This window comes from Asterias rubens, chromosome 21 (assembly GCF_902459465.1).
Source record: "Asterias rubens chromosome 21, eAstRub1.3, whole genome shotgun sequence".
NCBI lineage: Eukaryota > Metazoa > Echinodermata > Asteroidea > Forcipulatida > Asteriidae > Asterias > Asterias rubens.
In genome coordinates, this window is record NC_047082.1 from 7,176,237 (window position 1) to 7,300,137 (window position 123,901).

The window sequence follows — 123,901 nt, forward strand, 5'->3', positions numbered from 1 at the left end:
TTTATGAACTTATAATCGGCCATTCTCTTATAAAAAAATGTTTGATTAATTTTAAGTATCTTTTGAGTTTGTGTTTTGATCCGACGTGCCGCCCATGTTGTTTTGAAAATTTCAATCAAGTAACGGATTGGAGTCCTTTGTGAATGTGGGGCTACTTCGTTATAAACGTAAGACTTCCGCGCTGACATAGTTGCGCTAACGTCATAATGACGTCATCCATAACACGCATTAAGACGATCATATGTTTTCGGTGGCTTCTTATTGTTCGTTTTGTGCGTGTGGGCGATCATGGGGACAAATTATTAGTAAGAGAATGTTACAGACATCTGCCGAAGACAATCTTCATGGACAGGATTGCTAACTGTCGGGAAGGGGTGTCAGTTCGGAATCTGAAATCTCACAGATTTATGAAGTTCATATCAGTGCCAAGTTTTCCATCACTTGGACAGTTTACTAGTGAGAATAATAATTAATATGAAATGTATATGACTTCTCTCACCCGTGCAAACAAAATGTGTGAAACAATATTTCCGTATAGCACCTCTGTATGCCACCAGGCCCAGCCCCGCGTTTCCTTCCATTGCAGGGTTGCTACCCCTGTCACTTTGGAACTGAAGCAGGGGACTGTTACTCGTGTGTGGTCCCTAAGGCATCACATGGAACTTTGCAGAAAGTAAAGGTGTATGGGGGAGTAGTTTCCCAAGGCCGTAAACCAACTGGTGGGTTTACGTACGCATGACTTCGTTTCATAGATTATGAGGAAACCAACAAGTCATTAACGTTAACTGAAATACGGCACTTGCAATCGCTCTTCAGTGTATTTCAAATTAATGATAACTGACCTTAAAGCTTACCATAGAGAAGACAGTTTTTCCATGAAGTTAGTTCGGACTTATCAATGATTTTACAATAGCGCGTGCCGAAACGAGACCGGGCAAAATCTAAATAAACCCAACATTATTATCTGTGTTCGGAGCATGACATTATTAATTTTTTAATTAAAACAGTGGCATAAACGGAACTGTTCAGAAAGATCTGGTCAAACGAAATAATAAGCGCACAGTCTCTGTAAATCGCAATCATGGTTCAACCATGGAGGATAGTTCCATGGTCGGTCCAACCTCTTTGGTCCAACAGACATCTCGACCGTGTCAGAGCAGAGATGTACCGCCCTGGTTAGGGGCTTCTCTCTGGCCCAATCTCTTGCTCAATCTAGATCAGTGGGTGGTGGGCACCGTGGAATAACGGTCGCCATCCCTGAACCTACCAGGGTAATAATTATTGCAACACTTTATCAATAAGCAATTTAAAAGACCTGTTTCTCCACTTGACATTCAAAGTAGAGTGTTAAGACCTTAACAAGACATTAGCTTGTAGTCTTAATTACAATCATTATGACCCTTAAATTGCCCACTACTTCTGCAAATAGTGTCCCTTCATCCCTAATCTTGGTCTCTTTCAGCCAATTCTTGCTCCCAATGAATGGATCACAGTCTCGTTGAGAAGAGACTTGGGATGTTCTTAGTTTGTGGCTTGCCTGGTATGTTGTGGACCGCCCACGAGCATGAACACCCAGGTACACGGAAGCTGATCCCCTTCCCCATCATCAGCCCAACATTCCCCGTAACAAAGCCTTACAAGCCTCGATCAATAAACCCCACTTGTTCGCTCCTTTACCTGGGAAATGTTTCTCATTTGTTCGGCTTTGTTCCCGACGATGGGACCTTCTTAAGTTTACAAGCAGCCTTTTCAAAACCGTCCGAGAAAAGGAGAACCTGTTAATAAAGTTTAGGGGATCCTCTATTGCTCCTTAATGGAGGGTTGAGCTTACAGACTGTTGTTTATGGTAGAGTATTTCTATTTATCAAGATGGAGTGGAGATTGGAATGGATGTCCTCTTAGGGGGGGGGGGTAGGTGAGGGCCTGCACGATGGGGGAGAAAGAGAAAGTGGTCTGGTGGAATAAGCAGATAAACAGTGGCGGACTTGATTATTGGTTGTACAAATAATCAAACAGTGTTGAGGGCTGCTGGCCTGCGACAAACACTTGCAATCAGTTTATCGAATTAACCAACAACAGGGGCTTTCAGTTTGGACCATTCCTCGTCTCCATACAACATTGCAGCAAACTCATGCTTGCTTGTCATGTTTGAACAAACTTCTCGTACCGTTATTTTAAAAACTTCAAACTCGAGCGTTACCACACAGTTTTCAATTCCAAACCCATGTGAATGTGTAAAGAGATAAGCAGAGAGATTAGCCGTAAAAGGAGTGCCATGTTTCTACCCAACAAACTTAATTTATTTTCTCTTTTTCAATTCATGCATCATTAAATCATTACATTACTCCTTACTCTATGATCTACTCTGGTATACAAAGTAAAACTGGTAACTAAAATAAACCCATACTATTTTCTCAAAAGAACAGGTACTGGCAATGTATTCGGCTCGTCTAGTACAAGTCTGTCAACGTCCTTACACATTCTAAAAACGTTAATTTAGTAAACGCGATCAAAAAGTCCTTTATGAGAAAACATATGTTTGACTATTTAGTCCACATTACTCAACAACTCTCTTACTATCTTTCAGAAGTGGACCCCATTGGTTCACGTCCCAGGAAGCAACAACCTGCTGTTATCAAGCTGAGTTTAAGTTTTGGGTTTTCCTTTTCCATCTATACATGATTTTTTTTCTCTGAACAGCAAGGGTCCCTAGTCGCAAGACACATGTGTATTTATTCCATGTTTCGTGAGTCCCTCTTTTCCTGGGCTAACCTTATCACTTTCTACCGACTCGTTGACATGTTTAGCACCCATTTCTGGGTAGGTTTCCCTCCCACCGGAAAGTGGAGGCTTGGTAACGTACCCTTACGGGGATGTCGATCATGGTGTTTTAAGAACAGACCGTTATTTACTGGCTGTCACTGTCAGCAAGGTGTTTGGAAGGAAAAGGTTTGGGTTTGAGATATCAAAGTGATTTAGTTAGTCTCTCTAATAAATCAAAACCTGCTCTTTCGGAATCTTCCCTTACCGATTCAATTAGACTGAATGCGGACTTAACATGATGAGTTTGATTACAACGAACGAAGCAAATAGGAACTAATTGCAAACAGTAAACGCCTTGATTTATTATCAAGTTAAGTTAAGAATGTGAGCACGCTACCTCTGCCACAGGCTTGTGTTTTGGTATCCTCACAAGTCAGTCAACACTCATTAGCAGGATATAGTTAAACTTAAAGCTTAGACATGAAATTTAAGTTACTCATGTCAAACCAAAGTGATATCCAATCATCTAAAACATATTCTGACCATAAATGCATTCTTAAAGACATTAATTATAATACTCTTTTTGGAAAATAATTCAGTATATGAGAATTTATCAGTCTACACCAATGTGTACTCTTAACGTTCAACTGATTTATCTACATTGATGATAATAACAATCATTGTAAAATAATATAGTTCTCTTGGTACATCGGGGAAGGGATGATCAAACATCAAACCGCCAAATGTTTCCTAAGCTGAAACATTCCCTCACTCATTGTTTATTTCCTTGAATCAATTGTACATGCCCAATACAAAGTGAATCGCTAACACCATGCTAACACCATGCAAGCTCATGTCAGTGTTAGCAATTCTTACTCCTTGAAGTTCTGACATACCAGTCGTCCGTGAGGTCCGATGTCGGGGGGGGGGGGACATTGCCCCTCCTTCACCCTTCATTAACTCAGTGTCTGCTCCCTAGGTTGAGTTAATCATAGTGTTATCTAACGGTTAATTCAAGCCTCAGTCACTATGGCTCTACTAGAAGTAAATAGGTCCCCACTTGCTACGCTGTAATTAGAAGCAGAGGCAAGGTTTGTTATTCTATGAGTGTTATCAGATGACGATTGGATGTTTCTACCGCTTGGCTGTAAACATGAAGAAATCCAGCTGATTACCTAGTTAAACACTCAATCATATGTTGATTAATTACGCTATCAAATATCACGTCCTTGTGCTGAATACGAATCATACTATTAATATTATTGTTAGATGAAATGCCACAGTGCTCTTTTCGTAAAACTTTGGAAGTTGATATCATTGGATCGCATAAAAATTGTACGAAATGAAGTAATCAAACATCACCGTAAGGTTGAGAAAGCATCATGTCTGATGTCTCCGTCTTTTCGACTTAAAAGTTGTATGGAAACTATATCCATGGCAACTGGTGTTTTACCGACTTGACAAACCAATCACAACGATTAAAGATCCGACATCAGGATCTACTAACCGATTTATCACAAGGTTAGCGCCCCCAACGGTGTGCTTTGCCATTTCTGTTTTGTGTCATTATTCTTTTGAAGGAAAACGAACTTGTAACCTTATGTGTTGAACATGATGAATTACTGTAAGGGTAGATGTTTCAATGTACGATATACCATGGATGCGCATACAGTAACCATCGTGTTGACTACCTACCTCAGTGATACTCATCAAACCGTCACTATAATGTCAATTCCATTGTTGTACACATTGTACACAACTTGCCCAAACTCTTGATTCAATCAATGTAGCCAAATCGAGGCAGAAAGGCAATAAGACTGGTCCCCTAAACCGAGACTCATTGTTAAATGCTCATCAAACTAGAAACAAGACCAGAAATGGCGCCCGTGCTACTCGCGTCGATCAGAGCTCTTTTTTAAACGCTTGTTATTTTCAAGGCTTTTAACAAATGTGACAACTTTCTCAAGTTAAGGCGTTTAACATGAATGCCTTACTTTAATCAGTTTTGTTGTAAGAGGTAACTGATTCAAAAATGGACAATTTTAGAAATTCTGAGTTATGTTCACCTATGTTGATGAAAATACTTGAATATATTTACATCTCATGATTTAATTAAGACACACACACAGACATCCCATGACAGCTATCAGCAGACATCAATACAACCTATTAATACACAACAATTCTTGCATTGATTTTGACCGTGGTCTAAAGCCTAAGTTTCGGTAGCATCAATGGTAGCATGAAGACCATGGGTATCCAAGTAAAGGGGACATTTTTTAAGGAATGAGACAACCCACAAAATAGCTCCTCCCATTTTATGCGCATATTCATGAGCAACGTCAGTGCAGTCCATTGATTCGTCAACCCACCCGCAGTCATATGACAGCCACACACACACGCACACACATAATATTCTCCAGTTGGCTGCATACACAGCCTCGACAAGCAAAAAATAGAACCTACGAACCAATCGCAGTCACTGGCTGATTTGGAAATGATGTACTGCGTACGACACTCACTTAATTAAAATGTGTCTGCCGCGTCATTCATGGACGGTTTTGCTGGGAGTGCCAACGGCATAGTGTGGGCTGGACTTTAGTGTGAGTGAACGGAGGGGACTTGGATCGGTCCGTGCCGCCTGCAGTTACGGAGTGCCATAATACAAGTTGCGTACAGAACACACCATAGTGTCAGCCAGTGCACGGTTGAGCCCACATTGTTACGCGTTCACAACACAAAAGGACCATAGACTCAAGTCTCGAGTGTTCCCGAGGTGCCTTCTTTAGTTTTTTTCTTCTTCTTCATCTTTGGTTGACCTGCTGCCTTGAGGCTGATCTTCTTACTTACACCTCACCCTTGTCTACTCTCTGCTCTGACTGCCAAGACGAGGGGGGAAAACAGCTTCCCCTGCTACGGTGTTCTTCACCAAGCACACACGGGGAAAAACCCGGGTGCGGGACGCCCCGGTTTTTCTTCTTGGGAATTCCTTTTAATTTCAGCTCTATCACCTCGAATTAATGATCAAGTCTGTGTGGAGTGTGTTGACCTAGTGTCTGAGAGACTGTTAACTGCTGCCGTGGTTCGCAGCAGAGAACTCCGGACTCTACACTTCAAAGCGACAAAAGTCGCCGTCGCGCATTCTAAATGGCACAGGTGAGAGAAATGACAAGTTTGGGCCGTTATCTATTACAGTGGCTGTCTACTATAGGCTTGTCAAGCACGTACTGTGAGACGTGTGTAAGGGGAAGGCTACATGCCGTAGCTTTACCCCCATTGGGAATGCCTCTGGATGGGTCGCTCATCTTCCGACCCCCATTCAAATGAAGACCGGATTGTTCAAGCTTTTTTCTGCATCCACTTCACTAGTGAGATATGGTGGCTAGACTCGCATCACATCTATCTACTGGCAATGTGTTTTTACCCAACATTACCAACAAGTCTACATTATTATCATGTATTGTGATTCTAAACAGATAACAGATTTACTGGCTGTTTTAGTCATGATCCACACTTCTCATATACCGATGTAATAATATGTTGAAGAGGATCAATGTTTTGCTATTTGTAACACGTGGATATTGTTCGGATTGTTTCAACCTCGAGCTATTAAGGGATACTACCGTTTTCATATTTTAATGATCTGTCATTTTGTAATGCGTGTTCTTAAATTCACAACCACAGCAAAACATCGAGAAATAAACACGGAGAGAAGTTAAATACACGGGTGTGACTACCGTTGGTCCATGACGGTCATGTCAGTGTGAAGCCGTCGGCTCACCGACCCGTGTATGTACCCGAAATCCCCTGTACCCCGTAACACAATGCCCGGTTGTTTGCATGAAATATCCCGTCATGACCCAAGTCTCTCCGGACTCGTACAAGATGGAATAACCACCAAGCTAAGTATAACCCTTTTCTTTTTCTCTATTTCTATTTTACACAGGAACGGTCCGACCTTTTATCCAGCCACCGACCAGGCTTCAGTGCCGCCTCGGTCGGGGCAACCTCGTCATTTTCCCCGGCAACGCGTCTCTCACACACGCCGACCGCCACGGACTTCCAGCCTCCGTACTTCCCACCGCCATACAACATTCCCCAGCCTCAATCGCAGCTGGATTTTCACCATCCTCATGTGAACACGGACCCTTATGCACATCTGAATCCTATCCACCCTCAAGCCCAGCACCAATACATGCATCCTCAACAACGATCGCAACACATGTTACGATCAGGTAGGGATGAAACGGACCACTTGAACCTTCATCATCCCGGTATGCAGCTCCCACCTAGCCGTGATTATTCCGGGGTACGTAGACCCGATGTCTTGGTTCATGGTGGGCCCCACGGACTAGGCCCAGAGCAAACAGATCTTGCCATGTTACACCACCCTACTGGATTGCACGGAGTGGACGACACAACGGTAAGCATACTTCTACATTCATGGTATATTTATCAATGGCCTCCTTCTAAAACTGTCCATAAATGGCTTGCAATACCCTAGACACTTACTGCTCTTCCCGTAACAAATTATGACAGTACTGAATCTCCTATGATTAATGATTAGGGGTGATAGTGCAGACCAAACCACTGAAGACCACTCGCTGTGAATATGAATCAGTAAAAAGTAATCAAACAGGCGGTCAAAATTGCGCCCCAATGCTCAAAACTCGATCCCAAATGCCAGAACATTTTGAGCAAATAAAACTAAATAATATAATCAGCATATAATCAGTGATCTAATAAATTTGTTAGATGTATGTTTTTGTTTGTTTGGATTTTTGGGGATTTTTTGTTGCTTTCTTATTATTAAAAAAATAATAGTAAGGAAGTATTCCTCTGCTTTTTAACCAGTTGGAATTGTTTACAAAGCACAATAATTAATTTCATACTGGTTAAAAGTTTTGAGGGGAAAATATTTGAGCAGAATTGTGGGAGTTCTATTGATGATAGTTATAAGGGCCATAAATGTGCACTGGCATATTACTGAATAAAGTCAAACTTACTGATAGGATATTTACATGACAGAATTGAAGCCTGTAAAAGCCATTACCATGGAAGTCGACCCAAACTCTAAACAGGTCACATGTCAGGATTAACCGCTACACCTGGCGGATTAATATTCTCAGGCATTGTCTTGATTATTCGGGGTCAAAGTTTAAGTCGATTCTGAAAAATGTAATCCCCGATGACCAGTTCCTTTAATTCATTGCCAATAGACTACATGGGTTTGACAAGTTTAAGCTTGTTATTAAGTTGGATTTACTAGTTAATGCTTGCTGGGAACTCATTAAAGTGTAACTGATATTTGGATTCCCTGATTTGCAAATTGAAATGTAGAGGACATTTAATTCACCTGTGAAGACCAATTGAACACCAAGGAAGCTCTGTGGATAAAACAGCAGTTTATTTTCTCAATGTTACCCGCTTTATCAAAGCCTGGTGGCGCGGTATCCGGCATCATCATTAATAACAAAATCAACAACAACAAAAGCAGAAACAACAACAACAATGCCACAAACAAATAAAGTTGTTGTTGGTTGATATCGAAATTCTTCAAACTGTGAAGTTAATCATTGTTTGTTGATATTTGAAGTATTTCAAACTGCATGCATCGGTTGTGAATGGTAACAGATTCTGTTATGGACACTGTGCTTAAGACCGTTTGGTTTTATTGTTGTTATTTTGTGTGTATCTGTGTATTATTATTGTTCACAAAGTAAAACAGAACAAGACCCGTAATAGTAACCCACAATGCTGTCATTTCTACATGAAGTGATGTGTTATAGCGTCTCTAATCATTTATGCATTACGAAGTCAAATCAAGGAAAATGGAACACGCATATAGGACGAGAGAAAAGACGCTTTGTAAAGCCACTGTCAGGTACAGTCTTTTTCACCTTTTTCCTAAAGGTTTGGTTAAATCGTGTTACGAATTTCCTGCCTGCTGTGAGACCGTGTACCCATGCTACGATGATGGGTCCCCGTGCCGAACACGGGCAGTTTGTGCAGCCGGCGTACTCAGCTACATGCCAAGCGTATAGTTCCATTGCACGGTTCAACTGGCAGTTGATCACGACGCACAATCCGAGTCGTGATGTGCCGTACAATCCGCAGGAGGCAGGGGGGGGGGGGGGCTTTTTTTGTTAACACTATGCCATAAAAACAAAACAGAACGGAGAGAAGAAAAAAAAGATCCAGATAAAAGCAGACCAAGTACAATCACTGAGCTGTGCTCTTGCATCCTGATGAACATTAGAACGCGGGTCAATGTTGTGAGTGAACCGTCGAGACTTTGATCAGTGATCAAAATCTCCTAAATATAGATTTGGATCATTCCTCCCCAACTACCATCATGTCAGATTTGAAGTAATAATCCTAAAGACCCTCTAAAATCAAAGTGGTTACTGGCTCTGCAAGAATCGTTGATAAATCAACATTTTAACTTGGGTACGAAACATTAGATAATCGTTTTAGATCCTCCAATCACAAACTGTCAGTGTTAAGGACCAATGAGGAAATACACAGCCCGGCGTCCATCTTGTCAGATATACGTGTTGTCTCGATCTACGTTTTCTTGTAAGAAACCGTTTCAATTAGAAACCATTTTTCATCACTAATCACACACCATTACAATACATACAAACCTATCCTTATCCACCAACATTGATGTCAATCCATACAATACGTCAATGAGCTTTTATGACGTCAAAACCGAATAATTAGTACAACTTATCAGCAATATCGTAAACAATAATGTCCTCAATTACTTTACGGTTTCAAAACTAAGTCTAGTTGTTCATAGTTTAGAAGCCCCAGGAATCGAGATCTATACAACAACACCCATGTAACTACAAAGACTGTAGGTTGAATCTAACACACGTCAAAAGACTTGCTTCGACAACACTCCTAGAAATCGTCCACGACTGTTTACCCAAAACCCCTTTTCCAAAACCGAGGAAAGAAAACTAGTTAATGTAAATTTAGGTTGATTTTTGCGAGAGGAGACGCATTTGAAACCAAAAGTACAGACTGATACTAAACTTCACGTTCTATAAAGGATTTTAAATCCCGCAATAGCACTGTTATATTGTACAAAGCATAATACAGAACGAGAAATGCTTTTTAGCACTATCGTTAAGAATGCTGCAACAATTATCTGATATATTTTATTCTTGAACAACACTTTCTGACTGCCACAATGTCCCCCAGTTTGAAGCAAAAAACATGTCAGCATTCGACGTGAGCTGTTCATTGAGATAATAATAACCCAATGCAACAACCTACATGATAAATAGTCGGAGAATCTGGGGGTTTTAAGTGTTGTAGTTTCTATAGTGTCAGTGTTTCTGACTCAGTCAGTACGATACAAATGACCTCAAATAGTTCGCTGACAAAGAAGTTCATGGAATGAAATATCTACTAATGCAGGGTTTACAGACAGGTTCAGACCATTTGTTCAAAACCAACGCACAATCTTGTTTTTTATTTTTAAATGATCACCATTTGCATGAAAGTATCTGTATCGGATGATGATGTTGTATGGGTAAAGTTTCACCGTTTCTGGTATGAAGTAATATTATCAGTTGATTGATGTTACTTGAACATGTTACATCAAAGTCCAATGGAAAACAACTGCAGTTATCGTGTCATGTTCTCGTATTTAAATTGCAGTAAACACCCAGGTTACCCAATCCAAAACTTTTAAAATGTGCACACTGTGTTTCTAAGAAACAAAACAGTTACTTATTACGAAAGAATTTACTACTGGTGTTGCCTAAAACTTAAAACCCCCGAGATGTACACTGAATAAAAGTGTTTGCTTAAAGCTATCATTCACATTCAAAAACGATATTCCAGTCAAATGGGGGGGGGGGGGTATCCTCATATAAATTAGCATCGTGTTTAGAGTTAACACGATCTGAACACCCAAGGTGTTGTTAAAAATACATTTTTAGATTATATCCCAGCCGCGTCAGGTTTTTCTTTATTTCTTTCTTTTATTCGTCGACCACACATAAACTTTGGGATAACGGTGGTTGTTCAATAAACGTTGTAATGGCTAGGACTCTGTCGTCGATGTCGTTAATCTATCTAGCTCATTCGAGGTTACCCTTAAATCAACCTCGCTCTCACGTATTGGCAAAGACAAAATCCTTCTCGTTTTGGCCAAATTGTGCGTTGAGAAACTGCGAGACTGGGTGTTGAGTGATGCTAACTATCATAAACAGCGAGTACTTTACACATTGTTGTGCAAGCAAATGACCAATGGTGCACTTATGGTATCAACAGAATATAATGCAGTCAATTTTGTAGGTGTCGAGAGACAGTTTTCAACTTCAGTTTACTTAACTGGTTGTGGGTTTGTCCAAGCGTAATTGAAAACACTTTCCAGACGCATCGTTATTAAAACATTTCCCGAACTGCTGAAGTTTAGTTTGTGTTCCAAACGTGAGTGATACAGATGGAGAAGGTTGTTCGAAAATATCTGGGATTTTCGTTTAAAATAAATTGAAGTAACTTTGCTAAAACTGAATATTTCAAAACGTGTGTTTTCAACATCTACCCCATCGCATTGCATGGATCTATCTTCAAATCACACCTGTACGCATAATCAAAAGCCGCCTCCAGACATGTTTACAATTATGAATAATTATCGCAATGTGTAGACATTAAACCCACATCTGATCATAATCTGATGAAACAAAACCATACCTCAATGAGCAGAAATGCACATTACAACCCTTAATACACTGTAAGGTGGGGCCATCATTTGCACCCTGCCCAAAGCGACCATCAAAAACTTCAACTCTAAATGCATAAACTTCATACTGTACTTCTATGCCGAGACCAAGAGCGAGTCCCAACCACAAGATGCAGAATATCAACATCTCAAAGATACACATCGTTACCAATTCTTCTTATCCTAATCACTCCACAAACCCAAGTTATGTCTTAAATTTCAACCAACAGAAATGAAAAGGTGGCATCGTCCTCATCAACTTACTAACAAACTGAATGCAAAGACTTTCAAACCCCTGATCAACTCGACCCTTTCTCGAAGAGGCAAAGTTTGACAATTTCTTTTCTTAAGCTCGTCAAGAAATACGACTGGAGAAGTGTACACTATTGAAGTTTCAAACTATGATATAATAAAGACATAGAAAGTATACATGCTCCCACAAAGAACTGGTGCATCTAGAAGAATGCGTGTGTCCCCGATTAAGCCATCACTGTTTGGCAAAATACATTAATTTAAGTAATTGAAAACAGTTCGTCTTTCTTTTAGGCGATTAAAACAAAAAACAGTAAAAACGTCTCAGGCAAACTAAATCCAGTGTGAAGATCCGTAGGTTATCTCAGACAGGGAAGAAACTGGATTTACCAGAAACCTGAAAAGTGGAAATGTAATCCTATAAATTAAATTACTTAGTTAAGGTTAAGAATTGTTTATTACAAAACACATCTGGAATGTTTCTTACTTGCCTTTACGTGCAAACTTAATCCCATTGAGTCGATAGGGATGGCGTTTTGTTGCACTGAGATAACTCCGGCTCAAGCCGTTACTGGTTAATTGAATGAAAGAGTGATACGTAGATGGCAATCGCTCAACCCAAAAATAGTATGGTGGAAGAAACCCAGATACAAGAAATGAACAGTGGTTAAGTATCAAATGTAAATTGTAAATAAATATGAGTGGATGCCAAACCCTGGACGATCCGAAGATACATTGATCACAAGTACGGTTAAGTTGCTGCAGTTAATCACACTGTTCCTAGATTAGTCCTAACAAGAAAGAAAAAACCAAAATGAATCCTGAGTTTGAAGTCCAACTTCTAAAACAAGCTAGATTTGCAGGCGGCAATCCCCTTGTTCCTTTGTTATGAGCAGGGTGTAATGGGATACATCTTAGGGTCTATGTAGCTTGGAGCATGGAGCAATAAACTCTTGGAGACAGCCTCCGTTTACCCCATTCGCTCTCTCCCTCTTTCTCCGGAGTAGAAACCACTCTTCTGAACGCGTTTCACGCTTACTTGAGAGTGACTGAGGGTAGTTCCGGTCTGACAAACGGGAGCTACTTGCACTGAGGCTGGTGGATTGGGGCAGCGTTACCGAGTCGTATCTTAAGACTACCGGGTTTATATCGTAGTCTACTCAGGGTAGTGACTGAGCTATTGACAAGGAACAATCTGGCTTTGCGAGATGTTGCGTTTCCTTTGGTCAATGCTTCAAAACTCAATACATATTTCTTTGTCTTATTCGATGCTACATCCAGCTATTGAAGATGGCATACAAAAACTTGCAACTAACGGAAATCATTAAATTCTTACCTAATCAAATAGATGCCAAATGCTGAAATTATCAATTTTATGAAAATAAACAGATGTCGTCTCTGTTAATATGAAATACAACACATTGTAGGATTTGTATCTCATTTCAGATTTTTAAAAATAAATATATTATTAATAAAAACAAATATGGGTGAAAAGTCTATTGATGCAAGTTTAATAAAAAGAATAGACTTCTCACGCAAACAATGTGTTTTCCTTGATACATAAATAATTGATGAAAACAAAAACCGTTTATTCATTTATTCAGTCTTTTCATTATGTTGTTACGTTGATGCATAAATATTAGTTGTATTACAATTCATATGCCACCTATTTAGTTATGGGTTTCGTCAACAGCTTTCACATATTCAATCGTCAAAAAAAAAGTGAATTTACAGATCGTAGATTGGTTTTCAATTGCTCGCTGTGATGCATAAGTGAATCTGTGACTAGTCCCAATCGGCGTTTAGGGTGAGATGATAATTTACGACCTGTATTATCTCGGCCGCGGCTTGCTGAAAAACACAGCGTCAGTTTTTATTAGGCGCGCCATTAATCGACGAAGGGGGATCTTCCTCGTAGGCTTTTCTCTCCTTGTTCTTTCTCCATTTATTTAATCACGACCTTTCACCGATTGGAATCATTTACACGAACTCTGGACGGCACGAGAGACGTCTAGTTATAGAGTGAACCGGCGCCATCTTTGTTCCTTCACAACCACAAAGGGACCAAGTCTACCCAATGCGTCCAGTACAGATCGGTTTTGTCATATTCGATAATCATAATCATAATGACAATATGTATATTTGTCATAATATTATTATCATTATTACGATGCCGGTTGTGTTACAATGGTGTGTATTTTTTTTTTTTTTTTTTTTTTTTTGGGGGGGGGGGTAATTAAATCCAGTTAAAAGCACACAACTTGAATTAAGCCAGGTGACACTAAGTGAACCATAGAAAAGGCCGGTAATTAACATAAACTGATTATATTTTGAACATTCGTCAACCTTGTCCAGCCGAGAAATCTCTGCTTTTATAAAAACAAGATAAATAAATTAATCACTGGCAAAATGTAATCAAACGATTCGGGGCTCTTGATATATTAATTTAAAAAATACTGCCACATTTTCTCTATTTACACTAGGACTACACTGTCTGACAGGTTTCTCTAAACCTCTATTTACACTAGGACTACACTGTCTGACAGGTTTCTCTAAACCCGTCAAATATGTGAACCATTTGGTAGTAGGTTAAAGGGCAAATGTCAAAGGTCAAAATAACCACTCGGTTTCTTTACACCGGGTTGGGCTGTATACAAAAAGACAATCTGAATTTGGTAGTTCATCTTACCCCTGTCAGATTTCAATTTCAAACTTCTCAACTTTATTTTTCTCCAGCGAGTGTTTTTGTAACGATGAGCTCGGACTTCCGCCAACCCAAACGGAACTTGCTCTAAATTCATGCCGTGTGTTCAAACGGATTCCCGGCCAGTCGGTGAAGGGAAATAACACGTAGACTTATTCAGACCCACGTTAGTAAGAGACTTCAGAACTAGACAATCAAAGCCGTAAAATTGAACCTTTCAAAAACTCTTCCATTCCATAAATAGATGAGTCTCTTGCCATATTTCGGCATTTTACTTTCAGTTGTTCACTTAACACTTGAAGATGTCGGTCTATACATCAGGCATATACATTGTTGTGACTGATCACACCTTGAGTCGTAGTCAAATATTACAAAGATGTTATTATTATAGTTTGATGAAACTTTCGCAAAAAGGAGATAGCTTGAAAACTTTTAAGGTTAAAGTACATCGTTTATTGTGCAACCTCTGAAAAAATAAATTCCAAAACTATAAACAGGTCAATGAATTGAGCAAGGTTCTCATGGGGAACATGTCATGTACACTGCGCATCCATCATGCCTTAGCTCATTTAGATTCATTAACAAAACCCTCCATAGCAATCAGGGTCAACATTTGGGGGTCACGAAGCGATGACGTCATTAATTAAAACGTGTGAGTCAAACAAAGATGGTGAATAAAATGACCACATCTCAGCATTTGGTTGTTTCAGTGTTTGGCTCCTGGTTGTTGTAGAGGTCATTTCTCATTATTTGTCATATGCATTAGCATTGTAGTTACAATTTCCACGATATGGGAACTTGGTTAAATAAAGTGAATTGCTAGTCAAGGTATTGCACAGACTAGACCATCCATCTTCGTTTGTTTTTATGGCGATTGGTGTTTGTGTGTGTGGGGGGGGGGGGGGGGGTGGGGGTCGCTGATTCAAATCCAATACTACACTTCCATTAATACTTTGATTCGGCCATCTTTGTAGTCAATGTCCCAATTTCAATGCAGTTGTAATAAACCTTTGATAACACAAGGGACCTAACTATTAATTTTTCTTTATTAAAGCCTCGTTTTGATGACACCAATTTGAATGAATTAAAAACCAAAATGGCCTCTGGTTCCATCGAACTGTGACGTCACGACTGTTTCCGTATCCCTCACTCCACTCCTCTCCCGATGACAAAATCAACAAGAAGAGACTCGGGACCTGTTCACCGTTTGGTCATTTCACCTTTTTAAATGGGTTGATAGTGTTTGATCATTTCGTTACACCATCAGCTTGAGTTGCCGGCCGAGTGAAGCTATGGCCACTGCACTATAAATCATCGGGCTTGGCGTAACACAGTAGCTGTGTATACAATGCGTACACACGCGCTGTGGTGCTGCCGTGTTTGCTCGGGTAAACACGGCCGACGTATAGCCGTTGCAACACCCCCGATTTACCGTGGATTCAAAAACGTGTATAAATATGTGACTTGCAGTTTAACCTACATACACGATGCTCAACCTACAGGGGGAAATTTACTCAAGGAGTTTGGGGTTGTTATCTCTTGGTATACGAAGAACTGCACTATGTACCTGTCAATTTAAGACGTTTGTTCTGGTTTATGAAAATTAGCCAGGGAAAGCTGGACTGTTGTTTGTGTGTGATAGCAACAACTGCGGTTTCGAATACATTTGTTTCGGTTCTTATTTGATTATTCGGTGTCTGGTTTACAGATATATAAGGCACATTTGAATACATTTTGAATACTCAGTTTGTTGAAACCTGCACATTTCTCAAACATATCTACTGTTGTACTCTGTACGTGCGATATACTGACACCGTTTAAAGGGTTTGGTTGTCATCAGTTTATCAAATCTAAAACGTCCATTTTATAACACCATTTTTCAATACAAGATCTGTTTATGATGTAGTAAGCACAGTAATAATTATGTTTACAATAGGAAAGAGCAACAATTAAGCACAGCTCATTAGTGCACAACAGTTTGAGAAATGCATGCTTGTTTAATATTCTTGCTTCAATCCCGAATGCATGGAGCTGAAACTCACTTTGTTTGCCGGGATGCTGGAGCTGAAAGTTCACTCTCTAGTCACCATTACCTCGCTTCTTAACTCAGATAAGAACCCAGTACACTTACTGGTCCCATTTGCTTTAAGCGGCATATTGGAAAACAATGGGATTACAAGGGGATTGGGGGAAACATAGTCTTACTGACGGATTGAAAGGGGTCGATTAGGGGTTAGTGGTCCGTCCAGCCCTCCCCTCCAATAGGAGCTGATTAGCCAGTTAACCAAGTTGTGAAACACTATTCAAGAGGTCTCAAAGCCCTTCAGAAAAACCACTCCGTCCAGATTATGCAAACCACTCGGAATTGAAAACATCACTAAGAGACCGTATAGTTGTTTCGATTTACTACTTTTGTGAAGGCCCCATTCAAACCTCCCCCACGTTAATCAACAATAAACCATGGCGAAAATAAGTCCGAGCTGGGTTTTTCTTCTGTCCCCGTGAATGTGTGTCATCCATTCCTTTGCTAATACTGAGTGTGAAGTGTACACAATCATTGCAAGGGTAGGGTCAGATACACTTTCAAAATCGGATTTGGAAATATTTGGCCGTTATTCATGAGCGAATGGTATGTTTATTCTTGGCTCGGCAAATTACAGCAAGGAGAGTCTAAGTAAATATCAATCATGAGTGTGTTATTCGGTATCTTGTCTTGGTGTGGTTCTCCAAGATGTTTACAGTAAGAGCAATGATTAGGGTCTTAAAAACTCCCAGCAGAAACCGCTTGGTATTTGTATCCTCCGTAAGTGCACATGTAATTCTAGGGTTGGTTTCTGGTATCTAAAGCAGTGAGGAGACTGGGTTAAGTAACCTAGTGATACTGTGCCTTTGTGTTCCGACTGATCCGTTCCATTAATGACAGAAGGACGCGGCCTTCCCAAATCCAAAAGATTCCGGTGTCGGGGCGGAATCTTTACGGGCAGAGCCTCTTTTAATAGAGGCCAACAATGAGGAAAATTGAAAGAGAATGCAAATCAAGTGGACTGAGTAGTAATGATGAAGAGATTGGCAATAATATTGGAGGGTTGGTGTGGGGTTGTCGCCTCTTTACAAAGCACACGTAATCAAGCCAAGGCCCAAGCTCTTAACTTATACCCGGTACCTATCCTGTAGAAAAGTGAGCCACTGATGCAAAATTCATTTATCCTCTACAATTATAGTGGTTCAGTATCAAGCTGGATGGCAAGTTGGAAGTAACCATTCCTGCTATGTTTGCCATTTTGCTTAGCGGCACCATTGAAAAGTTACTGTCGCACGAATATCACATTGTTCTATTTGGAAGGGCTGCGTGTTTATGTTCGCTAAACTTGCAGTGTGTGGTTCTGTGATACATTTCAACACTCTATGAAGTGGCAATCTTTCAAGCGCAGTCCCGTTGGTTTCTCCAATGGTGTATCGGGCCCTTCGGTAGATTTAATCATTGTAAAGGTGTTGCCTGAGGGTTCATGGCCCCCAGGCTACTTTGGCCCGGTGTATGCCCAGCGTGCTTTGGTATATACCACGGCACTCGCTCCCTGAAAAACCATCCTCATTTAGCTGTGGTTTATCGCCCTTGCTGACTTGAGAGCAAACACTAGGCAGGCATCATCTCAAGGTGAAAGCACCTCTCAATTAAAATATCCGGCCATTGGGGAGTTAAAAATCAAACTGGCCGGCATTTGACTGGAAGTCGGCTTCAGCTTCACAGCTCTCCTTATTTTCAACCCTTTTTTATTTCTCCTTTATTCGTGGCCGATGCCTGCTCTTTTGTCCCCCCAAAATGGACGATATCTTTCAGAAAAAAGCTCGATTAGACGCAGTTAATTTAGCAGAATTGTGGTTGCGTGGGGCTGATATTGTTAAAGGTTCTCGTATAACAATTTCAATGGTTGGTTGACGACGAGCAGTTAAACATCTAAGCAATTACACTATTTACATAAGAAGTTCCAACGGCCATAACGGAACAATCACCATTAACTCTATGTAGACAAAAAGGCAAGATTGTGAGGAAAGTAAAAATGAAAATAGCAAGTTAATAATTATACATTATTTAATATTTAAATATGATTCTTAAACCTTCATTTCAGACCAAGTTAAAACTTTTAAGAAATTAAAAACTTATGTGGCGAGGTGGGATGTGATAATCCTCAAGGAGATCACTTAGTTACAAAATAATAACCTTTATGTTTGAGACTGGACTCACTCGGTAGGGGGGTCAACATCTCCCCAAATTCGGTTCGTCCTTCATTATACTTCGGAGTGCAGAGTTGTTCATGCCTACACTGTGCACTATAATCCCGCCGTGCAGTCGTAGACTATTGACTAAGATGGATTGAAGTTTTGAGGCTTATTTTTCCTTCCAACGAGTGGCACAATTAGCTCTGTATGCCTGCCGAGTCCACCATGGTTGCAGCAGCGGGATGCTGTGACGATACTAACCACATTAGAATACTACATGTACATGACACCCTACCAAAGTTTCTTGCAATACAGCTGCTACATGTACATGTACATCCTACCAATGTTTCTTGCAATACAGCGAACTACGATTCAAGACTAGGCACTCTCCTATAGATCGTGCTGCGATATACTATTATCCAACATGCATGTACAAGTTACTGGGTTGATAATTATGCTCTATTAGTTTCATGTTTGGTCTTGGGACATGTTTTGTTTATAACATCATTAAGGTACCAGCGAACTAATCTTGCAGACTGTCTACCGTCCAATGACATTGTTAGTTGGTACCCCTGCGGGTTCTCTGCAGGGACTGGTGTGAAACCAGCATCATTATAATCAGTACACGTCTGGCCCAATCTTAGTTATAATGTTATCCAATATTAGTCGCTCTTAGAAAGACCCCGGGTTGTGTTTGTAAAAAATTAACGTTTTTTTTTTAAGGGAATGTTTTACAACGCGAGGCCAAAGCTATAGGTTCCAACTTTAGGTGCTTTTCTCTTTGTACTTTATATTCACCTAAGGTGGTGGTGTTAAGTGTAAAGGTCGAAGCCGCGACTGTAAACATGGTCTATTATCCATTTATAATTAAGTAACGTTCACCATGCTGAATTTGAGTGTGCAACCTTTTAAACAAAACTCGTATTCAAAAGTTAGTTAACTTCCGAGTTCATACTTTATAAAGCACTATAGACGCCCATGTCCACATATAACATTCTCGAGAGGTTTGAACTCCAAAGCATTACCAATATGGCACAATGGAGTAGTTCAACCAATGGATGAGATCAGACATAATAATCATTCGTGTTAATTCTGAAATGCAAGCATGCTGCTCACTTCGTGAAAGTTTTACGTTTTTCTTACTGCCATTTATGATTTATTACGAATTCAGTTAATTTACACACGGTTGCAATTGTATAAACTGTAATATTCATTAATAAGTGTCCGTGAACCAGGTGTCATTTTGACAGTTGTGTCATCTGAACATCCACACTCACTAATCAGTGTTGAATACTTGCACACGCTTTTATAAAAAATAAAAAATGTCTTAAACAAATGACAAGTCCAATTAGTAAGCGTGGCAAAGTAGTAATAGCTAATCAACCTGTCATAAATGAGTAATAAGACAGATTGCAGGTTGAGCGGGTCAGGTGTTAACAACTTGAAACGAGACTAGCCATAAAGAGATTGCCCGTTAAGAGCGATTGCTAGTAGTTGTTAAGAACTATTAAGAGATGTGTTTTAAATATCAGATTTAACCCACGCTGTGTTTTATTTAGAGCATGTCTTAATTGTTTTGGGGTTTAATGTCAATCTTTTCAACAAGTCACTCTCGAGTTAATGAGTTATTGACTTTGTTACTAATTAGTTTACATTATTGTGGGTGTTGTTTCAATCAATTTCATAATTGGACACCGATTATTTAGATTTGTATAACAAGGCTTACAAGGTGTGCTGGCTGTGTCGATATAGTTACTGTCAATCCCAAAGTATTTGCTTCCTACTTCAACATTAAATACAGCATTACCGAAACTCAATCTGTTGACAACTCTCCTTTGAGTCTAATTTAGAATCGAGCAAACAGGTGCATGTGTTAATTATAGACGTGTGAAGATGCGTTGACATCGACTGTCTTATCGTGATAGTTGAGTTCTTTCAAACACTAATTGTATTCAAAAGCATTAGAAAATTTTGGGTTATACCTTCATATATTTTGGTATTTTTTAGTTTATAGATAGGGTCATAGAGTAAATGACCGTGAAAGCTTATTTTGGTAAGATGCATCTGTTGATAGTTATAAACTATATTTTAAGAACGGATTCTGTTTGAAATGAAATGGTGTGTATTAACAATTATTGCCACCGGGTTAAGCTATCTGGGCAGATACAAATGCTCATGAACAAACCGGGCACAAGGGCATGTCAGGAAACTTCAGATATGATCACTAGTTATGTTAGTGGGTGACGTTAAGGGTTTCATTGTGACCTATCAATAGGTCATTATTCCTTGCTACCATCACATCTGTCCTACAACGGTGCAAGACTATTTTGTCCCATCCAGCCTCGGTATGAGTTGACATCATTTGTCATTTTTAAATCTGAGAATCACCAAAAATGAAAACACACTTCACCAAATGTGAACATCAGTCATTAATATCTTATGTGATGGAGCATGAACACTGCCTGATATGACAAACTATGTCAGAAAATAACTATGTATAAACTTTAACTTTGCCAAATTTGCGGCTAACACGAGGAAGAATTCACTCATCGCTGAGTTCTCTTACGTCCGATATGCAAGGGAAGTAACGCTAGGATTCAGAGCTGTGCTCCAGGCACATTTTGCATCACTTGCCCTTTCTGGTGGCTGCCTTAGTTTGGTTTTAACTTTCTTATTCGGTCCAGCACTTTCACCTCTTAGAGCTCCTTACAACACAACTTTCTTTGGTAGATCTTGCAATTCACGAGCAAAATCAAAATATGATTAGTTTTGTTGGTTGAAAGGAAGATTGAGACCGTATTATATAAAGTATCAAATACGTTCAAAAATGATGAATTTAACCAAACTTAACAGGACAACTTGTTTAGGTAGACATTGGGGAATGGGTTTTAGAGCTGGAAGTCTGGACAACTGCCAGCATCTTTTGCTGGCCACTAATTAGACCTGCAAAAGGCTTCTTATCAATGCAACCAATTGGTTTAATACTAATAGTTTGTCGAGTCGAATCTGTGACTGTTTTAGCCAAAGGTGGTAAAGGGAAAGGAAATTAGGAAAGTCTATTAGTCCAGAGGTAGATGGATTAGACCTACTTTCAATACGGATAAGCAATCTCAGTGGTATGATGCCTTGATTTTCAATTCATGCACGTGGGTTTAGCATTTTGAGTTAACTGGCCTCAAAGACAAAATTATGGAGACATCTTCAAGACATTTACAAATAACATTATTGCGTGGTGTGTACTTTCCTGTGGAATATGGCCGTCGTGATCTGATCCTGATTTATATTGGCTTCAATGTTTTCGTCTGAGTTAAACGGCCATTTGCTAATGCCAATGCACTGAACAAAATCTTTCAAACAAATGTCAAACGATTTAGTGTAAATTTCTACACGAATTCAGAGGCAGTGTTTCACTTTTCCACATTTGAAAATATGTAAAAGGTATGACAGGTATAGTTGGAGTAGCATTTCAGTGGTCGTCACAAGAGCTGTCGTAATGATTTGATTTGAAAGTTTGGACAGTATTAAGATGATTAATTGCAACAGAGTACCTTGTTGAAACAGGCGACCACCACATCCCAGGTCGTTAACCCATAGCAATGTGTCAGGGAGGAGTATGGGTATCAAACAAGGTATCAACGGAGTACAGTGACAGGCGTTTTTAGTTTAATTCTACAAATGTCTAGACTATTTTCACAATAAATCACAGAGCGATGATGGAAGTACACTTCCCAGTTCTAATTGGGGGCAAAGTCATGTAAAGTGTACTAGAAGCGGTTGCCCCCTTCATTGCCCCCCCCCTCTCACCTATTAGGTCCGTGGATGTAGTGTAACCCTTTAGGGATAAGGGAAAATAAATGACTTATGAATGGACCTTGTATGATTGATCAAGGGTTATAGTTTACTCATCAGAGGGATTGAGTCTTGCACCCAGTATACCCACTATACTCTATCAACTGGGTTATCATAACCTCAGTGCTGGTCTGTTTTAGTCGGGAGACTACTACACTAAGTTGTTGAATTGGTTTTACCTTTAACACTGATGTGTGTACTCACTGTATACCCGAGTCCAGTGAATCAATATTACTAGGGTGGGATTCGAACCTACGACCTTTACTATTCTAGAGCATCTTATGAGTTATGCCGAGGCATGATGTCTCACTTACTTTTCTCAAGTACACCTGGTTATAGGTTATTATAGTAAAGTTTAACATGTTTTTTATCTTTAAAGTTATGCTTATGACCATTCATAACTGTGGGATAATCCCGTCGATGTTGCTCTACTTACATTCAATGCATCATTATGTTATTAACATGTTGACCCTATACGCTGGTTAACATTTCGTTTCGTGAGACGCAGTCGGTTGCATTGCCACATTGTTACACTAATTTAATGTTTAAAAACCTATTTTTTATTTTGTACATTTGGACACGAGCCTTTCCTATGACTCCGTTATTAGAATGTATGTGATGGAAAAACGAAATACAACGAAATGGGTTCCCTTACAAGTTTGCCATTTTATGACTTCCTCATAAAATGTCTCTTGACATTTTGAAAAGATTCGTTTGGCGAGAATTTCTCCATATTTTGTACAACAACAATAATGTCAGCATAAATGTAATTTTAAGGCAATGTGAATTTTGAATGCTCTGTGAATAAGTTTATATTTGTAGGGCTACTTAGTGCAGAAAAACCAAACCACAAGAAATCCGAAAGATATCACTTGGTTTGTACAAACGTAGTGAGTGGATAGATACGAAAGAATGAACAATGACAACACAGTAAGTTGCACAGTAGATTCATACAGTCAATCTCAAACTTTCACGAATAAAGAACTTTTCTTGTTAGAAAATTGTTAACCTGAAGTGAACTCTAGTGTTCTGTGAAACTCATTACGCCACCTACGCGGTATGAGGACACAAGAGCCTTGATGGGACCTGACGGGGCCCCCGATCAGAGGGCCCCCGAACAGAGGCCCCCGATCAACCCGATGCCCCGCTCTCTCAGCTTGTGACCGGCAATCTTTCCCCCGTACCCGGATAAAAGAGGTCTTTGACCAGCGCGTCGTGCTGCAGGTTGGACGGGGAGATTTACCGGTTTAACCCCGATGGTTCGAAAGGATCTTCGTCTGTCACTACCCTGGCAGGCCTCGGGAGTCTGGCGGGACGCGTTGGGGCTGAATTGAATGTCCTTTTTGTGAAGTCGGCAAGAAGAGAAGATGAAGAAGGTCGTACGTTTACTTGTTGGAATGTGTGGTTTTAAACCAGAAAGCAAATAGTGTTAAACATGCTAAGCTGAATTTCCAGTAAATTCGCATGCTATTGTGGACGAATTACACATTTTGTTTACTATTAAAAAAGTAAATTGAACAAGATCGCTTTAAATAAGGGAATGATGCAAATTGTTGTTTGATGACTGAACTCGGCCGCGATGTTTTGCATTTTTGTTCTTTAACTATGGTACTGGATGTGGACTTTCAGATTTAAACAAGGTTTTGTTTTGATAATGTTATGCCGTCTATTCTCCCATCGTCATGTAGTGACATGGACTGTTCTTACCAAAACATATCTCATGATTCCAATTACTACATCCCCCACTCTCTCTCTCCATGCCGGCATTTGCATCTTTGTAACCGTCTATTCCCCACTCCCCCATTTGTGATTGATTGCAACTAGTCCCCGTCTATGCATTTAAATGTCACCAGAGACGCTTCAACCAAGTCCACCAGTTTTCACCCCTCCCCATTCCCCCTACATTAACAAACCAGAATCTATAATGCATTGACTTTATGATTAATGAGTCATTATACGCGTTTTCAAAGTCAGTGTTCCCCGGAATTGTTTTTTCTCACTGCGGATTTCATTTGAATCTCGTGGGGATTTTACTCACACACACCGCGATTGTCAGAGAGTCTTCTACGCACTGCTCATCACGCTACCATGCATTTTAAAAGCCAGCATTATTCAAGATTACGCTCCAGAGTAAAGCTTTTTGCGCTACTGATATCGAAGTAACTTCCCATCTGCCAAGTGTGGGCTGTCCTGCGTTTGTTTTATTTCCAGTTATTATTATATTTTTTTTGAGCGCGTAGCTGTTCCCGCCATACATAGACCGGATGGGCTCCCAGCCCCCAAGCCCATAATCTTACTTGATATAACACACTCTGCCGTTCCGCCTTCAAATATTCGACCCATTTTCACTCAGTGAATCCGAGCAGCAACTGGATTTAATGCAACTCCTTTTTATTTGAATTAGATCATCATCTTTTCAAATCCTACACAAAACGTGAAATGGGAAAAATATAAAATTATAATTAATTATTTTATTATGTTATTGACCTCAGCAAAAACAAGTGCATCAAAAAGCACAGTAAAGTTGGTTTCCATGTACATTTATTGAGGTCAATAAATTCGCGTTTCTAAAAGTTCGATTGTAATAATCCATTACTCTTTGCTCAGAAATAGATCCGTATGTAAAATATAACTTTGAGGGAATGAAGAAGCAGAAAGGAAGAAAACTAAACAGATATTCTCAATTTGAATTTAATCAAAGCCCAATTCTCCGAAATCTCTGAGTTGTGTTAATTATTGTCCCCCGTTTGTTTTTGCCAATTCCCATGCGTCATATTTAGTTCTCTACTCGTGAGTGTTTACGGCTCGTAGATCCATACTTATTGTCAAGATCGCAGCATAAAAGCCCTTCGATTTTTATCGGTAGTCCGATCCTTTCCTATTTTTTTTAAAGACAAATTTAGCCGGATTCATGACTGCTTGATTTCCAGCCGGAAAGATGATTTTAACTTCGATTTTTGTAGCCGTCTGTGGGGACACAGTGGCATAAAGCCCCGCACTGAGTTGATTTTACGGGGACCCCACTATATTAAAGGCAGATGTTATCCCAGATCACATTCCAATAAATTTGGGGCACAGAACGAAAATCAAGAAGGGGAGGGACACAAATTTGTAAAATCAGATTAGAAGTGTTTATTATTGAACGTCAAATTGAAGCAGGTCTCATGGTCGCAGGAAGCCGGGTGTTTATTACCATATTACGGCGGGTCTTTCACTGCTTTGTAACCCGTTTATAATTTCAGCATGTTGTTCCTGCGTGAACAATTGGCGCCAAAGAAAACATCACAACATGTGCAGATATTTTTGTTTCTTTATTATGCGATGGTCTTCAGATAGCCTGCTCATGTATATATTGTCATCTCAAACAAAGAATTCAAATCGTCAAGATGAACAAGTTGGCCGAGCATAATAAATCAAATTGTAATGATTAGAGAACAAAAACGCATGCACGATTTCCTCTTGTCGCCCTGCCACTCTGGAAGTAGGCCTCTATTACTAGTTCGGTATTGACATCACGCACACTCCTCGTAAATGCAGCCCAATGTCACTGCGAATTTGCACCTTTATTACATAGTATAACGTCATAACTAAGTGAGCGTTTTATGGGCATAGATCAAAACGGCGCCATCGAACAGTCCAATGACCGTTGCTATGCTAGGATATGTCGTCTCTGCACAGACAAGATGGCCGCCTCCTGGCCTTTCAGTTCCCCAATGGAGGAAACTCTAGCCACGTTGATGAAAATTTGGTGGAGTTTTATCCTGTCGTCGTCTGGCTAGATAAGGACCAATATTTCTCAAAGTGAAATGTTAGGTTGGTGGATTCCCCCACGACTCACAGATCGATCTGCCCGGGGCATCATCGTCCCATGCTGGGCCTGGAGCTCCTGATCACTGCAGGGTGGAAGTTTGGACAACACTGGGACGCAAAGTCAACGGCATTCATTATTGGGACATCCAGGGCGTAGGTCATTCTCTGTCAACGAAACCCATGTCTAAATATCATAATTCACTATGGTTAGTTTATAACACAGACTAACAAACGCTTTAAGAGAACCAACTTAATCCTTAAACACAAAGATCATTTTGTTATGGCGTGTTATAACGACGATGTCATTACAATGTGTATCAATGGCATTGCTTCCAAAACACTATGGCTCTCATTATCACTATCTGGTTCCCAACTTACACAGTACAGTGGTAAAGATAGTTCTAATTCACATTGCATGACAAAGGATAACTGTTTTTGTATCTCTTTTCCAAGACTGGTTGAAGAGCACCCCACAATAAGCATATTTGGAACTTGAATCGTTGTAAACAAATGCCGCTATATTCATCAATCCCTCACTTTATAACATCACTCAACCTTAACCGACAAACACGAATTAGGCCTTATAAACGAGACAAGTAAACCCGAAGTTCAAAATAACTCTGAAGTGCAACTTTCCCCCAGTGGACTTTCTCCTTCTGGTTTTGAGAGGAAGTTTTGACGAAGGAAATTGAAAATTGTGACTCAGAAAGAAACCATCCACAGGTGGGGGAGTTGGAAAGGGAAATACTCATTGTCTCTGTGCTCTGACAGAGATGGATCTACTCGGGCGTCAAAAAAAACCGTCCATGTAAAATTGTTTTCAGGTGAGATATGTTAACCGTAATCCCTTTCTACCTGCCTATGCCTAGGCACACTTGCTAGTGGTGACAGGTGATAGCGAATGTCAAAGGGGGACGACTCATTTAAAAAAAGGAAGGCTTACAAAATAATACATTGTGGGCCAGTAACAATAGACCCAGGTCATTACGTTTCATGAAAAAAAGGAGAGGTCATTGATCATGCGCATTTAGACAAGTCACATTTTAAACTCATTATGCCAAAAAAAAATAAACTGATGCAGGAAAACAATTGAACTGTCTCAAGTGAACATAAATTCAACTAAATACATGCATCTTTAGATAAACATGCTCCGCAAACTGCCGTTCGCGACATATTATGATTAGGCCTACAAGTCGCAGGTCAGTGTGCATGCGCATTCCTCATGATTGTCAGTGTTCTTTGAAGGACGTCATCGCATACTCGGTGAGTATGTGACATGACTTCTCATCTTGCCCACATTCATGTTACGTTCCTTAATTAGCATATCTTCCTAATGTATATTAAGAATACTCTTCAAGCTTGTTCCAGTCTCAACTCTCCTGTACTGAATGTCTTATCCTCACCACCCCCCCCCCCCTGTCATTTGATCCATATTCTTAAATAAAAAAAGGTCTATAGAGTAAAGATCCAAACCCATCTTTCATCGGTCTAAAATTGTTGGCTCCCTTCAGGACAACGGAATTGTGGCCCTTAAGCCTCGTCGTAAATCATCGAGAGTTGCCTTAAACCAAGCACCTTGATTGATGTGCCTTTCCTCGGTGGGGCTACGGTACATTCCAGTATGGAGGTTCTAGTGTTCAGCCAAATTATCGGCGTGTGCACGTTTGGATGGGGCTTTGATCATAAGCGTTTGTGTAGAAAATGGTCATAAAAAAAAGATCTGTCAATTACAGTATGTGTTGTATTTATTGTGATGTCAGATAACAAGTATTGATACCATTTCAAGTCCTCACTGTGTAGGTGTGATTTGTAATTTACCGGCAAAATTTTTTTTTTTTAATGTCGAATTGATTTTTTTTTGTTCTACTGCAGGGCTTTGTTGCTGACGTACCATAGTATTTAGGTACATTGTACATACTGTTTTCCGTATCCTAGAAAGGATTGTTTTCCGCATCCTAGAAAGGATTGTTTTCCGTATCCTAGAAAGGATTGTTTTCCGTATCCTAGAAAGGATTGTTTTCCGTATCCTAGAAAGGATTGTTTTCCGTATCCTAGAAAAGATTGTTTTCCGTATCCTAGAAAGGATTGTTTTCCGTATCCTAGAAAGGATTGTTTTCCGTATCCTAGAAAGGATTGTTTTCCGTATCCTAGAAAGGATTAGTCAGCCTACAAGTGTAATGTAGGCATCTGTTATGTGTTTTGCGGGAGGTTGTAAAGGTTTTTTGTGGATCTAAGATGAAATCATCAATAGAGTCATCATAGAGGAAGACTAGTATGACACCAATCTGTCTACAGTTGAAAAGCACACTGGAAATCACAGTGTCTATTGGGGACACAACTTCCTTAGGGATTTCACAGAAAGCCCCGCACGTGTTCACATTTATTATTGACAATCCAAAGCAGTAAATATTGTCGACTTTTTCCTTCTTATTCGATCGCGACCCGGAAGACTCCAAAGGAAAATATTAAACGATTTATTCTGATACGTTGAAAAGAAAATTGTTGATGATGTTATAGTAAATGGTACGACCAGTTGATGAAAGGTTAGTGCGATGTGGTTGTTTATAGACATGTTCCGGTCGGTGAGACGGTCATAAATAACCCTGAGTTCAAGCTCGTCACCTCGGTGCAATATTGTGCCGATTGCAGGTTAGGAATAAGTCACGTTGGTAATGATAATGATGATAATATCATTTGCCACTAAGAAATAGCTGTCAGTGTCAATCAAATCTCGTGAGAAGTCAATCAACAACGTAGAGTCAATCGAGATTTAGGTCGGTCTTTAATCAACTTGGAACAGTGGTGTAGGTTTGAATGCCCTTGCGTGAATTCACACTTGCCATACATTGATTGAGTAGACAAACAAGCAAGCAATCGAATAATCAAATAAATTAATAAATATTTAAATAAATTATTCAAGCCAAAGAAATTAATGCAAATCTAATTTGTCTTTCCTTTCCTCAAATTGATAAAATTAAAACTCTGCTATCTGTATGCACACCCTTAGCGTGAAATCATACTAGCGTGAAACTACACCAACTGTCACGCTCCCCTAGCGTGAAATCACACTTGTCACGCTCCCCTGGCGTTACCAGCCATTGAAAGTAAACCGTGGCACGAAAAGTAACAAATGGGGTTTTCTGAATGAGTTAATGCATATTTTCCCCCTCTTTTAAACTTTTTTTTTTCAGTCAAACTAAAACCAACGAGGCTCCAAAACAAGCATGAATTCATAACCATCTCAATTCACTATTTGTCTACTTCTCTATATTTGTCAATTTCTGAGCCCAAAGTAAATTGGATGGCGCGTTTTTTGTTTATTTCCAATGCCCAGAGAAACCACGCATGCGGTATTGACGTCATCAGAACAGTTCCTTGGTACATGGAGGCTTCCGACCCTTTCAAGGTTAGACAATAATCTCATATTCTTCTTGTTTTTTTCGTCAGTCAGAAAACAGAGCCTCGTTTTTTTTCACTACAACTCGATCCAAGTTGACGGTTTGAAATGGTAAGGTGAAATTCTCGATTGGGCGCTATAGTCCCGAACAAGGCCAACAATGTGAACAAAATACCACTAAGGCCTCCTGGCCATAACTAGTCATTCGTGTAAGGGTTTATGTTTTGGGTGAACGAGATTGCAAATAATAGCAATTTTTTAATATGAGCCAATCGCGAATCGCAGTGTATGTCCAGCGACTGATGAAGACACACATATCACAACGTCGGGTAAACATTGCAACAGCTGGTACTTTGAAATCATTCGTGATGGTTAAGATGTATATTGTTCGTTAAGTATCAATAGAAAGATGAGCAGTGATGCAACTGAAGTTATTGTTGTTGTAGACAAATTTCACACTCCATTACAGTGTAAATTGTTCTATTTACTGATATCGTACATGAAACTGTCAAATACCACTGTATTCTAATGAACAAATTAAAGTGGTGACTCCCCCTAAACAAGCCACACAGCACGTCAACGTAGAAGTTATGAAATATAATGTACAATCAATCAATGCGGACTGGTTGGTTCTCACAAAGCCAGCAGAAAACACCTATTGAAAATGTTGCATACTTCTATTGTATCCCTATATTTACTACAGCCAATTATGCACGCCATTTAGTAAGGTAGTTTGAAAAGAAAAAGGAACTCTTGCGCCGCACAACAAAATGGAACCTTTTTTCCTTCTTTTTTTTGAACACAAAGCCACTTTCCAACCACTCCGGCGAGTTGCCCCTGTTTAACAAAGTGTGTCATTTAACGGGCTCAGACTGAGGCTAACCCCCACAAAATAGAGAGAAAGCAGCAAGCTGTCTCAAGATACAATGGGGGACGATCAGTCGTGAAGACTAGGGGGATTGGTCTGGTATGGTCCCCCTATTCACAGAAAGACAATCAATCAAAAGAACAGACACCCATGGGGATTTACTGGACGTTCTCTTATTGTCCACAACTCATCAAAATAAGGAAGCCTCCAATGTGACATTTCTATGTGCTATATTTATCTCAATATATCGTGTGTTTTAAAATGAAATTTTGATTTTAAGTGCAGAAAACCTGAGACGGGGAAAAAACAAGTCTGGCCCTTTGTTTTTCAATCTTGAAAAAATAGTTCCTGGTCTGACGTTTCGACCCTATATAACAGAGTCTTCTCGAAGTTAAAATCTTTGGACAATAAAAACCTATCGAGCAGAAATAGTCCATGAAAATACAGCGTCTTCCACAATCTCATGTTTAATAGTGGTAACCAACAGCTTGCTACGACACAGGATGGAAGCAAGGTCCATCCCCTATGTTTCTGTTGTCTCAGCTTGTGATTTCTCAGCTTGTGATGCAATGAACGTGAGGAAGAGAGAGAGAGAGAGAGAGAGAGAGAGAGAGAGAGAGAGAGAGAGAGAGAGAGAGAGAGAGAGAGAGGGGGAGGGGGGGGGGGGTGGGATGTCAAAGTCTTGCTAAGTGTCACCGCCATGTTAATACCTTCCGTAATGGATTTCTTGATAATCCTCTCGGAAGCCTCCAAGACAACCCGAGCCTTGCTTCGTGATTCACCGTCTTCAGCTGCTCCTCCTTCAACAATATCTTCCCGATACTCTTCAGTTTATCTCCTTTCATTTCAAAACTTTGTTGTTAATTTTTGTTTTCTAAGTTGTTTAGGTTTCTCTGACGAGAGTCTACTTGATAAACTAATGTTTCATGATTAATAGTAAGGGGTTTGCTGATCAGTTTCTTGGAAGACATGGACCAGAAAGTTTGTTTAAATGGGTTGAATATTCGTACTGCAAATGCGGCTCTCAGAAAGAAACCAAGAGTGCAAGCTATAATAATTAAAACCAGAAAATTATAGAAATGAAGATGGGCATACAGGCCACCTTACATGGGTGTATGGCAACAGGTGGGAATGCAAACAACCAATTGGACTAAAAGCAACCAGACAAAACAAAGAGGGAGACAGAACAGAAGAAAGTTCACACAGGTTGATTGACACTAGACAGCCCAGGATAGAGTGAATAAAAACCAAATGATGGAGAATTTGTGAAGAGGCTTTCCTCCTGCAGTGACGTAAAACTATTTTGTATCACATTAATGGTCTCTGAAATAGTGGTGGTTGGGTATTTGAGCAGACTGTTTATAACGTACAGTTCCACTAGTGGTTTGCATTTGGGTCTTTATACTCTGTAATGTATTGAGCGTCGGTGAAAAAAAGAGATGGGCAGTACAGCTTTTGTTTGGAGTCAAAGAGGGGGTTTCTGTTTAGACTTTTTGACTGAGGTTTCCCGCATCTAGGCAAGAGTCCTTGAGAAGGGATAGCTACAACCATAGAAGAGAAATGTGCACAAAAAGATCCTATTCAACAAAGTCTTGGTGAAACTTCGCCATCATTACGGCCACCAGTACTCCACCCATGCTCTCACCACGGGGTACCCTGCAAATAGACAACCACGCATCAAACACAGGGTGAGCCTCATCTATTGACAGCGGCTCTTATTTGTTTTCAGCGGCCATGCGACGTCTGCTGCATGCCCCTCGTTCCATCTCAATCAAATTGATTTGGACGGCATAAGATTATCTTTCTGCAATTATTGGCTTGTTTACAGCAGTGCGACGGCAGAGGTCCTATTGTTGGGGACAGAGTATGCCCCAACCTCGCAGCTCGTCGCTCGGCCTATAAATGACTACCGCATCTTGGAAAGTTGTAAAGCAATCCGATGTTTTTTAAAAACTCGGTTTGTTTACCGCTGCTTTGCTACGGGTTCACTTGTTTTTCCACCTGTCCTACGAGGACGGTTTTTTAATTGCACAGTCCTGCCACGTCTAAATAGCAGCCGTAATGGAACGTAAATGGGACGCTAATATCTGTGTCAATGACAAATTAGAATACAGCCTGAAATATTTTCTTTTCATAAACGCCTCGGAGTGCCCGGGATTTTGCCTGCCATCCTGGAGTTGAATGAACGAATAATACACCATGATGTGTTGTAGTGCTATGTTTTAAGAACATCGATCCGGTAAATCCTGCGAATTCCTCGCGTCATGTTTGCGACATGATTTTACGAAAGGCAGACAAAAGTACGAAATGGATTTTCGATGCTGGCCCCCTCTCCTCCAAAAGCCTGACAAAATACCTGATCGACCTGCCGCAATCAGAAAAACAAAGCCCGTGAAAGGCACGGTATCCCAGGTACCCCCATACCAGGGTTCAGTACAAGGCGGTCGAATCGCCTCTTTGTGTCCCGGAATGTATCTCCCTTTTGTAGCCAAGTGTTTTCGAGGACCTAGGCATCCTGAGGAGAACTACTCTACATCGATTTTTACTCCTGAATATTCCAATGGGCCAATTACAATTAAATTATTTGATTTCTGTGAGCGTTGCAGAAGGATGTCCAGAGCCCTAGATCAGCCGTTCCTTACCGCTTCCATTTTGGGTTTTTATCTTCAGTGTCTTTGCCTCGTTTCCCTCCTCCATCCAGTGATGACAGACCCTTAGAATGACACGGCTGTTGACATTTGGAGTGTTAGTGCAGAGCATTGAAACAAGATTTCTTTCACCACTCTGTCCCATCACCCAACACTCACAAGAATAATATCTTTGACCTTTGACTTGAGTTGAAAAAAGGTGTGCTAAAAAGCATACATCTATATAAATGATTATAAGCGTGGAAACTGGCTTGGTATTGGACAAAATGCTTGAAAGTAAAAATTAAAAAAACAAGAGACAACGAAACGTTGGGTCAAATAACTGATGGAGATTTGTACTCGGGGGGGGGGGGTAGAGATGACTTGGTTTTACATACTTTCGTTGTGAAATCTGTAAACTCAAAGAGATTGTACATGATGTACGTACGTTACCATATTAAAACAATGACTCAGATATTTTCATTCGGTCACTCCAATTGGCCAATTCACAAGAGACTAGGTGAGCCACGCGACCTAGCATACACTAGTGATTGATGGTAACTCATTTGATCTCGTCAAAACAACACGACCGGATTAAACACTGCAGTAAATCTGTCTGTGACTTGCACAGTTTATGGGCCATTTCTACATCAATTGCCAGTCGCCGTCATGTGGACGTTTTAGTATGTAGGCTACGCGTACAATAAGTTTGGTACGAGACTGTTGTGGTGGGTTACAACATTACGAAACACACTTAAGTAATGAGGAGTGTTTCGATGACAGGTTAATTTAACCAACATAAGTTAGTTTGAAGTTATGTGTGAACGCTGACAACAACTACAGTCTTCTAGTTATATTAGTTTCTCGGTATGTTTTGAGTAATATGATGCATTGTTTAGTTTGTGTTAGGTTGAGGTTTGTTTTAGTCAAGCTTGCAGGTTATAGACCGTCTTTATAGTTCACACTATAGTGCTGTTTTGCTGGTATTTTTTTAAATCTAAATTAAAAAAGAAATGCGCGCAGGTGGATTCCGGTTATCGTTCAACGGTGACGCAATGGCGACGTGTACTCATTTACAACCTCGTTCTCATCCAAGCCCCATGACTTCTTGGTTTTTTTTTATTGTATTTTATTATTACTGGTTTATTGTAAAAACATCTGTTTATCGCAGTCCAAAGACTGAATTAACATACAGATTTATATTTTAAGGTTGAGGAGTCTGCTCCTTTGCACGCAGTTATAGTGACAAGATGCCCAGGCTATCTTGTAAATGTTGTATATAATACATAGAAACCACAGTTTAACCTATCTATAACACCATCAGCCTATACGCTGGGCTAGAAATCGCACGTCACCGAGTTGGAGGTGACGACCTTTGACCTTCTTTTCTACTCCATGATTGCTTGTATTCAGTTCGAACCGCCTGGTCCGTAAATTGCGGCGAAGACAGAAATATGCTTCTGGGCAAGCCACATTTTCCTTGAGCTTTTCTCTCTTGTACTCAGTGGTTGGGTATCGAGTAACGCCAGGCTCTTTTCACGCTGTTTCTTAGTTCGATTTCGATCATAGAAAAAAGACGACTGAGCCAAATCTTTAAGCCCAGGGGTTTCTGGGAAGGATATGTGTCGTCACCTTTTTCTTCTCTCGCTTCATGTTTTATTGTAAACTTGACCTCAAGTTGGGCGGCCATTTTGATGGAGTATGTCGTGGATTTGCACGAGTAATAATAAGAGTAGTGCAATTCAAGAAAACTTACTTTTATACCGAGAACGATGTGGGTAAAATCATTTCGAAGAAATATTCAGAGAGGCAGTGATGAGGGTAGACATTGTGTTATTGAACGTTACTTACATAGACAACTGGGCGCGGCCATTTTGTTTTTCGTTCGCTACTGCTCCACGAGACAATTTTCAAGTTGGAAGTTAGTCTGGCCCTATTCGCTTACTGTGAAGAGTGGCTTTAAAAAGACAAGAAACCCGACATGGATCATTATTGAATGGCTTTTTGATGATTTGCTCATGGTTTTAATTTTTGTATTACTAAATTGGTCGTGTGGAATTAAAGATAAATTTACATTGAATATTTTTAAAGTTGATGTATTTTTCTGCTATTTATTTTTCTTTTTGTAAAGGGCGCACACGATGACGCATCTAGTTATATACACGGGGACCACCATTCATCAGTTATCAGAAAAGGTAAGGGCTTATTTTTTGTTTGCATTTTTGAGGATCTATCAGTCGAATTCAGAGGAAAATTTGTTCAGTAAGAATACTGGTAGGGCTTCATCAGTCGTAATTTGTTTTCGTCTTTGTTTCTTCAGTATATACCGTAGTATCTGTGACATTACATGTTTAAAAATAAACCTGGACTTCTTGTATATATGATTCGTACACAGCTCAGTAGAGGAAATCGTAAAAATATTACAATTAAAAGAAAGGGTACCACTACCAAACCAAACTATGTATCTTGCTATGGGATGTTTTCTTAATCAACACTCAGTTTGTATGGATATTCTCGTTTTGAATCGGTCCATGGGTGGTTGTGAATAAAATGTCCTCGTCCAAACAGATACGTGAAGTAGCGCTACCTTTAATAGCAGCAGTATCTTAAGCGAGGTGAGTTTTTGTTTCTTGTTGGATGATCATTTGAGGAAAGTCTCTTGTCAATGTGGATCTTTGGCAATCAGTGTCATGTTGAAGTAAAGACTCTTCTGGTTTGATATTGATTTGTATATTGCAGATGTTGAGGTATTGGAGGTCAGAACTCACCAACACTTTACAATTGTTTCTTCTTCTGTAAAATCTTTGTAGTTAAGAAGGATTCAAAGATCGAAGGCCTTTGCCTAATTTCACACAAACCTGGAAACTAGTGGAGGATTTGATTGTGCAACTGTCCTTAAATTGGCCCCCATCTCTGGTTTCATGACCAGACGTGCAGGGTTCATTTAGGGGGATTAGGTTGTTTATACTGCAAATGAAAATGAAAGGCAAGTGCACCGGGAAATGAACCGAGCTAGTGAACGGGGGAGCTAGCTCCGGACTCCAAGCCACGGAGTATAGTGTCGTGTTCAATGCAAGCCCGAGATCCGCTTGATTTAAAGCGTAAAGCGGCCAAGATAGACGCATCGTTTTATCAAAGATGATTTTCCTAATTGTCGACCAGGGAACTGTCACGACTGATTGCAACGCGGCAAGCTGTGTAGTCCAATGACCAGAAAGTATCTACATAGATGGAGACTGTTTGCATCTCTCTATCCTTCCTCATTCTCTTAGTCTGCAACGAACGTAAATCATTTAAGTTTCAAGCGATAAACCTCGCAAAGGACGGCTCAAGTCCAATACAGACAGGCTTGAATTCTTTGGTTAAATGGTTTTGGAAAGACTGAGTGGGGAATTTCGACATAAATACTAGTAGAAGAAACGGGTATTCAAGTCATTGAAAATCGGTTGGTGAATATGACGTGTCGGGTCAAAGGTCAACTGATATGGCAATCCAGGATTTCAATGTGTATTTTTGTTTTGTGAAAAACACAAATAGTTATAATTCAATGCATCTATGCTCGCGCTAATTGTAAGTGGCGATGTTTTACACATGACGGTCTATTTATATGCTCACCAGTATAAGTCTTAATTGTGCACCAAATTAAAATATATTTCTACCAAAAATTATTGAAGTTTTCCCCAAAAAGTATTTAAATCTAACAACAATGTGAGTTAAATCTGCGTAGGGTTATTATTATTGTAAATTATAAATAAACAAATAAATAAATCCCTCTCAAACCACTCCATCCAGTTATGTTTTAGATATAATTTCATACAATTATTGCCCTGAATATTAAATATCAAGACAGAGAAATTCTTATTTAGTTGACGTGAATCATATTCCTACCTTACTGTTTATCCCTCGTCATTGCATTTAACGCTCACTGATTCTGTGATTTAATACTCAGCACAAAAATCTCTCTTCTTTATCCCAGGTGAATATTAAGATAAATTCATAATTGGTCTTCCCTATTATTGGGTCCTCACCGTCTTTTATATTTACTACCCCCCCCCCCCTTCAACTACACCGTCGTATATGTATAAATATAATGTGTGTGTATATAGATCTATACGGGCCGAGGCGTAAATTGGAAAGCACAGAACGTTAATTATTTAAAAGCGCTTTCTCCAATATGTAAGGTAATGACATGTACTCTCCTGACTCGCCTGACTCGGTGCTATGTTGAATTAAATTAATCTTCTTGTATGCTTGCTGCCAGCCATGCTTGGTCGGCCAATTCCTGCCTGCCTGGCTAGGAGCTTTCAAGCTTCCTCAATGCTAACCGTGAACTGCACGCTGGCTGTAAAATGCTGCTCTTTGCGATGACAGAAACAAACTATATAGATGTACTTTACAGGTCACTCCTGTTCATTAGCAGTTGCTCTTTTTATCTGTTTTTAACAAAACAAACCAAAAGAGACGAAGTGGTTTGGTTGGAACGGTTCCCTTGTTTGTAATGTAGCATTGATGCCAACAGACATTTAAGTGGACCTAGATATTACAATCGGGGAAAAATAATGAGATACTCCGTTTCGATTGCTGTAAAAAGATTACCTGTGTAAGTGTTTACATACACTCTATGGTATGGTTCATGATGTGTGGGGGAGATGGACAAATATAGTTCCAATAGGTTTGTTAGATTTCAATCCTATGAATTGTAAACAACCGCTGGTTTTGGAGGGGAAAAAACATATCTGCTCAATTTAACAAAAACATTGAGGGGAGAGACATCAGTTTTAGATGTAAACGAAACATGGCTATTATTTGTTGTATATGTGATTCGCTGTTCAAAACACTTCCTCATGAATGACTTTTATTTTTGATCTCGATTCAAAGTAGGAAAATCGGTTGACCTTTGACCTGGAGGGTCTGCATGACAGGAGAGCCCACATTGCATGCTCTTCGTTGCAGCTCGGCCTCGTTAGGGTCTCTTTCCCAACAAACAAACAAAAAAAACAAACGAACAAACAAACAAACAAACAAACAAACATACAAACATCCTTCAAATTATTTGGGGCGTGTGTTTCCAGCATACACATGGATTAGCCCTGCTTAAGAAATGTGACCAAAGGCCCAGAATAAGATTGAAAAGCAGAAGTAAATTCACAACTCCTAAAAATTAAAAAGACTAAAATACCGATATGCATAATCGTATGGTATACTCTTAACTCGATGATGGTTATAATAGATTTGTGGAAGTCACAATTCCAGTTACCACCTACTTGGTTATTAAGCCCTGCCTAGTCATATGTGTGTTATTACTCTCAACTCAATTCACCAGAACAAAACCCTATCTAGGTCTATGGACTTGTCAGGGTGCCAACGTCCTGATCTGACCTGCTTGTTTTGGAGTCTGGTCCATTGCTTCTATTGTTACTAACCCTGGGTCCAGGTAGCTGAAGAATGATCACCTGTCCATTGCCTTATCGCTTCGATGATTCTCTTCAATATTTTCCTGGCTGATTTTACGATTTTTTTTTTAAATATACATGTATTTAATATTAAGCGTTGACAATGCGATAAATGGCGTAGTAGTTCCCCCACAAACGCATACATGGCAAGTGTGATAAAGGGGAAGTGCTTGTCATTATTTCCCCTCTCTTTTTAACAGCCTTCCTTGACTGAAACACATTGTCTGGAAATAGTGGTTGATCAATGCGTGCCCTGTATTGGGGGCTTAACTAAAAAACAGAGTCTGTATATTATTATACTCAAAAATAATAAAAACTGTGGACAATTCGTAAGTTGTGCCTGCAAAAAAGGGACGTGTGATCTAATGTGCATAGTTTACCTGTAGGTATAACAACATACAACAGTAGACTGGACTTAAATTGTGCTTCCCCCGTCATATCCAGCCACATAGCTCTGTAAATTTAGCTTATTTAGGTCGCTTGCTTGCGAGTTCCTACGATGGCATTAGCCAACCTACAATTCGCTTTTGTTGTGGAAGCATACAGTCATAATATTAGTAGACTATAGATGTTATTGCACGCAGCATCTTCTTAACAACCCCCTTTCATTGGGTACCTTTGATTTCATTCGCCGTATGCGTCTCATCAATTCACCTCATGTGTTTGATTACGGTTTTGTGTTGGCGCGGGGAATCAAAATATAAAGTTGATTATTCCGTTTGTACGGAATCCTTTGGAACGGGGGGGAGCTTCAATTTCTCGGACGTGTTTCTTTACTCCTGGAAAGAAAATGCCACTAATAATATCAGGTGGAGGTGAAATATAATCCCTTCAAATTAGGCAGGTATGATTGAGAATAGAGCAATGCGCTGGATTAGTGGTCAGGTATTTTCAAACCATTGCGCCTATACGTAATTGAAGCCGTAGTGTGTAAACTCACGTACTCTTGGTGTCGGCCTCCAATCTTGTATGTGTCATTCTTTTCTTATTCAATATCGTCTATACTATTAGCACAGTAACACATGCACAAAGTGTGACCTCTGGGACCAATAAGGTTAAGCCCACCTGACCCCATTCAGGGGGAATGGTTGGGCTTTTCAAACCATTTTTGATTTTCTACAGAGCTGTACCCAATTCAGCCGAACAAATGAAATAACAATTCTCATATTTCTGTTGCAATCATTTTCAGTGCATGGCTATATTTAAAAAGTAACCGAATCGTATTAAGTCAACGTCTAACTCGGACAAAAAAAAACTCATTCCACACTTTCGATTATGCTGATCGAAGTATGCTTCAAAATAGTGAATATGATTTCACAGTGCTTGAAAAGTACCCCCTTGTCATTGACTATAATATCAATGTGGCTGATAAAACTCTACATGGCATTATAACACAAGTAGCTTGCCACTATAGCTTCGTGTGAAGTTCCATTTTCTATCCAAATGATGTGCAAGACACCACATTATTCTGTTGTTTTTCTTGCGTGTCGAGTATTATTCCAAGGCAAGAGGAGCCGTCACTTACACCGATAAGACTAACTCTATTTTCATTTGGGTACCTTATAGAAGCCACCTTATCTAAGCGCTATATAAGGGAATGTCTTAAGTCTCTAGGGACACTCCAAGTTGGTCCCCTCCACTACAACATTCTCAATCAAAGACCAGAGTCATAATTGATCTGCATCTTACTTTCCCGCGTTATTAGAAAAGCGCGCGAAAATGGCGACGATAGCGATCTTGGAAGCTCTACTGTTTCGTAGCGGAGCTCTTATGGTAAGGAGTTGATATCTCCAGATCATCAATGGTGACTCTATACCGCGGGTAATCATTACAAGAAGGAAAAGAGCAATATGGGCTTTGCTTGACTGAGGAGAAGACAAACAGTGAGATAGTGATGATCTGTGACTATTGGGGTGCTATCGATGTCTTCGGTTGATTTTCGATAGGAACGAGGGATGCAAAGTCGCCGGTCACTCACTTATAGCTGGCTCTATAGCAATCTTTAAGATGGGTAGTATTATGAGAATAGGTAAACTAGTCAAGATGAGAACGCACTGTGGGTATCATTGAATTCGCTATGTGTGTTTCTCACATGAAGATTGATATCACTCACATTGGCACTGTGCCTCCTCTATAGAGCACATAGAGCGACCTAGTACATTCCAAGTCATTTCGGGCAGGCAAAATAATGGTCAGGTGGGAAATTGTTCATGTTGTTCCATTTCCACATAAACTTAAGACTTATAAAGTATAATAGCTGAAAAGGTTCAAGTATGCTCACAGCATATTGAAGGCAGTGCAGTCTCTTACATTAAGATCTGATGTATATCATGTCATTGTTTTCTTAAAATTCATTGAAATGCTCTCGTACAATAGCACATTCTGTGTATATTATCATATTGTTTTATAATGTAATAACTGATTTGATTACATAATGAATTGCTACATCGACAATATGAACCTTTCAATGCAGTATCCTTCTACTGATTAGTGAAACTAGAATAAAATGTAGTTTCTTGCCAAATCTAACTAGTCAATGTCAGCTCTCACCTTGTAGTGACGAGATTGCACGAGGATTCTTGACATTCCAAACCTGACATTAGATCCGTTTGTTTCGGTTTGATCACACACTTCAATGATCAATCCGCGCACCGGCATTTCTTGATAAGGAACCATATGTGGCATTTTGACACACGTGGCGTACCATACGACACCGCCCAAACTTATCTTCTCAAGATAGTGTGTCCAACCTCCTTGTTGTTTTAACCGTATTAACTCTTACCGCGTTTTTTTTCTTACATAAAAAAACGCGTGTGGTGGGACTCTTTTCCGCTGGTCTAAAATTAGCGGAAACAACCGTCAAAGACTTGACACAGTGCACTGTGGAGAATACACAATAATTACAACACATCGTGGGAAATGCAGTTGCCTTTTAGCACTCCAAGTGACGAGATTCCTGTAGAAATGTGTCGGTCATTTCTGCAGCATTTCTAGGGGTGTGTTCACGGTGTGAAGAATATCTGTGAGTAATGTGTTAAGATATTGTGCACTGCCATGACAATTTAACACATTTTATATTTATGGCACTCCTCGGAAATACACTTCATCTTGTTTGGATTTCTGGGGGAAAAATTCTATCGGGGGTTCATCGCCCGCGTTTCCCTCGTAATTAAGATAGACGTAGCCGGGACTACATAACATATGCCTCTCGCTTAACCAGAACAAATGTGTGAAGCGTTCTTTCACAAATTATACGCTCCAGAAATCGCGGTCCGGAGACGCGGGGACAAGAGCAAAAACAGGGTTATAGTTGTACTCCCCCCCCCCTTTCCATTCGCTCGGCGGCCCGAAAGGATGTTTGAGCTCGTAGTGCGCTAAGATATAAGAAAGGCAGTGAGTTGTGTGGAGAAATTTGCCGGGGCTTTTCAGGAGAGATTTTACGGTCGAGTTGGCGGACACATGTCGACTTGGCAGGCCGCCTTTTGCTGCTTCTAGGCCCCCCCCCCTTATGTCCGGATGATGTGATGATGAATGCCATGACCTCGGTCTTTTGGTGTTTTGTTTACTTAGCACAAAAATATAATTCTGATTGAAATTATTTTAGGACCATTTTGTTTTCTTCTTCAGAACATTGTTGAAAACAACATTGTTGAAAACATTCAGTTAAAAATGAAGTATTGTGGCCATGTCGATAATCGTGAAGCTTGTGTCATATTAACATTAGACATCGTGTCATTCATTCGTGAAGCTTGTGTCATATTAACATTAGACATCGTGTCATTCATTCGTGTTTGAGTTGAGAATACACGTCGGGTAAAAACCACATAATCTTTAGAATGTTTCATCACATAACTGCAACCCGAACAATAGCCGCCTTTTAGTTCTACATCATGATTCGTTTAGTCATTGAACAAAGGCACTGTTCGTTTCACAGTGGCTATACAACAAAAGACTGTAAGAGATCAAAGTGCAATTCAAAAATGGTTGACTCATATTTTACAGACAAAAAGACACCGTGAACCGAAATATTAGATTTGCGTTTCGCACTGACCAAATGCCTTCTTTTTTTAAACCAAGGGGGTAAATAAAAATATGATCTGGACCCAAAGTGAAGAGTACATCAGAGTTTCGTTGATCATTTTACTTCTTGATGAACATTTCATAAAAAGTGGGTTATGCAAATATATAACTGGAAATGAACGCTTTCATTTTCAACCACGGCACATTGGTACAAAACAAATCCGCTTTGTTTGTGTTTACATAAAAATCTCGCCTTCCCAATTATCAGGCAACATACTATTTTGTCCCTTTCACTTAAAAAATGTGAAAAAATTACCTCATCCATGGCAGTTTTTGTCATTGTAATTAAGTATAGTACATGCTTCAACTCCATATTATGTTCTTATATTGGTTGGTTAGGATACATCAATTATTCAAAATGACGTTACCATGGAGCCCGATGTAACAAACTGTTAAAGACGTGTAGCTATTTCCTTCTGTCAAACCTTGGATGTTAACATCCCTTAAAAAGGACAATTCTCTGAACATGTACCATGTCTGAAAGTGTAAGGACAAACTGGTTTATTTATTTACACGCTAGAGCTTAGATGCTTGTGACCATGGGATGTTAGACCACTCACTGTCAACCAGCCAACTCCGTCTAGGGTAGAGAGCCAATCCTTTCCTTCCGCCTTGTATGTAAGACCGTCTCTCTCTCGGCAACCACGGGGGAAATGCGAGCCTTTCTCCCATGCGCCATGAGCCGCGCTACGCCGCGCTACGCCGCCTCACGTGAACACGGGAGGAAGTACATCGGGCGGGCAACCAGCACAAGTCTCTCCCCGTGATGGGCGTCAAGGCACATCCTTCGTATAAACCGTTAAGTGAAACCTCGGCTTAAAGCACACATTTCATGACAGGCGTCAGTTCCTATGTTGTTAGAATAGACACTCGTGTTTGAACGGCAATCTCAACCTATAGCAAATCCTATGATACTGTTTTGTTGAAAATATCAATTCTATCTGAGACGGTCCTCACTAACAATAACGACAATAGACCATTCGAGAAGATGTCCAATCACAAAAGGTTGGCCTTTCCTCAAATTGTCAATATTTGTTTTATTTTTTTTATTACCAAAAGTAGTCGGGTCTCTTTTTAAAATAAAAGAATCACCATTCATGATTGCGACGCTATACGACCAGGGTACTAGACAAATAGAAGTCGTTGTTTGATTGAAGACTACATAATAGTGCACCAAAAATATGAATTTTTCTGGCCATGGGCAAATTCACAATGTTGCCAACCAAACCTCAGCACATTTTTAGCAAAATTTGCATTTTCCCCCTTCCCAAATAAAGTTATTGAAATTGATCACTGCATTGGCGCGATATCGTTGCTCATTAGTCATCTGACTCACTGGCCCTAGCCTGGGCGATTTGTTCAGTCATTGACATGCACAGGACAGAGCGAGCTTTAGTGTGGAAGTCCAGGCTATCCAAGGGGTCCCCAGTTTTCTAAACGTGTGAGACACAACAGTGTGCCGTTTTGTACTATGATATCAATCCAACAATCCATTGGTCATGACTCCTGTCACATTCCTGTAAGACTTTTCCAGTAGCATCTACTGTCGATAATAATTCAGACACCAGCATAGTGTGTGTTTCCTCGAGGCACATTGTTGTGCTGTTCAGTGTAAAAAGCGCCCTCACTTGACTTCCTTTACAAACCCATTAAAGATATCTCAGCAACGTAAGATACTCGTCTTCTCTTTCTGTTTTTGGTTGGGGTTTTTGTGGCGCTTTTTGCGCATCCGCAGTTCCATCTGGATATAGGTCAGTAGGCCAATAAACTTTAGCGCTTAGAGTGCCACTGTACTTAAACATCAATGGGGGTAGACCCACTCTATCCCATCAGCTATATTCCCCCGTCCGGACACCGGTGTTTTAAACCCCCAGAATTGCTATACTTATAATGATGGAGAAAGTTCTCGCTGGAAAACTCAGTAATAATAAACAGACTTAATATTAACTGTTTGTTTAGCAGTCGGAGATGTGTTACAAATTTGCAGGCAGAGAAAAGTCCACATTGATGAATACGATATCAGTACAAATAAGGCCATAGCGGTGGAAGAAGAATAGTTTTTGTCTGTGCATTGTGGGCGTTATTGTACGCTATGTATTGTCCCACTCTCCAATCACTGTACGCTCAAGACATGCGATGCCCCATCCTAGTGTTCCGCGCACGTTTTATACGTATGTATACAAATACATAATTATTATAATCTAGTTGATAATGAGGAGTGAATGGAGCCTGGTACACAAACAGGGGTCCGTACACTTTATCAAGACACTGTTTTTGTCACAGGGATAGAATAATATCCACGTCGTAGTTTAAGTGGAAGAAACTTTGTTTGTATTAAATGTATGTTCACGAGATTGTAGCTGGGAAAGGGGGATGCTATGTTTGGGTACAGCTCGTGTATCGTTTCGAATTTAATTAATGCCAATATAACACATTTCTATTTAATTGCGAGAAACAGGAATTAAATTTACATGGTCTCGTCCTTCCTCTTTTTATCGTATTTTATTAAACCATCCCTTTCAGTGATGGGTCTACATTGTGTGTGGAGAGTGGTACCTTTTAAGTGTTAATATAATTGGAATTTTGGCTCATGTTTGCCAATGAAATGACCGACTACTATTCTATGCTATGTAGAAGGTGAAAGTGCACATTTCATGGGCGATGTATTTAAATAAGGAGGTACGTTCACCCATATACACGACATACAACACCAACCATGCCATAATCAAACGGTTGTTATGGGTTTGCTTTTTTTGCTCTTTTTGAGTTGTGGATCAATACCACTACGTGTACATGTCATACTGTCTTTGAATCAATATAATGTACAACAATAGTTAGGTTGGAAAGCTGTTGCCTAAGAGCAACTTTTTTTTAACACAAGGTTGACTAGGTTTCCAAAACATTAACCGGTTGCTAGGCCGGAACAACTTAAAACAATCAACAAGTTAAAGTTGATTGTAACCCCAAAAGGTAACATTTTGAGCCCGTTTTTTTTATTTGAATAAGTAACTGGTAAGTTCGGAACAGTATTATCACACATGATCCGTTATCGAGTTTCAGGGGGAATTCATATCCTTCAGACAACTGGTTCTGTTTTTAATTGATCAAAAGTTATGAAAAACTGTATTTTCAACTTAACAAATCATTCATCTTCTTGTGACTTAACTTCAAACCAACCATTAGTCTCCGAGTTACGCTCTGTTGTTTTATTGTACGTTGATTGTGTTTCCCACAATGGCTAGAAAGCTTCATGTTAACATTCAACCTCGTTCAGTACGCTATCATTACTTATTCACCTGAGATCGATCAGAACACTAACATTGTTGGCAAGCATGGGTCAAATTTACAACCTCGTTCCAAGAATGATGTCATGCTGTCATTTAAGACGATCGCTGACCAAAAATAGATCAATTCTCTCGTCTGAAACCTCCATTACCTGAACATAAAACCTGCTCATTTCGTCCCACGCATCAAACACGCACCTCATTCTCAAGCAGAGACCTCTCGCTCGATTTATGTTCAGCAATTAAACCATCTTGACCTACTATTACGTGGTCTCAACTTATGGCCACTTGAGTCATGGTTTACTTTCTTAATTTGCAAATGAGGAGGTTCAGGATTGTGGCTGATTAATTTAAGCTACGGTGCAACCTCCCAACACCAACTGCTGTGTTTTTACTATCCTCATTTTGGGAAGGCGCAAAAGATAAGCCTACATTCAACTATTCAATCCATGTAGTTGATGTCATACAGAAAACGATTCGTTGTTGATATCTGATGACGTCATCATGTTTCACATTTCGGTCGTACTGAAAGAATATGCCCTACCAAATCAAATTTACATTTGTTTTTCCTTAAAATGTCCTTTCGTACAATATTGTAGCCAAAATGGGGTCAATGCTATACCCCAACGTAGGTCTGTTTAGTTTAACTGTTCAGGACATGGTTTTAATAATACGGGGCTTCCCCCGAATGACGCCGCCCCCCTCCCCATCCAAACCCAAATTGGAATACCGGGCGCGAGCAACTTATTGGACTGGAGGAACCACCCACACATCAAATTTCATTCTAAATTATTGAACGCCTGTGAAAAAGATATCAGGGTAATTTTGCTATCATTAATTACGTTAATATGAGCTTGGCGTACAAGCAAATAAATGGCAATATCGCTAGCTAGGTGTTAAGTGCAGTCACCCCCGGAGTTTTCCCCCTCCGACGGGTACCAACCCAAATACTAAGGTAAGCATCATGTATATTTGACGGTAGTGGGTACCAGGAGTATTGCTCGAGTCTACACGCCCCAGGCGTTGGATGATGTCACTGGAGGTTTAAGAAGTCTCCATTGCTCTACATCACTAGACTCGCGTCCCATTCGTTTGTTCTGTTATTGAGAAATCCCCAAACACTATAAGGGCACCGATAGAAGCTCACTCTACACCAAGCAACTAAAGGGTGGAGGAAGGGTCGGGGACTAGACTTGCATGAGAAACAGTGGTTTAAAAACCAGGTCGGCTGATGTGGCATTAAGGGTTCGGCAGTGCATTGGTTCATGTATTGGCAGTCTTGGCCCCGTCCATTAGTTGGGCCCTTTGTAGCGTGGAGACGCCGCCGTCATGACATGACGTTGTACTTTTCCTACAAGGCGTTGAACCTCTTGCCTCACCACTAGTCAAGCTCTTTGCTTACTTCCCCTATCCTCCGTGTTGTAATATATCGACAGTTTTTGAGCTGGGCGAGGACTAGCCGCCATAATATTGAATACATTTCCATGGCATTGTGATGATTACAAAGCCCCATATTAAGGAGTCTTGGGGTGACTGTTTGCCGTGTGGTATCGGGTAGCTAGTGCCTGGATAGACTTACGAGGGGGTAGTTGGAACTACCGCGAGTCGTACTGCGTAATCCCTCATCGAAAACAAGCTAGGAAATAACACTGACTGCCGCGAACACACTGAGACCGGGACTGCTCATATATCATTGCCTTGCTATTGATACCTACTGCACCAACACACACACGCACACCGCAACTGTGGCAAAATCCCCTTCTTTTTGCTCATGTTGCTGCCTGGACAGACGGCAGTACCACCCGCCGGAGGGCTGGTCTATGTTCCCTCCTAACAAATCGCCAACCAACTATCCTTTCCGCCAGTCCCATACCTACGGTACCGCTGGTTTGATCAGCCTGGCACATGCACCAGAAATGTCGTCAATGAACATGCAATTGAACATGACATGTGTGAATGTTAACCTCGATCTCACTAGTTGAATATAACATTGTGTATCACATCGCTTTGAAACTATCAGATGTCGAGAATTCACAGACATTGGTGCGATCATGTCAGTTTACGACTGCAGAGAAACAGACATCCATTAAATACTGCAAATAACAAAAGTAGCACTTCAAAATTTCTTACCACACCCCATAATTGGGCCGCAACGGGTCAACTTCCCTGAGTGAACTTGTAACTCCAAAAACTAACTTAATCTGGCACAGGCAACATTGCGAGCATTGTTTCTTTTCTGATTTCCCCATTTTGCTCTTTTCAATTGTGGCTTTAAAAAAGTGTTAAGCTGTCCCATTATTAGACGTCAAATTAAGCATTGACGATTTCATTGGGAGATCGCAAACTAGATTTCATTTTAACCCGTTAAGTGGGATTAACTTTGATACGAGTCCATTCACAACTGGGTATTCTTAATTCAATTCCAAACTCAATACCACTCACATTACGTGGACCAAGCTTAACCATACCTGTAAATTGGTGATACGATGGTTATAACAACCATAAAGAAAACCGCATTTTTTGTTCTTCTCTGTACTCTTATAAAAGCAACACAACTGGGAAGGGGGGGTGAGATGGTAAATGCCGAGGGGGTCAACATAGCCGCTGTGTCCTTTTCAGGGCGGTCGCTAACCTCTACGGCTTGAAGCTTACCCAAACAATATGGACCTTCTCGCGGTATGGCTCGGGTCAACGCCGAAGTATATTATTGCCAGTACGAATTAAGAATCAACCAACCCCCGTGGCCTAGATTCTACCATCGTTCCACAAACACACAAGTTCATGCCCCTTGTCTGTGACGCTTTTAATGAAGAAGGCAAGAAAAAACACACTGAGGGTTCAACCTGGTCAGTCCCATCCACAGACCCCATCGTTGTTCACTCACTAGTAATTATTTTATAGATATGCCAGAAAAATTCCGCACGCCCTATTTCATATTGCCTGATTTCCAAGGCGCTGGTTCCCTCAACCTGTCTCTGTTCTACCCGTCGCCATTTCTATCTTATTTTAGTTAAATTTACGCTTTATTGGCGGTAATTTTTCATCGGTAGCCCCTGGGGTTTCTCACCATTAGTTGTTGTGATGTTTGATCACCTATGAAGCGTATGCAATCACTGCATTGGTACTCCACAACGCACTGTCGGCAGCACTCGCTTCCCATCCTCAGCGGTGTCCATAGGGAATCCCACAGTATTTATATAATTTTCCTTCCGATTTTCCACCATTTAGGTTGAGCTTGTGTGAAATAATTACGACTTGCGCCTCTAAAACTGCTGCCAATTTGAGTATATTGGTTAGGAGAGCGTAACGGCAGGGCATGTTATTCATGGTCCATCGGAGGGGAAAGGGGGGCCGTGTTTTTTTGTATGTAACCCTTCATTGGTTGTTGGTGATTCAATCAAAGTGTATAGGTAAAACCAGGGGAACATGCTAAAAGACAATTACCACTTAACAATTGAGCACGCGACATCTCTCAGTATTAGTGTATCTTAATAGAAACACCATTTACTCCGAATTATGTTATATAAATTGCCCCAAACTGTCACCCTCTTTAGTCCCGCGTCGGGCAATTCAATTTACAAGGGGCTCGATTTTTTTTCGATTTTTCTTTTCATTTATATCACAAGCGGTGCGTCATTTTGTCGCGTACATTTGTATCTTGCCGCGTGTTTTTTTTATGTATAATGTTTATAACGTGGGGTTCTCGGTGAGAGGTTTATAAGCCCGGAAATTAATCAGTGTGTCTGACATAATCCAACGTAAAGTAGGAGTGTAATAAAAAACCTGGCGAGATCAGCTGCCGTGATGAGCGTCGTAATGACCCCCCAGGCAATGTACTCAGTGCTGGTCTTTATACCTTCCTCGTTGTCTCTTCTAATGTTTGCTCTTTAAAGAGAACAGACCCACAAAGTGAGCACTGCATAGGGGCCTACAGCCCGTGGCTGTATACAGATGTGCTATTTTATTTTTAGCATTCAGAGATGTTTACATCATCGAGTAATCATGTTAAATTATCCATATTTTCGGTAATTTTGAAGTAAAGTCGTCACTTGAGAAGTATTGCACCTTGTTGTGAACTTCTCGCAACTTGAAAACCAAACGCCTGCCAAATTTGTAGAAGTTTATTTACATATCCTCCAAAAACAAGGTCTAACCCTATTAGTTGAAATTGTCAAAGTTTTTGTGGGTTTTTATATTTTGTAAAGCTACAGCATCAGTGTGTGCTCCAACTTCCTGGGACCGAAGTTTGACATTTTTCTGTGGGTTATGAAATGTTGGTATTGGTGTATGAGCCAGCCTCCTGGGACCGAGGTTGTACTTTTGGTTGTTCAAAGTTGTTGTGGATTATGAAGTAAGACCGAGTTTGTACGTTTACCCCGTTACATAGCAGCCTTATTCTCAGTATTATTATTAGTTCCTGGTCGATGGTTTTGTGCACTCATCTGTTACTCTTCGTCATAACACGCTTGTAGATCCAACTCATACATGACTTTAAGTAAGAATCAATTCAATACGGATGCTTTCTTGATATATAACTAGGAGCTGTGCGTTTCATTGCTAGGTGACCAACCAATAATTGGAACCACTAAGTGCATTGCCACTCCAAGCCCCCCCCCCCCCCCTCCAACCAACCACCAAATATAACCCCAGTCAATGGAGTCAGCTATTTCATGAACTACAACCACACAAGATGTCTACATGTACATATAACCCTCATTTCCAGGTCCCGTATATTCCACCATCGAACGTGCCACCGTCAAAATTCAGTCACTCAAACATCTTTTAAGATTTACTGCAAACAGGGCCCTTATTACCCGTAATATCATCAAACGCCATAGCCACGTTGCATTGACTCACACGGAGTGGGAAGTTGTGGCAACTCGCTAGGGACATCCTTCGTCCATTCCAAAAGCATGCTTGAACAAACCTAAATCGCTGTGGCACAGTAAATTTGTAGGCGCATCGATTTGTCCGCAGTCGGTGTAGATTATTGCTACGGCGTCTTTTTCTTTGCACCGACTCGCTCCGTGAGACAACTCGTCGCAGACTCACCCCCCTTAGTCCTACCGAGTCGATCCTACAAGTTTGCTTTCCGTATCAAATTTGCCGTAATTAATAAAGAGCGCAAGAGGGTGACGGGACACTACACAAGCACGGTAGGAGCGGACATGACGCTCTTGTCAGAGCTTCCTTCCCCCTAGAACCGGTCAAATTGATTGCGTGTCTGTTCTACCTCACATTGCTTCATCTCATTCATTTTTTTTTTTTTTTTTTCAGTCTTCTTCCTTCTGCATGAGGTCATTGAGATAATTTTGTTTTCTTATTTAATTTCCTGACACCTCTTTATGAGAGAGAAAAGGGCCCGTGTTTATTATGAGGCTCGTTTATTTCAGGTGAATACTCGTTTTGTTTGATTTTAATTTCTTTAATACGCAGTCGAAGTGTGAATCATGACAATTGTAAATGCCGCTTCATCGAACACATTATGATTGAGTTTTTAAAATGTAAATCACAATTTACGAGATATTGAATGACAAATTAACAGCTTTCATTATGCATATACACACGACAGACTGTGAGAATTGAGTGGGATAGCTGTCGTGGGAGCTTTCAGTGTTTTTACTACGGAGAATAACAGGAAGTGATTTTGTATCTCTTTTTTTTTCGGGTCAAATTGTTAGACGCGCAGATAAAAAGCCTATTGTTTTTTAATGTAGTGCTGTGATAATAGAATTATCACAGCACTACATAAATAATGAAATATACAAATATAAATACATTTTTAAGCAGACATTATACAGGTCTATATCTTGAGAATAGTGAATAAAATAATAGAGTTTATTAAGACATACTAAGAGCCGCTATCGTGAACAAGCAATGTAATTGGTTCTGACATGGTATCCGGGAATCCAATGAAACCTATTTTGTAGTTCTGACACGTTCTGCCAGCACTGAATTTCCTATATATACGACAGACATACATTAATAATTATCAACCTCGATAGATCGCTCCTTCCTAACTAGCACATTGACATTTACAAACACCCTGGGAATGAGGCAGTTGCGGCCCTTTTCTGTTGTCTTGTTGTTAGGAGTGAATGCTGTTCGGGTGTTTGTTTCGTCATTACGTTGTTGGGTCATCAAAAATATATGGGCTAATAATATCGAGTGCCTTTCTAACTGTAAATCCAAAATGTCGGCAAGGTCCTTTGAAGGCTGGAGATTGTTAAGTATCCATAGTGGATGTCAGGGGCATTCTATGAAAGGAAGTTGAATAGCAGGCTGGGGTTTGGAGCACATGCCTCTATTGTTTGGCTCCTTCTGCCTCACTCCCTTCCACTAAACATCTTAAGGGAGGGAGTTTGAGTTCAACGTCTTGGTTGTGGAGTGGGGGTCAAACACGGCATTAGGCACGCTGGATTTCGTGTCCGTCCTAGGATTGGGAGAGGTCGGATTTCAGGCCTCGTCCCCACGGCGTATCGGCGCATGTTTGAATTGGGTTAAAGACTTGCGAGTCACCTGGCCTAGCGCTGTTGTTCGCCCGGGTTCAACGTCTTCACAGCCGGCTGTTTTCTTTCTATTTCTCCCCTCTCTCTCTCTCTCTCTCTCTCTCTCTCTCTCTCTCTCTCCCCCCCTCTCTCTCTCTCTCTCTCTCTCTCTTTTCGCGGCCAATCTTACCCAACTTTCTGCAAGCCTGCCAGGTATATTTAGGTTTGGAACAAGCAAGCCAGTGGTTGGTTCTATAATGATCAGGATGTGATATAGACCAAAGTAGCTTGAGGTGAGTTAGGCTGGTTAGCTCTGATGCTACCATACCTTACTACCCTCATCGTTGTGTATGTGTGTATACACACATAGCAACGCTGCCACACCTGTACCCTTAAGGGATGGCTTAACCGAACAATCGCTAGCGATAAGTTCGCTCAGTGTTAGCAAATAAAGAAGCATAAAAAGGGATTCGGCGATCCACCGACAATATTCCCCTTTGCAGAATATAAATATAAAACCCTTTCACTTCTCAGCTTTGTTTTGCTGTGGGTCTCTTAATGTTTTATATTTTGCAGCAAGCCCCGAAGGAAGTGTCCCTGGTGCTTTCCGGCAAACTGATCACTCTCCATTCAATGGCGATCCCTAGCAATGACACATTTATAGAGGGGTAGTCATGGCGGCTCGTTGGCCCAATGCTATCACTTTATCATTAATAATAATCCTACACACCCCTAGCACTGAATGTAATAACTCAAGCATCGTCGACTGGAGGAGGGGACGGATCATAATGGCCTCTGGCTAGAATGATAAGGAAACCCCCTTGTATTCAAGCTTCGGTGTGGTGTGATCCTGACCAGCTTGGACTTACTGCGCAATGACTTGAAGGGAGAGAGAGGGGGTAAAAAAAAAAGCAGAGAAAAGAAAAACAATAACCTTTTTTGCGTCAGAAATATTGCGGCTGAGTTTATTAATAATCTAAGAAAGTGTTGGGTTAGGATTTGATGTGGAAGGCAATGTACAGCTGACATCACAAGGACGCTGTTCACGATGCTACATATCAGCTACAATGCCCACTGACACTAGTGTTAATTACGTTGCTGTCACTGAACAAATCCAGGCTTTTCGGGGACTGTGTTTTTTGTAAGTTCTTGTGATGGAGTTGTTGTAAATGATATCCTTTGTAGCAATGGAGATGGGTGATAATAGAGTAGTGCATCCACAACGTAGGTCTACTTTCTCGCTCAAGATATTTGGTAAATATTATTTAGTGCAACATTGCTTGTAGATGCTAAGTTTTTGTACTGTTTGTTTTGTTGGATTTTTTTTTTTAAGAGTTGAGATTTTAGTGTAGCGACTGCTAGCGATACTCTGTGGCTTGCAATGGGGTTTAATCCGCGTGTTTACGTTGTCGCTTATTATGCGAGAAGTTTTGCAATATTTATGTCCGCACTAAATCATTTTCCAGTGTGTAAAGACCATTTTAACTGAACGTGTCAAATGGTGGAATTGAACTACACGCCAATGTGTAAACTGAACTCACCTAATTCTTAGTTCCATTGACTCATTCTTCCCGACTCTGTTGCTCAATTGGGTCGTGCCCCCCCCCCCCCCTCCGTGCACTGCGCATCTTTCAATTGATCGCAGAATCGTAAGCATTTCTCAAGTCATTAACTAGAAAACTCGTGGCATCCAATGTTGCGACTGATATACCGTCTTCCATCAATCTCTATATATAACTACACATACCTGACACTAAGTCTTGAAAGCAGATGCCCCGTATGGTTCTTAGGTGACCGTCGGGCCCTTTGCTTCATTCAATACTCCCCGACCTAACTCAAGCACTACTTCTTAAGAGAACGGCACGTTCTATTTTAGTAATTTTTTTTCCCATTTTTCGCTCAAAATTAAAGTGGGATTTTGTTCCATATTCTAGGGGGGGGGGGGCTTCGATACAAATTCGGTTTATAATGACGTCATACCGTGGAGTAGTGTCAGTTTTCAGCAAGCGTGTCATTAATTATGAGCGCGAGTGTCAATAAGAATATTCGGTAAAGAAACGACGTGAATGGTATAAACGAAGGCAAACTGTGGGTTATATAGATACAATATGCCAAACAACTTAATCAAGTTGGACTGACTGAAATAATGTGTTAAAGTTAATCGTGTTGTCTTATACGACAAATATCATGCCAGTCTTCCTTCCAATGATGTTACAACATTGTTATCTATGATATTTACAAGTTGAATTAACCATGTTTAATGTTCAATTTCTGCAGCCGGTATTCGACAAAAGAACGAGAATGGTAAAGATGGTCTTGTATCGAATGTCACCTCACCGAACGATGTATTCTGCACCGTACCAGGCCGTCTCTCACTCCTATCATCAACCTCCAAATACAAGGTGACGGTAGCCGAGGTTCAGAGGCGATTGTCCCCTCCAGAATGCCTCAATGCTTCACTCCTCGGAGGTGTCCTCAGAAGGTAAGTGTCTAGTTAGTCTTCTTCTTCTTATATCATAAATCGCACTGAGCTATACCAAACTGTTGGATGTAAAGTTAGTATTCTAAACAAAGAAACATTGCAACAGATTCTGCTACGTAATGGGATGCTACACAAGGCGAGAGTACTGGACGATACAAAACGTGTCTTTACACACATCAATGTTTTCAACACGTGTGATACTTGTTATTATTTTACGATAAGAAAACATTTTTCGAAACTTTTAAAAGTTAAAACACCCAAGAAGTTTATTCCAAACATGTATTAAATTACAAGCCTTCCCCACAAAGCCGCACGTGTGGGCCTCTCACTTTTAATTAACAACTTTCAATAACACCTCCTCAATATTTCAACCATTTTTATTATCCCAAACCCTTTTACGACGTGAAGAGAAGTTCTTAAAACAATTTGACCCAGGGCATTCAGGTGGGTACACACCGCCCCCTGTTGATCAGGTAAACTTCTGGGGTACCACCTTCATGGTTTGATGGTCACATATACCCTGAAGGTGACTTGAGAGCCATCAACCAACAGATGTTCCCATCAGTGACCCCTCACTGGGTTCAGTGTTTAGGTTGTCCGTCTCCCTGTCACACTACTGTTGATGCTACCATATTTGTCTTGTACCACACCTCTACCTCCAAGACCCCCACCTACTACGTAAGGTTGATGCACATTACTTGATCAGCTACCAGACTACTTCCCTTCCAGCCTCACTTTCAATCACATAAGTTTTCGTTTTCGTACCATGACAGTGGTAACGGTAAAGTAGCACCAGTCTATTCTCTGCATAAGCCCCCATCTGGTCCGTGTATTTCTAGAGAGTTGACTTCTCACTGATGGATGTCAAACTGTGGTCTTATCATTAGACATCTCTTCACTCTAAACATGTCGAGTTGACACAGCTTGACTCTAGGTGTTGCCCCGTCCCCTTCACCTGGTTCCAGTTACCCACTGTGAGCCCTAAACTGACGGTGGTCCCAATACCAGAACCTCTACTGACTCGTTGCTGATAACACATGCATATTTCATCCTCAAAACAGATACAGTTTTGACCAGCATTTATATTAGTAACAATTTATCAGATTGTATTCTGTTAATATCCACCGGTTTTGCATGTTTTTTCTACTGTTATTCGATTCTGTCATCCTGTCGACCAAACAACATTTTGATTTTATGGCTCATGCCTTGACTACCCAGAATTAATAAATAATAAAACATAATTATCTCAAAATTCTACTCCACGTTGGTCGCAAACAACGAATCTCAACGCGACTTCCTCACGATATTCCTTCGGCTCGTATCTATTGTTCTCGTGTACTTTCCAATCTTAAATTCAACACAAAGCTACCATACCATATTCAATATTAAATCGAGTGTAGTTCACCGTCGTTTAGTATTCGTTTACCGATGAAAAACAAGTTCTGTTTCGGAAGAATGAGCTTGAATGATTCTCTTTTTCACACCGCTAAGAATAATTTTCCGACAGCCTTTTTCGCACACAGTTGTTTACACAGTCAATATTTTGTGTGGTTTCAAGTTTGAACCCAACGTGCCGCCAATTAATGTTGTATAAAAGACCCACGTGCAGTCTCTCGCAGCCTGTGTCCGAACGGTGTGTATCTAGCTCTATGTTTTCTACGTATGGTGTCGATATCGTAGTGACTTTGTGTCAATGCACAACCTCCCGATGTGAGATCCAAAGCCATAATGACAAAAACGACAAGACGTTTTCTCTCGATTCTTCACATACACATGCTTGGTGATTCATTACATGTTTGTCTAGTCTTTATGTAGATCTTACAAAGCCATATCATGAAACTGAAATATTTCAAACTGTTACCTTATCAATTTACAAATGGTACAATCAAAAATTGCATTAACAAAATTTAGTGAAAATACTGAAACAATAGTCTTTAAAACTTCTGAATTGAAACCTGGAATAGGGCAATAGTTCTATTGTATAAGAACGAGTTATACCCAGCCAGACCGCGACGACAATGCCGAATGTAGTGCTAGATCATACACAAGTTGCAATGCTTTTAGTATAACTTTATTGAGGACATTGGTGAATTATACTTTCGCATGAGAGTTTTATGTCAAGACTTTTTGCAATTGATTCCGAGATTTTTGCACCGATCTGATATGTATTGAAATCCATACAGACACAAGACTCTTTCGTTTTACTGTTCACTTCAGTGTAAGTAATACTCTGAGTTTTTGTGGCAGGGTTCCGAGGTGAAGGTTCACTCTTTTTAAAGAGTACGAATTCCAGTTCTAATCAAAGCCTATTTATTAATAAAGGTTGCTAATATGATTTGAGACCTAAGTCGATAAAAGATGATCACGAAATAAAACACGTTCTTTATGTATGCGATCCAGGTGCAAAGTGCAACAAAAGCTATATGTGATATAGTATCATCCCACGCTCAATCAAAGCATTCAGTCAATAATAATTACAGCCACTGAAAGTGCGAATATTGTATGGTCTGTTTTGATGGTCTTTCACTTCATGCTTAGTAGCCTTGCAGTAACGAAAATGCGTAGAAGAAAAGTATAGGATCTCTTGTTTGGAATCTAGGTTATGTGGAATTACGTCTGCTAGCCCCACTGTTCTTTCACTGTGTTCGTCACGCTTCTTTTCACTTTTTAGTTAAACTCAACAATCATTGCGGAGATCAACCCTCAACTCCAGTGAATCTTTTCCTCCATTTTAGGCTTCAGAGAGAGAGAGGGGGGGGGGGGGGTGCGAAACAGAACAATAACTGTACATTAATTTTGCCACACCACTCTAGGGTCCCCTTTATGCAACGGCCTCAAAAGTATCAAGCTAACAATAGCATTTGTTTAAATGGTTTGGTTTTGATTCTGTAAAGAGCGGTTAATACGTAGCAGATACAAAGAGGTTTTTATTGGAACTGTCTGGTCTGATCCCTGCCTCTTACCAATCTATCATTCATACATGAGAAGGCATATAGAGCGTCCCTGACCCACTTTAACCTTAACACACTGTGTTCGTCACGCTGATGTGCTGCATCGGCGCCAAAACGTACCCATGTCCTTTCAAACATTAAATAACGTCTCTTCATGGTTCGAAAGATTACCACTTACTCACACGTTGCCTTTGTCATATATATAGAAATTATTAACACACACACACCATTGGGTATGTTTAAACTGTTTCACATCATCTAACGATGAGGGAAATAAACAACATTCACATGATTTTTCATAGATCATTAGCCAAGCAGTTATTAACTGTTGCATTTTGTGTTTAAAAAGTCCAATCGTTGTTTGTTGGTTGTGTTTTGAAAATTATTTTATTTTTTAGAAAGCGGCTCATACAACAGGTGAAGGCCTACTAAACTGGTAGATTGTAAAGTCTTTGTACGTATCATATTTGATAACAGAACAACATTAACAGATATTCCACGTATTTATTTTGCAAAAGTTGTTTCCAAGCAGAGCTCTAAATAAGAGTGTTTTCCAGTGCACTATTGCAAGAGACCAAATTAAACATACCGATGTGCGTGTACTTGAAAAGGGTCACGACCTTTGACCGAGGTCAGAGTCAAATGAGTTGATGTCGACAGCTTCATTGCCCCCAACTGGACGGAAAATGTCAATCTTGACTGACACTAGATAATAGGTATAATACTTCAAGAACTGATTGTCTCCAAATGTTTAGTTGGGCGTGGTTCACAATGAGCCGAAGACTCTAAGATCTTGTACACATTGGTCGTCTTATACATGATGTACACACCCCGCAAAGACTTTATTTACCGTGCGTTTCTCCGGATATGTTTCAGCTTTCAGAAATTGTTAACTTTAAGCTTTATGATCCAGATACAACTTACGTGCAGTAATGTCACGACCCATCATAACATCAGTCTGTCAAGGCAGGTTAAAGCGCCCTCTCTCGGTCGCTTCCTATGATTATTATCACTCAGTGTAAACCGTCTTAGTTTGGTGTGGGGGAGGGGGGTCTTCTTAAACAAAACAGGGTTATTTGATAGTTTTCATGTTTTTTTGTAAGTCACAAGAGTTTCTCCTACTAGTGACTCAGTGGAAGTAATGTGGGTAGTGGATACGCCCCAGGGGTGGGGGTTCTTTAAGGGAGTACTGTCATGTCTCTATAGTGGGGACTCTGGCCAGCTACAATTGGATTGTTCCTGGTCGTGTTGCTTGACTTCCTCTTTCTTTGATTGAATGCTACCGCGTCCAACTCCTAAGTGACCTGGAACCACCTTATGGTTCAAAAACATGATTCTGGTTAGTGTCAATCTGGGGTATTGTAGGATGGCAGTTTTATTGGAGGGTGGCGAAACAGTTTAGCCGTAGATTCGGGAAACTGTTTCACCACGTCAGTCAAAAAATCAACTCAGTGAAAATCAATTCCCCTTTCTTGCTGGCAATTTGTTTTTCTGCTCGTCACAATTGCCACTGTCGTAGTGCTTTTCAATAGGAATGTTTTCTTTCCAAATCGATTAAAAAAATCTTTTAGTATTAAGCATCTCTATAATACAGGGAGAAAGTTCTTGTTGCTGTTTTATTTCTACCTATAAGTAAGCCATATTTATTACACAATTGCTAATTCCGTACCAATGATTACTAAATTTATGTGGCAGAACAAGACAAGCCCCCTACAACAACATTCTAGACCCAGTTAGGTTCAAGGGGTGGCACTGAGACAGTGGTGACCTGCCTTAAAGAAGCTTTCACTGAGACAGTGGTGATCTGCCTTAGAAGCTTTCACTGAGACAGTGGTGACCTGCCTTAAAGACGCTTTCACTGAGACAGTGGTGATCTGCCTTATAGAAGCTTTCACTGAGACAGTGGTGACCTGCCTTAAAGACGCTTTCACTGAGACAGTGGTGACCTGCCTTAAAGACGCTTTCACTGAGACAGTGGTGACCTGCCTTAAAGACGCTTTCACTGAGACAGTGGTGACCTGCCTTATAGAAGCTTTCACTGCAATAGACCAATCCTCAAACAAACAAACTCTGGAAACGGAGGGGAGGAACACAACCCTCAAACTCTGGAAACAGAGGGGAGGAACACAACCCTCAAACTCTGGAAACAGAGGGGAGGAACACAACTCTTTGAATGATCATCTCCTAGAAATGTCCAAGCATTTCGCGCATCTGATTCTATCCATGTCAGATTGATATACACGGCGTGTTGCTGGCTTGAAATCTGTCAAAAACTGATGAATAGAGTGGCCTACGGTGTGAACCGGTGAACGTTTATTTATCAAAATCAGCCACTAGCTTTGGCAGTGACATCAACTCCATTATGATTTAGCACTGTGCATATATTTATCCACACGGCTAAACTGTAAACGTTTCTTCTCTGGCACTCCAACCCATCCATCAAAACACTAATTCAAAATGGCGGCCCCCGTGAAAATCCAATTCAGCCAATCAGTGTTCGAGTTATTAAGAGTGTCGTCGGCGCGTAGTGAACAATTTGATGGCATATTTATCATTTCACATGCCATATTCACCATTTGGACGGTGTCACTTTGTGTTTGCATAATTAACTTATTGCTGTGTTCACGTTCATTCTGCTGTTAATAATAGGATACATTCCGTCCATTCTTATACATGACCAAGACACGTGGAATGCCCACAATAATTCACAGTGTACTTTTCGAGAAAACTTGTTCACATCGCCATTTTGGTCTTGTTCTACTTCTAAGATTCGAGTCTTGGTCTCACGACATTAAAACTAGTTGTTTTACTAGTTTCTCAAACACTGTCGCATTTCACTCCAAACATTTCAAGGGAAACTCTCCACCATTACCAATATGTACAGTACACGTTATGAGCAAATATGTAAATATATGGGTAGTTTTTTTTTTTCAATCTAGTGCTCGCCCCTTTTTTTTAAACAGCTACCTGAGCGGAAGGTTTTTAACGGAAATGGTATTTAGACTTGTTTACAATGCACTTGTTGACCATTTTAATGTAATTTTGATATGTTTACACTTATGAGTTTTTCGTAATTATCGATTAAAAAATCAGGCCCCAACCTAAAGGTTTTGAAAAACTAAAAACACTTCTGCCGTTGAGAGCGTGCGCCAAAGGACAATGCCGCTGACGTCATTTGTGGGAGTTTGCTTTGTTATACCTCCACGCTGCAACAAAGCGGCTTTACAAATTGGAGCTCCCAACTATGACGTTTTAAGAGTGATTACGTAACGGGGCTTTTCGCAAATCTCTCAGAAAAGCCCTGGATAAGGGTATTCAAAATGATTGTTTTTTTACACAATCAAAATCTATTTATAATCATATGACTCGATTTCCTTATTCATTGAAAACATTTTAAATGGAATTCAGCAAAGTTCACGACTTGACATTTTCGTTCAAGCAGGTCTTTAATAAACACTGTACCTCTTGCTCAGGAATAATGAGACTGGTTATGGGTGTGTTTGCTTTCATGTCATCTACACAATCAAAAGTCTAGAAAAGTGGGTCATTTCTTATGGCAAACTCGCCAGTTAAGCTTTACATCTATAATATAAAGACATCTTTTATGAGTACGTTTGTTTGTTATAGAACTGTGCCATAGAACTCCTGAAGCGCCCGTTTTGTATGTTGAGGGTTAGCCGTTGGGAATTTTTTGTGCACACCTTAAATTATAGCAACAAAAGCCTCGTGGATTTTTGAATGCTTCCTCAGAAATAATTTGCGTTCCCTGAATATGATTTATGCATTTTTGCAAGCGATCATCTTAATCATTGTATTTGGAAGTTGACTTGGCTCTTGACTCAACTCTTACCAATCGCTGACATTTCTGGGGGATCACTGACTACTTCAATAAAAGCTTTTAACTTGGGGTAAAAATGACAAAAGTGTCCCTCGAGTCTCAGCATTGTCCAACTTGCTTTGTCATTTGGCAACACAGAATAAAGGCCCTAGGCAAACCATTGGTCATGTCGGAGTTATAAGGCAAAGCAAATCACATGAATCTAGTTCCATAAAAGAATAAATAAAAGAACAAAAAATGGATACACTATCACACTATTTGTGAAAAAAGGGACAATATTATAAACTTTTATTACACAGGTTTGGTGTGTGTAATGCTTTGCAGTGGTTTGCTTTTACATTGGTTTCGTGTTCGGAAGATAATTAATGTGAATTGCAAAATCACCTGCATATGTGGACATTCTACGCCTGGGGACAACGTTGTAACATTATAATATATATTCCCTTTCACAATTTGCGTTAAGGGTAGAGAGTGGATCCATAAATAATGAAAAATCCACAAACTGCCAAATTGCGATTTCATTTTTCTTAATACTTAGACGAGGAGATGATACGCCAGTCATATTAAATATTTATAAAAGAGTGGGTCAAATTTGGCAAGGGGACAAGATTCAGTAGAAACGGGGCATCGCTGGAGCAGGTGTCGGCGTAAGATATCGAAAATACTCAGTGAACCTTTTATTTTGTTGTAGGAAATACTGTTGTTATAAAATTAGTGTTGCAGAGAAAAGGAAGACTAGAATTTGCGTACAAGTGCAGTATAAAATAAAAAACACTTTCGCTGTACGGTCTTTCTTTGAAAATGAGAAGTAAACATTATTGATTTGACTTCTTTATAACTCGCTGTCCATTTTACTGAATCTGTCTGCATGACATCACAACCCTTCCCCCTGCTATATCAAACACTATGACCTCGCATTGTTTATACTATTTCTTTTTCCTGACATTATTACCTCTCTATTTCACGAGGCCACACACCAGTTCTGTTGCACACAGTGATAAAGAAATCCTAATAATTAGATGAGTTGCTGAATAATTGACAATGCGTCTCTTGTTTAGTTAATTCCACTACGCCACATGTTGTTGTTTTGGGGGTTGAGTTTTTTTTATGCGTGGTTGTTTTTAATATGTTGTATTATTGTTGTTTCTTGTTATTAATGATTTCAGAATCAAATGGCATCCCTGGTAACAGGTGCTACTAGATTGTGTTTTAAACAATAACCCTACCCGGACACAGACTATATGTAGTAGGGTTGGAAGGAAATAGTGAGGAGCAGACAAACTCTGTTTGGCAAGAGCCAAAGAGGCATTATCACATTATTTGGGGAGGATTGGGATATAATTCATCAATAATTGTTTTCGAATGTTAAATGAATTATAAAGAATAAAAAATAAAAAAGTATCAACGTTCCATTTTAGTCTGATTAACATTACTGATTAATAATTGTGTGTGTTTTTTTCACTATTTTCTCCTGACTGATTCAACCCAAATTTTCACAGGTTTACTAATTCATGAATATGATTGATCACACAAAACATTAACACTGCTTCCACTTTTTTATCAGCTCTGAAAATGCTAATAATACCTTTAAAGTAGGTGGCTTGTTGGAGTGGGGCAGGGATCGCTGTGGCTGTGGGGTTGGTGTTTTTGCAATAGTTTCTCTTTAACACAGTCCATAACAAATTCACATGCAGGGTTTGTGGACTTTGATAATTTGGGCCTGCCATGTTGCTATTTTATCTAGTTATTGAAGCAGTCAGGGGCATTCATATACTAATGTAATGAGTGTTTCTGAGAGTACAGTGTATATCAAATGGGGACTGGTTTATATCAGCTATTCCCTGACGCCACACCGTCGGAAATTAACAGTAAGCCTTTTTCAGGGTTTTCGGGGTAATAGCAGGATGCAACACATCTATACATGATGAAGCGAGTCGCTCTCAGCGTGAAAACGATGACAAAAGGCCCCCACCTGTCGCACCATGCAGCCATATTGTATTATTAATAGTTACGGGTTGATGTGATATCCGGGTGAAATATGTATTTGTCGCCATTAGAGGTGTACCAAGGCAAGAATTCCAACCACCAAGCATCGATTTGTAACAAATCGGATCATAATTTAGGGATGTTGCACGTCATTCGTAAACCATTATTATGGGGAAAATGTTTTCTTGCCAATAAAAAAAAAAAAAACTTGGAATAAAAAAAATAGTTGCTACCAACAAAAAGGACCAATGATAAAAAAAAAAGCCTGGGAATTCCACTGTCTGCTGTAGTTGCCAATGTGGCTAGAAATATGTGGGTAATCCTACTATAGTAAACAAAGTGCAAACAGATTCTTGTACGGCATTCAAGGCTGTGTATCATTACGACAATGTATTGAAGTCAACTTTCTTTCGTGTTTTGGAAGATTATTATTTGATACAAATATCTTTTTAAGTTTTACACAGTAATTTCTTACAAGGGAAGCAGATAGCTGTAGGCAAACGTTGTTTTTCCTCAACCCCTTTGTTTGTACACATTCACGGTTTTCATGGAGCTACCGACCTCCTTCCACCAAATTCTCCCCAAATTCTCCCGTCCCTCCTGAGGATCCAAACGCCCCAGGGTACGGGGCAAATATCAGGGCTAAGTCCGTAAGATGTTCTATGTTTCCAGACCCCTAGAGATTCTCAAACACGGCCAGAAAAGTGAGACCAATACAGGGCACCATGTCTGTCATTACCGACTTGAACTTGTCACGGCTGGCCTCGCTGCTCAGATAGTGATACGTCACAGGTCAATGACACCTAAGAGGCAGGGATTGCTCCCGGAAGGGTTGTTCTCTGATTAAGTAGTGGCGTGAGGGAACCTTGAAAGCAGGGATCGCTCTGCATGCGCTGATTGGCTGAAAGTTTCTGTTTGGCATGTAGAGGGGATTATGTCATCGTAATAATAAGTAGGCCTAGTCTCTGCTCAAGTCTATTATTTCGAAGGTTTCTTCTTTTTTCTATGGTTCCATCTGTCAGCAAGAACCAAACAACAACCGGACTCCCAAATTACCCAGAATTTCCTCCACTTCATTAGGGAGCTCTGGCGCTCTATATTTAAGTCCACTGTGGAGAAACTTTGAAGACTTTGAATTGGGGGGGGGGGGTGGCATATGCACACCAAGGTCGGTGGACGGTCACTTTGTTGGGTCGCTGTTGTGTCCCAGAGTTTCTGCAAGTTGGCTCAGCCTTGTGTTGATTTTGTTTTCTTTCTTGCTCGAAATTACATTTTAAGCCTTTGAAATTTTGCCTTCATTGTTTGTGGGAAAGCATGGTTGAAATTAAGTGTCATTATAGGTGTGATACGCGTCGCAATTACCTTCCCTACGCCAATTGGGTGCTGGGTGGACATGTCAAAAACAAGAAATCCGGTGTTGTTTTTATTTCTCATTCTTGACGAATTGTCGAATTGTGTGTTTGTCTGTAGACTCATATGTCACTTACATCACCATTCATCTCACGGTGTCAAATTGTACTCATTAAGGTAGCTTTGGGGCCAAACGATTGCACTGTCATAACGTTTGTTCCCTCCCATTCAATGAGCGATACCGTGCCGGCTGGATAGTTTGGAATGCAGGCTAACAATGCCAGGCCGAACCAACTTTCCAGCTCTATTTTCCATACTTTTGGCGAATAGCATGGTGATAGTTCTTTAATCAATTATGGCCTTGGTGGGATCAATAGAGGCTTTCACGACCAGAGAGTCATTTGGGCAAATAAACGGAGGTCAGAAAAGCGATTAAAGATAACTATTTTATCGTTGTGGTGATTAATTCGTTGACAAGGCCCTTCAGACCACAAAGGGAAATTCAATGATGTTTTTCAAATTGTAGATTTTTTACACACATTGCTTGGTTTTATTTTGTATTCACCAGAACTAATCTGGGTTTAAGATATGCTTAGCTTGCGGATCAAATGACCCCATTTTTATTTGTATTGATGCTGGCCAGATGAATAGGTTTGTGAATTTTGATTAAAAAAACAACCGCAATAGATCAATCTAAATTATTCATCAGAAACACAGTTAACCTGTCAAAGGAATACTGCAAAGTATTACTCGAAACTTATATATCGGGGTGGACACAAACACCGCACCCGTGTTATATAGATATTAAAAATAAATAAAACATAAAATAGATACCAAGAGAATCAAATGAACACCCAGGTTCACCTTAAACCAGTTTCATCGAAAACAAAAGTTTTAAAGAAAAGTTTCAGGGCAACACTCCCCCTCTTCCAAAAGGGGGGAAAAGATAAATAAATTCAAGCATTCAATCTCCTCAGTTTGGAATAACCTTCGTGTCAAGTTCAACATTTATTTCAGGAGGGGGGTAGTTTCTGAGCTCAGGGTTCTCAACACAGAGCACTTTCTCCACAAGTTCAGTACATACCTAATGCCAAGTTCAACACAAACAAACACAGCCCGGATTCTTATATAGCTGTCTGACAATGCAATAGCCTGTTCTAAATGTTGGTATCGCAATTCAGGGTTCGGTATGTAGGGGTTGACAGGGCTCAGATCGCCCCGGGGCCCGTGCAGAATCAACGGGGAGGCCTGCCAAACCGTGACCTAGGTTAACCTTTCACAGAAATACCTATACTTTCAAAATAAGATTCAAACGAGAAATTTCCCGAAGATCGCATTTAGATTTCGATCTATACTGACATTGAAAATCACTGTGTTTTTGTAAACCATGCACACTATTCAGCATGTAAGACCGAGCAAATCATTTTGAAATTAACAACCGAAGTCAGCTGATGCGTTGTAAGGTTTTTAGACACTTTTCAGAAAGTTCCGAGTATGAACAATATAATCAGTGACCTTTCCAACTAAAATCAAACAATAGTGTTTTATGTTTACCAAACCTGTACATACAATACATTACAATGGTCCAACCCAATGGATTAGACGGTTAGCTTAGAGAGATATATTTTACATACCACTCTCTGTTCCACTGATGACAACAATTTATTAATAGCGTTTAATGATATTTGAAACGGACTGAAAATTATTTCATGTATGTAACGCATTGACACCATGGCTGTCATATTATCATAACTTGTGTCTTGTGTTATTTTAACTTTTCATACAATACTCGAATTTGCTCCATGCATTTATGGAGTCTGGGACCCGTCTCCAGTTAGCTAAACTATTACTGACAACCCACACACTATAGTTTGGTTCACGGGCCCTCATCTCATATGGCAAGTTATTGGATAGCATAATTGGATAGAAATGTGACTAGTTCCTTGACGTAATTTTTGTGTAAGAATAATTCCCCGTGATCAAAATGATTGGAAGACGATGGGGGAAGAGAAAATTGAATTTTAGCGAGGAATTCATCTCAACGTATTTAGTTTCACCCTGGATAACAAAATACTTTGAACAAAATTTCATATCAAGCTGGTAAACGGTAAATGTTTCTGTAACTCGTTTATGTGCTTTTGTAAACATAAGACGGGTACCATTCGGGAGCAATGTTCATCAGTAGTGATGTATGGTGTAGTGTTATTTAATCTGAGCCTATGATAGGCACTGTGACATTCGCACTGCCCGGTAATTTCAGAAGTATTCCAAACCAATCAGAACTTTATCAGACAACGGTAGGTCCTATACAAGTCATTGGTGTGACTCAGTGTCCAGTGTGAAACGAAATGGTACGAGTTGAGGCACTTCACAACGAACAAATTGCACAACATTGACCATTACATTTATAAGATTCCCAAGCCCGGGTTCGGCACTTTGACTTGCATTAAAAACAAGTTCACTGAACAACAACTGAACTTATCTCACGTTGTAGAATTGTAGTTAAGAACCGATGTCAAAAGAAAACAAATCATTTCATAAAACAGAGACAAATCTAGATGGTTCTCTCAAATGCAGAATTGCCTAGCTCAAAATGTGAAACACGTTCACCCTTTTTGATACAAATTTTCGGTCTATGTTGGATAATCACAAACCTTGACTAAAATGATTGGCACAGAAACCTAGAATAGTTAGACAAACCTAGTTGACTCCTGACGGAAGCTCCACTGCAGTTTCCTCTAGATTAGCTTTTCACCATGACAAGAGGGGAGTTCTCCAAAATAGCCCCGTAACTAAAGTACCCCCGGGACCCTGAGTGGGTCCCATACCCAACCCTCCAGGGATGTCTTGCCTTTTATACCCTGGGGGAAGAGACGCCCCCATGGAGGCTACAACTTCACCTCTACCCCTGACTCGGTCTTGCCCTGTCACCCAATACGCGTTAGTCAAGACACCGTCCCCAATACTTTCTGGCTTGAGTTTCTATGAGGGGGATCGAAGGCAAGATGGGAAGTGTTTTTTTACGTGTATGATATTAAGATACATTTCCAATCGTAAGTCAATTTGGTTTGACCTGTACTAAGGACAGAGGTGGACAACGCTCGATTATGGCGGTATATAATCACAATTTTTCATAATATCGTGTGTCCACGTCTGTACAGTTTAATGTCTCAATTTGTTTGTACCTGGACCTTGACACCCCCCCCCCCCCCACCCAACATTCTGAAACCACGTCTACATGTTTATTAAACTAGGCCTTTCTTTGGGTTGCGTCGTAGCTGAGCGATCTGATTTCATCCCCAAACCTCTTCACCAAGTCTGGACAAACCAACGACCCCAATCTAATTCCATTTCAGGGATAATATTTTGCTACAAATGACTGCAGTTGTTTATTATCTCGGTTCTCGCTCTGGAAGTCTGGTCCATGCCAGGACTAATATGTCCAGTCGTCACTTATTGTGATTTAAAGATATCCTCTGATTTACATTAATTGAGTTTCTTCAAAATTGTGCCAAACACCTCCAATCTACCAATCTATTTCCTCAATGTTTAGTGTCCTCGTAAGGTCGACACCAGAAAGATCATGAGCTGATTGTCCCTTCATTCATGTCTTTTTTTACGAGCAGGACTTGATTTATTTTATGTGTGCCGTGGAATTGGATAATTGCATTTGTCGAACCCATTGGTGGAATCAATCAAATGTTATGTGTTTTTCAGCTACTTGTTCTGCTCAAGTCTCGCTAGTCCACGTTAGACGATACGTGATCTCGTGATAGTCGTACGAACAGCGCCATATCCGTTTACACCGACTCTTGTGGGTACTTCCCATTTATCATTCTGCAATTTATTGGGGATTTGGGTCAGTAAATGATGCGATTACGTCATAATATTGATTGTAACCAAAAATAGTTTTCAGATGATTTTTGAAATGGATTTTGTCCACTGGCCCAGAAAATTCAGCTTGCTTTTTATTTGTGATCAAGGGTGCCCATTTAGTGGGCCTGTGTGTCTGTTCGGGGGTTTCCCTTTTATGGTGATGTTGGTGCAACAAATGTAATCAACTCAAGTAAACTAAACTACACTTAAAATTAATGTTTAGTGAGACAGATGTCCCTTCAGACTTGTCAAGGGGTCACAAGGGTCACGATTAAGGCTAGACCTATGTGTCACTTCTTTGTTTTCTCTTAATCCAATTATTGGCGGGAAGGAAGTGCTTTGCAATGACAACGATGGGTCGGAGTTCTCTCATTTGTATAAATTGGATTTTACGGTTTGTTTTGACTGGACCTATCCCTCTGCCATTGTTCTCCGTCTGGTGCCCTTCACATTTTGCGTGATTCACGAGGCCATTACGCCGCAGTGACCCAACTAAGTAGGTCATGCCATAAAATGTCAATCAGGGAGTTAATTGTTTGTTGGAGATTTCACAACGCCAGTAATTAGCACCAGTTGTGTGCCATTGCGATTCGGCATCTTCGTTTTAAAATTATCGGAATGACATTAAGGTAGAACTTTTACTTAGTTTATTTAACAGCACCTTGTGCTTGTTTAAACCAATTGATTGTTAATATCACCTAACTCTAGAGTTATGATTGCGAACAGTCCGGTCACCGGATATTTCCCTCATCGGTTGAAGATGAGTTTCCTCGTGCTAGGGTCAGCCACCAGACAAGTTTTAGCCAGTCAACACGTATGATTAATTTATACACCCTTTCTTGGTAAACTATTATACGCGCGGACTTCAACTTTCTCCCGATGGGGAAACCTAGGTTCTAGGCCGGACTTAAGAGTTCAAACTTGCGGTGCGAGTTTCGATTACCCGCGAACCGCAACAACCAAGAAGTACTTTCACTTGAAATGTTACCATTCAATTAAAACACCACTAAAGAACTCGTATGGTAGGTACATTATTTTTTAATAAAGACTGTGTTCAAGGAATAGTGCTTCGCTAAAAAAAACTCCTAAGTCGGTGTGTCATCATCCGACAGATATTTTCATTTCAGTCAAATCTCAATCTTTTAGCAGTTCCATAAATGAAAGCTTGCTCACAATCCGTGTTTCGAGGTCATTGAAGGTCAAGCAATCTTCCCAGTCAGTTCCAATAATAACACGTGGAAGTATTTATACGTACACAAGGCGTTGTGAGTTAGTCTCCTTCTCAAGGAATTCCAAGGAACTTGGCCATCGCGATACACGAGAAGGCTTCCCGAGTGGGCGTCTACGGGCTAGTAAAGGGCCTGGTTCATTGAGACTCACTCAGCAAGTGATTTGGTTCTGCCATAGTTAGTTAAGTTTAGCGGAGCCGTGCCACCCTTGTCCCGCTGAAGGTGTGGCTCACATTACAAGCCCCATATCGGGAGAGGGTTTGTGCACAAAATAAAGAATAAGGACCTTGCTTCATAGACCTTTGATTCATCATGTTGAAGCCATTTTGTTTCATGCATAGACAGTACACACAACCACAGCGAGGCTGGAAGTAAAGAGGGAGTCTGTCTACCATTAATGGGTATATTATTAACTTGTCCACAAGACCAATGTCGAATGTAAAGTTACCGTTCATACATAACAAAAACTCGAGTCCACCAATCTACTTCGTACTTTAACAAAGTGGTGAAACATTTCGTACCTTCCCACACACATTATGTTTTGCTCAAGACGAAAAAGACTTCACAAGTTGAAGATCTCTGACACTTTCTATGTCTTATTTTGGTTCAAGTGAGATACGACCCCGGTCTGTATATCGTTTTGTGAACTGACCCAACGGATCTTAACGACCTCTCCAAAGTAACTTCGAACCCTTCAATATAATTCTAACTGTCAAAACATATTTGGATTTAATACATTTTCCACTCTGACATTTGTACGCGCTCAATTATTCAATCGGTCATCGCAAGTTTTCAAACTGCTGACGCTGTGTTTGCGGTCAATGACCCGAATAAAGGAAGTGCTGATGCACACACGTTCGATGATGGATGTCAGTTAAGTATTTAGAACAAATAGTCTGGCTCAGGTTTTATAATTGAGGGTGTGGTGTAACACAAATCACATCTGCAGTTGACGGTGTGTTTGTCTGGTATTAGGTAACCAACGTGGGGGTGTCTCAAAACAATCAAGAGTTAGTTCATATAACGTCTTGAATGAAAGCTTTCTACACCCACATTTTCTTAATGATTCTCGGTAACTTATTCAAATTGTGTGGTTTTCTGTTGAGTTTTGTTTTAATTGGGCAAGTTTTGAATTGGGTACACCTTTTAATGAAAAATTCCAGCTGGCCTCGGTTTGGTTACACGTGGTTGTAAGGACGCAAAGCAACATGATTGTACGGTGATTACATGGGTATGAAGCATTTGACAAGATAGTTACTGGTTCCTCTTTTGGTAAGCGAGAGGGTAGGTTATCATGTTAGTAAAGTGAACCCAAACGACGACTTAGAGGTTAGGCGCTCGTGGCGGTCACGAAGACCACACAAATATCCCGTCATAGACCGTCACGAAGACCACAACTATTCCGCCATAGACCGTCACATATAGAGGTCCTTGACCGACAGGTATGACCTGTCAAATCTCGGACTCGCCATCCGACCCTACCTTCCAATCGTTTTAACTTCACCTGTTGGTCCGTAACCCAGACTGCTACACACCTGTTCTGGTATTGTTTCAGACAAACCTTCTATTTAAGGGACGTATTTTATTTTAAACTGTGTAAGGTTTTCCCCTGGAGGGCGGATATGGATAATTGCATCTCTGGATTTCGGTATCCCGTGGTTGTGGCTTACGCTGGATAATATCATTTAGGGGACAGGTCGGGTGTAAACCTCCCTGTTTATATTTATGTCAACTTCTAGATGATTTTAGTGTAAGATTCCATCCTCTGAGCATAGTTGATGTCTTGATCTTGTGAACAACATCCAGTGGTATGACATACATCACCCCTAGCCCTAACCTCTACTTCAGATATTGGCATTCAATGTAGTTTGTTTTAACACAGCGTGAATGCAAGGAGGGAGACATAGAGTCATTTATTATGTCAAACTGACTCTTGTCAGGCTGATTTTGTGTTGGTTCCTAGATGTAGAAGCTTTGATTTAATCACATTGAGCTTTCCATTAAATAGGACTAGATCTTGAATTCAATATCCATTTATACCCAAGGAATTCAGTTTGAGAATGTATGGAGTGGAGTGTGGTACACTGTATCACTTGTTTCATGCCCTCACCTCCCAATTACCGAGCAGCGGGAAGCCACCCTGCCTGAGATTTGATCTCAAGCCCCGGTCAAGGAAAGAGAGGCACGCCACTGTCGATTGACAGTGATAGTATCAGACGTTAGGAGCTGCTCTCCGATCGGAGGGAACCCCTACTGGCCAGGAATTTGGAGCTCACTAGGGGCCTGGGGAGTAGGTTTTTTTTGTCACTTACTACAGTCTTCGTGTCATGCACCACATCTGTGTAAACAGCGCTACAACCCGTCCAAGATGCGGTAGCTAAGGGGTCGTTAACACTACGGTACAACGCATGGGCCAATGCCCGCTATGACAGAACTACATTTACGCTATGTATGGATACACACGAAAAGCATTCATCAATTGGTAAACCATGGAGGAACCAACGGTGATGTGAAGAGATGCACAATAGTTTCTGACAACTCAACATCCAAAGATAAATTCAGTAATGCTAACCATTGCCACATATCTTTATATCTGTTCAAATAAAATGCGGTAAAACGATTAACTTGGCGTGAACTTGCATTTCAGAAGTACTTTTCCTATAGATAAAATGGTTTCTCCCTCAGAAACCAATGTATCATTCAAACATGCGATTATGCACTCTGTCATGTGTTACGAAGTTATGATGGGTAGTTACATACATTGATACGAATTCAACTTGCTGCTTGGCTAAAATAAAATGTTACCTGTTACAAATTCAACTAATAATACAGAGCTTTCTTAAAGGTAAGTGTATCCTAGAGTTACTGTTCAAGTATGTTTTGTGTCTTTCTTTTTCTTGTTCACTTCAATCAGCCGTTTAATCAGTCGTTTGTTTCGTGACCTTCGAGTGTAGGTCTCTGTTTCTCATGCCATGTAATTTCGGGTTGGTTTTAGTCCGAATCTCGTCGTTAATCGTAACTCTGCGGTTTGGAGGATACGCCTGGAATGTAAAGGCGTAGACTAGCTGTCAGGGCGGCCTCTTTTACAAATTAACGCCAATTACTACGTCAGGATCTCATCATCAGAAAGTATAATTAGGATGAGCCACTCCACCAGGCACATTATCTCAAACAATTGTTTTCATATTCTCAGAATATTTACAAGACACCCATACAGCCGGATGAGAAACCAGACAAAATAACCTACCACCAGAGGGCGCTTTGCAAGTAAAACAAAAAAAAGAGATCCCTTGTTGCTAGCCTCTGGACTTTCATGGTCTTCAGTAGTAGTGTAAGCATTCGACAATTGGGTATTGGAATTGAAGTACTTGGCCTCCGTCTATGCAAAGTCTCATCCAAATTAGCGGTGACGTGAGCCGTTTAGATTCCAAACACCCCCTGCGATTTAGACCCAACCCATGTAACTGTTGAATTACTGCTCGGGTAGCGAGAATAATCCCGCACCATGGAGTCGCTAACTTCACCCCTTCGTCTGTAATCTAACATCACAAAAGTCATGTTGAATTACCCTTGGAGATGAATCAAGCTCTAGATTGGGGACTCAATGGCGGGGGAGGGTGTCTGGTGGGACCACACTTCTCTCATCTTGTAATTGGGCTTTCAATGTTGGACAGAAACGGGTTTTTGAGGTTGAACGGTCGGCCATGTTTGAAGGGTAATTTCTTGACCTGTACTTACTGATTGAGAATGGTCGGTCGTTGATCTTCCAATGTCTCTGTCTTTACCTTCTTTACATATTTGTGTTATCCATGGTTCACACTTAATACTGTTATGAATAGTTCTTTACCAAGTAGCTATTTGCATTATCAGCAACACACCAAAACAGGATCAAGTTTCGTAAAAGACCGTCAAAGTTATTCAAATAATTATTTCAATTGCTTTTAATAAATTGTAGACAGTGAAGTAGTGAGACAGCAAGATGTGTGTGTTATCTATTGTCGTGGACGTGGCGCAAGGATTGCGTGTCATGCAGTTTTCTGTTTCGTCGTTATAAATTAAACAAATAAGTTGCTGTAGAAATGGTGAACTTGAATTTAGATCTAATTTCACGACACGCTTTACATCTGTTTCTCCGTCGAGCTATTTGTCGTCATTTTTGGACTGTCACGGTACCATACCCCTCTGATTTGTCTGTTCGTCGGTCGCTGCATAGCTGTCTTCCTGTTGACCCAACTCCCCATCAATCTTTTCAATAATCTTCTGTGTCCCTTGGGTCGTCTTTGACACCCATCTTCTGATGTCACAACCCTCCTCTCAATTTTCCTTCTGTTCTCGCTCCAATATCACATCCATCTTCAGTATGCCCCGTCACATGTCAGTCTAGTCCCCGTCTCCCCTTCCTCCCATCCATTCGGCAAGGGCAGTATTTCAATATTCACGCACGTCTTATCTTCCAACTTTTGTCTGTCCCGGATCCACGCCGGATCTACAATCAGAAATAAATCATCGTTCTTGTAATTAAACGGGATTATCAACAAATCCAAAAAGGGTATCAATATCGAGACTAGCGTATCCTGATCCCGTGTATTCACTGGACTCCATTGCCTGTGGGTGCCAGTGTAGGATAAAACCGTTACCCCCTTGAGGTGGGTAAGTACATGAGAGAAGGAGGTTGGAGAAGAAAAACAAAACAAGAAGCAGGGAGAGAAGGAAAAGGAAGAATGATTGATAAGTTGGATGATATCCCGTTAATCGTACAGCTTCACCTTTGCAGTGTACTCAAGACCATTGGCCGAGTAGAGGAGATGCATCACTTGTTGTCAATCTGATCGGGTAGCTTCCGGCACCCACCGTCTGGCTACGGTCACCAGCACCTGTCGCTGCTTGGTTGACATTACTGATGTATCTCTTTTTCCCCCTGCCTCCCTGTAGACCCTCTCCGAAACACACTCATCATCTTAGTCCGGCCTGCATCATCAACGTCCTGATCGAATTTTCCTGAGGAGGATGACTGGATAGCCACAGACACCTGCTCACGTTTTCATTCTAACCTTCCTCATCTCAGTTTGTTTTCTTATCCCGTTATCTTCAGTAACCATCTCAGTCTTCACTTTAGATTTCCTGCTCCATATATCCACTCCATATCTTCATCGGATATCCCTTGATATTCTCGTCTTATTGTCCCCTACCTTCGTCACCTTATAGTTAATCCCGACACTTAATAAGAATGTTTATAAATAATGTTTAAAGCGCCCTCTGTTGACATCACCTCTGAAGGCTCAATTGGAAGTCTGTGCAATTAAGAATACTATTGTCTGTGCTAAACTAATTTATCTGACACTGTTTGATGTATTTCTATTTGTTTGTTTTACCACACAGGGCAAAATCTAAGAACGGAGGAAGATATCTGAGAGAAAGACTAGAAAAAATTGGTTTGAACCTCCCCGCTGGAAGGAGAAAAGCCGCTAATGTTACGCTCTTTACGTCATTAGTTGAAGGTAAGTCTTTAATTTCATACTTTATCCAAAACTTGACTCTGCCATCGTGGACAATGCGACACTTTATCATCAAAAGTCAATTATAATTTACTTTTTTCTCTCTCATTGTTTCTAATTCAAACTGTTTCACAGAACGATATTCTCGGTTGTTTCACTTAGCATAATAATTCCCTGCCTGCTGTTGCGTTAGAACAGAGACGAGATTACAATGTCGAGTTCAAATTGCTTTGTTACGACTACAAAGTGAATAAATTATACAATAATGAATCGAGTCCCCGAGTTCACAAGATACATAAATTTACATCTCATTATTCAAAGAGTGGTTCTCTCCCACCATGCAAATACTTCCAAAGACTCATTATTCAAAGAGTGGTTCTCTCCCACCATGCAAATACTTCCAAAGACTCATTATTCAAAGAGTGGTTCTCTCCCACCATGCAAATACTTCCAAAGACTCATTATTCAAAGAGTGGTTCTCATCCACCATGCAAATACTTCCAAAGACTCATTATTCAAAGAGTGGGTGTCTCCCACCATGCAAATACTTCCAAAGACTCATTATTCAAAGAGTGGTTCTCTCCCACCATGCAAATACTTCCAAAGACATACAAATTGTTTTAGTCCCACCGTTTACTATCATCCTTGAGTTGTTCCGTACACGCTAGTTTGCCCAACGATGCTGTCATAAATCAGCGATACGCCTTGATGCATAAATTGATTGTTCGTCATGACTCCCTCAGTCTCTACCTCTCGTCTAATTACATGTTAACCTTGACTCCATGGCATGATCAGTTAGCGTATCCAAGTGTACTCCCATCCCACACTCCCCTTCTATTCACAAGCCATTGATTGAGCTACCTCAATCTCCTTGCCTGTATTCTATCACTATAATAAAAACAAGCCACGATGCTCGACCGTCGGCCTCGCAATCCATTTGGAACCCCGGAAACAAAGCGAGATGCAGGATGCGCTACTCACGCTTTACTTCGGAGTAACGGGCACCTAGAGTTTAACAAAAAGTGCAAGAACGTTCAAGCATGATGCTGGGAAAATCATTGCAACAATTTGTTGTCTACGAAACCACCTTGTAAGTGAACGATTCATTGTGTGTGATATGATTGTTGACACGAGAACACAAGAAAAATTGACCCAATATTATTTGGATCCACTGTTCTTCAGCTCAATGTTTCAAGAATATTGACTTACAATTCTTGAAGAGAAGAAAACGATTCTTTTTTGCAGAAAAAAAGGAAAAGGTATCAAGTGCAGAAAAGAGCTTCTGAAGTTTTGCTAGTTTAATCTTACTTTCTCGTTTTGCATGGGACCTATCTGCGATCTGTGGTCTGTTATGAAATCACAAATCTTGGGTTTACTATTATTGTTTTACATTTTTATGGTGACATATGCCATTTCATCTGAGATCAAATAAACTATCTGTTAAGATTCCAATTGCACTGCTTTGATGCATACAAGCGACGATGCATTGACACTGCTTTGATGCATACAAGCGACGATGCATTGACTGTGTATTTCTCTAACACCCTACACCAAATGAACCCTTCAAATCATGTGGCCTGTGACAAGCATTTCCCATCTTAAATCTCCCCAGACCCCATCTTTTCTAGGGGCTACACGTTCCGCTGTTTGTCACCCCTACGGTGTTTTGAAGTCAGGAGGTGCAGCCAAGCGTAGCACCTTTGGGCTACAGAGCGCTCATCAAACTCAAACTCCTATGTTACTTCTGTGTGTTATCCGTCTGGGATTTGGCCCTTGGGCGAGCGCCGCGCAGGGTATGTTGCATCCTCCGTGACGAGTTGGCAATTGAGGCAGACGATATCTGTCATATTGTGTGCCCACTGGATGTTAAAATGGGACAAGATAAGACTTGCTCATGACTGAAGTACAACTCAAGCGAGGACAGGGTGTTGTGATGGTCATTTCTGAACCAAGAGGGCGCTTTCCTGAATCACTGCCTCAACTCTCATGTGACATTATACCCAGCTCAGAAAAAAACATGAAATCTGTTCAATGTTTATAATCGCCAGTGGAACATTAGGCAAACTGCAACATCATCCTCAGTGCAAACAGTCTGCTGCGTCCACCAATTAAACAAAATGGCGACCGAAATGAATTCCCAAATCGACACCAGAAAGTGAACTTGACTCACACCCTAATCAACACGGATCTCAATACATGTCAATCAAACCAGAAGACAAACCCCATGAACATGGCAGCACTATTTATCCAACCCTGCGTACATTATTCTAAAACAAAATGAGAAAATTTTTAATCAAATGGTGCACATGATTGAATGTTGCCGCTCGCAGGCAGAGTAATCACTCATGAATTTTGGCCCGGGGTTGCGGGAGTCACTAATACGATAACAGACGGCCCCAAGACGTGTTATGACGGCACGTCGATCGTACGTTTCCCCCCACCGAAGGACATGACCACGGTTATGTCATACACTCATTTCATGTACTTCCCAATCTATCAACACGAAGGTTGGTTCGTGTCTGCTTTCCTTTAAAATCCCTTGCGAAACGGATACCCCGTTAAAGGTACCGGCCGATCTCAATCAGTTGTGACAACGCTATTCTATGAACACTAAATAATCGCACTTTATATAATAAGACAGTTTGTTTAAATTGTTGTCTTTAGACAATGTTATTGGTTTTCGGTTTGACTTGTTCTAAATATATACGACGTGGTTCATCATGAAGACAGAGGAAGTTCAAACGTGACGTCACAATAATGTAACACGCGGAGTTTTAGGTCACTCGGTCAAAATGTAAAACCAGAGATATTTTTCCAAAACAAAATTCTGTAAATCGTCAGTTTCTGACCATGGATCACACGAGATAACACCTTATATTCCACCGGTTTACATATCTCACTACCCTTGTGTGAGAAACGAAATAACCGGCCCGAACCGTGTGTTGTTCCATACGCTTCACGTGTAGTCAACCCGCTAAACTCCGGTGGGTAAAAACCGAGCAGGGCTTTTGCCCACCTGGCGTAACCCTATAGTTACATTTTTTCCTTATAGCACAACACCTAAGCGTTTCACAAATTCTACCAATTAAACCCAAATTTACATACGAATGCCCTTTTGCCCAGAATAACATGAATTTGAATAGTGCTGGACCAATCCATCTGTTCGTTCACACGATATCCCGCTGTCTAGTTTCACCAAGTCGGGCATAAATGAATATGAATGATGCTTCCCTTTCCCAGTTCTGGCTGATACATAGTGAAATGACGTTATTACAATCAATTGGGAATTGATTTGTGAGACCAGGCCTCAATCGTCTCAAACATTCACATCAAACTGGGGGGAAAAAACGGGAAGTAATCAGTTGTTTGTTTGTTTGTTTGTTTGTTTGTTTGTTTATTTGTTGTTGATTTGTTTGTTGCTATTATTGTTTTCTGAAACATTTCATGTCATAAACAGCATTTTGTGGTTAATTGCTAAACTGGAACCCGTTGTGAAAACGAAATCTCGATGCTGCATACTTCTCAGGAGTTGTGATGTTTCACAATGCGTAATGACCGATAGTAGTTATGCACGGTGCCGAAGAATGCTTTTAAAACACACAGTACGGTTAATGCAGACACGTGCCACTGCAAAATTTACCACCAAAACGTCCCGTGCGCCACTTGGTTTTGTTAATGTGATTTTTGTCCCTTACTCAGTTTTCTAAAACCAAATTATTTCTTGGCAATAATGCATTGTTTTGAAGATCGATACGTACGTATAAGTGATTTTTTATGATTACAAAACTAACAACAAAGGCACACGCCATCCGCTTCGTCCGGACTATCCTTCTAGGATAGTATTTCTTCAAAAGTGACTCGGATTTCCCGCCAAAACTCCGCGCCTCTTCTGTTTTTGCCAGCCGTCGTTTATGTAAGTCGACCTCACGGGAAGTTACAGGATTTCACGATGGGTCCAGAGTCGAGGCTCGCTCGATCGCCTGGTCAGTGAAGACAAACCACGGCGTGAGTGTGAGAAGGAAACACGCTGAGAGGGGAAGCAGGTCCGATTCTCGTGTTTCCAATCAATACCGTGGCTGACCTCTCGCAGTGAAGTTTATCTGCTCTTTTGTTCTATTATTGAAAGAGCATCTTGTTGGATGGAGTAGATGAGATGATGATGATGGTGATGACACCAAGGGCTTTCAACTGTGGACTGATTTGAGATGATATGTCATAATCAGAGGATGTTGTACTATGCGGACCTGGACAAATCGTAAGCGTTGATGGCACTTCACATTGGAGACCGGTGTCATTGAGCCGGCTATACACATTTAATTGCTAAGCACAGTAAACTTAGGCTAAGCAGATGATCAGGTTACAAGCCAAAATATCCCGACATGTATATAATGTGACTAGTCCGCTGAATGTCCTTGTCCTTAGCAGAAACAAAGTACTGTAAAGCATATTCTGCTTTCAGCTTATGAGATTGTGCCTCTTTGCAGGCGTCCCAAAGTAAGCATATTCTGCTTTCAGCTTATGAGATTGTGCCTCTTTGCAGGCGTCTCAAAGTAAGCATATTCTGCTTTCAGCTTATGAGATTGTGCCTCTTTGCAGGCGTCCCAAAGTAAGCATATTCTGCTTTCAGCTTATGAGATTGTGCCTCTTTGCAGGCGTCTCAAAGTAAGCATATTCTGCTTTCAGCTTATGAGATTGTGCCTCTTTGCAGGCGTCCCAAAGTAAGCATATTCTGCTTTCAGCTTATGAGATTGTGCCTCTTTGCAGGCGTCCCAAAGTAAGCATATTCTGCTTTCAGCTTATGAGATTGTGCCTCTTTGCAGGCGTCCCAAAGTAAAACACGACATGTAACTTTGAGATTGGAATTGAAAATAGGCTGGTTCTTAGTGCGAATTGTGATTCCCCATTGTACGAAACACACAGGGTATCCGACCTATAGGTCAATGGACCCTTCCTTCCCTTCAAGTCACTCATTGAAACCTCATTTCAACTCTTAAGGTGAGTTTGAAGTTCTTGATTCTCTCAGCTCCCCCACAGGCGGCATAGGCCCCAGTGTCTTTACCTCTGGTTTAGATTCACAAACCGCCGATCGCAAACTACACACACAAAGTGCACATCGCGAGGTGTTTGACTCTCAATGCTTCGATTACCTGTCATTTAGCGGAGTTTTAGAAAATATGATTATGATTATTTCTAGCTCATTGGTTCCTCTGCCTGTGAGCCAGCTCCGGCCTCTGACTGTGATTGTGTAGTTGCCGGCCAGAGTGATCGGTCGAATCACTGGCTGACAATAGCTCGGTGTATCTCTCTCTGGCCAGTGTTATTTCAGCATGGAATCGTTAAGGAAAGAGTAATGGGCAAGTGCCGTTGCTCTTTTTGGCCAGACGCCGACTACTCTTCACTACATCCTAGCTGTCTTCGCACACCGGCAAATAAAATCTTTGATGCATTGTACCTTGTTTTTTTTATCAACAGCCTCAGGCTGTTGTATGTTTTTCTTTGGGCTAATTTTTTTCTGTCGTTTTGATTCGCGAAATTGATGATATTTCTTAATTTCATTTCAAACTCGAGTTGAGTATGGTAAATCCAGCGTTAACAAGGCGGAAAAACTGTCGGGTTTTGACGTGATACAAAGATTGGTCGAAGAGAGAAAGCTCATCTGTGGTTTGAAGACGGCTATTTCATTTTGTGTTCAGTTTTCCTGGTTTGTTATTTCACGGTACAATGGCGCGTGTGTATGTGTGGGAGCATGTCTACCCGTTACCAAAGAGGACTGTATTTAACACTTAGTGGGATCTTTGTGTTTGACAGATCGAGGACGTCCTCGCTTTACTTTTGTGTGCAAAACCAATGGGAACGTCTCTAGAAAAACAAACAATGTGAGAACAAAGGAAAAAACGCAATTTACTGGATTGATAAACATGCGTACATTGTCTACTCATGTTGAAAGTTGGCTTTAAAATACCACAACACGTCAAACCATCGACCCGTTATTCCCACGCACTAAAATAAGCTCAACATTTTAACTATTGTGTTCTACTTTGGGCGGAAAACCATCACAGAAACAGCACAGCGTAAAGGAAAGTGCAGCTTTTCCCTGCATGATCTAACCCCAACTAAATACAGATCATTTTAGAGTAAGGATTCTGATGGTGGGTTGCCAGTTTGCTTGCAAGTGCCTGAGCAACGGGGGGTGCGCAGCGTGTGTACCGTCAGGCACACGCGTGCTGTTTGTTGGTCACTGTAGCGAAGTGTGAAAGACAAACATAGTCAATCTCGCTTCACCAACATTGATAATAAACTACGTCCTACTGTGAATTTGACACATCGCTAAACTCAAATCCCACTGATGAGGACACAAAAGTACACCCATATTATCAGCAAAGGGTAGGATGAGTGACGGTCATTGTCAGTCTTTACGACCCCCCCCCCCCCCCCATATTATCAGCAAAGGGTAGGATGAGTGACGGTCATTGCAGCAAAGGGTAGGATGAGTGACGGTCATTGTCAGTCTTTACGACCCCCGAATGTATAACCCATTTTTGTCACCAGAGTTCAGCTTTTCGATTCGCGGTTTCCCACACCGTGACGCTATCTTTTCATGCAGGCGAAGATTTTAGACAAAACCCATATCAATGGATCCTGGTTTTTAAAACCCTCCAAACACAATGTATCTAATTATTTTTTTTTTGTCGTTTGAATATCGCACACAATCTTTTGTAATAAAACTTAAAGAAAAAAGAGGGAAAATTTGGGTTTTGTTGTTTGTATAAGCAAGCGAACAAAGCCTTCTTTTCAATACTGAAAAGCTGCGGTCATAATTCACACTCACGCCTCGCAAACTCCACGGTACTTCAATTTAAAAAAAAAATCCGAAATGTGTTTCTTGCCGCAACGAACCACAGCGGCAAGCACAGCGTTGACTGACCCCATAAAAAGAGCTCTTGCCCCCATCGATTTCATTTCAAAAGTCCCCTTGCTCAAATATACCGTGGACTTTTCAGAAACTGTACTCGAGCGGTGTGTAATTCACGGCAAGCGCGCTATGTAGAGATTGCTTACTGACCCGTGTGCGTACTTCCCACGTTAATATGGCATTTGGCCATCCCTTTTGCATCGTTAGAAGTTCAGTAACACGTGGGTTTTCTCAGGCGAATCCCATGTGGAATAATAACACACATTTTGATAAGGTTTTTCTCGATACTAATTTTGGTTTCCTCTCAAATGTTATGATTTCATTTTGTTTTGACCAAATGAAATGCATCATGTAGTTTAAACTAACCTACCTATTCCACCATTAGCGGCATGCCTTACCACTTAAAAGGCTTAACTGTTACATTATGAAAGTGTTTGATTTGCACAGATGAATCTATAATTTAGAAATACCATTTTGTCTATTTCTGAGTGGAATTGGCTCAATGAAGTCGTAGCCATAAATGGCTTATTCATGACATCACGTAGGCCTCCATTTCTTTTCCAACATTCAAAACAAAGGTGTACATTTTATGTGTCGATATCACTCCACACGTCTAGTGAAAAGCACTGAAGGTCCCAAGAGGGCAGGAGAAGAGCTAAAGAAGGTAGCTTGTCGCTCCTCCAAACCTCTGTTGACTTGGTTTTAGTCTCCGTCACAAGGACCTTAGCGATACGCTTCATCACAGACCGGGACGTTGATGCTGATGGCTCGGGTATCAACCCTAACATGTGAAGTGTACAGAGGGGATAAACTCGTAGTGAGGGGATAGTTGGGTTTCATGTTATCGGAACAAGGATGTTGTGGTTCTTTGCAGCTGCTTACAAAAATATCACTGTCTTTAAACACAAAATACTGATTGATAATGAGTGTTCGGTGGAAGGTTTAAAAAGGGCTGTTCGGCAGCCATGTTGGCCACTTACTGTAGTTTATAATGTTTAGTACAATAAATAGGAGCTGGGATATGTCTCGCTCTTCTTGTCCTCGGTGTGGTCACGTGCAAAACACAAGATGGCTGCGTAGCATGATGATGTTTATGAATAATGACAAAAGGATTAGACTGGCAAGAAAACACGACAGTCTCCCGGCCGTGATGAGGTGACACTATTTTGGGCGATATAATGAGTTCAACGATATGTTTGAAACATGAATAACTCAGGACCCTTGAGTTTAATTATAATTATTATTCTGTATAAACTACTAGAGATGAAGAGTAGACATGATGTGAAAAGTGGTGCATGGTTTGATAAGCGGCAGTGATCATTCGGGAGGTATACATACACACATGAGTGGAAGCGAAACTGATTAGCCCATGCAGTGATTACAACGATCACGGTAGTCTATTAAGCGTAGAACCTTGACCGTTCCAAACAATTAGGTACAGCTTGGCTGGCTTGATATGATCCGATCAAAATGTAAAGATGCTTTATAGAGGTAGCGGGAAACAGAGAGAAAGGGGCGGGAAACACGACAGGAGCAACGGCTGCAATGTGTTAACTCGAAACAGCTACATATCGAGAATCTTGAGGGTTTGGGAAGTACATGAGGGTGTCAATACCAGTCTGGTCTGTGCCGCTGAACAGGTTGTCGGTATTAAGAGCTTAAGTTCACAGACAACTGAAACCACCTTCGAGTACATCAATAAAGACACTGTACATTCCAGAGCCTTTCTGATCAATGGTCATTGTGTGTCATCCACATGAATTCGAGAGTTCTAAACAAAATCAGATGTACACGGTTAGATATCTGCCGCTTTCTTCATGATCAAAAGTTGAAATATCAGACAGTGCAATTTCCATTATGATTGTATGGGCTCACTTCCTCACTGAGCTGGGTACTACAGAAAGTCCAGGCGCTGTGGCTCTTTAAGAGGTTACATGGTCGTTCGGTTATCAGTACGATAGGTCAAGTACATTCACACTATACTGGACTCTTGTATTGTAGCTCTTAGTATTCATATCGTTCTGCGAGTTAGGCAAAGCATAGCGCAAGGGGCAAAGGGAATCACACGTCTCTTGTTCGTGAGGAATTCGCATTCAATACCGACTGTTGAAGCGCAACTATTGTTCATAATAACATGTGTAATGTCAGATGATGTGGAACATCCCCCAAACCCCCTGGGTTTCTACAGTTTGACATCTCTCTTATTGGACTTTCATCATTTCATGTTATTACATGATGATGAGGCGCCCTGCCTTAGGCTGGTCCCATCGACACCTTTACAACGTCCTAAGGCGTTATACAGGACACAAACACGCATACACTTGCCCCGTATACGCATACAGCGTAGATATCAAGCTGAAATGTTGTAAGCTCAACTCATACTGTTCCGTATAGCTTCACACAAAACTTAACGATTTACACAATGTTGGCAAACAAGTTGCCCCAAGCGCGTTCCATCAATGGCTGCCATACCTATATGACAACCCCATGACGTGTGCATTCAAAACATAAAAACCAGAATAACTGAACTCAAGCTAAGCTCATTGTCAATTGTTAGAATGCAACACAAAGTATAGACCAATACAAGGCTCGCCATTGTTGGGTTGAAAAAAAAATGAAACAACCTCTGATGTGTTCACAGTGGTTTTTGGTGACCGACCCCCTTTCGATTCAAAGCGTTTCTGGAACACAGCTTTCAAAAAAGAAACGCTTGTCAAATAATTTTTGATGTATTTTTTCCTATTTCTTTTTCAAAACAGTCAAGGGGAATTTTTGTGTGAGGGTTGAATGATTAAAGATGTGATTTTGTATACAGCATTATTATTAACATACATCCATCAAAGTGTGAGGGTTTGGATTGTCTGTATAGTAGAAAGAAGCTGACAGACTGTAGAGAAATGGCCATGCACAGAAATCTATTATACAAAAAGGTATTGAAATATTCAGTTAATTTTGGAAAACCCTACAATATATTATACTCTCTTGTCACTGCATAAAGTTTCGATGAGTTGGTTCGATTAACATTGAAGGAGGGAAACAGGAATTTGTACTTAGAGTTGATTTTATAACTGGTTTTGAAGGTATTTTTTAAGTTCAACTTCTGCACGACGTAGGTCTACCATACGCTGTTTAAAAATTGCGCGTTGATTTCGTAGGTTCAAGTTAATACAAAAATCCACCCGGAAAAAAAAAAAATGGGAAACTAGAGTAAATCAATCACATAATTTGCTGCCCTCTTTTATATGGGACAACATTCATCAAATATTGTCAGTGATGGACTACCAAAGCTGTAGCGTTACTTGCCTTTGTACTCAAGTTATAATCAATTCTGAAAAGCCTAAAATTGAGAAAAGGGAACCATTCTTGATAATGTGTTACCAATGCATCTTTTTAGTGTGAGTTTTCTTTCCTTTCCCCCCCCCCCCAGTTTTTAGTTTTCTTTAGCTTCACCAAAGTAGATTTCTTTTCATGTAGGCTCGATAAATAATATGGATAAGCAAGATCTTCATCTATATATAATGACATGGATGGCCTAATTATGTTTAGGACTCGCTCGACAAAACCGCAATATGTAATATTCACTCTTTCATATAAAAGAGCATGCTTAATATTGGCTGGCCAGCGTCAGAACACCTCGTAACGCCTTGGTTTGCATACTAATAAACAACCACAGGTAATATCACCAAGGCTATCCACCCTCTCAGTTCATAAAAAAGGTATGAATTATTGAGATATTTCTTGCAATATTGAAACCGACTGGCCACATAAAAAAAAATTATTACCTATAAACCCAGCGTGACATTCAGAAGAAATCGAACCCTCCTCTAATTTCAAAAATGAGAAAAACATTCTGGCTGGAGATGGTTTGAGGATTTGACAAGCTACTGTCAAAATGCGGTTCTTAATTCATCGCATTTCAGCTAGTTTTTTAATTTATTTTCCACGACTGAATTCCGCTAAATAGCTTTTTAAGTTTACGAGCGAGTCGTCACAATGCTTTCAACCATGAACGGTGTGATATTTCCCACAAATGTCGATTTCTTTTTTTTCTTGTAATCAAATGAAGACCCTGAAATACAAAAGCGTCCGCAAGAAAAAGCAAACTTGTTGTCATCTATTCGCCCAAATAGTGGTGCATCTGCCGATTACTGTTCCTGTCTAACTCTGAAGCCTAAATCTGCTGGCAGTCGTTCTTGTCACCATTGTGTGGTAAATCGCAGTGTACTTTAATTGCGCTCATTTTTAGCCTCCGCCTCCATTGAACAACCATGGAGAGCTATGTCCAATTAACGCGCACAATAGCATTCCACTGAGTCAACCGCCTCTATGCTTTGTTACGTTTGACCTCAGAAAAGACGTCTTATGTGTCGCGAAAACAGGAAAAACAACGCTGTTTGGTTGAAAAGGGGGGCTAGGTCCTGGGCCTAGACTGATCTGTCACTTTGGAGCGTTCGTCCTTTATTATACAAATATCCCTTCAATTCAGGAGGTGTTTTTTTAATAACAAGAACAGTTGTGAATGAGAAAATGACTTGGCGTATGTTACAAATGAGATGTTGCTGGAAGTTTCAAGGATGGGTTGATGAAACCTTACGCGGTGGCCACCATCAACAAAAAGTGTCTCGCATATTCCTGCCAAGGTCTTCCGTCATTTAATTCACAAACTCGTCCCAATTATTGAGTCGGAGTTGAAGCTTATTGTTAGGGTGTGTTTAGTTCCAACCATCAATAACAACAGAAGTGTGGTCCACCGAATAATATATATATCGATATATAGTCGAACTTTAGACGAAAATAAGTCACACAAGTGTGTTCGATTATATTTCAAAATGTCAACACGCGTAAGGTTTTAGCACCAACAAAATCATCATTTTTATATTAAAGTATAGGCCTACACTGCTACTTTCCCGCGGTTTGGTGCACTGACCGATGGTGACACACAATTTTGCCTTATAAAATAAACACATTATATGATGTCATCTACTTACTTTCCTAAACTTTTTTATAAACAAAACTGCAATCAAATCTAATAGCACAACACGTGATAGTAAACCAAATCTACTGACGCACACCTATTGCACGGCAACCTACACGTTACGAGCATATCTCATTAACGTGGTAGCTGAGTCAGAGAGCCGCTGCCACTAGCACGTGTCCTGCCCAGGGCGAACCGTAGCCTCCCCTACTCGTACCGGCACACAGCACCCACATACAGCGCCTACAGGGGTCTAGAAAAAGCATCCCTCACTTCGCAAATTAGACCGTAGAAATAGGTCAGAAGGGAGGCAAATGAAGAAAGAGAAAAGACCGAGGGTTCTATGACATCAAAACGGGCAGGAACGAGCGGTGTGTGACCCCTGGCTTCGTCATAATTCTCCGGCCGAGGCAGCAGGGAAGTTTGCGCTAGGAAAATTACTCGCTGATGGTTTCTTTTAAGATAATAGAAAGTGTTATTTGCCTCCCGAGAAAGTTGGTTGAAGAAATAACAAGTGTGGATTCTAATATAGTTCAGTTGCACTCATGCAATGTTTGAAATTCGGTTTGCAGTTTGAAATGTGGCAATAGATTCATAATCAAAAAGGTGTGATTTGTTGTTATATCATGGTTCAAAAGAACTATTGGTCCGGTCTACATTAATTTACAATCACTAGGATTTGTTTTTTTGTTTTTTTATTATTATTATTATTATTTTCAATTTTTGTTATTTTGTAATAACTTGCACCACGACACCAAACAGTCTCCATGGTACTAATCTAGAGGTCCAGAAAGTTAATTGTGTAGTCCACCTTCTTCTACCTTCTCAAAGGCCCACTCCACAGCAACACAACACAACGTTTCCCATCCTCTACATCAGACTGTTGATCAATAAGGTTTCCTTTCATTAAAACACTGCAACCAGCTGACGACCCTACGTCACGATACGATCCAACTCAACCGTCCTTTTAAAAGATAGAAAGAGAGAGGGAGAAAGTGCGAGGCTTGCAACCCCTCGGGCGATGCAGCCTCCCGGCCTATGTTTATAGCCCCCAGCATTCCCGTAAGGCGGAAACCGACCATTTTGCCCAGTGCACCGTAGCGAAGAGTTTTTTTTCCTTTCGCTTGTCTGTCCATCTATTTACGCTGTTCGAAGCATCACTGCCGCCGAAACCATTAATCCAACGGAAAGAATCATTTCCGAAAATCGAAGCGTGTTTTCGTCGTTTGTGGAGAGCAATCGGTGCAATACGTGGCGCGGAACGATCTAAAACAAAATAAGGTAATTTGAATTAACCGTGTATTTTAACGGTTGCTCTTTTACGATGCTGCTGTTCTAAAACGCACATATTAAGGATGTATATAAAAAGCGCTTGGAGGAGATGATGAATGGTTCGTCTACTTTAGGATAACCTGCTGTATAAAACGGCCACATGAACAAGAATTGTTACTATTATAACCTACGTGACATAAGATGTTAATATATCAGGCAGGGAATCAACAATTGCCAACCACCTTGATTTGGGAAATATTTCATCAATATTGAAAAATACACGTTTGAAGTAACGGTTGTTATTATCAGGGACGCAATCGGGTTTAGTACTAATTTCACCGCCCGGCAAATTTCCTTATCACCAAACCCTCATGATAAGTATGTCACCAGCTCACACGACGACTACACGGTAAGGTAATGTCTCTAGTCTTTAGGGACTTTCTCCCTACCCTCCGATCTTTCATTGAGAATTATTCAACCCACATTGTAGAAGGTCCCCCTAATTCGAACGTTCAAGGGTGATGAGCTAAAGAGTACGCGGGGCAAACTGACACAATTCCCCCCACACCCATCTCAAGCTTGTCCCAGTAAATACTGGTATCCCCAAACTGCGCCAATTGCCTGCAGGAATCCAGCAGGTCATTCCTCAAACCAAAGACGGGTAATTATTTATCGTCAGCTTTTCTCTACACCCCAAAAAGGGAAGCATGATAAACTACAGTAATTAGTTATTCCCCGCAGGCGCATCCATCCCAAACACATCCTTCTCTGCCTGAAAAACAGTCCCCATGTGAGCCCCCTATATCTAGGCCTCCCATTTTTTGCACTAGGAATTAAAGAGAGCACTAACCGGTCGACTTGTCGGGTTCCTTTAAAAAACGGCTCTTGGTTGGGGTTGGGGCATGATTGGCCCCGAGGGTTTGCCGCGAGGTCCCGAGGACGTGTTAGGAAGCGTTCAGTGGGTTCGCGACCCGCTTCATAAGTCTGCTCAGCCACAACCTGGTGCGATGTGTGTTGATTAATATTAGATGCTTCAGGATAGATAGGGGAGGTTTAGATGACCTGAATTGAGCAGGGTGCACAGTCCGCGAGATGTAGTTGATGTATGGATAGAGGATGAGGCAGGTGGACAATACGTCTGGTACCCTGTGTTCACAGTCTCATATTAAAACCTGATATGTTTTTGTCTTCAACTGTCCATTCGTGAATCAGACTGGTGTATTGGTCCGTCGATAATAATATCACAGCCGCGGTTCTTCTTTGAACCAACACCTTTTTTCCGAACGAGGCATGACCCACAACTTGTCTTATAATTCACACCATGCAAACCTTCAAACATCACTAATAATTTGAACACTCTTTAAGGTTGGTTGATTCGTGTTCGACCAATCAGAACAAAGATACAAAGTTCAGTGCAGTGTAAGTGTACTTAAGTGTTTTCTTGCAATATCTACCCTGACGGTATCTCACGTCCAAATCCAGCATGTCGGTGCGCAATTACGACAAGCAACGTATAAATTGGGCGCGTATGAATCTCTCAAACACCCTGAGGCGAATAGCGCAGGTAGCAGAGGGGAAAGAAAGTCCAAAACCTGAGCTTGAGACAGAAAAAGGAAAAAACTAAATATATAGGAGAGGCAGCATAGTGCACGATCGCCGTTACCTTGACTACTGCGGTATCAATGTAGCCAGGCCTGAATATGTTGTTTGCTGAGTATACAACATTTGTATCGCATCTCTTTAGTTTGGTGAATAGAGCCTGTGTTTGGATAATGTATTGTAGAGAGTCGTTGAGGGACATTGGAGTACAGCTTGAGAAGGCCCTGATGGGCTCAGCTCCATTCTTCACCTTATCGCCTTGAAATTATACTCTATTATGCCCGACATTTTGTTATACATAGTGGCGAATCTCAATGTGCGTCTACAATTGCCACCATCAGGGTGGGAAGTGTCATTCTTGTCACACACGGCGGCTCGTACGGAGGCTAGACGTGGTGAAGACAACGGCTCGTACATAAACTATAATGGCATGACGTGTGAAGATCGTGAACTTTGTTCTTAGTCTTAACTCCAGTCTAGTTGAACTGTCAGACAGAGATGTTTCCCAAACAACATATAAACAAAACACATGGAAGTACAACCCAATGCAAACTGTGGTCGCCGTGAGGTGTAAAAGAAAATCCACCTGATTATTCCTTTGCTCTCATGTTTTACTTTTTTTGATTGATTGATAATACTTGTGTGTCATTTTTGTCAACCTTGTCATTACAAAAATTTACACTTTTCTAAACATTGACAACATTTCTAATGTAACAAGTGCAGCGACCAAGGAATACCATGGAATGAACGAGTACACAACTCTATGTGTTTTTATACTAATAAATAATGATAAATTCTATATAACTAATAATTTGGTGCTCCTTTTATCGTTGCTACAGGTGAAGCAATACACCTAGCCCGTGATTACGGTTATCTATGTGAGACAGAGTTTCCTGCTAGACAGATATCAGAGTATATTGCCAGACAACACAACGACCCAACTGAGGTCCCAACTAGGAGGAACATGGTCCTAGCTACAAAGTAAGTTGGATATCCGATTCGTAATTGGGACGTGGGGCTGGTTTCCACATGGCGGAATCGTGGAACTAATACAATACGACTTTTATGAATAGAAAAAGAAGAAAATCGTTTCCACGTTCAGTCGACTCATCTCAAGTTCAACGAGATACATTGTATACATGGGGGGAAGTGCACATTACTAAAGTGTAAAGTGACTTAAATTGAGTAAAGTGTACCGCTAGAACCTAGTTTTCCTCGCAATTTTTCTTCTTGAATTAAGCGACTCATCGTTACATTTTTCCCTTTTTTGACATGTTTGCTTTCCGTTATTGAAAGAGTACATTTACACACATTCCCGCACCGCAAAGCGAACTATTAGAAAGCAATTAGTACTCTACTGTATTCCCCCGTCATTACTATTAACCAAATTGTAGGAAAAGAAAGAGGGGGAGAATATGAGAGAATAAAGGTACATATATCTAGGTCGATTCACAATACGTTTTTTGCGGTGGTAAGTGCATTCCATTATTGGCCGTGCAAAGCGAGTGGGAGACCCAGATCTTCCTTTCAACTCAACTCGGATTCCGCAAATAATTCCCGCTAAAGAGTTTCCACTGAATTATTGTCCTCCCGTTGTATGGTGAAAGTTCGTCTTCCCTGGTTGACCCATGCCGTGTACTATACCTCCTCAATAGACTGCCATACAAAATGATGACATTTGATAATGAAGACGTTTTCTCAATAATGGTGGTGTAATGGGAATAAAGGTGTTTCATTTGGGTGTCAAACAACTCAGTCTTTTCATTCTCATCAAGTCTCAATGGATTAAATACATGATGCATCTAAAGCTTCTCGCATTCAAGGTCCGAGTTTCAGGATACCCCTTATTTTGTTTTATCCCCCCCCCCCCCCCCCCCCCCCCCCCGCGCCATCATCCCTCCAGAGCTCGTCAAGTTTCTCAATTGGTTACTGATGGAGTTCGGGTATCAGTTTGTCATTATGGTTCTCCACTAGTTACCATTAAAATACCATCATTGTATAAGGGGTCGTTTTCTTATCATTTGCATCCCCCCTTTGAGACAAAGAAGTGCACATACGCTGTGTTTCTGTATACAGTCTTTGGACATGCACTGGGAGACTGCCGCCGTCTCATTCCACAGTTCGTTCAGGGTCAAGGTTTGGGGTTCACATCCACCTAATAACAGATGCGTGTTGCAGAAGTCTGCTCTGTTATGTTATGTTTCAGCATATCCAGTATATATGGCAATTTTTTTAAATATATTTTATTGTTTGTATCTTTCTGTAGGCAAGTGTTAAAGGAACTCCAGGATGTGATGTGTCAAGACCGTACACCAATCGGCAACACAAGGCCCCAACCCATCCTAGAGCCATCCGTCCAACGATGCCTGACCCACTTCAGTCTTATCTCACATGGCTTTGGAACTCCCGCGCTTTCTGCTTCTATGGCAACCATCCAGAATGTGCTGACAGAAATGCTGAAATACATGGACAAAGCATTCCCCAATGTGACCCCTCACTCGGCCCATTCCACCTCTGGGAGCAAGATCGATTCCAACTCCAATAAAACAAACGGCGAGAAGTCGGATGAACCACGGAACAAGGAAGTGGTATGAGACTTATAAACAACTGTATCAATCCACCACACAAGAAGGAGCAAGTTAAGAAGGAGGAAAGATTGAGATAGATGGTTGATACGTTAATATATAAGAGATTGACTGATCCATACAGGAACAACGCGCGTATCTTTAAGGAGAAAGATTTCTGCTTTTCTGCACCTTCGGCAAACGCAGACTTCAGTGAAACATCTGACAAATAAAACGCTAGCTATGTCGGAACCCTTCTGGGAATTGAGATGTCAGGATATCAGACATTAACGAACCGAGGTGCAGCATGACAACACGTGGATTATTTTTTTAACAGAAATCTTCCCGCCAAAAAGAAATAAAACATCTGACGTCAGACGTCTGTACAGACATGCGCAGTATAGTCCGACGTGTATGACGTTTCTGACTATGTATCGTTGTACCAAAGACAGTGTATAATGGTTTGTGTTGCATTTTGTTCTTGTTGGTTAAAAAGCGTGTGACCATCCATCCCTTGAAAAGGGGGAATTTTTCTCCAATCTAGGACCTTGTTTTCCCACCGAATACTATTAATAATGATTATTTAAGAAGAAGCACCTTTGATGGCAATGGATCTCACCTATAAAGCGAGATTAATTATGAGCCAGTGAGTGCAGATTGTGCAGTATAAGCCCTGCTTTTTATGTGTTGTCTACGTCTTAAAAACCAATAATAAGATTGGACTTTTTTGTAGGTAGTTTTGAGTGGTCAATTGTGGTTTTTGCAAACACTTGATACTTGCAATTCATTGGTGCACAGCAGCTTCTGCACGTATTCCATGTAATACAAGGGGATTGTTATTAAGATAATAACATTGGATCTCATTGTGTTTTAACAGATAATAATTTAAATAATTGGTATGTCAAATCATACCACACATGCCAGGACACTGTTTTTGATTATTAGGAAGTTCAGATGGTTGGTGGCAATACAGGGATATTTCGAGAGGCTGAAAAAAAAACATTTCTACAGGTTCACTGCCTTCTAAAACGCTTGTTACCGGCAAAACATTATTGCAAATTCATTTAAGGAGCTGCCATATTTGATTTCAAATTCATCTTAATTTCTCAGAACACGGTTGTAAAACAAGAGGCTGTATTTGAACTTATCCTTAAAATCTATGTTGTAAAGTGTACTGTTTCAGTTGCATTGTATCATCGCATTTGACAATCAAACAAACAAAAGGCTGACAAATCTTGTTAAAGTATACGTCCACTTAGTGGGGTTTTAGTATTCTTATTATCTCCTTATAATGTACAGGGGCAAATCCAAGTAATGACCAAAGTGTATATTTTCCATGAACTGCAAAAAAAAAAAAAAAAAAAAAAAAAAAAGTGCCAACACAAATTTGTCCCGTCAAAACTGGCATTATTTTGTTTGCCAAAAATAATGTAAAGTATTCATTACAACTAATCTTGTGTGACAAAAAATGTAGAACTGTGATGAGTTTGGAGCTGCGATGACGTCATAACGAAGACACGTGACTGGGTTTATAATAATATGATGCGTACGTCAAATTCGGTAATAAATCAAATTGCTGCATAGATTATGTTTTGGATTTTTTTTAGGGGGATTTTATAAAATTTGAATGATTTTTTTCCGAATCAATGAAAGGCTGATATAAACAGTACTGCTGTCAAAATCCACTCAATCCGAGAAAAGCAAGATAAACCGTTATGAAGATTTACATTAGGTTATTTCTATAGCAAGCAGAACAGCGATCTTTGCTGAATAGGTCTCCGATTTTATGAAATAGCTGTTAATTAATAGTATTTACACGTGCAATGTTCCATTATGTTTACGTAGCTTTCGTGTAAAAGCCATGGGGTGCCGTTTATCACTTCACAATGTAGTCACTTTAGAAAGAGTTCATATTTAAGGTCTTTCAATTTGCAATCCCAAAAAAATTCTCCCGATTTCATTCAGAACTGCCTGTTTCCAGTTTGGATTCTTGCAGCGCCACGTTACAGGGCCAATGTTACGTTCGCCATTATTTTTGTCAATACAGGGGGATATTCAGTTAGTTACCGTCTGCTTATTATGCATCCTATGAATCCTATGCATACATAACATTATGAACGGCAGGATACCAGCCAGTTTCAAGATGGCCGACTCTAATCATACCCCGCCCCTTCGTTTATAAATCAAGAAACTTGATTTTCCAAGATCTTCTTGTTCGTGTTAAGTAGTGCCGTGTCGTAGACTAGTATTCGTATTATGACGTCATTAATTACGTCAACTATGGCTAGGTTTTTCTCCTAGACGAAGCTAATCAGTGTCGGCTTTTAATGAACTTGAGATTTTCTCCGAAATTAGTGATAAACATTGTTTGCAATACAATAGATTTTAAGGTCCCAACACGTCATTACCACTACCCCCCCCCCCCCACCACCACTCCCCCTACACTCAGCAGAAATAATACTCAATATTGGCCAAAGGATCCCAACATGGACAACGTTTAAAGATCTGCTAAGCTTATAAAACACACAAAGTCCCCTAAGCAGATTTGCTAAGCAGAAGCAGGTCACCAGCCACAGTGTAACCTGATGTTTTATTATTCATATAATGGTTACCATTTCCCCCTTTTTATTTGTCGCTTATCATATAAACGTGCTAAGCAATATCATGTTAGTGAGCTCTATTTGGGGTCGGAACTAAAGCGTGTGCACAACTCAAGCGGGTCGAACATCACAGTAAAAGAACGAATGTAAACTTAATCTATTCTTGAACTCCAAGTTGTGGTTGTTCAAGGGAGTAGAGTTAATTCCCACCCTTAAGTTATTTTTATTTTAAAAGAGTGTTTTCAGATAATTGTTTGCCAAACGTCGCTTTCTACCTCTTTGTACGAACAGTAGTTCTCGTGGAAGTTGTGAGACTTTGTTTTCGTTGAAATGAGGGACCATAGCCAAAAGAGGCCGCTAGGGGGCGCGCTGACCATTCAACGGTTTCAACTCCGTGTAATGTTGTTTTTATTATTTGTTTTTAGCAGTGTGTAAAACTAGATACAAACTATGTTCATCTATTAGACTTTTATAGAGATATTGTAGAAATTTAAGATACGAAGAAAAAGACAGATTGATTATCAATCTGGACAGAATAATGAAATTATAAAGTCTTTTTGTAAAGACTTCTTAATAACCATTTCCTAGAGTTGGGGAAAATACTTGTTTTTTTTTAGATAACAATCCCACCAGATTTGCTATTGTTATAAATGAAGACTGCAGATTTTACAATTATTGATTGTTAATACTGTACATCTCATTCGTTTAGATTTAGGTTTCATACAGAACTGTTCGCAGATCATGGAGAAATATTGGACTTGTGACATCAAGTCCAGACTTTTGTGTGTTTTCGCCCTCCATACTTTGTTATGGTCGCGCGAAAAGGCAACTATTGCCAAAAATAAAATTAATCGTTTAATGTTTTGAATAACCAAATGATCATGAAAGATTTGTTTCCTTTTTTAAATAATAATATTTTGTATTATGTGTGATGAGTGGACGGGAAGCGAGTCTAATGTGCGTATTTTGAATATTGTACTGTACGTAATTATCGTCTTTAGTTCGAGTCAATACTTAATTTATCATAAACTAGCCTGCTCAGTATATCCGTCCTTTTAAGTGTATTAACGCATAATGTACAATCTATTATTTGGAAGCCAACGCACGGAAGACTGAGCAGGCTACTCTATCACCCACCGCCGATGTTCCGTATGTAGGGAGTGGGAGACTTGTATACAAATAAAGTGTTTTTCTTTTATATCAAAGTTTTTGTTTCTTTCTTCTAATACATAGCTCTGGGAGTGCTATTACAAGTCTAGGAGATCATGAGAAGAATAGGCTCCGTATAGCTTCATTGTTAATATGTGTATCACGTGACTTGTATTCATTAATGCCATGTTGTACATGTAGATAATTACAAAAGAAAATGATCAGTCAGTGTTCGGTTGTACTCGTCAAATCAAACAAACAATTTTTTGGATTTATCATAAAGAAGTGCAAATATTTCGAACGGGTTTCAGTCGCTTTTTACGCTTGGCTTTTAGACATAGACTTTCTCAAGTCGTCTTTTCTTTCTTTGTTCATTTACATCTTTCATTGTCTCATCAATTCATGCATATATTATAATTATTATATCTTCCTTGACAATGAGAGGCTGTTTCTAGGTTTGACGTCACATTAACTCATGCATATTCATGATCGGACACAGGGTGTTTTTTCTATGTAGATTTGTATAAGGTTTTTCTTCGTTACTATGGTAGTGTCCAGTCCATTGTGTTCAAAGATGCCAGTCTCCAATTGGACAGTGTATTTTCTATAGAAATCGTTATCGATTTGGACAGAAAAACAGCAATTTGGTTTTCACAACATTTTAATTGAATTTGCTTGTCAGGGCTACTTTTAGTCTTGATTATAAAGGGGCCACTGTGGTACAATAAATGGGAAATAGAACGATTGGTTTATCTTGTGGGATTTAATATGATGACGTCATGTCACAGCGTATTCCTTTATAATCAAAATGGCGCCTGTTTGCAATCGTCTTTCTTTTGCATACTTTATTTATCTTCAAATTCAACCGATACAGTTGCACTTAAAATGTTATGGCCAGCAGATTTGGAATACAAAATGAAAGAAATGGAGGAGGGGCAGCATATGTGGCCAATTCTGCGGTAGGCTGCGCCATGAAATTGTGCCCGAGTTTGGACAGCATAAAAGTATTTATTGAATGCTCGTTCATCGGCCAGTTTCAATATTAATTGAACAATCACACACATGCAATTGCGATTAAACTGGCATCAAATCGCGCCTCCAATTGAAAAACATTCAATTATTGCAACTTTTAATTTTAAAGGGGGGATTACAATGGAATAAATCTGTACAAATCAAGATAAAACAATGTGCATGTGTATACACAGAGAAACAACTGAATATGGGTCATTCTGAGGGAGGGGGATTTTGATATGCTATAATTGGTAACCATGTCCATTTTTGTCTTTGATAATTTATAGAAAAGTTAAGTACAAGTTATGTGAAAATAATGCTAAAGACAGATGAGGTATAATAAAAAAAGAACAACCTACTAAAGAATATATTACTGTGGAGTTGTCAATTTGTCATGTGTTCCGATTTCTCTTATTCCTCTTTCGAAGCTATGAAGTGAACTGCAAGCAAATGTAATCTATGGTTTGAACTGAAAAGTAGAATGCACTCATGGGTTCCACCTGGGTTCCCACAAACACCAAGATAGTATGATTCATGATCACCAGAACATAAAAACTATAGATTTATAAACAATTTTTTATTTCTCCATTCGACTGATTTGCTTCTTACAAGATAGCTTGAGGGTTAAAATCTCAAAATCAGAAGAAAAATCATGAGAAATTAAATGTCTATCTTAACTTCGAATTAAAACCTGTTTGGTGATAGGTAAGTGGAGCTAAAAAAATTCCAAACGACATTGCAATGATTTGGTAAAAAAGCAGGGCAATCTAAACTTCTAGAATTGCTACTTCATGTTGTTATCACTAAAACGTCTGAATCTAAAGTAAATAGTCGGCAAAGCATCCTCATGGAAACATCACACAAACTTGTTGGCGAGAAGACAGTAAAGAAATTTCAGTTTAAGACGTGGGAGGAAAACCCATGCAGCCAGGTAGGGACCGAAAACCCCAGTGCACATACAAGGCCCGTTCCGGGTATCGAACGTCCACTGAAGGCCCGGTCCGGGTATCGAACCGGGGTCCACTGAAGGCCCGGTCCAGGTATCGAACCGGGGTCCACTGAAGGCCCGTTCCGGGTATCGAACGTCCACTGAAGGCCCGGTCCGGGTATCGAACGTCCACTGAAGGCCCGGTCCGGGTATCGAACCGGGGTCCACTGAAGGCCCGGTCCAGGTATTGAACCGGGGTCCACTGAAGGCCCGGTCCACGTATCGAACCGGGGTCCACTGAAGGCCCAGTCCAGGTATTGAACCGGGGTCCACTGAAGGCCCGGTCCAGGTATCGAACCGGGGTCCACTGAAGGCCTGGTCCGGGTATCGAACCAGGGTCCACTGAAGGCCCGGTCCGGGTATCGAACCGGGGTCCACTGAAGGCCCGGTCCAGGTATCGAACCGGGGTCCACTGAAGGCCCGGTCCGGGTATCGAACCGGGGTCCACTGAAGGCCCGGTCCAGGTATCGAACCAGGGTCCACACAGGTGATAGGCAGAGGCAGAAACCACTGAGCCAACCTGACAACATTTTGATGAAGTTTCACAGATTGATTGTGCACGGCCAAGTAAAAAAAATACCAGTTGGTCATCTCCATCCCCATCCTTGTGAAGGTGTTTTATGTTTAAGAAAAAACTAAAGGATTGGACTGAACATACTTGATCGAAAAGTATTCAAAACCTTTAACAATGAAGAATTAGCTTTGAAAACTGAATATGTTAGTTGACACTCGGATGGAGAATTGTTGATGTCTACACAATAAAGGATTGAACACAAAGATATTCTAAAAACGACTCATGGACATTTAATGAATTTTCGAAGTTCACAAGTGGGATCAATAATCTCATTTCTTGCTACACTGACAGAAGAAGAAAAAAAATTCACAACAAAAAGTCAAAGGTAGTGGCAGTCGCAACTGTTGAACAGCTCATTAAAACAGCTCAATGCAATCAACTGCCCTAACAAAATAATCAACAATAATAATGATCAACCGAAGCTCGTTCAGAAGGTTTAGTGAAGTACAAGTGAGTCCACAGTCAGCTCAGGGTCGTTGCCCTAAAGAGCAATGAACTTTACATACTAGTCTGGCACCCAGTGACCTATGCAAACAACAGGTGGATGGCAGGTGTCTTTGTTGACTGATGCGACAGAAGACTCCAGGACCAGTCTGTCCACTTTTAGAGAGGTACGAGGCAGCAGTGGTTTATGACATTTGAAAGATGTATACAAAACATACAAATTGAATTGGAATAAATTGAAAGCAATTTATCCTCTATTTTTAAGCTATAATGGATAGAAGTCAGAGATGACAATCAATTCTATTGATCTTAGTCACAGTGCAACACATCAGATGAAAATGTCTTCTTTGTATCATCACTTTCTTAAAACCACCGATCCTCTCAATGTCTCATCTCAATGCGAGAATGCTTCAGGGTCGATGACCTTTGACACAAGACTCTTCGTTACCTTTCATCAGAGGTTCTCATTTGTTCCTGGATATGCTTAGCGACCTTTGACCTATTCCTCCTCTTCCTCCTCCCAGCAGTTTCCGCCCCTTTTGGAGTTTCTTGAACACTTTTATTCTTCTTCTTTCTCTTAACGGACAAAGGATTTGGTTCCTTGGGTCGTCTTCGTTTCTTCTGCCGCTCAACCTTTGACTTCTCCTCAGTTCCTTTCAGTTGCTTCAATGTTTCCTTCTCCACCGCTGAGGGTTTGGTCTTCTTTTTGGTTAATTTCTCTGCATAGTGGTTGGATGCTTTTGAGGGTTTCTCCAGGACGATTGCATTCATGTTCATGTAGAGAAGAGGGATGCCTGGGATGGTGTGAACATGCTCTGTTAACTCAGGATCCTAAAGCGTACAATAATAAAATAGAAATGGTTTGTTAACACCAACAGGAAGCCTCCTACTCTTAACAAGCACAATGACTGGGACCCCTCCCACACATTCTGGCAACACCAGAGCTTGATCTCATGACACACCATTAGGCAGTCACAAGTCAGATCAAAGATTTCCATTCTCTAGGTTGTCAATAGATATATCATCCTACAAACCTATTTAATTGGACAGGAAAACAACAACTTTGTTTTAAAACTTGTCTACCTCCAAGGGCTTCTCAAAGTGCTCATCAGTTTTTTGAAAAGGTACGAGGAGCTATATTCAAAATATAAGCCCCCCCCCCCGTTTTATGTAGCACCTGAGTTACAAGCTGCTGTGGCCAATCTTCAGCCAGCCAGCCAGCCAGAAAACAATGATGACCATCTGAACGATGATGCAATAATGGTTAAGACACTTGCTTAAGTAGGTTTGTATTTTACACTGGACACGAGGCCAGTAGTTTTAACATCGGGCCAGTAAACTCATGATTGTGTGGAATGGCTATTTACACCATTTTAACATGAGGTTAGAGAATTGTAATTTTTTCCTCACTCACATGAGGGCTTGATCTATTAGAAAATTAGTTTAAAAAATGAATTTGGCGTTTTCCTTCCTCTTTAAAATGGCTTGCAGTCTTGCCAACTCCCCCCCCCTTCTTATTTTAAACCCAGAACGTCACTGATGTTTGAAGGCTAATAATATTATAATTTTTGACTAGTATAGGTTGCCAAGAGGGGGAAAAAGTTTTTAATGTCATCTTAAGTAATTCTATGCCATCCTGGACCATGATCATCAAGTACTCAATCATTTTATACTGAATTTGAAATAAAACAAAAAAATTGGGGGGGGGGGGGCAATGGATTTTGAATGGAGGCTGTCAAGGAAAGAATTAAAGATGTCACTAAATAAACCTGCTTTTGTCGTAAAAAAAATTGCTTGGAGAAGATAAACATCAGATATAGGGAGGGGGAAAGAAAAGATGTACCACATTGTATACAAGACGCAAACGAGCAAAGTACATTGGGCCGAGTCATCTATAACGAGTCAGTTTAAACGTTGGTAACATTGGGCCGAGTCATCTATAACGAGTCAGTTTAAACGTTGGTAACATTGGGCCGAGTCATCTATAACGAGTCAGTTTTAACGTTGGTAACGGCTCCAGGGCTCAACCCGTTGCCAGCAGCCATTATTATCATCATTGATTTCAAATCGCCAGTAGCGGAAAAAAACAGTGGATTCCAGCGTTTGATAGAATCATCAGGGTTGGCTGAAGATAATTCAAACGACGGGACAAAGCTGCCAATATTTTCCGGATGGTGTAGTTTTTTTAATCGCCTCCATGGTGTGGTGTGTCAAGCAAGATGTAATGGGAGAAACACGCGGTGGACACATTCAATTAACAGGTTGGGCATGTAGTCAAATTTGCATTCTGACTTAAGCGCCCTTTCAGTTAAATGGTCACTGGCATTTTACTCCCAGCATAAATTGTTCAGGTTTTTCGTCTTTTTAAATCAAATTTTAATTCCTTTCCTTTTGTGCTTTTTTTTTAGATGAATGTTTGTTCTCAATCGTTGAATGATACAGACATCTGTACTGAAAAACAAAACTGTGTGACGACAGATTTGGACACAATTTGTTTTTTCCTTCCTCACTTTTGTGATTGGTTTAATTCATTCAAGAAAATTTAAAGGCTCGAGGAGATTTCTTTTAATCCTAAAATCAGGAAAAAACATTTCAAAATAACATGACTACCATCCATTATTAATGCACTGGCCACTCAAAGTCTCATGTACAAGTTCTTTCAACACTGAAGAGACAATTCCCAGGGGAGTTTAATTACCCCCCCCCCCCCATTTTCATTTCAAATGTTTTGCAACTTTAAAGCTTTCATGGCCGTTTCTCGCATTACGTAACAAAGAAAAAACTTGCCCTCTAACCATGCGATAAAGCAACACTGAAGTAGCCTCCATAATTCTCTTTTAATATTGAGACCTTATGAACGGAAATGCTGCTAGCTGCATCCGTGTTCAAAGCTTGTCATAACAAAATTATTATTGTTCTTTTCCAGTTTGATTCCTCTCATACTAACAGAGTCCTTCACATTTGCATTTATCTCATTGTGAATTAATGCTGCAAGCTACATGTACACATCCACATTTACTTTTAACAAGATTTTCATACACAATGTTTCCACGAAAACCTCCAACATGTTTATTTAATTTCATTGCAGTTAATCTGAAAATCCTCTAGAGGAGATTTCAGGGTGTTTTTGAGAGAGCACTTTTTAAATCACTACATGGTGCAATTTAAAGGACAAGGTTAAAAACTTCAAAACGTAGCACCACACCATGCAGGAAAATACTTAATACTGAGCGCTATTTGAGTTGATTTGAGCGCTATGTAAGAAACCACTATTATTATCATGAACAAAACATGCAAGCTACATCCACTACATTCAAACAAACATGTGAACTTCAAACATGATTTTTGTTCACTCAATTTGATTTCTTTTATTGCACAAATCTCAACATTGATGAATATGGCAAGGTGGACCCAATGCATTTTGAATAAGCAGGGGGGGGGGGGGTGTTAGGCACCTGTCTTTGTCTACTCTGCCAGTCAATCTTGTTACAATCTACACCATGTAACTCTGCATGCAAACACTGTCTGAATCTGTCAATAACCAAGTCCTCTCCTCGTTCTTTCTCAACGTACCTCACCTTCTCCACATCTCCATACTAACTTCATTTTCTCATCCATCTTCTCTCTCTACCACTCTGTCTTTCTTTTCTCATTATGACCAACCCTCCCCCCCCCCGACGATGCTGCACTTTGTTTCAGAAGTCACCCCCCCCCCCCTTGATAATGTCCTTCACTGCCTCCTACTAATCGCATGAGGTCGGTTCACCTTATTCAATTTGCATGTTGATGCAAGCCCGAGTGTCCCACGACTTTTTTCCCTGCCGAACCATGGATGCAGAGACAAAAGAAAGGAACGTGGGTATTGATCAGTGTGTAACCATCAAATTAAGAGAGGGTTGGAAAGAGTGAGGGGTTTTTCTGCAAGGCCAGGGAAGCCAAGCAACAAATACAGACAAGAGAAACGCTACAAGGAGCAGCCCCGATTGATGTGATTAGCGGAGCAAGCTGCACATTACAAGGTGCTTCCCTAGGTTACAATGTACATTTGTACATCAGGTAGTAGTGCAATGATTACCACAAAGTGTTGGACAGAAGGTGGGGGGGGGGTAGGGCTCGGGTTTCACCCTGGATCACAGGCTCGAGGCCAGTGATTTTACAGGACCAGTTCACCGGTCCTTTATTTTACAGGACCAGTTCACCGGTCCTTTATTTTACAGGACCAGTTCACCGGTCCTTTATTTTACAGGACCAGTTCACCGGTCCTTTATTTTACAGGACCAGTTCACCGGTTCTTTTTTTTACAGGACCAGTTCACCGGTCCTTTATTTTACAGGACCAGTTCACCGGTCCTTTATTTTACAGGACCAGTTCACTGGTCCTTTATTTTACAGGTCCAGTTCACCGGTTCTTTATTTTACAGGACCAGTTCACCGGTCCTTTATTTTACAGGACCAGTTCACCGGTTCTTTATTTTACAGGACCAGTTCACCGGTTCTTTAGGGACCATGGATAAATTATGTCACGGGAACGACCGCGTCGCGACGCGTTCATTTGCGTGACAAATCGAACAAAAGAAAAACTACGGAGTGGAACGCGTTCTCCTCAACCACCGGGTCTCGAGGAAGACCCACTGTATAACAAAGGAACAATGGTGTAGGCCGAAAACCACTGTGTAGTTATAATCGGCTTATCTGGGTAGATAAACCCAAGTTGTAGCCCTTTTCACACAATAAGTCAAAACACAACCGCAGATTAAAAAATAAAAAATACTACGTCTTTGCACGACCGCCATGCAAAATAATCCCCCAAAGTAAAACAAAGTCAATAGGAAAAACATCTTACAGTAAACAGTAAAACTATACTCTTTTTTGTACATCCAAGGTGTCCAAAATGTTTCATGTTTGAACAATGAAGCCAACACGTTATGAAGTTTTTCTTAAACACGCTTAATATTTCCCAAGGAACTGCTGAAAATTCACCACGTTGCCCAAGGTACCAGCGACGGCACCAATGTTGTATGAGTTTAGCTCGGGCACCAACGCTGGTTAGTATTGCAATTTTCGGACACCAGATTCTCCCGAAAGTCTTAATCTCAAGGCGGTTGAAACTAATTTCGTAAGCTGTTGCGCAATTTTTCCAACGGAGGGCGGCTCTCCCGCTATCACATTGTTTAGGAAAGCCCTCTAGCGATCAATGTTTCTTGCATTATAGTTTGTTGCACGCAAAATAACAAGACTACTAGGCCTGAATATTGAAAACACTGTGTGTGAGTGTGTAGCTAGATGGAGTGTTTGTGTACTACGATGTAATTGTGCGTTGTGTTTTGTGTGATTGCGAGCCGGTCAGCATGATTTTGCGGTACCTTTTTGAACGAATCTTGTAAGTGTAATCATCTCTGTAAACACGGGTCCTAATGTAACAATTAGATGTAGATCTAAATAAGTTGGCGATGATTTCAAATTTAAGAATAATAGTCACCACTTCAACTTGTTATGGCAGTAGCATATTATTGTATTAGCTTTGGCAAACTTGAGGGTTGGCTGTACATGGACATCTCCAACCCATTGTCTGGTGTATACCTGAGCTAGACCGCAAACACTAATCCTTCACCCCTTCGTGGCTTTACTTGCAAGCTGCCTTGTCTATGTAATCTGAACAACAAAAGGCACCAACAATAGAGTTCGATAATGAGGGACCTTAAAAATCAGTGAAGCGCTTAATCCATCTTGGGACGGGCGCGTGACAATTTTGGGACGGACTCGTTCTAGAACGAGTCTGACCGCGGTGGGCCGCGTTCTTAATTTATCCATGGTCCCTTATTTTACAGGACCAGTTCACCGGTCCTTTATTTTACAGGACCAGTTCACCGGTTCTTTATTTTACAGGACCAGTTCACCGGTCCTTTATTTTACAGGACCAGTTCACCGGTCCTTTATTTTACAGGACCAGTTCACCGGTTCTTTATTTTACAGGACCAGTTCACCGGTTCTTTATTTTTCAGTTCAGTATATTCATTTTGCTCTAATGATGCTCAAATATTGACTTTGATTCTGATAGCTATCTGTTAATTATGTTACATGTAAGTTTCAATGTCAACCTTGAAACCCAAAAGACAATGAGATCCATCTTCTCTTCTCAAAACAACAAATAAAACACTTTTGAATCTGGTCTTTTATGTCTTTCCTCATTTTGAATCTAGTCTTGTGAAATCCAACTCCAATTTTCAAAACACCATAAAGGGGTGGCACATCATCGGTTTTTAGAAGAGTACATTCATTCCAATCTTCTACATGTGTAGTTTTCAAGACACAAACAAATGCATTGCACAGCAGATACATCAATGGTTTTTAGACTTAGCTGAAGAGTACTATAGTTCAACTCTCTATCATGGGGTCACTTCTCTGGCATAAGGTCACTTACATAATAGACTTGTGCAGTGCTCTTTACACAAACATGCCCACTATACCGCTAACAACGCAGCAGGATACACATCAGTGTGATCTGCATAGGAATCGATGTACAGTATGTGTACTGCATATAATATAAAAAGTACTGGGAGCTGGTCGATGTGATGCTGATTTTGAACAACGTACATTGAAACTGGAACATTGTGTTCTTGGGCAAAACAAAAAGCTACAACAACTTTGCATCACCCAGGAGTAAATAGGTACACTGCAAGGGTAGATATTGTTGATGTGCATGATTAGCAACCTGTGCACCAACTTGGCTGACGATGCTGCATACTCCAAAGGAGCTGAGCTCATTTCAGGATTGTTTTTCAAAGGTCTTATGAACAGGGGTAGGAAAAGTGGAAGTTGCTTTGATACTATGTTTAAAAGCGCCAAATAAAAGTTAACAGCCAGAGTAGGCCGATTGGTTAGCAACCAAATTGTCACCATTCACAGTCAAAATCAAAGAATTTATACTTTTGAAACTAAATTTACCAGAATATTTACTGAATATTCTGAAATTATTCACTGTTAGTCAATGACAATTGGCCAAAGAACAAAAATCAATCAGGTTATCATCCATGATGTACCAAGTACAAAGCATTTAAAAGCCATACCTTGGACATATGTTGATGTTTTGCCAGCTGTTGCACTATCTGTTTGTGGGTGTTTTTCTATTGGAAGTCAGTGTAACCATGTGTAACACATCATAGTTTAATTTGAGTCTCAAAGATTATGGACATCAAGCTCATACTAGAGCACGTTTTTTTCTGAGATCTATTTCCGTGTGAAATAAGGTCATAATATTCCTGACAACTGAATCTGAAATCATTAAAGCAAAAACTCAACAGTTTATTTTGGTTACAACACAATTTATGAACAATGTTGAACATGGTGAAACTTGATGGCTTTTCAGTATTTTCTCCTGACTCACAAAACGGATTGAGCACAAATTGTCACCAACTAACACATTGATCCCCGCTTTCTCTTTGAAAACTAACATCTAAAAATGGGAAAGGGAACTTGTAGGAGCCCATCAGAGTATAAAATACAGCATGCTTTCTTCACATACAAACACAGGAAAAGAAACAATTGGATTTAATAAAGGAAAAGACCAAGGCATAATTGACATCTTAGGTGTATATATCCCTTTGTGGGAGTTTGCCGAATTCCCTTGATGGGAAGATCAGTCAAACAAACAAACAAACAAACAAACAAACAAGCACCAAGGCATTTTCTCCTTTGTAAAGGACACCTTGTGAGGAAATTGTAAGTATCTACTGGAGCATTTTAAGGGCACCAAGGCAATGACCAGGGGGCATGGAGGCAACCGCCTTCGCTGCCTCCATACCATGAAGTATCAGGCCTCTAGAAACTTTGGACATTTTGGTGACATCATACTGCATGCCTTTATCATGTAATTGGATTGGCATTTGTCAACCTGGTAATCAAATGAATTTTCTTTGCTCTCCAATTGGTTGCCATCTCTATCAGCAACGCCTCCATTGATATGTTATGCCAAATCCAATCAAGGATGTTCTTAGTAAATCAAACCACCCAGAAGTCCATAGCTCAGATAAACAAGGCATTCCAATCAGGAAGGGGAATTTAACAACTCAATAATATCAATAGAGGGCGCTGTTACACTTTACTAGTGGCTGAAAAGATAGTTTATGAGGATGCTACTCATAACACACTTTAATTTTTAAGTATTGTTATAAACTGTTTCCAGTGTTTTATAATATACAGAAACCAAATATGATTTCTGTTCAGATAATAATAATAATAATAATAATAACAATAATATTTATTCGGGCAATCACATTTTACAAGAACATGTTTAAGTTTTATCTTTCTAATTTTTTATATTTTTTAGCAATTTTTTTATTTTTCAACAAATCTCCTAAATTATCCAAAGTGATAGATAACTGCTAGCTTTCATGAAATAAAAAGTTGTAGAGTGAGTTAACTCAGATCTTTCCTTAAACACCCTTCAGTAAAACATCCTATAATTAACCCTCCTACTGTTTTACCATTCAATGTCGTCCTTTAATGATAGATAAATTATGCCAGCCTGCAATATGATATCATGTTGTTAATGTTTCTACATATAGCACACAAGAACACAGTTATGTTACTTCTGTGCACAGTGAGTTATGTCACAATACGCAACCAATGCAGTTGAATGATTTCAAATGATCGGTCAACCAAGATTATGGTGGGGGGGGGGGGTGGTAATATACAAGGAAATTCCCTCAACATACCTGAGTAGCGATGTAATAGTGTTGTTTGTTTTCCTCTCCAATCAACTCAGTGAAGCAATCTGCTCCTGGAACCGGCTTCTCACGATGAGGACATTTAAGAATCTTGTATCGCTTCAAGATGGCTGCCGCTCCAAACAGTTCCTTACCTAAGGATTCTGTTTCTACTATGGCACACTTTGTAGTCATGAGCTGTGGGTTTAAAGACAGGGTTGACTGTCAGAGATAGAAATACATGCAAGCATACTACTTGTAAGAGTTAAGTGATTTTAGCAGTGGGTCAGGGGTGGGTTTAACCAGTCTTTATAACCTTTAAATGTTTTGGTTTAATTTGCCATCGGTATATCAGCGGTCAATGACTGAAACAATTATTGGTTACGAACTGCCAAAACACACCCCAGTAACCATCTACACAAGTCCTATGTTTCTATCTAATAGTAATAATAATAGGCCTAATATTAATAGTAAATAGTTCTTATATAGCGCATTTCACAATAACCGTCTCAATGCACTTTACATTAGTACCCTATTAATGTCCCTCCCAATGTAAAATACGCAATATGTTTCAACATTAACATGTTTATTGGTTAGGTTTTTCAATTTTAAATATCTCCTCTAAAGCTCCGTAAAAGACACATATATGCAAAGGGTAGAAGTATTTATAAAAGCATGTTATGGTCTACTGACAGATCTAAGATACAAGGACTAAATTAAAGAAAATCACTAAATGCTAACTAACAAGTTGAAAAACCCAAATCTAACTAAAAGTTACAATAAGTAAAAAACATGCAAAACAAAACAAATGGGAAGAAAATGCATTTTACAATGTAAAACAAGGAAGGATAAAAAATAATAACAATTTCAGATAAGATCAAATTCAAGAAAAGCATTCATACAAAATCTTCAAAGATGTTCAAATAAATGTAAAAACACAAGTAGAGTTCATGAACAGTGCTTCATAAGTAAAATGAAACAATCATTAGGGTATATACAATGCAAGGAGGGATCAGACAATGTGATTGAATTTAAGATCTGTGTTGTTAGTGAATTCAAACATTTGGTTACTCACAGGAAAATGTTCCCAAGAGTATGAACATTAAAATATAGGAAAACAATTGTCAAATCTCACTTACAAAATGTCAAACCTGCAAAAACAACACGATTTATTAGAGCGAAATCTACCGACGTTTCAGCCATTTCATTGTCAATGCAATATGGAACAAAAAATACGCTGTAAAACAATGCATGATAGTTGGTCAAAAATTGATCACATTGCTATTGAGCGATGTTTCAATTCTGGAAAAAAAACATGACATAAAATGCATTTTACAATGTTTTACTGGGAAGTGTAAAACATTAAAAAGATCAGATTCAAGAAAGCATTCATACAAAAAGTTTCCAAGATTTGCAACAAAATATTTAAATGTTTGAAAACAATGCTTAGAAACAATATTATACCACAGAAAGACATTTCACGATTTCAAATATTTGGTCAACTCACAGCTCACAGGAAAATGTTCCCATGAGTATGAGCATTATAATAACAACTGTGTTCAGAATAAACAGAGCAAAATATACATGGCATTATTTGATGAAACAAATAGATACACTGTAATACTGAAAAGTGACCACATTAATGTTCAGAGACATTTCAACGCAACATTTTAAAACATGCAACACAACAAATAAAATGCTAAAAGACAATGTAGTAATCAAAGTTGTAATAAAAAACAAATCTGCAAAAAAAAGCACAAGATAAAATACATTTTTACAATGTTTTACTGGGAAGGGTAAAACAATAATACAAACAAATTTAAGTGAGGAAGCATTCATACAAAAACTTCACAAGATTTGCAACAAAATATCCACATATCTGACAAGAATGCTTTACCATACATAGCAGCAATACAAGACAATAATAATGACCTTTAAGATCAGTGCAGTGGACAGTTTCAATAAACTGTCAACTCTTCGGGAATGTTTCCCAAAGTATGTTTGGGAAGTGTTTCACAACGTGTCCATGTTAAGATATTTAGGACAACTGTTTAATTCTCGCTTATTAACATTTGGAAATCTGCAAGAAAAAAGAAGAAAATAATATTTGAGCAAAATATACAAATCAACAAGAACATTCATTGACAGATTCACAACATGGAACAAGTGTTAAAGGCAATGTGTTTACATACTGAAAATAAGGCATGTTTATTACTACTTTCCTGACAACAGCCTTACCCTAAATGTTCACAGGAATGTTATCATTTCATGCATAGGGATAGGGTTGATCAAACCAAACACATACACTGTATGCAACTGCTTTGTAAGCTCTGTAAAATATCTTAAATACTGCAGCCATTAAAACAAACAAAAACACAACAACTGGTCTCTGACTTGAGAGTTATGAATATGAAAGCATGCTATATTCAAATACCAGCCTTGAAAGACTTAACTCTTTAATTTATTTTCTACAAAATTTCTCACCTGTATATTTCCACCCAGATATTTTGGGAGTTGTTCTTTGATGTTTGTCTTGTGTCGTAGAGCCATACAAGTAAAGGTTCCATCAACAAGAACTAGATGGGGCTCTTGGAAGTTAAAGAGATTCTTGTAGAACCCAAGATAACGCCGGGCATGCTTGTAGCGTTTGATCTTCATGGCAGACTAGGTCGTAGGACGTCACTTAATCTAAATGTTAAGTACAAACGATTAGATACAAACAAGAGAATAAAAAAAATGCCTGGCCCTGGGTTTCTATTTTTAGAGTGATTTGACTTCCTGAAAGTAAAGGTACTTGCGAAGTTGCAGGCATAGTTCGCCAACCAAGAAGCAGAAGGAGTTGAGTCCAGAGTTTGACTATTCTATTGGCACTGTAGGACCAAAGTGTAGACTATAGTATTTTATAGTTTTTATGTACTCCTAGAACTATTTCGTTTTCGTCCGCTATCGCTTACGGTTACGGGAGACGATAGCGGATGAAACCGAAATAGTTCTAGGAGTAGTTTTTATGGTGCTAGTGTTTTACTTTACATTTTGTAATACGTGTCAATATCCTTCAAAATCAAATCAAATGTCTCTCTCGCTCTTGCTCTCTGACATGTCTGGATTCATCCTCCATGGCCATGCATGGTCTGACCGCGAAAGAAAGTAGTAGTGGCACTAGTGCCATGGTAGACTTGTGGACAAGTCGTTAAATCGGCCCAACGCGCTGAGATAATAGTGCTCTCGCGAGATCACTGCTCTCGCGCGAACTGATGGCTCCCCGATTTCGACTCCTCATGATGAGGAGTCGAATGAGGAGTCGAAATCGGGGAGCCATCAGTTCGCGCGAGAGCAGTGATCGCGCGAGAGCACTATCTCAGCGCGTGGGGCCGATTTAACGACTTGTCCACGGCACAAGTCTAGTGCCATGGACATGATGGACTCTCATGGAGTGGAGGTTTACAATTACATTCACAATCACATTGTTGATTTTGATTAACATTAACAACATTTGACAATAACAACAACAATTTTATTTTAATGGAAACAAGCAAAATTTCAAATTCCGGTCACCACTTCTTTTCTTTATATATTTTTAAAAATCTTATTTATTAATCCAATGATTTATCTTGTTGCTTGGTGACATTTATCATGAATAACAAACTCGTGAAAAAGTGGTGGCCTGGTACGGAATTCCCCTTCGGACTCGCCCCCCCCCCCCCCCCACCCCCATTCCATGTCTTTTAAGTTTAACATTATTAACAACAAACAATTAATTATGTCAGTGACTGGTCAGTCCGTCGAGTGTTGTCAACAGTCGCATAAACAAAACTACAGCTTACAAAAAACGCCGACAGGCTGTCCGGCATATCACTTATTATCAGATTGTGCAAGTCACTTAACTTTTCCATTAACTGAATCAAGAAAATACCTTTTATTCGGTCTTGAACTACCGCAAACTAGAAAACAATTTTTAGAAGCACGTGAACAAGGGCGCAGCCATCTTGTGTGGATGCATTGCATTGTGGGAAATCAAGCTCTTCGAAAATTATGTTTAACCGCCATGGTTTTAACAACCAAAATCGTTTATATTTTACACAAAAATTACATAAATTGTATACCTACAAATATTTATACGTGTGTATTTTTTTCAAAGTCATATTGATTTTCATTTTTATCTTTTGGCAGTATAACTATGAAGTAAAATAAAAAATACTTTTATCAACTAATGTTCACAGTTACCCATGTGAACGTTAATATTCATGAGTTGGGCGGAGCTAGCAAGCCGAGCAGCTGGATCGGCCAAACACGGTCGGTCCTCCAGTCTGTCAGTCCTCAGATACAATGCGCCCGCTACCATTCCGAAACTTTTAAAAACAAAATTTCCGATGTTTTCCAAGCGAGCCGGCCGATATAAAGACATATTGCACCATTGGCTTTTGTCAGAGTAAACATATTTTCTTCATTCGGATTACATTTAACACTAGCTCTCAACTATCGGTTTCTCATGAAGAAAGCCATTTAGTGTCTCGTTTGTAGCATGGAGGTTTTTCTACCTCCCATGGTTGTAGTGCGAAAAGAAAGAGACAATATTATTGTTTCAATTGTGATAATCAAAAAATGTAATGGTGATTTTCGTGGTTCACTTGACTTTTATTTAACTGTCTGACCTTGAACTCTCAGAAAAATTTAGCAAACAAAAACTAGAAGTCTTTAGCGATGGGTCCGCGGGGGAGGGGGGGGGGGGTGGTAACGGTTCAATTCAGGCTACGCTTGAACTGATAAGACCTAGACTAAATGCTTTCCGAAGCCAATGGGAGTTTCGTATTGAGCACATGGCCGGTCGAAACTTGACGGCCAAGCTGGCACTTTCGGCCACTTGAGTTTGTCTTGTATTTTCAAAAAATGAATAGTACCGTCACCTAATAGATCATAAGTCAGGTCATATACTTCATGGTGATATTATACAGATATTACGAACAGGCTTTATGCCATTTTGAGGTTTCAGATTGAAACAAAATGCCTGAGGAATTGACATTTCCAGCGGGTGACGCAATTTGCATCGGCCATTGTACTTTGGTTTTCGGGTCGGATGCTTCAAATTAACACTCGATCTGCGCAAACGTATATTATAGTCAAACTGGCTTTCTTGTTTCATATAATCATTAATCGTATTGCAAAGGAGAAAGCATTTATCCTTTCTTTATATCCTGGTTCCCATACCTGCGCTGCATGGGCAAAAAAACGTATATTATAGTCAAACTGGCTTTCTTGTTTCATATAATCATTAATCGTACTGCAAAGGGGAAAGCATTTATCCTTTCTTTATATCCTGGTTCCCATACCTGCATGGGGAAAGCATTTATCCTTTCTTTATATCCTGGTTCCCATACCTGCATGGGGAAAGCATTTATCCTTTCTTTATATCCTGGTTCCCATACCTGCATGGGGAAAGCATTTATCCTTTCTTTATATCCTGGTTCCCATACCTGCATGGGGAAAGCATTTATCCTTTCTTTATATCCTGGTTCCCATACCTGCATGGGGAAAGCATTTATCCTTTCTTTGTATCCTGGTTCCCATACCTGCATGGGCAACAACAAAAAACAGTTCTGAAGTCCATGTGAACTAATAATTTATGCAAACTTAGTCGTATCGTTCAGCCTTTCCCATTATGTCAATGTGCTTACGTCACCTTATTAATATCCATTTTACATGGATCGTTGTGATTTTTAGCAGGACAATTTTTTACCGGCAAAATGGCGACCGCAAGCACGTTGGACGCTCCTGTTGGAAGAGTACAAATCGATGGATTGGTGAGAAAATGGCTGCTATTTTTTACTGTTTTATGTTGTACATTTATTCAATGCTATTGATTTACAAAGAAAGTATTATGAGGATCTTTTTTATATTCGAAATAAATGAAGAAACAGTATCCATCTGGCCGCGAAATGTTTTCAGATTTGTGAAGGGTACCTGGACGTAAAAAACGTTTTTTATATTGGGAACCTGTCTATTCTAGCATGTCAAAAACTACGTTCCGGAAAATGGAAAATCCATAAAAAAAAATTAATTTTGTACATAGGCCCTATGCATATTGTAATTGTATTTCAAATTAATTACTTTGATTCATCCTTAAGAAGTATGAAATAAGAAAATGAATGGGTTATAAAATATCCAATAACGTTTGTGAACAAGCTGTAGTGTGTAGGGACTACTTAACTAGATAGTCTAGGGTTATATTATAATTTTTTATATGGTTTTTATTTTAATTTATTATATTCTGAATCTGATTCTGATTCTGAGTGAAACAACTTTAATATCAAACAAACAAGGATGGAATGAAACTAGGAAGAACAAAGTGTGATGAGGATTTTTTCCCGACTGACCCGAGCCGAGAGTTGTTGTAGTTGAGGATATTATTTATTATTTCTTATGCTTATGGTGCATTACTTTGTACTATCCACTTTAAATCCATCCACGTTTAGTGAGGTGACAGACAGCGGGTACAAACGGTATCTGATTTCTCCGTGCAACAACTCAAGTTTGATTTGTTGTGATTATTTGAACGGCAGGTTGTGTTGAAGATCATCAAACATTGTGAAGAGGAAGGAGGAAGTGCAGGAGAACTCGTCCAGGGAGTCCTTCTTGGTCTCGTTCAAGATGACACGCTGGAAATCACAAATTGTTTCCCATTTCCAAAACATGCAGATGAAGAGAACTTTGATGATGGTAGGATAAGAGTTTATAGACGGGAACAAAAGTTTGACTTTTGTGTAGTTGCGATAATCGTAACCCTCCATCCTCCCGACGGTCAGACCGGAGGGTTACGACACAAGACTGATATTATCGGTGTAACTGGCAGTTTTGACCAGTTTTTGCCAGACTCGTGATCAGATTCGTCCTTTTTTTCCACTTTCCGCACGATGTTCATACAGTACATGTACATGTACATGTACATGCCTGCATGCTGCGCAAGTACCGTGTGCTGCTCCATACCCCCACATGGTTGGGTCACGCTGATTGGTTGTTGCCAAGCAAGTGCGACGTTCAAAATCACTAGTTGACCCCGCTATGGATTATGGATATATTCGGTCAGTCTTTTGGTAAGTTTTTGTCGTTTTTTCTGCCAAATATTTTCATGATGTTGTTTTAAGGGTTCCAGATGACGTTGTCATACAATAAAGATCAACTCCATGTGTTTAGAATGTCTGTCATGATTTTGGAAAGTGGAAAAAAAGGACGAATCTGATCACGAGTCTGGCAAAAACTGGTCAAAACTGCTAGTTACACCGATAATATCAGTCTTGTGTCGTAACCCTCCGGTCTCCGACCGTCGGGAGGATGGAGGGTTACGATTATCGCAACTAGACTTTGTGATAAATTTCCTATACACCAAGTAAGAACACCAATCTTGAATCTAGCCGTGATAATCAAAGCTCTTGGTCAAGCCTCATAGGGTCAGGGAAATTTTCATCTCACAAAAAAACTGTCCATTCGAAAATCTTAAAGTCTACCATAACCAAAGGAAACAGTGTTTGACTCTATTTTGATTGATTTGTTATTTTGCTTGTCTAGTGTTATACCAGATGGAGATGATGCGGAATCTACGACATGTCAACATTGATCATCTTCACGTTGGCTGGTATCAATCCACACAGTATGGTACCTTCCTTAACAAGGCTCTACTAGACTCGCAGTTTAACTATCAACACTCTATAGAAGAATCAGTGGTCCTCATCTATGGTAAGAGGAGACTTCTTGTCTGCACTGTCTAGGTTCAAATCCTTGAGTAGAGTAATCCTTTTACAGTTCACGTAGGAAGCTAAACTGGGATGGTGCGTTGGTGACGCCATTGCTAGGGGCAAAGAGAAATGCAAGAAAGGAAATAAAATGTTGAGGACTATTCACACTGCGAGAGCTTTACATTTGCTTTGGCTTTACGTTGCATTTTAAAAGACAGAAGGTATTATATGTAAAATGTCTTGCTCAGGACACAAGCATAATGACCGGCTAAGCTGTGATTTGAACCAACACTCTTTGAGTGACAGAACTTGAGTACCGTTCAAAAGACTGCTCCAGGGTTTTTTCATTTCAAATGGGATGCATTTTACATCACAAAGAGCCAAAGTATCTCTAGTTGATTTTACAAGTTACCATGACTCCATCTTGTTTCAAACCTTTTAGATCCACTGAAGACATCTAAGTCCACGCTAAGCCTAAAAGCCTATAGGTTAACGCAGAGTGCCATGGAGTCTTACAAAGATTATGACTTCTCAACAGAAGCGTAAGTTGCCTTCCCATTTCAGAATCCACCCCAACTTCATATTGTAGAAGTAGCTTTTTTTGATTTAAAAAAAATAAAAAAATAAAAAACAATTAGCTTCAATCTGAAAGCTAAAAGATTGTAAAGTTCATACCAATTTCCAGAGAAACATTTTTTATCATCAAGAGGATGGCATTGGAAGACCCCAAAATCAATGTTGCATATTTTGAAAATAATCAGCAGATATGGCATGCTAAAAGGTTCGTGGTAACACCATGAATTAATCTCTCTTTGAATGCTGATTTTTCACAAAAGTACCAACGGACTAACAACTCAATGTTTCGATTGGCAAATTTATTTGTGTCTTGTTTTTGTTTTCTCCTGGTGCAGTTTGAAGAAGACGGGGCTTTGCTATGAGAATGTCTTTGAGGAGATTCCCATCGTCATTCATAACTCCTACCTCGTCAACACACTCCTCTGTGAACTCAAGGAAATATCACCACCCACGGGAGATAACTTTCTGAGTCTATCATCAGGGTAAGTTTGGAAGGAGTGCAAAATCAAAACACTCCTACTGCCTGCGTGTTTGTTAGATGCATCCACAATATAGAATATTGCAGCCTCACACAGTTTATCTATCATTCAAAATCACAGCGGATGGTCCGACAGTAGGAGGGTTGACTGTGTACTGTGTGGATATATTTACCGTTGCCGTCTGGCAACAGTTTATCTATCATTCTAAACCACAGTGGTTGGTAATGAATGGTCAGACTATAATCAAAGTGCCTTTTGTGCTGAGAGCAAGGAGCAAGAAAGCAAACACTGTTATAAAAACTTCCTCAATCGATGTTTCCCAGTCATTCATGTCTTGTTTTGCTTTGACATTCCCAGGAACATGTTGGAGAAGAATTTAGAGTTATTGATGGACTACGTTGACGACCTCGCCCAAGAAACCAACAAATACATGAATTATCAACGAGCAATGACTAAACTACAACAGAATAAACAACAGTATACATACAAGAGAGTAAGTTTTAGAATGAGTTCAAAGGGTTCCTGTCTCGCTCAGTTCAATTTCCCTTTGAAATTTCTTGAAGGAAAATTAAACCTTCCATTTCTCCCTAACAAGTGCCAATCAATTCACCAACCTTTGGAAAGGGTTTGGGCTGCAAGGGATATTTAAGGCGGGAACAACTGTTCTAAGAACTACTGTAGGCATGTATGTATTCTGTAGATGAGCTTGAAGAACATTGTTAACAAAATCTGCTTCATCTGAGACATTAACTTTGTTCTTCAGTGTATGGGATATTTAGTTAGTCAATATTTAGCAAATCAAAGTATGTATAAAAAAATATCAAAATTTGTTAATCATTGTGAATGGCCCCTAACCATAAAGACATTTCTTGTTTATATAACTAGATCATCCCAAATCACTACCTTCCTTTTTATTGTCTCTCCTTTCTTCAAGACACAAGAAAACAGTGCCAGGCAATCACGAGGAGACCCGCCTCTCCCAGATGAGGACCTGACGAAGTTATTCAAATCTCCTCAGCCTCCTCTCCGACTGGAGAGTATGTTAATGGCCGGTCAGATGAAGAATTATTGCACAGAGATCAACAAGATGGGAGCATCCAGCTTCGGCAAACTCTTCATGGCCGACGCCCTCCAGAAAGACAACCCCACCTCTTAGAAATGTCTTATGATTTTTAAGATTTTTCAAAAAGTTACTCGCCTACACTCTTTTTTTTTCAAGGATCTTTTGACTGCTGAACCCCTACCTTAGTCAAAATGAACCCTTCACATCTCATCTACCTAACCTCTAGTAGTTTTCACTCTGTGTGTCTTTTCAAAACTTGTTTACGTGACCCGTCTCAGGGTAGGGTCATCGTTTGGTTGTCACCGTAATGCTGATTTATAGGCAAAATTCTTAAGAAAAATACAATTAATGTCAGCTGTGAAAGTATCAACTAAATACAGTGTCTACTTTCTAGGGGAAAAAACAGAAGGATAAAAATTGTCATATTATTTTCACATAAGACCCATTTATTTATGTAGCACTTAATAGCAGAACCAGAAAACACTGGGGCGAACCCCTTCTGTTAACGAACATGGACTCTGCTGGTCAGAAACACCAGAGCTTGAGTCATGTGTGCTTGACCACTCATTCAGGACATGCTCCACACTATATCATATCCCATGTCACTCCTAAACCTGCCAGTTAAACATTAGTTGTAGTGTAGAAGGTCTGTAAAACCTCATAACATTCAACACCCTTAAAGTTCTTTGAGTTTACCAGCCGTGTTCTCACCTAACGTCTGGGGTGAAACTTGTGTTTGGCGCCCTCTAGTGTTCACTTAGTATATTTCTGTATGTAGAATGTGAAAGTGTATACATGTAATGGGTTTTATTCTTTTCCCCTTCAAATTTAAAGCACTGGTTTTGATGAACAAAAGTTGTTTTCAGAAAATTCAATCAAAAACGTTTTATTTGCATGTTTTCATTTTTAAAACCATGGACCTTGCTAACCCGAACGGATCTAACTTCTTGATTGGTTTTAGTTGTCGATTGGTTTTATTTGTTGAATGAATATCTCTAAAATGTGTGTCACAGTTTGAAACCGGCGTTGTGTCTAACTACTAGACTTGTGCTAGTCCCTTCAAAAGGACTTGTGTCCTACCATATGAATTGTTTTATTATGTTGCAGAAATTGACTCTGTTTTGGGGAGGGGGTATAGCTCCCTCTCACAAAGTGTTTCCATAATTGTAAAGAAGTTCAAAGTTACAGCCACTTCAAATGTCAACCCTACTACCTACCTAGTTCCAATAAATGAACATTATAACAATTGAAAAGAAATGTGAATTCAGTTTCTGTGTGTGTGTGACTTGTCGGTTTACCATCTTCTAAGTAGTACAGTACTTGTAATTTAAGTTAACCTTCTTATAAATAAATGCCATGTGATTAATTGTATGGGCGGGGTCAACACTTATTCTACCCTTACATCCCCAAACGCCATCCCTTCCAGCAAACAGCCCAACAGACAGAAATGAAGGGAAAGCCAGTACCACCCCCCCCCCATATCATATAAAGCACACCCCTCCCCACCCTAGACCATGCCGATATATGGCTGAGGGCGTGTCTCCCCACCCCCCCCCCCCAAATGAAGGGAAAACCAGTAGCCTGGAGAGGGATTAGAGAGGCCCACCCCCCCCCCCATATCGTATCAAACACACCCTCCCCACCCTAGACCATGCCGATATATGGCTGAGGGCGTGTCCCCTAAATGTGCACATTCTGTAACGCACTCTCTTGTAAAAAAAAAAAACTAAAAACCTCCAAAGAATCCTTAAGATTACCAGACACATTGAAGACAAAAAGCAGGTCAACCAAAACCCCCCTCACCCCCGCCCCCTCGACAATTACTCAATTACAAATAATAAACTCCAAAATTACTTACGCAATTGTTTAAGACGTGGACGGGTTTGAGGCAGGACCAATTATTAAACCACCTGTTCTTGGTATAAACATTGTAGGTTCAATGTAACAAATACAAGCTCAAGTTTAGTTCCTATACTTAAAAACAATGTAGGTTTTATAATCCAGTGTCTACCATGATGGGGTTTGATAGTCCGAGTTGCATAACCAGAGGGGGGTAAGCCCCCCCCCCCCCCCCACTCCTAGCTTCACCGCTGGCCCCCACCACCCAAAAAAGCAAAATTGCGTTTTTGCACCCGCTACGCCAGCACACAATCCAAACAAAGACAGAGCAAAGAGACATTGGCAAGAACAGGTTTATGTTTGGGGAGCAGCTCACTAGTCAAATCACTAACACACATAAAGAAAAGAACAATATTGAAGAACTTCCATATAAATCAATTTAAATCAAGTTTAATAAATCAAAATGAGTACATTTAAGACTCAGCTACTTTATATTATCACACTGGCAATTAATCGGCACGTGCACGTGGTATTTCTATCATTATCATAATAAAGAATATCACAGTTCACTTGTAATTTATAAATTAGAACAAGTTATAAGTTTTAAATAAATAAGTAAATAAATAAATAAATAAATAAATAAATAAATAAATAAATAAATAAATAAATAAATAAATAAATAAATAAATAAATAAACAAATAAATAAATATATTAAAATAATAAACAAACCGGAAAGAAAAAACTATAGAAACAGATACAGTAAGTAAAGGAGTACATATTTCTTTTTTAAATAACAAAAAAATGAAGACAATGGCTCTTTTGGAATGAATAAGTTAATAAAAACATTTGATTACAATTATTATGAATTTTCTTTCGGATAATAAATATCACAACGTTAATGTTATTATTATTATAAAAAATGCTACGTACGAGATTAAGACGAATGCTTTAGCAGTGAATGCTGGATACAATTATTTATGTACATTATTTTCAAGTTTTAATGCAATGCTGGAATTATAAGTTGAATTTATGCTCATGATTTTGTTTTACTTTTGCCCCAAGTGTGGATGGTAAACATTTACTGTAAAGTCTACAGAAAAGTTAACATGCAACTGGAAGTAAATAGAACATTCAGTCTTAGAATAATATTTGTTTTAAAGTATTCTTTTAATATTGAGCTATGTGTCTGTGTGTCTGCTTCGGAAATGTTTGTTTGTCTGCGTCCTTGATTGACTGGTCATTGTTTTGGTTTTGGTTTTCTATGGTGTGTTTTTCCTTCCACGATTTTTTGCTGCTGTTGTTGTTGTTATTGTTGTTGTTGTTGTTGTTGTTGTTGTTGTTGTTGTTGTGCTGTTGCTGATGCTGCTGTTGTTGTTCTTGTTGTTTTGTTAAGCTGTTTTGATTTTCATATTGTTGTCTTAAACGCTTTGTTAACATTGAATACTATTTTCTTATTTATTTCTAGTCTACATGCTTTTGAATACACCTTTGCTGTTGTTGCGACTGCACCTGCGCACAAAGCGAGAGCCCAGTCTAATGCTCCTAGTTCAGATGTACTAAAAGGTAATAATATTATGAGCAAGATTTCATAGCTATGATAAAGAACAAGGAATGATTATTTACAAACAACGACGACCGGTTTCAACCTGTTACATCAAACCGTGTTCAATTAGTAAGATATAATAATCAATATGGACGAGGTTGAATCCCTTAACTTACTAATGTCTTAACCAGGATTAGTTGATAACTTAACCAGGGTTTGTACAACCTGTAACCTGGGTTATTGATTCAAAGGAGTCAACCTCGACCAGTCTACATAGTTCAAACAACTATAGTTCTAATGCATGATCCCCACTATACCAGGATTCAGCCTTTACACACCGATATAGCGAGTGAAGCCAAAATGCAGCCATTTTACTAGTACCGTCATGGCAAAGAAACTAAAGCGATCCCTGGTGTTCACATGCCCAAAGGGAGGGGCAACATGGCGGCCCACTATCTTTAAACATGGTATAGCCTAGTCAAGTTTTCTCTGGTCAACATGTTCACATGATGGAAGGAGAGTAGCAACATGGCGCCTCACTGGCTTCAAACATGTTATAGTGGAGATCATTAATTTTGTCTAACACATGATCTAATACTGCTTAGAGTAGCACACTTAAGCGGTATAGTTGTAAAATACACTCAATAATACTGATGTGTTTTTACTCATTATATAATTAGCTTTGAAAGAACCGAGTACAGACGCGATCGGCAGGGGGAGGCTGGAGGCTTATGTTAACAAATGACGTCATACCTAGATATAGCATACCCCTTACCGATTTGACTTCTGACCCATACTAATATGCCAACTGCCCTGACAAAATGACGTCATTAGCAAATCCAGGAGTCGCAAAAGGATCATGGTGCCCCACCCTCCGAAAGATTTTTTTTTTTTTTTTTTTGGTGGCGAGCAGTTGATGCATTCGTCAAATCCTACCCTTAAGACACACTGGATCCGCCCCTGAGTGAAAATTACTAAACAACTACACGAGAGAAATCATAACTAAATCACTAGAAATCATCTAACTTAAATCAAATCTACAGTCACTGGTACTACAACATTTTGGAATGTATATCTTGCACAACAATAATATGTGATTCAACATAAGTCACATATATTGACAAATATTAGTTAATTTCATATTGCACTTTCCCGGCCTCCGTACCGATAACGATAGAATTAGTATTTCATACAATCTATCGTTACGATTAATTAATATTTACACTCATTAAACATGTTTTAATTACTAATCTATTTAATTACTCAACTTAACACCTTCAAGAACTCAATTAGTGAAAGCACAGTTCAACAACAAGTAAAGTTGATCATGCGTAACAATGCCCGCAGTGTACAATAGAAGTTGAGTGGGGTTAATTCTTTGAATGTGAAGGTACATTTCATTTTCACCGAGAAATAAAACAAAATCAAAGTGACGTCATCGTTCCATATAGATCATGTGAGCAAGAATTGCAAAATGTTATGTACGCTTTCCGGACTTCTTAACATAAACCACAATGTAAATATGACAGCACCAGTCTATTTTTGGTATAACCGAGCCTCGTTTTGAAAACTGACCCTCGTTTTGATCACTGGAACAGCTTCTGTTTCTCAACTTCAAAACTCTGTCCCTCAATTCTAGTCTGGCCCCTTATGAAGTTTCCCGGTCATGATCACTAAAGGATACATGGAACATGACATAAATGGAGGGGGCGGGCGTAAAAGAGGCATTAATCAACAGTACTTGATAATGAATAAAATGTATTTAAATTTCAGCTGCATAAATTAAATATGAATACCATCCTCATTATCATCATTCTTGTTGACCGTTTTGTTAAGTCTTAAAATGAATTCAATAATTGTAATACTAAGTGACTTCTTACACCATTGGTAGGGAAACACATTTTTTGTTTCAATGATGTAATTCGTGCTTTCTTCTTTTAACTCTGAAAACCGTCAATGTTTGAGAAGTTAGAGCAGTTGGAACATGTTATACTCCATTCAAAATTAACGATTCAGATAAATTCCCTAAACCGAGTAACTAAACCGTGTTCCTTCAACCAATGGTATAAGAAGTCTTAACTACGATTAACTAGTTGCTAGTTAACTCTACTTAGGTTATAGGCAGCGTTTGAGCGGG

At 40.0% G+C, this 123,901-nt stretch overlaps 4 protein-coding genes across 5 annotated transcripts in view; 2 read left to right on the forward strand and 2 right to left on the reverse strand.

Annotated features, from left to right (window-relative positions):
* The first annotated feature begins 5,331 nt into the window (after positions 1 to 5,331).
* LOC117304324 (transcription factor AP-2-epsilon-like) lies at positions 5,332 to 98,196 on the forward strand. Of its 2 annotated transcripts, XM_033788705.1 has the most exons (8): positions 5,332 to 5,919; positions 6,710 to 7,186; positions 29,674 to 29,745; positions 35,363 to 35,426; positions 54,814 to 55,018; positions 75,628 to 75,746; positions 91,342 to 91,483; positions 92,769 to 98,196. In XM_033788705.1, the coding sequence occupies exons 1-8, from the start codon at positions 5,911 to 5,913 to the stop codon at positions 93,094 to 93,096; spliced, it is 1,416 nt and encodes a 471-aa protein (XP_033644596.1). In that variant the 5' UTR covers positions 5,332 to 5,910; the 3' UTR covers positions 93,097 to 98,196. The 2 variants fall into 2 exon arrangements, with proteins under 2 accessions (XP_033644596.1, XP_033644597.1); XM_033788706.1 differs by lacking the exon at positions 29,674 to 29,745 and having other exon boundaries at positions 5,333 to 5,919.
* Positions 98,197 to 99,593: 1,397 nt separating this feature from the next.
* On the reverse strand, positions 99,594 to 112,531 carry LOC117304516 (rRNA-processing protein UTP23 homolog). The gene is made up of 4 exons (XM_033789021.1): positions 112,450 to 112,531; positions 111,021 to 111,224; positions 108,546 to 108,734; positions 99,594 to 100,663 (listed from the first exon to the last, which is right to left on the reverse strand). Exons 2-4 carry the CDS (start codon positions 111,192 to 111,194, stop codon positions 100,277 to 100,279), a joined length of 750 nt encoding a protein of 249 aa, XP_033644912.1. The 5' UTR covers positions 111,195 to 111,224; positions 112,450 to 112,531; the 3' UTR covers positions 99,594 to 100,276.
* A 1,731-nt stretch (positions 112,532 to 114,262) lies between these two features.
* Positions 114,263 to 119,634, forward strand: LOC117304513 (eukaryotic translation initiation factor 3 subunit H-B-like). Its single transcript, XM_033789020.1, has 7 exons — positions 114,263 to 114,334; positions 115,094 to 115,250; positions 116,097 to 116,264; positions 116,706 to 116,805; positions 117,175 to 117,321; positions 117,676 to 117,811; positions 118,253 to 119,634. The coding sequence occupies exons 1-7, from the start codon at positions 114,278 to 114,280 to the stop codon at positions 118,472 to 118,474; spliced, it is 987 nt and encodes a 328-aa protein (XP_033644911.1). The 5' UTR covers positions 114,263 to 114,277; the 3' UTR covers positions 118,475 to 119,634.
* Positions 119,635 to 123,692: 4,058 nt separating this feature from the next.
* LOC117304408 (SPRY domain-containing SOCS box protein 3-like) overlaps positions 123,693 to 123,901 on the reverse strand; it is a 4,314-nt gene continuing 4,105 nt past the window's right edge. Inside the window, exon 1 of the mRNA XM_033788842.1 lies at positions 123,693 to 123,901. This exon is cut by the window's right edge and continues 4,105 nt beyond it. The gene's annotated coding sequence lies outside the window, so the exon portion shown is untranslated.

Bases quoted from the DNA above. Each gene is read 5' to 3' on its own strand.
- LOC117304324 (XM_033788705.1), top strand. The intron at 55,019-75,627 runs GTAAGTGTCTAG...TTTACCACACAG, and splicing joins CTCGGAGGTGTCCTCAGAAG to GGCAAAATCTAAGAACGGAG. The intron at 75,747-91,341 runs GTAAGTCTTTAA...TCGTTGCTACAG, and splicing joins CTTTACGTCATTAGTTGAAG to GTGAAGCAATACACCTAGCC.
- LOC117304516 (XM_033789021.1), bottom strand. From the start codon at position 111,194: ATGAAGATCAAACGCTACAAGCATGCCCGGCGTTATCTTGGGTTCTAC. The intron at 108,735-111,020 runs GTGAGAAATTTT...TTAAACCCACAG, and splicing joins ATCTGGGTGGAAATATACAG to CTCATGACTACAAAGTGTGC. The intron at 100,664-108,545 runs GTATGTTGAGGG...TGTACGCTTTAG, and splicing joins ACTATTACATCGCTACTCAG to GATCCTGAGTTAACAGAGCA.
- LOC117304513 (XM_033789020.1), top strand. From the start codon at position 114,278: ATGGCGACCGCAAGCACGTTGGACGCTCCTGTTGGAAGAGTACAAATC. The intron at 116,806-117,174 runs GTAAGTTGCCTT...CTCCTGGTGCAG, and splicing joins TATGACTTCTCAACAGAAGC to TTTGAAGAAGACGGGGCTTT. The intron at 117,322-117,675 runs GTAAGTTTGGAA...TGACATTCCCAG, and splicing joins TTTCTGAGTCTATCATCAGG to GAACATGTTGGAGAAGAATT.